The following is a 144,179-nucleotide window of genomic DNA, read 5'->3' as shown; positions in this document are numbered from 1 at the left end:
AGCCAAGGTTGAGAAACCATGCTTTTGACAGGATTTCCAGCAGTCATCCTGTTTGCACCCTCTCTGCTATCTTCAGAGGAACTTGGCATCTCTAATTCCTGAGCTAATTCTGAGATATGCAGATGACACCACCCTTATGGCAGAAAGCAAAGAAGAACTAAAGAACCACTTGATGAAAGTGAAAGAGGAGAGTGAAAAAGTTGGCTTAAAGCTCAACATTCAGAAAACTAGCATCTGGTCCCATCACTTCATGGGAAATAGATGGGGAAACAGTGGAAACAGTGGCTGACTTTATTTTTCTGGGCTCCAAAATCACTGCAGATGGTGATTGCAGCCATGAAATTAAAAGACGCTTACTCCTTGGAAGGAAATTATGACCAACCTAGACAGCATATTAAAAATCAGAGACATTACTTTGCCAACAAAGGTCCATCTAGTCAAGGCTATGATTTTTCCAGTAGTCATGTATGGGTGTGAGACTATAAAGAAAGCTGAGCGCAGAAGAATTGATTCTTTTGAACTGTGGTGTTTGAGAATATTCTTGAGAGTTGCTTGGATGGCAAGGAGGTCTAACCAGTCCATCCTAAAGGAAATCAGTCCTGAATATTCACTTGAAGGACTGATGCTGAAGCTGAAACTCCAATACTTTGGCCACCTGATATGAAGAAGTGACTCATTTGAAAAGACCTGGATGCTTGGAAAGATTGAAGGTGGAAGGAGAAGGGGGTGACAGAGGATGAGATGGTTGGATGGCATCACCAACTCAATGGACATGAGTTTGAGTAAACTCTGGGAGTTGGTGATGCAGTCCAAGGGGTCGCAATGAGTTGGACATGACTGAGTGACTGTACTGAACTGAACTGAATTACTGAACTTTTCCAAGTCCCTAAAGAATGAACATGGTTTCCCAGGTGATTCAGTGGTAAAGAATCTGCCTGCCAGTGCAGGAGATGTGGGTTTGATCCCTGGGTTGGGAAGATCCCCTGGAGAAGGAAATGGCAACCCACTTCAGCATTCTTGCCTGGGAAATCCCATGGACAGAGGAGCCTGATGGGCTACAGTCTATGGGGTCGCAAAAGAGATGGACACGACTTAGCGACTAATCAACAACAAAGAATCAGTCAGCTAACTTTTCATTTGTACCTCCCTGTACAAGCACTTATGTTCCAATGATCCCTCATCTACAAGTTTTCCACCTTCCAAAATACTTTTTAGCATTTCTGGTCCTCTTTTGACTCCTATCCCATTTTCCTTGTCCTCATAGGTATAAACCTGTTTTATTCCTTGAATCTCTTTTTAGTTGAGTTTTGAGAGAGAGCTGAAAGAAATGTATGTGTTCAATCTGTCATGTTTAACTTGGAGTTTACAGCTTTCCTAAAATTCTTAAAGAAATATGTTCCTGCTTTTTTTTACACTCCTATGTCATGATCTGTAAGTTGTTCCTTTGTTTATTATGCAAAGATGCTGGGAGCCACAGAACCAGGTGAATTGTCGTATAAGGAGGATGGACAAAGGATATTCTTGGTCTGTAAATGTATATGTATTATCAGTAAAAACAGCAGTTAGGAGACATGAAACATGAGAAAGCTTAGGCTCAATAGAGTACTTAATACTTTTAAAACTTATAATTCAAAGAAAACTGTTTTCTTTCTAATTACAAAGAAAACATTGTATCACAACGATCAGTGATCACTCGCCATAATTAGAAGGAGACCTTAAAATCAAATACCACTGGTGGGAGTGGTGGTGGGAGATGGACAGTATTTCAGGTCTAGCCAGATGCTGCTGCCTGCCAAAGGCTCTGAGACTGAGGTCCACTCTTTTTAAAAGGAAAATCAGTAAAGAATTAGAGGGTGTTAAAGACATACCAGCACCCAACTGAAGCTTTCTCTATGATACAACGCGAGAAGAAAAGTAGTGTATTTACTGTGCGTTTCAACATCCTCAAATATTCCCAGGTCCCAGATGAGCAGTGTTAGGCCTCTGCCCCTTTAGGTAGCCCTAGCCTAGTCCAAAATTCTCTTTATTCCTCAGATGATGAGTTGAAGGGTGAGGGGGAAATACCCTCCCCAGCCTCCCCAGCTGGGTAAGAGCAGTGGCAATGCCTAGTTCCTGGCCTCCAGACCCCCAGTCTGTGCTTTCTCTCCTGTGTACATCTAACATCCCACCAAAGTACAAGCATTAATAAGACAGTGTTGAAAGAACTGAGTAACCAGATGTGAAGTCAAAAACAGGGAGACCTGCTTCTCTTCCCCCTCTTCCTGTCAGATATGCAGTAAGGCAGAAAGATTGTCAAATTTTCGTGCATGTATCATGGAAGCTTGCTTTGTTTCCTTTTCCTTTGGACCATTTTTCAGTTAAGGGTTGTTTTCCATTTGAAAATATGTTTTAGCTACTTTTTCACAACATTATCCACACTCTACAGAAAGGAAGCTTATTAAAAGTTAAAAGGAGCACAGAAAATAGCACTTACACGAACAAAAGAATGCATATGGTGGAAAAGCTGAGAATTGTGCCTTTATTAATTAAATGACAGTACAGTTTCTGTTTTCATATACATTTTTAACCTGGCAGATTTAGAAATAGATACTGAACAGTCATGGGCCTGAAAATATAAATCATATTTTGGCTTGGGGTTTCAAAAAAATAAAGAGAGGAAAGCTTATATGAAGCCTAATTAATTCAATTCACTATGTCTACAATAGAAATTCTCACAAAGAAACAAAACCAAGGAAACACAGTGATTCCCCCAAATTCCTAGGCTGCTTTGTTTCTCCAGTCTTTATCTCCAGATGTGTTTCAAGGCCAACTTTAATTCCAGAATTAGGCTTATTTTTGTTAATTAGGATGCTCCATAATAGGAGAAGCTAGGGAGTCTACCAGTTTTTGAACAAGTTTTTGCATAATGCAAGTGGGTGTTTTTGTTTTTCTTTTAATGAGGTGGAATTCATCTAAAAATGTTACCCCCTATGTATTTTACATGTCTTGCTTTATTTGCTAGTCACATCAACTGTAATAGATAAAGTGTTGACGTATTAGTCATGGTTCTTATACCTCCCCAGGTCCCTTTTTATCTTCACACATGGAGCCCTCCCTGGCCAGGCAAGCAGGGCTATGCTGCTCTTTGCAGAGGTGGCCCCTGACTGAAGAAGGTGGTCATGTGACCTGAGACAGGCCTCTCAGTCAGGGTCACCACCCAGTGACCTTGCTGTGAAGGACTTTCTCCAACTGGGTTGATGATCATGAGCTAATTCAATCAGACTGTCTCCTTCCTCAAATTGGCATTCATAAAACAGAGCTGCAAGAGACACACAGCAGTGGAAATGCTTTGCAAGAGAAGTCATTTGGGCCATTAGAAAGGAGTGGAGAGATTCACAGACCTGATTCTGATAGATTTTCTACTTCTAGGCTAATTTGCTTGTATTTTCCAGAGTGGTCCAAGGGAATTCTGTTGCCTCACTAACAGAAGTAGGTATTAGAAGGCCCATTGCATAGATGAGAACACTGAGGCTGTGAGGTAAGCTATAAGCTAAGCTAAGCTAAGCTAAGTCACTTCAGTTGTGTCCGACTCTGTGTGACCCCATAGACAGCAGCCTACCAGGCTCCCCCGTCCCTGGGATTCTCCAGGCAAGAACACTGGAGTGGGGTGCCATTTCCTTCTCCAGTGCATGAAAGTGAAAAGTGAAAGTGAAGTCGCTCAGTCATGTCCAACTCCTAGCAACCCCATGGACTGAAGCCTACCAGGCTCCTCAGTCCATGGGATTTTCCAGGCGAGAGTACTGGAGTGGGGTGCCATTGCCTTCTCCGAAGCTATAAACATCACTCATATAATTCAAATTCAGGCCTATCTTTGTCCCAGCCCAGTGCTCTATTCCCATGCTGCTTCCCCAGATTCATCATCAGAGACCCCCTTAGCCCAAGATCTCACACAAGTCCAGAAATGTTCATAAGAAGGGAAAAAAGACTTCAGTCAGCCCTATCTTCAAAATACATCCTCATCTTTCTACTTCTTCCTTTCTTTTTCCCTCTCACTCAGTTCTGACCTGGTCCCCTTGTCTTGCTCTTAAAACAAGTAGACCTAACTGAACTCTTAGTTCCAGCTTCTTTCTGCCCTCATCCAAGCACTTTCCACACAGTAGCCAAGTGATTTTCTCAGATTGATTTTTCTCATCTGCTTCAAGATGACGGACCGAGTGCAGCCCCTCACCCACTTCTCTTCCTAAATCCCATCATGCTTAGAAATCATAGAATACAGCACACTTTTCAAGTGTCATGAATGGGAAGAGGGTTGATTTATCCATAGCAGAGATTTTGATGATTTTCTAGAGGACAGTAATGGAGGTGGAATCATGTTAACTGATAAACCAGGGAGAAGGGAGACTCAAGTCAGAAAGGATGTAATAAAGGGGGGGGGGGTGTCTTTGTGCAGAGCTCCAGAGTGGCTCTGAGACAGGAGGCAGAATTCCCTCTGAGTAGAGACCTAGAGAGGAAGGCAGTCCCAACAAGTCTGTGTTGAATGCTCCCTTGGGTCTAATGCTGAACACGGTTTTTCATTCATAAATATGGTAGGATGACCAAGGACTGCCAGACAGCTGAGGCAGCCCAATAGCAAGAAGATGGACATACACATCCAATCACCTAGGGGATAAAAGAATTCAGGAAGTGAAGCAAGCTTTTAAAAAATTCTTACTAGTGTCCTTGGACAGATTTAAGAATATATTTTCCCTATAAAGCAATAATAGGCCACTATGAAAAGAAACAGTCAAAGAACAAGAAAGAATTCATGGAAAGGAAAAAAATATGTATTTGCTTGCCAGTAAATTCATTTAAAAGTGACTAAAAAACATGAACCCATCTAGTCAAAGCTTTGGTTTTTCCAGTAGTCATGTATGGATGTGAGAGTTGGAATATAAAGAAAGCTGAGCACCGAAGAATTGATGCTTTTGAACTGTGGTGTTGGAGTAGACTCTTGAGAGTCCCTTGGGCTGCAAGGAGATCCCACCAGTCCATCCTAAAGGAAATCAGTCCCAAATATTCACTGGAAGGACTGATGCTGAAGCTGAAACTCCAATACTTTGGCCACCTGATGTGAAGAACTGACTCATTAGAAAAGATCCTGGTTCTGGGAATGATTGAAGGCGGGAGGAGAAGGGGACCACAGAGGACAAGATGATTAGATGGCATCACTGACTCAATGGACATGAGTTTGAGTAAACTCCAGGAGTTGGACAGAAAAGCCTGATATACTGCAGTCCATGGGGTTGCAAAGAGCTGGACATGACTGAGAGACTGAACTGAACTGACTGAAAAAACATGGAGGAGTTTTTCTAAACATGGAGCAAGAAATACAAAATGTAGAAAAAGAGAAGGGGAAAAATATGAGATGCAGAAAATCAACCAAGAAGGGCTAAACATCCATCCAAAGAAAGAATGTTTTGGATGCCCAAAGAGAAAGAAGAAATAAAGAGAAAAGGTATTCTTGGAAATAAAAATAATATTAAAACTAAAAACTCAATAGATGAGATAAACTTTAAACTGGACACAGTTTAAGGAAAAACTAACGAAAGAGCAAAATGACAAGTACTAAACAGGTGAAAAAGATGCTCGGCTTCACTAGTCATCAGGGGCTTGCAGACTGAAACAGTGGATTCTATTTCACATCTCTTTGGTTGGCAAAGTTTTCAAAATCTTAAAATGCTAAGTGTGGGTAAAGATACGAATAGAAATGGGGAATCTCATCTATTGCTGAAGAGTACAAATTGGCACCACCCCATGATTAAATATTTAGCAAGATCAAGTGAAGATAAAGATGCATAGACCCAGAAAACTGGCAATTTCACTACTTAGCATCCTGGAGGGAATTTCACACGTGTGCACAGGGAGATATTCATAAGAAGGCCTATTGCAGCATTGTTTGTGGCTAAAAATTGAAAACAACTTTAATACACATCAACATAAGAGATAAATTTAGACATAGCCATACTGTTGAATGCTTTAAAATACTGAAAAAGAATGAATTATCCATGTATCAACACGAATAAATCTCAAAAAACTCTGTTGAAATGTGCAATACACAAATTTGGGGAAAAATGTGCAAACCAGTTCTATATATTGTTTAAGACACGTATATGTAGTAAAACTATGAAAGATAATGAAAACACCAAATTCACAATGGCTCACCTCTGGAGAGGAAGGGAGGAGAATGGTGTTAGAGAATGTTACACAGAACACTTCAATATCTATAGTTTAAAAGGATATTGTGGAACATTTCAAACATACACAAAAGTAGAAAAAAATAGTAAAACATACCCCCATGTACCTAACACCCAGCTTCAATGATTATCAAATAATCATCAAACACTTGGCCAATCTTATTCATTTTCCCTCCATATGCATCCACTTATTTTTCTTGAATTAAAAAGTATATATATCAGACACCATGCTGTTTTGCCCATTAATATTTTAGTAAGCACCTGTAACAAATGAGAACATATAAAAAGCATAATTACTATATCATTATTATATTTCTCAAAATTATCAGTAATTTCTGTAGTGAGATGAATAATGCTTCCCCTAAAGATATCCATGGCTTAATTTGCAGAATCTGTGACTATGTTACCTTGCATGGTGAAAGGAACTTTGCAGGTGTGATGAAGTTAATGCTCTAGCAACGGGGAGAGTGTCCTTAATTATCCAGGTTAGTTGAGTGGAGTCAACGGGATAAATATAAGAGGGAGGCAGAAGTGTCTGAGTAGGTGATAGGAGTGGAAGGCAGAGTGAGCTTTGAAGATGCTACACTGCTGGCTTGGAGGTGGAGGAAGGGGACATGAGCCAAGGCATCCAGGTGGCCTCTTGAAGCTACAGAAATCAAGGAAGAGATTCTTTCCTAGAATCTCCAAAAGGAACACAGCCCCACTGACCCCTTGATTTTGTCCAAGGAAAGCCACTTCAGATTTCTGATTTACAAGACATGTAAGATCATAAGTTTGTGGTAAGCCACTAAGTTTGTGAAAATTTTCTGCAGCAGAAAGAGGAAACAAATGCAATTCCTTAATATCATCAAACAGACAATCAATAGTTAAATTTCCCAATTGTCTCGGAAATATTTCATTACATTATTTGTGTGGTACTTCAACAGAAGAACTAATTTAGGTATCAGAGGCCAGGATTTGTTATTATGTGGCTTTGGGCAAATCATTTACCTTTAGTTTTTGTTTCTGGGTTTGTATTTTAATGTTTAATGAGTTTTTAATCAGCATCCCTATCACGGGGAAGACATTACCAAATGTAAACATACTTTAAAAAGATTAAAATACTGTGTACCTATAAGGCAATTGAATCAGCCAAATGAGATTTATTGAGCAACTATTGTGCAGGATGCTTCCAAGCAGAGGTAGGACACCAGTATGAAAGGGCTTGATTCCTGGCCACAAGGGTTTCCTGTCTAGTTGTGAAAAGCATCTTAACGTCAATAGAGGCTGTATGGAATAGTGGGCATCCCAAGATCTGAGTCAGACAGACGTAGGTAAAAACACAATCTGATTCCCAGCTCGGCCAGGTGCTCTTGGAAAAGTTGCTTAAGCTCCAAGTACTCTTGTGTCCTTCAGAGAGTTGATAGGGTGATTAAAGGAGTTAAGCCCTGTAAAGCTCTGAGCAGGTAAAAAAAATGCTCCACGTGAGCTATTTCCCTCTCAGGTATCTTAGCAGCAAGATAAGCATCACTCAGCCTAGATTCATGACTCAGCAGCATGAAACTATCTAAAGGATGTCCATGCTGAGGTTGGACAACTCAGAGAAGGTGAGACCCTTGTTAGGGGGAAGCCAAAAAAAATCAGTGACTTAATAAAGATTGTAGGATTTGACCCAAGCTTTGCCAGATATGAACCATGCAGATAGGGAGCAAGCAGGGAGGGAGCCATTCCAGGTGGGAGAGGGCAGGGATGGGGGGCAGGTTCACATTAGGAGTCAGACAGCAAGGAGATGGTGTCACTGGCAGGGGAAATATACAAAGGACAATAATGCAAGACAATATGGGGAGGGAAGCTTGTAGCCAGATGATGGGAAGTTCTTTATTAACCCATCTTTTGTAGCCGTAGCACCTACAAGGTGCCATTCATCATGAGCCCTTCCCTTTCTCGCTCCTACTACTTTTTCAAAGAACCTTGAACTCTGCTTTGTCTTGCCTTTTGGAATTCTATAGCTTAAAAAATAAATAAACCCAGTACAAGAAAAATTCATAAATCCCGGACACTATGGCATCGTGACAGAGCAGAGCACACTGAGGCTGCTGCCAGAAGCCATTTCACAATTCCTGCTCTGAACCTTCCATTAATCCCCACGGTTTCCATTTAATTTGGAGGCCTGTACAGAATGTCCCACTCAGAATTGCTTGCTGTCTTATTCACCTTCATCTCCAAGTTCCTGTTTGACCCTTACATCAGCATATATTACCCAGCCCCATACCCTTCATGGTTTTTTTGAGGGGAATGACTCCAAATGAAGCAGTTCCTGGGTCATGAGCCCAAAAGAAGTTAGGTGAGCAGATACATGAAAGGGGAATTGTTTCAGTATGAAGTGCTTATTTCTTTTCTCCTTGCTGGAGGTAGGTTAGGAGGCTGGATAGGAAACTGTGCTGTTGGTTCAGCAAACTGAAATCCCCTGTGTATTTCAGACAGAATGACATTTAATATAGAAGGACTTACCAGATCATGGGGAGGGCTGGAAAAGTGAGCTCTAGGCTGACTGTGCTCCTGATGACTCCCAGATCACTGCAGAACTGACCCACCAAGGGAGCCACCTCCTGTTTCCTCAATTAGGTGGTTGTCCCTGAAGCTGAGGACCACTGCAGGGTCACCAAGAGCCCTGGATAGACAGTCACAGCTATAACTGACTCCCAGCTCCACCCCTCACCAGTGTGTGATGCTGGGCCACATATGTAATTCTCTGAGCCTCCATTTCCTCTTCTTTAAGATGGATATGAAAATCCAACCCTGATGGTGGTGGTAAATACAAAAAGAGATATGGTAGTGGAGGAATCTACCCCTACTTGTTTGAACTCTTAGTGAATTTCAGTCTCTTCCTCTTCCTTCTACTAAGTGCCTCAGGGAGGGGGGAATATTCAGTGGGAGAGTGAAGGGCTTTCTTGGTGGCTCAGTGGTAAAGAATTCACTTGCCATTGCAGGAGACATGGGTTCCATCCCTGGGTCAGGAAGATCCCCTGGAAAAGGAAGTGGCAACCCACTCCAGTATTCTTGCCAGGAAGATCCCACGGATGGAGGAGCCTGGCGGGGTACAGTCCATGGGGTCACAAAAGAGTTGGCTACAACTGAGCGACTAAACAAGAGTGAAGTTTGGTTTTAAGTTTCTGGCTATTGACTGTGGGAAGAACATTTGGGACAATATCAAACAACAACTGAGAGACGTTTTAACCTTGTGTTTAAGAAAGTCCACAAGGAAGTCATCTTAGTTTAAAAACAAAGTTATAATTGATGTGCATTGTGAAGCCAAAATCACAGGTGAACGATGGCCTTTTCCAATGTTCAGGAGGAAAGGGTGGCTTCCTATGGATGCTACTTTGTCATCTTTTGCCCCCATCATCTCCATCCTTTTTCTCAGCTGTACAGAAGAGCTTCACCAGTGGAGCCCCAAGCAGCCAGTCCTAGGGCTGTGTTTGCCAGCAGCATCCCTGTGTCTATTATGAAGATATCTGCCTGCTCGTTTCTTGCCAAAATGAGTCATGGCCCATCATAATCTTCATGAGTATCTCTTCAAACATGGTCTCCTGACTTCTACTGGTGATCAATCTTCTTAATTCTCTTAACATTTCCTGGGAACTTACACAAGGCCAAACCCTAGGCTGTCTCTGGAGGAAATGAACTAGGATCACTCTTGGACTAGAGAGGGTGGCAGGCACGTAAACAAAGACAGTAATTGAATATGAGCGTATAAAGACAATCAAGATTGGGGTGGTGTAGAGATGAGCCCTGACTCTGCCAGGGGAAGTTGGTAATGCTTTCCAGAAGGGCCTTACCTTCATCACTCTCCCAGTAGTATCCCACCATCCACTGCTTCATCCTCCTTGGAACTCCCTGCTTCATTTTGGGACCACTGCTGCCCACTTTCGGAGAAGGCGATGGCACCCCACTCCAGTACTCTTGCCTAGAAAATCCCATGGACAGAGGAGCCTGGTAGGCTGCAGTTCATGGGGTCGCTAGAAGTCCGACACGACTGAGCAACTTCACTTTCACTTTTCACTTTCATGCATTGGAGAAGGAAATGGCAACCCACTCCAGTGTTCTTGCCTGGAGAATCCCAGGGACGGGGGAGCCTGGCGGGCTGCTGTCTATGGGGTCGCACAGAATCGGACACGACTGAGGTGACTTAGCAGCAGCAGCTGCCCACTTTGCTCCTTCCTTCCACTCCTTCCTCAGCAGTCTCCTTTGCCATCTGTTCCTCTTCTGATGCAGCTCTAAATGTTAAGCCTACCCAGGGCCTCTGCTAAATGCAACTTCTTCTTTCCCTAAGGTTTGTCACCGTGTGATTGAATTCACTCCCAAGGATTTAAATGCCCACTGTGTGCTAATACACTGAACACCTCTTCTGAACCCATATGTCCAACTACCCACTTAGCATCTCCCCTTAGAGATCTCAAGAATGTCTGGAACTTATATCCAAAACAGAACTTTCGATCCCAATAGGCCCCCAGCCCAGGTTCTTCCATCTCAGTAATACAACCATATACCCTGTCCTTTATTCTCCTAAATACCACCTTTCTTTCCTCCCATATCCAACCCATTAGCTTGTGGGTGTTCAGACTCTAATCTTTAGCTCTAAGTTTAGCCTGTCATGTCTGGCCTTGATTACTGTTACCCTGCCTCCACTTCTGCCCCTTCCAATCCATTCATACAGAGCAATAAACATGATCTGTGAATAACGAGAACTGTAGAACCTCAGTCATCTGCTTAAACCTTCTACTGACTCCCTGTTGCATTTCAGGTAAAATCCAAATTCCTTCCCTTTGTGGAAGACCTGGTGTGATCTGGCCTATGTCCACATCCCCAGACTCATCTCTCACCATAAAATTAGGTGGTATCAGAGAAGTTGCTTCATACCCAGGTCTGGGGATGCAGGAGTGCTGAAAGGACCCAGTGAGCCAGAAGAAGCTTGAGGTCAGGATGAGGGGTGGGGACATGAATACCTGAGCAACAATCAGATTCTTGACTCCCAGTAGTCGTACCATCAGAACACCTGACTGGAAAGACTCATTGGACCCCAGAGCAGGATTCCCAATCATCAAGAAGGACATGTGTCCATTCCCAGGAGGCCAGGGCAGACCCAGAAGACAGGCACTCTGCCTCCTATGCCCTGGTACCATGGAAGGAGGAGGTGGAGGAGTATGCTTGCAATTTGAGAAAAGTACAGATGGGAAGTTTAAACTTTGAATGGACTGAACATTTAGAAAAGAGAAACTATTGTAAGTTTTAGCCACTTAAGTGGAAATGCTTTTTTTTCTTTTGAACTCCATCACTTGGAATGGGACTCCAGAACAAGAGGAAGACATTTATAATAAGTTTTTAAAAGTTCTGTGTTTTGAACACATCTTGCTGCTGCTGCTGCTAAGTCGCTTCAGTCGTGTCTGACTCTGTGCGACCCCATAGACGGCAGCCCACCAGGCTCCCCGGTCCCTGGGATTCTCCAGGCAAGAACACTGGAGTGGGTTGCCATTTCCTTCTCCAATGCATGGAAGTGAAAAGTGAAAGCGAAATTGTTCAGTTGTGTCCAACTCTTCGCGATCCCATGGACTGCAGCCCACCAGGCTCCTCCATCCATGGGATTTTCCAGGCAAGAGGACTGGAGTGGGGTGCCATGAACACATCTTATTTGTGTTCAAAATAATCTGACCCATTGCAGATATAAATAGAACTATATATGTAGATATAAACTGGAAATAAGTCAACCTAAATATTAACAATAGTCATTCCTGGGATGTGAGAACAAATATTTTAATTTTTTGATACTTTTTCCTCTTTTCTTATTTTTCTGCAATGAGCATGTGTGACTCAGAATCAGAACAGCACAGTTAACATTTTTTTGAGAGTTCAAGCACTCTTCATCTGTGAAGACTTTCCTGATTCCAAAGGCAACACCTAAGAGCTCCTTCCGTGTCCGCCGATAATTATCTGGCTTCCTCACAAGGCTGTGAGCTCTTCAGAGTGGGGGCGGCGTCTCTTCATCTATATATTCTCAGTGCCAGCTCAAGAAATGCAGCCATTGGATATTTAATAAGTATTTCTTAAGTAAAAGATTAAGAATCCACCCTGAGAGGCTCTTCCTTTTGGCTGTAGATATTTCATTTTTAGGATACTTTTGTTCAATCTTTGATTTCTAATAGGAGAATAAACCCTTTGTCAGCAATTAACATTCAGTACGGATTAACTGAACAGGGCTTAGAAAAACGAGGCAGTAGACTGTAAATTGGGCTTGTCAAGGAGGAAGCAGAGACAGGGTCAGGGGCCAGTACACCCCATGAATGATGTAATGTGGAGGCAGGCAGGACCCAGGCTGGGGAGGTGAGGGAGGCACTTGCCTTGGGCACAGAATTTCAGCAGGCTCAAAAATCTCAGTGATCAAGAGATATCATATTTCAATACCATATTTTAAAAATCAAAATTTATGTAAAAAAATCCACGATAAGCAAAAAATCAAAATTGTTCAATAAAAATAGGATCAGTATCACTAATTTTTCTTTTTGCCTTGGGCTATAGTGTGGCTCAGTAGAACACTGCTACTGATTTTGTCTTGACTGAAAAGTTTAATATTTTGTTCATCCTGGCATTTTTTTTTTTACAGTAAGTTTAATTTTTAAAATAATGAATGAAAATATTTATCTTGATGTTGGAGTTTTTGCCATCACCTTAAGTTTTGCCCTGAGGTGAGTACCTCACTCCCCTTCCCCTAGTACTGACCCTGGGTGATTGTCAGCCATGGGGTTGGAGGGCGGGTGTATGTGAAAATGTCCACATTCTGGAACAGGAGAAAGGATCTTCCTGGCCTAACACCAAGTGTCTCACTCTACTGGAGCTGCCAGAACATATTACCACAGACATGGGGGCTTAAGCAATGAAAATTTATGTCCTGAAGTTCTGGAGGCTAGAAGTCTGAGATCTGGGTACTGGCATGGTCAAATTCTTGGAGAGTACCCTCTTCCTGGCTTGCAGACAATCACCTTCTCCCTATGTCCCTCATAGTGTAGAGAGAGGGAGAAAGCACTCTGATGTATCTTCTTGTGCATGCAAGAATACTAGAATGGGTAACTATTGCCTCCCCTAGGGAAACTTCTCAACCAGGGATTGAATACTCATCTCCTGCATCTGCTGCCTTGGAAGGTAGATTCTTTACCGCTGAGCCATTGGGGAGGTCCCAGCGTTTCTTCTTCTCTTAAGAATTAGTATCTTATTACTAATCCCATCTGTAGGTGCTACCCTCATGACTTCATCTTGTTGTTTAGTCACTAAATTGTGTCTGATTCTTTGCAAACCCAGGAAGTGCAGCACACCAGACTTTTCTGTCCATCAATATCTCCTTGAGTTTGATCAAACTCAAGTCCATTGAGTCAGTGATGCCATCCAATCATCTCATCCTCTGTTGCCCTCTTCTCCTCTTGCCCTCAATTTTTCCCAGCATCAGGGTCTTTTCTAATGAATCAGCTGTTTGAATCAGGTGGCCAAAACATTGAAGCTTCAGCTTCAGCGTCAGTCCTTGCAATGAATATTCAGGACTGATTTCCTTTAGGATGGACTGGTTGGATCTCCTTGCAGTCCAAGGGACTCTCAAGAGTCTTCTCCAACACCACAGTTCAAAGCATCAATTCTTCAGTGCTCAGCTTTCTTCACAGTCCAACTCTCACATCCATACATGACCACTGGAAAAACCATAGCCTTGACTAGACGGACCTTTGTTGGCAAAGTAATGTCTCTGCTTTTGAATATGCTATCTAGGTTGGTCATAACTTTCCTTCCAAGGAGTAAGCATCTTTTAATTTCATGGCTGCAATCACCATCTACAGTGATTTTGGAGCACCAAAAATTGATGCTTTTGAACTGTGGTATTGGAGAAGACTCTTGAGAGTGCCTTGGACTGCAAGGAGATCAAACTATTCTTCTCCAACACCACGGTTCAAAAGCATCAATTCTTTGGCGCTCAGCCTTCTTCATGGTCCAACTCTCACATCCATACATGACTACTGGAAAAACTATAGCTTTGACTATATGGACCTTTGTCAGCAAGGTGATGTCTCTGCTTTTTAATACACTGTCTAGGTTTGTCATAGCTATTCTTCAAAGAAGCAAGTGTCTTTTAATTTTGTGGCTGTAGTCACTGTCCACATTGATTCCGGAGCCCAAGAAAATGAAATCTGACACTGTTACCACTGTTTCCCCATCTATTTGCCATGAAGTGATAGTACCGGATGCCAAGATCTGGTGAAACAGTAGAGTAAGACACATGGTGTTAATGCCAGTTTTTTGAATGTTGAGTTTTAAGCCAGCTTTTTCACTCTCCTCTTTCACCTTCATCTAGAGACTTTTTAGTTCCTCTTCAATTTCTGCCATTAAAGTTATATCATCTGTATACCTGAGGTTGTTGATATTTCTCCTGGCAATCTTGATTCCAGCTTGTGACTCATCCAACCTGGCATTTTACATAATGTACTCTGCATAGAAGTTAAATAAGTAGGGTGACAATATACAGGCTTGACATACTCCTTTTCTAATTTTGAACCACTCCATTGTTCTATGTCCAGTTCTAACTGGTGCTCTTGTCCTGCATACACATTTCTCAGGAGGCAGATAAGGTGGTCTGGTATTTGCATCTCATTAAGAATATTCCAGTTTGTAGTGATCCACACAGTCAAAGGCTTTAGCCTAGTCAATGAAGCGGAAGTAGATTTTTTTTTTTTTAATTCCCTTGCTTTTTCAATGATCCAACATATGTTGCCAATTTGATCTCTGGTTCCTCTGCCTTTTCTCAATCTAACTTGTACATCTGGAAGTTCTTAGTTCATGTACTGCTGAAGCCTAGCTTGAAAGATTTTGAACATAATCTTGCTGGCATGTGAAATGAGTGCAATTGTATAATAACTTGAACTTCCTTTGGCATTGCCTTTCTTTGGGATTGGAATGAAAACTGACCTTTTCCAGGCCTGTGGCCACTGCTGAGTTTTCCAAATTTGGTGGAATAATGAGGGTAGCACTCTAACAGTGTCAACTTTTAAGACCTGAAATAGCTCAGCTACAATTCTATCACCTCCACTACTGTTGTTGATAGTAATGCTTCCTAATGCCCACTTGACTTCACTCTCCAGGATGTCTGGCTCTAGGTGAGTGACCACATCATCATGGTTAACTGGGTCACTAAGAGCTTTTTTGTACAGTTCTTCTGTGTACTCTTACCACCTTTTCTTAATCTCTTCTGCTTCTGTTAAGTCCTTGCTGTTTTGTCCTTTATTATGCCTATCTTTGTGTGAAATATTCCCTTGCTGCTGCTAAGTCGCTTCAGTCGTGTCAGACTCTGTGCGACCCCATAGACGGCAGCCCACCAGGCTCCCCCATCCCTGGGATTCTCCAGGCAAGAACACTGCAGTGGGTTGCCATTTCCTTTTCCAATGCATGAAAGTGAAAAGTGAAAGTGAAGTCGCTCAGTCATGTCTGACTCGTAGTGACCCCACGGACTGCAGCCTACCAGGCTCCTCCGTCCATGGGATTTTCCAGGCAAGAGTACTGGAGTGGGGTCCCACTGCCTTCTCCAGAAATATTCCCTTGGTATCTCCAATTTTCTTAAAGAGATCTCTAGTTTTTTCCCATTCTATTGTTTTCCTCTGTTTCTTTGTGTTGGTCACTTAAGAAGGCTTTTTTTTTTTTAATCTTGCCTTGCTGTTCTTTGGAACTCTGCATTCATTTGGGTATATCTTTCCCTTTCTCCTTTGCCTTTTGCTTCTCTTCTTTTCTCAGTGATTTTTAAGGCCTCTTCAGACAACTGCTTTGTCTTCTTGCATTTCTTTCTCTTGGGGATGGTTTTGGTCACCACCTCCTGTACAATGTTATGAACCTCCGTCCATAGTTCTTCAGGCACCATGTCTAGCAGATCTGGTCCCTTGAATCTATTCATCACCTCCACTGTATAATCATAAGGAATTTGATTTAGATCATATTTGAATGCCCTAGTGGTTTTTCCTACTTTCTTAAATTTGAGCCTGAATTTTTCAATAAGGAGCTGATGATCTAAACCACAGTCAGCTCCAGGTCTTGTTTTTGCTGTCTGTATAGAGCTTCTCCATTTTGACTGCAAAGAATATAATCAATCTGATTTTGGTACCATCTGGTGATGTCCATGCCTAGAATTGAATTTGGTGTTGTTGGGAGAGAGTGTTTGCTATGACCAGTGCATTCTCTTGGCAAAATTTTGTTAGCCTTTGCACTAGCCTTTGCACTAGCCTTTATTTTGTACTCCAAGGCCAAACTTGCCTGTTACTCGGGGTACCTGCCTGTCACTCCAGGTACTTGACTTCCTACTTTTGCATTCCAGTCCCCTAAGATGAAAAGAACATCTTTTTTTGGTGTTAGTTCTGGGAGATTTTGTAGGTCTTTGTAGGCTTGTTCAACTTCAGCTTCTTCAGCATTAGAGGTTGGATCTAGACTTGGATTACTGTGATGTTGAATGGTTTGCCTTGGAAACAAACTAAGATCATTTTGTCATTTTTGAAATTGCACCCAAGTACTGCATTTTGGTCTCTTTTGTTGATTATAAGGGCTACTCCATTTCTTCTAAGGGATTTTTGCCCACAGTAGTAGATACAATGGTCATCTGAATTAAATTCCCCCATTTCATTCCATTTTAGTTCACTGATTCTGAAAATGTCAATACTCACTCTTGTCATCTCCTGTTTGACCACTTCAAATTTACCTTGATTTATGGAATTAACATTCCAGGTTCATATGCAATAGTGTTTTTTACAGCATCAGACTACTTTCACCACCAGATACAACCACAACTGGGCATCATTTCTGCTTTGGCTCAATCTCTTCATTCTTTCTGTAGCTATTTCTTCATTCTTAATATTGGGCACCTACTGACCTGGGGGATTCATCTTTCAGTGTCATATCTTTTTGCCTTTTCATACTGTTCCTGGGGTTCTCAAGGCAAGAATATAGAAGTGGTTCTCCAGTGGACCCCATTTTTTCAGGCCCTAACTAGCAGGGACATGCCATTCAGCCAGTCAATGTAGCTGGATGACATTCCCGGTGCCCTGGCTGTCCCACTGCTGGTCCTTATTGAGCATTTAAATCTTCACTGGCTGTCGGGTGTCAGTCAACATGCAGCCACAGGTTGAGGCAAAGGCCCTGCTGGAATGTCTGGGAAGGGAATCCGGGGAAGGCTCGAGTCAGTGTTGGATGAAGACCATGAGCAGAGGTCGCCTTGACTTCACAGCTGCAGTTGGCTTTCCTGGAGCTGATCTGCTGCCCATGGGTCACTGTCCACTGTGGAGCTAATCAGCCACCCAAGAGCCGTTGGATCCGTTAGAGCTCATCTAACCCCAGTTATGTTCCAAAGGCCTCACCTCCAAATACCATCCCATTGAGGGTGAGGCCTTCAACATGTAAATTTTGGAGGAACTCATTCAGTCCATAACACCAAGGGTGAGCATTGCTTTTGACATCAATGCCCAAAATAACAAGAGGGATATTAATAATATTAATAATGTCTTAGAGCATGTTCCAGTTTCACTTCTGTTGTCTCATCTAATCATCATGAAAAGTCTGTGAGGAAGGAAGAACAGGCATTATCAGTTTGTTTATAGAATGAGGGAACTTGATGAAGGCAAGTGGTATCTGACTAGTAGGGAATTCTTTGAACTCTGGGCTCCTGATTCCAAAGCAGTGTTTTGTCCACCACTCCAGTACTCTCCCTCCCTCTCCCTTTACTGAAGAAGGACATTTTACTTATCGGGTCCTTTAACTCCTGTTATCTCCTTCATGATTCTGACAACAACACTGTGAAGTAAGCAGGACAGGGATTTTTATCCCCATTTTACAGATGAGGACACTGAGTCCAAAAAAGACATCACCTTGGTGCAAACCATAGAGCCCCCAAGTGGGAAAGTCAGGTTTCAACCCCGGGTTCTGTGAGCATACCTCCTCCCTAGCAGAGAAGCACCCAGGTCCCCATTCCATCCCACTGTGAAGGATGAGGGGGTCCTGCCTGCTTGTTGGGCCTGGACTGCTGTGATGACAAAAGACCTTAGAAATCCAGTAAGTGGGAGAGTTTTCCTGCCAAGGCACCACAGGGCAGCATTTGACTTCTTGGAATGATGGAATATGCTGGCAAGTTCTTCACGCCCAGCTCCAGTCTTTACCACAATCCCTGTGATGTTCACAACCCTTCAGTGGGTGACAGCAGTTCCCAGGCTCACAATATGCAGATGGTTCCCAGGACAGGCTGTGGGAACCAGGTTCAGTGCCCTCATTTCACCTGCATTGATCAGTTGGTAGCACGAGGGGCTTTCTGAGTCTCCCTTGTACCATATCTTTCTCAAAACAGGAGATGGACCCCAGTCCCCTCCAGGGACTGTAAAAATGCTAGCACATGGTAAATGGACCACACATCTTGAAATTCAAATATGGTGCATGAACATGGGAAGAGAAATCTGATCCCAGTAAAAGATACAGACTCAAAGGAGAGCCAAATGAAACCCTTGAGGAAGAATTCAAGGGGTGCCTCATACAGAACTCAGCCCTTTGAAACTCAGGGAATCAATCACTGAAGACCTTCATCCACTTAGTAGAGTAATGATGAGTCTTTAGAAAGAAGGATGTCAGGTAAATGTGTTTGTGGCTCAGAATAAAGAATTAACTTGTGCCAAAAAGTCCGGTGGCTATAGCATTAGCTGTGAATGATTGAGAACAACAATGTCAGAGGCTGGCAATGTGTTGGAAGCCGCCAATGGGATGAGAACCCAAGGAAAGTTTTATCTCCCTTAGAAAACATCTATCATGTGAGTAGACTACATTAAATACGAAAATGCCAGTTACTTGCCTCTTCCTCTTCTCATTCTCCTTCTCTTCCTTCCTCCTCTTTCTGTTCCTTTTCTCCTTTTCATTTCTTCTCTTCTTCTTTCCTTCTCCTTTACATTTTGGTATGTTGTATTCTTTCTCCTTTTTCCTCTTATTTTTTCTCTCTTTCCCTTTGTCTCTCTCTCTCCTCTTTCTAGCTTTCTCTCTCACTTCTGCTCCCTCTACCCTTTCCAGCTAGATTTTTTTGCTCCTAAGTGCTTTTGGCTATGTGATCTGGGGCCACCTGGTAACAGAGAAGTCTCTCTGGAAATGAAAAGATTGTACTAGAAGTTTTCTGGCATAGGACAGGAAAGCAGGTATATTGCTTGTAAGCTTTACAAACTAGAATGTTATATAGCCATTAGAAATGATGGCCCTGGAAACTATGAAATGGCATGAGAAGAGCTTATCTGCTACATTGAAATGAAAAATTCAGGAGGCAAAATCATATGTGTGGCATGATTACAATTGTGTTTAAAATGCAGCCAAAATCTATGCACAGGAAAACCTGGAGGGAAATAAACCAAAAAGTTGACAATTATCTTCTTAAAGGAGGGTGACTTTAAGTGGTTATTCTCCATTTTTTACTCCTAACTTTTACTTAGTAAGCACACTTTGCCTTTATAGTGATAAATTAAACAGTACAGAGAGATCAAACCAGTTAATCCTAAAGGGAATCAACCCTGAATATTCATTGAAAGGACTGATGCTGAAGTTCCAATACTTTGGCAAGGAGTCAACTCTTTGGAAAAGACCCTCATTCTGGGAAAGATTGAGGGCAGGAGGAGAAGGGGACAGCAGGGTGAGCAAGATAGCATCACCAACTCAGTGGACATGAATCTGAGCAAACTCCGGGAGGGAGTGAAGGACAGAGAAGCCTGGCCTGCTGCAGTCCGTGGGTCACCAAGAGTTTGAACTGAACAACAGCTAATTACTGAATGACAACAACAATGATAGTCATGTCAGAAACTTGCTATCCGGGCATGACCACTCTACAGTTTGGGGTTACACCTTATAATGGGCAGGGCTTGGTGCCAGCCAAGGGAGATGGAGCTACTTATGAAATTTCATACCAGTCCCCACACAATTCATGGCTCCTGTAATGCCACTTGTCTTTTCAGCCTTCGGACAGGAAATTTGTACTGTACTTATTGAGTCCCCCCTACAAAGGAGCACGTATGCTGGAAGCTTCACATACCTTATCATTGCAGCCCTAAAAGAGAGGGGCTATTATCATCCCCCTTCTACACGTGTAGAAACTGAGACTTGGTAGGTGATTCATTCATCATCCCAAAGAAACTCAGTCATAAAATAAACTTTAACTCAGTTTGGTCTGAATTCTGCATTACCCCAAGTGATCGCCAAGGAATTCAAGCTTCTGAAAGAAGCAAAGGTGGAGGAAAGCTCCTCAAGGTAGTGAAAAATCAAAGAAACCAGTCAAATTTGGGCTGGGAAAGAAGTTAGCTCATTGTGCAGAGGTAAATTCCCTGAGTATTGTATGATATTAGTTATCACTACTGAGCTGAGAATAACTTTTCCCAGACGTCTTAGTTCAAACTGTTTATATGTGTAAGCAAACTATTAACTAGGGACCCTAAGAGTTCCACATTCAGGACACAGCACCATGCATTGCAAAAGTAGATTTTTAATAATGTTTTTTCAATCTATGTTATTAATTATGTTCACTTACCACTAAGATAACTTTGTAATATGTCATGAGGAAAATAAAGATATAATATGACCATTCAGTTACTTTAACTGCTTATATTTTCATTGGTGTCTGTAACTTTTTATACATGTGTATATGTGTTTATACAGTTGCAATCATACTTTGTACACAGTTTTTGTCTGTTTTGTCCTAACAGTTGATATATGCTTTCCCATTTCCTATACTTTGTCTTCATAATTTTCAGTATACCTAATGTTTCTTGAAATGAATATGCTGCAGTTATCTTAACTGCTTATCATTGGGCATTTAGGGTTGTTTTAATCACTAGAAATAATGCTGTTATAAATATGTTTAACATATCACTTTTTTCATGTAAATTATTACCTTAGGACAAATTTACAAGAGTCAGATTACTGGTACTAAATATGTGAAAATAGTAATGATTCTACATATGTGCTGCTGACTTAAGGGATAGGCCATTATATAGTACCTGGATCTCAGTAAGTACTTAATAAATAGTTAATGAATACATGAATAAATGTTACCAGCAACATATGTAAATCTTTTTTTGAATATATAAACCATTTAAGCAGAAGAGACCTATCTTTAATTTATTAAATGCATGTAATCTAGTCACACTGGTTGAAACCAGAACTTCTGAGAATCAAATGTTCTCATTTGTTTCAGTTGTTCTAAGCAAAGATTTCCAATAAAGGAAGTTTCTTCATCAAACCGATTTGGCGACTTTTGCTAGGGAAAAAGGTGGAGATGAACCCTCTCACTACATCCACTGGAAGCCTGGGACTGGGTTGGAAGCCCTCAGGATTTCCAGGCTCCCCCAACTCTCCAAGCTTTCCTGTGGCCCTATTGGCTTGCCAGGTCTGTGATTATTTTCCCCATCCCTCAGTACCCGTTGAGTTTACAGCTTCAGTATCACCAGGTCTCTGTTCCTGATTATAGACTTGAGCAGAGAGAGAGTAGATCTACCACAAACAACCCAAATGCAGACATCAGAAACGAAGGAATACATCAGTGAGGACTCAGGATGTAAGCCTCAAAACCAATATGTCAATCTGAGAAAAGCTCTAATGAAACAGGCTCATTATACTCACTCAAAGGGATAGAAAGCCAACAAGAACACAGAGAAGACACCAGTAATGGGATTGCCCTGCTGCTGCTGCTGCTGCTACTAAGTCTCTTCAGTCGTGTCCGACTCTGTGCGACCCCATAGACGGCAGCCCACTAGGCTCCTCTGTCCCTGGGATTCTCCAGGCAAGAGTACTGGAGTGGGTTGCCATTGCCTTCTCCAATGGAATTGTCCTAAAGGCAGCAAAATCATCTGATAGTACTCCTTTGACAGATAATAGGAAAAATAATAAGTGAGCTTGCAGGAATAGCAAAAGACAGCACTAAACTTGTAAAATGATAATAGAACCTAAGACATCCATGACCCTTTCATCAGGGTCGAGAATTAACTACAGAAGCCTTTGCATACCTGATCCAAATCCCACAAAATGTACAAACATTTGATAAAATGCAAGAGAACAAGAGACCTGGGCAAAAGAATATGGACTTACAGCCAATGGACAAAAGAAAACCAAGCCCAACAGGGTCAGTTGTGAAGAATGTAAAACAGAAGGGTAGAGGGTGAGTTCACGCAAAATGAATGGTTTTTATGTGAGGAAAGTGTTTCTCAACAGCAGTTCTTAAAGATATACCATCAGAAAATGACCAGTCAGAATTGAAACTGAAGGACGAAGACTCTCCTAAGTGATGATATGCAAAAATAAGAATTATGTCAGACTTCACCCATCCACATTTGGCCCAGAGCAAAGGCCCTTGGAGGGACATCCACCCAAAGTGAAGAGAAATAAAGTTTGTACACAAACAACTTCTTGCCAAAATTATTGTTCTTGTAAGCGCAGAGAGGATGTTCCAAGACCCACCCACAGGATGTGAAATGATTTGTCAACAAAGTTCCACAGACACAAGGATCACTTTAGGAAGCAGTGAAGATTTGAAGCTCAACAGGGCATAACATTTTTTTTTCTTAAAGATATCTCCTAGTAATTAATATTAATTTTATCAAACTTTGCTGTCTCATGTGTGATGTTCTCCAGCCTAAGCTCTTCTGCCTTTACTGCTCTGGTTAATACACAGTGAAATGTTGACCCTTCTTTTTCTACATATCTTTTAAGGTCAAACTTTGAACTTCATAAGGTGAATTTATTTAAAATGATGCATTCTTGCAATTCAGGAACAGTGCTTAACACATTACTCTGCAAATTTTGCGCATTTTGTAAGTGTTGATAATGATAAAAAGGCCTGTGTCAAAAGTAGAGGAAAAATGTTTTCAAAGAGGTTGTATCAGCATGCTCACTGAACTTGGATTTTTAAAAAATTAATATTTATTTTATCAAAGTAATAAATGCACATAGATTGAAAGTCAAATAGTTCTAAAAGGCTTATAACAATTTCTAAGTAATTCTTTGCCCCACCACTCCACAATTTTTCTGGTCTCCTTGTTTAGAGGCAACTATTTTGATTTGGGGGGGTTATCTTTTGGTATTTAAGCCTACACATTTCTAAATAATATGCACATATTACTCTCTTTGGATTAATGAATTTTAAGTATTATTTTCTATCTTTCTATTATAGATGAGGACTAAAGTTCTTTTCTGCTTTTCCTTCCCCATTGCATTTGGCTAAATCAGAATTCAATATTCCTGTGCTCATGTTTCTGGCTTTGTATTGTAGAATGCATACATGCTAAGTCGCTTCAGTCAGGTCCAACTCTGTGCGACCCTATGGACTGCAGCCTGTCAGGCTCCTCTGTCTGTGGGATTCTCTAGGCAAAAACACTGGAGTAGGTTGCCTTGCCCTCTCCAGGGGATCTTCCCGACCCAGGGACTGAGCCTGTGTCTTTACCACTAGTACCACTTGGGAAGCTCCATATTGTAGAATACTACCCTGTACTTGCTGTCTTCCTTGCCCTTTGTCTTTTCTGAAGTGGATTGATGTGTATGTGTGAGTGTGTGTGAGTGTGAGTGTGTGTGAATGTAAGTGTGTGTACTTTCATATTACTAGTCATCTTTGCATCAATTGCTAATTTTCCCCACATTCTCTCAAAGTTTCTCAATACAACCTTCTACACAGTCAACCACATCAAGAAATTTAAATATTTTTATTTTTTTGCTTGGGTATATCCATCTAGAATATGTTTATCCTCCTCCTATTGCAGCTAAGTGCTGTCCAGACAAGTGGAACAGTGCCATACTAGAAATTTGTTTTGGTCTTTCTCCAGAGTTGGATTTCCTGCCTTTGAGTTTTTCATGATCCTGGTTAGAAATCTAAAGTTATTCTGATTCTTCTTTTTGGGTATTTGTTTATTGTTACCATCAGCTTGGAGGAACTTTTCTTGGAGCCAAACACCCTAAAATGTCACAACAGTATCCATTGGTGAGAATCCAGTTTCTCACACTGCGTACTCCAAGGATCCTTTTAATTTGGAGATTCTTGTCCTTCAATTATAAGAAATATTCTAATGGTATTATTATTTCCTTTCCTAAATTATTCTCTTCTGTATAGACCAACTGTTTTTTGCATGTTGAAACAAGTTGACTCTCTAATTTTAAAAATCTTTTCAAAATTTGCCTTTATTAAGATTTTTTTAATTTCTGATATTATGTTTTTGATTTTCATGTGTGTTGTATGTGTGTGTGTGGGGAAGGTGTTCTAACTGCTCCTTTTACACAGCATTCTGTTCTAGTTTTGTGGATGTACTATCTTTTCTGATTTCTGCCAGTGAATGATGATGACCGATGATATGTTTGTTGTTCTCTTCTCCCTGTATAATCTACCTCTTCTGATTTGCATTGTTCTGTTTGTTTGCTTTGGCCTCCGTCTTCTGTGTTAGAGGCTGTCCTCACATGTTATTATGTGTCTCACATGTTATAGACTGTCCTCACTATCTTATTTTTTTGCAATTATGGGAAATAAGGTAGTTGATTAAATGTGAGATCCGTGGTAGCATTTTGTGGATGAGCTCTTTAGGAGAACCTCTGATATGATTATTTTTCTGTTTTCCCTTGGGCTTGTCACATACTCCAGGGAATACTGTTCCAATACCCTGCCTGGAGGGCAAAACCTGGCCACCAGCATTCTAAATTGAACCACAGTGTTGAAAGTTCTTGGCATTGGGTATGTGATTAAACACTCAACACCACCCACTATGCTTGTCTACGCCATGTTTGCAGACCTTTTAAAAAATCTTTTCCAGAGAGTAAACCTTCAAACATTTCATGAAATGGGGAAGGACTTGTCACCCAGGAATGTGGAATAGGGAAGGGAACTCCTTAACAAAAACTGCTTTTGACAGTCATTTGATTTTACCTTTCGACCTCTCTTCACTCCTAGTTCCAGAAGTCCTAGTGTTAGTAGTTTCTGAGCCTTTTAAAGATTCTACAGTACACCTTTGGTTAGTTGTCAGATTTCCTTACTTCATCTTACAGTTTTATCACAGGTGCTAGATGCGTTCTCACTCATCTGCTTGCTTTTCCACCTTCAAACTTTTGAATTATTGTTGCTTCTCCTATTTTCCCTTCTTCTCAGGTTTACGTATTTTAGAGCAATCTACTTGTTTTGCTTTAGTGGATTTTAAGATCAAGGTGAATTACTGTACACATTCAGGAATATGTTGTTTTCAATTTGAACATTGTAAATCTGCCATTTTTATAGGTTGAAAAAGGTTGGAAATTGGCAGTTCCATATGATTCAACCTTACCTTACGTATGCCTGTTTTTATATGTGACTTAAAGATCTCTTTTCAATAGTGGGAGAAATTATGGTATATATTAATATATTCCTAAGTTGAAAGCATGAGATCACCCTGAAAAGTTGACCTCAGCATTTTTTACTAAATGATACCTGCCCACGTATTTACTTCCCACTTTAATTGCTTATTTTCCCAGTAAAAGGATTTCTATGTTCTATGCCAGGGTAAAGTAAGCCAGGGTTTGGTGTACTGAAATGAACAATGGTGTTGACATGAAAGGCACAATTTTTACCTTCAGTATTTACTCTCTGTATAAAATTAGGAGTTCTGCAATCCCCAGTGTTTTCCTTAATAAATTCTCTGTATTTGGTGTTAGACAGCACTGGTTTTACAAATTTACTAGCTGAGTGACTTTGGAGAGTCTTCCTTTCTAAATAGGATTGAAAGCATCATGGGAGAACTAAGTGTGACCCTAGAAGTAAAGATCTTGGCATTAGTACCTGGCAGGCAATAAAGGTCTTAATGTTAAGATTATCAGTGTTAATTATTAGCAGTATTAATACATGACAGATTATTAAGTTATAATGATCAATTACATGTTCATTTCCTCACTCACCATCACTTCTCTATAAATGTGAGAGTCAAATGAGACAACATATGTAAAATTTCCATGTAAATCGTATCTATAGTTCACCATGTATCGCAGACACTAATAAATATTTTTCTTCGGATAGTTAACCCAAAGGAAGCTGCATAATGTTGAAAGTAAGTGCTTACTGCACCTGCCAATCAGACAGATGTACTTTCTGTGTCTTTTGTGCCTTTCTGCAGTACCTCCCCAAATCCCTGGGATCCAGACCAGCAGAGGTGACAAGTCAGGTGCAAACCAAAACTCTTCTAAATCCAAATGTATTTTATTTTTCAAAACTGACATTGGTTAGTTTTTTTTGTTATGTTAACCAAATAACATTGGTTATTTTTCAAAACTAACAAAGGATAATCCTTTCCCCTAAAACTTTTAAGGGATGTAATAATTAAGAGAAAGATAAATGTTAGACTTACTTTTCCAAATGTGAGTTTTCCTGCATATTTTTCAGATAAGACTGACCAAAGCATTGTTGGTCAGTGTGGCTCTTAGTTTTACTACTGAGTGAAACCTACTGTGATCTTGTACAATTTTGTGAGATGTAAGCATATGGAGAAACTGTAGATGGATCAAAGGATGGACAAATTCCCAGACTGTCTTCCCACTGATTGAGATTATTTCTATGAGAAAGTTTACAACAAGAATGTCTTTTAGCAAATAGATAGAGCAGAATCCAATAGGAAAAGGTCTTAAAAAGAGATGTACTATGAAGTATTATTGCTAGTGACTTGTTGGAAGGAAATGCTTTATAGATTAAGAGAATAATTCAAACCACCCAATAGTCTAGTTTTTAGAATTACAGAACACTATTGTTATAGACTAAGTGACTGAGCACACACATGTCCACCATTATAGAATAATCAGAGTGAAGGAGCAAACTAACAGTTATTGAATACCAACTCTTCTTCTCAGCCCTCTGGGAAAGGAAAAGTGGGTATTTTATCTGTTAAATAAATGAGTAAGCAGAGGGTCAAGGAGATTAAGTAATAGCCCAAGAACTCCCAGCTCTTTGTGTTGAAGTGGAACTGGAACTCAGGACTATTCAGTGCTAAGGTGTTAGCTTTTTATTCTCTGTTTATAGTTGTTCAGTCATGTTCGACTCTTTGCAACCTCATGGACTGTAGCCCTCCTCTGTCCATGGAGATTCTCCAGGCAAGAATACTGGAATGGGTTGCCATGCCCTTCTCCAAGGGATCTTCCCAACCCAGGGATCAAACCCAGGTCATATGCATTGTAGGTGGATTCTTTATCATTTGAGCCTCAGGGCCTGACATATAATTAAAGGGAAGTGATATACTTCAGGTTTCACTGCTATTTAATAGTTAAACCAGAACTCAGGTTTCTTGACGCTTAGCTCAGTTCACCATCTTATACTCTGAATTGTCTTTTGCACAAGTCACCCCATAGACTGTCATTTTTTCAATAATTTCGCCAAGTTCATATGTGAAAATGGATTTGTCTTGGTCTCAGGCTCTAACACAGGGTTAGTAGAGAATAGAAATGAGGCTTGCTATAACTGATGGATGATACCAAGTTCTACTCTGGTAAGAATTCACAGATGACCAGGAGCTTAGTCAGCAGAGATTCTTTGTCATTTCTTGGCTTGGTCAGTTAGTGACTGTTGAGATCCATCATCTTGTTATTTCTCAGAAGATGTCTGAGAAGTAATTGAGAGGCTCCATTGTTTGTTTGACTTGACATAGAGAAAACTCATTTGTCTAAAGGAATAATCCTTTTGAGCATGATGATTCGGGCCATCATTCTGTAAATCCACTCTAGTTGTTACAGATTTCACAGGCTTGGCTATGGCAGGAAGACTTTATATGAACGCTCTGAAAGTATTTTAAAGGGACATCTTGATAGCTAATTGCTTTACTTAATGCTAAGGTGTGGGAAATTTTTCTTTTAAGTAATGGAATGTTTTTCATGCTGTGAAAGAATTGCCTTCCTAATGAGTTCCATGTTAAAACATATTGAATATCAACTCTATATGTGTATATATAAATGACAATCAAAATTATCATCAGGAAAGTTCTTATTAACTTTCTAGAATATTCTAAGAGCAAAGAATAAATTACAGAAAATATTGAACAGATCCATGGGGATTCCTAGCAAATAGGAAGAACATACAATGAAATTGAGCTTGTTTTAATTTTCACTTTAATTTCAACCTTATTTATTGAATTGTTAAAGTTTCAAATGTAACATATATGTTTGTATATATATCAGTTCAGTTCAGTTCAGTCGCTCAGTTGTGTCCAACTCTTTGCGACTCCATGAATCACAGCATGCCAGGCCTCCCTGTCCATCACCAACTCCTGGAGTTCACTCAGACTCATGTCCATCGAGTCAGTGATGCCATCCAGCCATCTCATCCTCTGTTGTCCCCTTCTCCTCCTGCCCCGAATCCTTCCTAGCATAAGGGTCTTTCTTTTCCAATGAGTCAACTCTTCGCATGAGGTGGCCAAAGTATTAGAGTTTCAGCCTCAGCATCAATCCTTCCAATGAGCACCCAGGACTGGTCTCCTTTAGGTTGGACTGGTTGGATCTCCTTGCAGTCCAAGGGACTTTCAAGAGTCTTCTCCAACACCACAGTTCAAAAGCATCAATTCTTTGGCACTCAGCTTTCTTCACAGTCCAGCTCTCACATCCATACATGACCACAGGAAAAACCATAGCCTTGACTAGATGGACCTTTGTTGGCAAAGTAATAGCTTTTGAATATGCTATCTAGGTTGGTCATAACTTTCCTTCCAAGGAGTAAGCGTCTTTCCATTTCATGGCTGCATGTATATTTTGTGTAAAAATTAACTGGAATGCAAGATAGTTTGGTGAATTCTTGTCTCATGGTGAAGATTTCAGACTTTAAACTAGAAAGGTATAGGTTGAAATTCGTGATTTGCCACTTAGTGGTTGTGTCATCCTTAGTGACAGATGTAAGCATTTTGAGCTATTTCTGGAATCAGGGCAATAATGCCTCCCCATGATTAAGCATCTAAGAGTTTTGGAGTTCTTAGATGAGTGCCTGGCACATTGTGTAGATTGTGTTATTGCCTCCAATCTTTCACCCTTTGCTGAATTCACATTCCTTGCTATGAATCTTTACAATGCTCTCCTGCTGTGAACAGGGGATATACTTGCTTATCTCTGGTCTTGAAGGTGGTCCTGTGATATGCTTTGGCCAATAAAAGGAGGGCATATTGAGACATGTACCAGTTCTCATCTGTGGCCTCAAGAGACCTTATATCTTTCTGTTGTGCTCTTGCTCCTCTTACATCACCATGAAAATATGCTGGATTAATCTGCTAGTCTCAGGAGTAGGATAAGAGATGTCTGGAGTGGAATTGTCCTAACAAAGGTGCCCAAGCTTAGGGCAGAAGTCCCACCACTCCCCTGTCCCACTGACACATGAGTAAGTCCAACCAGGATGAACAGAGCCAGTTAGCTAAGCTCAGCCTACCTTAGCCAACCCCCAGAAGCATTAATTGCAGTGATATATGTCATTTTGGGGGCTCTAAATTCACTGCAGGTGGTGATTGCAGCCATGAAATTAAGACACTTACTCCTTGGAAGGAAAGTTATGACCAACCTAGATAGCATATTCAAAAGCAGAGACATTACTTTGCCAACAAAGGTCCATCTAGTCAAGGCTATGGTTTTTCCAGTGGTCATGTATAGATCTGAGAGTTGGACTGTGAAGAAGGCTGAGCGCCGAAGAATTGATGCTTTTGAACTGTGGTGTTGGAGAAGACTCTTGAGAGTCCCTTGGACTACAAGGAAATCCAATCAGTCCATCCTAAAGGAGATCAGTCCTGGGTGCTGCTCATTGGAAGGACTGATACTAAAGCTGAAACTCCAATACTTTGGCCACCTGATGTGAAGAATTGACTCATTGGAAAAGACCCTGATGCTGGGAGGGATTGGGGGCAGGAGGAGAAGGGGACAACAGAAGATGAGATGGCTGGATGGCATCACCAACTCGATGGACATGAGTTTGAGTGAACTCCAGGAGTTGGTGATGGACAGGGAGGCCTGGCATGCTGTGATTCATGGGGTTGCAAAGAGTTGGACATGACTGAGTGACTGAACTGACTGATGCCATTCATAAATTTATAAAATAAATTGTTTTAAACCACTGAGTATTTGGGTGGTTTGTTACAGAGCAGTCGCTAACTCATTCATACACTTACAATAGGTACCTAATAAGATCTTTTCTAATCAAATCCAGAGTTTAAAAACTACAGTACATGGATCTCTCAGTGACATGCCTGTTTGTACCAATTTGGCCTCATTAACAAACTCTGTACTTGCACATCTGAGGCTACAGGCACCCTGCAGATTCCCTTTAGCAGCTAAGAGTTAGTCTCCGGTCTCCTTCTCTATTAGGTATCCTCAGATTTATTACTTTTTACCTGGATTCTTTCTCTTGGCCCAGCTATGCTGACTTTCATCTTGGTCCTTTTAACAGCTTGGTTTCTAATTTCAACTGAGGCTGGACACTCTGACACACAATATTCAGTTTTATCCTAACAGTTTGGGGGTCTTGTCCCACTGTATCCCCATAGCCAGCCCAAGCTCTGAGTTCTGACTTTTCTTTTGTCTAGGAAGAAAGACTGAGCAAGAATTACCCACTATGATAGTGGCTTAAGCAGCACTCTGTGTCTTTTGTTGATTAAGCACCACTTAATCAATCAATCACTTGACTAATCGATTCTTATTGTAGTGTGAGGGGAAGACAAGAAATTTTGCAAAATACTGTCAAAATTGTCCTCTTGGACAAGTGAGAGCCCAGGACACTGGAATCCCAGAAGCTTATACTGGACAGAAGTAAAGTGAGACTAGTCTTCACATTTATAGAGAATAGAAATACAGAAGACCCAAGAAACAATAGTGATGGATAAAACTTGAATCAAAAGCCAAGTAGACAGTTCAACCAAAATATCAATACAAAAGACTTAGACCAAGAGGTATAATCCAGGAGTGAGGTGATAACTAGGAATCCCCGTCCATGTTTGAGGGAGAAGATTTCCACTAGAGAAGGAAGTCGTCCTGGAGAAGATACCCACATTCTACATGGAGCTCCCATCTGTGCTCAGTTGTGCAGTCATGTCTGACTCTGCGACCCCCGTGGACTGTAGCCCACCAGGCTCCTCTGTCCACGGTATTTTCCAGACAGGAATACTGGAGTGGACTGCCATTTTTTCCTCCAGGGGATCTTCCCAACTCAGGGATCAAACCCTTGTTTCCTATATTGTCAAGCGGATTCTTTACCACTGAGCCACCTGGGAAGCTCATGGGGCTCCTGAGAACTCATTTATGGCTAGGGAAAAACTCCCCATGTGTCACATGACAACTCTGACTGCACCTTCAATGAAGTACAAGTCAACTAATCATTATTGTCAGAAGACTTCTCATGGTTCTTGGGCTTTGTATAAAATATACATTCAAAAAGCTAGTTTCACCCAACCACCTTTCTCCCAGTTGCTCTCAATCATTCCACAGTAGAAGAGAGGAACAGAACAGTTGCCCTTACTCACCACATCCTGGGAACAGCTCAGTTTCTCAGTTCCCAAGGATTCCATGGGAATGGGGTAATTGCTGTCTATTTAAGAAGTAAATTGTTTGTCTACCCACATTCTATGTGTAAGCATAGAATTTTAATACAGAAGTGTGTGTGGTGTGGGAGGAAGAAAACTAGATGACCAGCAAGGGGTCAATCTTCCGATAGGTTGAATTCATAGAGATAGGTGTGGATGTACCTTCAGATGTCTAGTAAATCATATAGCCTTTAAAAATACCTTGCATCTCTGCCTGACATCGTGTCATCAGAGATCCACTTACAGGGTTAAAAGAATACCTTAAATATTTCTCCAAGAGTACTCTATTATAATAAAGTGGTCCTTGGGAGAGGTAAGAATCCACTAGTCATCTAAACTTTAGTGGCAATTAGCTTAATAGAATGAGGTTGGGATAGGCAGGCAGACCTAGTGGAATTTCGTGTGGGTATCGTAAAGCCCTAAGCACCTGGCTATGAAAATGACGACAGAGTTGGGACCAGGAGACAAAGAGGGAAGTAGACAAAGTGAGAGAAAAACACAGAAAGAGAGAAAATTTTCACATACTTGGTAGTTTGAGTGTTGGAAACAACTAGAAGGAGAAAGGACAAACCAGGGTTGTAATGCTAACATCTTTCTCACTGGATCATCTGGGCGACCAACTGAAATAATGTATATAAAGCATCTAGCACAATGCTTGATACACTAGACCTCCAATAAATAACAGCTATTGTTACTTTCATTATGTTTTATTTTCCTAAGGAGATGCTTGTGTCCTGAAAACAAGTGCCCAGAGACAAGTCAGATCCTAAACCTCTTAACTTGATCTAAGGCCACTTTCCAATTCTTACTCCACCCAGTCCTTCTGCTACCAAGCCTGCTGCCTACCTCCCGTTTAAGCTCTTTCTCTTCCTTTCCATTTGGATGTACCATCAGGTTCTCTGGTCCTTCTTTCTCGTCTGTTTTCTTTTCACTTCCTTTGTTCAGTGTTTACATGGACCTACCACCCTTCCTTTGAGAAGGACATGGCAACCCACTTCCAGTATTCTTGCCTGGAGAATCTCATGGACACAGGAGCCCGGCGGGTTACAGTTTATGGGGTCACAGAGTCAGACACTACTGAAGTGACTTAGCATGCACACACACACACACTCTTTCTAGAATAAACCACCCTTCAGACTCCTCCTGTATACTGTTACCCTCACACAGATCTTTTTAGTCTGCCTTGGACTTACAGGAACAAACTTAATGAAAAACAACTCATACTTTTAGAAAAACTGAGTGTCAGACTTCATGCTGCCCCCTTAGGTAGCTGTGTGTTACCATAAGAAATTTATCTCTTAGCTTCAATTTTCTCATCTATAAAACTGGGATAACATTTCCTACCTTTTCTGTTCATTCAGCATTCAATCCATGTTTATTGAACAATGATCTTGACAATAAGTACCCTATAGTGAGTAGAAAATAGGCATGATCCTTCTCTCTACAGAGCTTATAGTCCAGAGTGGGAGAAAGCAGCTCAGATATGATCAAATAATATAAATAAATAGAATTCAGAGCGGGGTAGAGGGAGGTGGGATGAATTGAGAGGGTAGCGCTGACATATATATGCTCCCATGTTAAAATAGATGTCTAGTGGGAAGCTGCTGTGTACACAGGGAGCTCAGCTTGGTGCTCTGTGACGACCTGGAGAGGTGGGATGGGGTGGGGTTGGAGGGGGTCTCAAGATGGAGGGGATATATGTATACATATAGCTGATTCACATTGTTGTACAGCAGAAACGAATACAACATTGTAAAGCAATTATCATCCAATAAAAATTAAAGATAAAATATCACCTGGGACGAGTGCTAGGAAGAAGGGATGTTGGGCATAAGTAGAAGGATTTTACAGAGCTATGGAGCTGGGAAACATTACCTTTTCCTTTGGAAGTAAAACTTGAACTAGGATTTGAAGAACTAGCATGAGTAACAGGACAAGAAGTAGGAGTAAAGCATTCTGGGCAAATAGTGCAAAGTGTTAAGCGGTCCTATATTTATATGGGATATCAGCCCGTGTTGAACTGTATAAAAAAGGTGGGAGAGTTGAAGGTTTGAGAGCGTTTTTTCTTTCTAGTGGATGAATGGCAGTTCCATGCATTGTATAGTTGTCAAAAACCAAAAAGAGTCTAAGATTTTACTCTACTTGCTGGCTAACAAGTTAGCCTCCTTCAGTTTTATCAGTGCTGGCAGAAGACATGAGACTCCTGGGCCAGAAACAAAGGCCTTTCTTACTCGTATCAGAGCCAACAGTGTGGGTTTAATGTTTTCATCGGTTTTTCTCCTCCCAGTTTCTGCGGGGGTGCCTGAAGTGGCCCAAGTGAATGCTGTGCACACAGTGGGTTCTCACAGCTGAGGGGTGTCCAAGCTTAGGTTGGGCTTCCCGGGTGGCTCAGTGGCAAAGAATCTGCCTGCCAGTACAGGAGCTGCAGGAGACATGGATTGGATCCCTGGGTTGGGAAGATCCCCTAAAGGAGGGCATAGCAACCCACTGCAGTAGTCCTGCTGGGATCATCCCATGGACAGAGGAGCCTGGAGGGCTACAGTCCATGGGGTCACGAAGAATCAGACATGACTGAAGTGACTAAACAAGCTCTCAAACTTAGGTAATGCAAGTCGTTCATAATGAACTCACACCAAGTGGCCATTTGCTCTGGAAGGAGACATTATCTTTATTTTGTCCAGACAAAATAAAGATAATGAGCAACAAGCAAATCTGCTCTTTGTTGCAGAGGTTGGCATTCCACAAAAAGGCCATGATTGCCTCTGCTCCCGAGATGTGTAGAAGCATAGGAGTACCCCTAAGAGGGAACTGACCCCCTGTGGCACTAAACACTGGAGAAGAATCATGATGCTTTATGGCTACCACTGGGACTGAGGATCAAACAGCACAGTGTATGCTGCTGCTGCTGCTGTTAAGTCGCTTCAGTTGTGTCCGACTCTGTGTGACCCCATAGACAGCAGCCTCCTGGCTCCCCTGTCCCTGGGATTCTCCAGGCAAGAACACTGGAGTGGGTTGCCATTTCCTTCTCCACTGAGTGAAAGTGAAAAGTGAAAGTAAAGTCGCTCAGTCGCGTCCGACTCATAGCGACCCCATGGACTGCAGCCCACCAGGCTCCTCCATCCATGGGATTTTCCAGGCAAGACTACTGGAGTGGGGTGCCATTGCCTTCTCCAACAGTGTATGCTAAGAGTAAGCAAAGAGAAGGGGTCATGGTAGTGGCTCTCTGGCCTTGGTCAATAGAGGTAGAATTAGGATAATCAGAAGTGAGTCTACAGGAAAATGATGACTTTTCTCATATCTCTTAATAAGTGGGCAAACAAGCCTTTCTTTGAAAACTTATTATTAAAAAGCATTGCAAACACACCAAATATTATCAGTGTGACACTAGCTAAATAAACTATCGAATACCCATGCTCTGAGGTACTATGTTAGCCATTAAAAAATAAAGTAGATATATATATGTACTGACATGAAAAATAGTACCTGGATACATTAATATGTGAAAAAAGCAAGTAACAAAATAATTGTTATTTATATTTTGTGTGAGAAACATCATGAGAAACGCTGGGCTGGAAGAAGCACAAGCTGGAATCAAGATTGCCGAGAGAAATATCAGTAACCTCAGATATGCTGATGACACCACCCTTATGGCAGAAAGTAAAGAGGAACTAAAAAGCCTCTTGAGGTGAAAGTGAAAGAGGAGAGTGAAAAAGTTGGCTTAAAGCTCAACATTCAGAAAATGAAGATCATGGCATCTGGTCCCATCACTTCATGGCAAATAGATGAGGAAACAGTGGAAACAGTGTCAGAATTTATTTTTTTGGGCTCCAAAAATCACGGCGGATGGTGATTGCAGCCATGAAATTAAGATGCTTACTCCTTGGAAGAAAAGTTATGACCAACCTAGATAGCATATTCAAAAGCAGAGACATTACTTTGCCAACAAAGGTCCATCTAGTCAAAGCTATGGTTTTTCCAGTAGTCATGTATGGATGGGAGAGTTGAACTGTGAAGAAAGCTGAGCGCCGAAGAATTGATTCTTTTGAACTGTGGTGTTGGAGAAGACTCTTGAGAGTCCCTGGGACTGCAAGGAGATCCAACTAGTCCATCCTAAAGGAAATCAGTCCTGATTATTCATTGGAAGGACTGATGCTGAAGCAGAAACTCCAGTACTTTGGCCACCTCATGTGAAGTGTTGATTCATTGGAAAAGACTCATGCTGGGAGGGATTGGGGGCAGGAGGAAAAGGGGACAACAGAGGATGAGATGGCTGGATGGCATCACTGACTCGATGGACATGAGTTTGGGTGAACTCCGGGAGATGGTGATGGACAGGGAGGCCTGGTGTGCTGCGATTCATGGGATCGCAAAGAGTCGGACACGACTGAGCGACTGAACTGAACTGAACTGAACTGAAAAACAAAAACAAAATATGTATACCTGTGACTATAGATATATGGATAGGAGACGATCAGAAGCACTAGTTAACTCACCTGGGAATGTGTGTATGGGGGAGGGAGGGCTACGTAGGGGGTTGTGACCCCCAGGGGGATCTTTACATTTCATTTTATATAGTTTTGTAGTGTTTGAATCTTTTACAGTAAGGATGCTTTTCTAGATAACAGTGAAATGTTAGGCAATGAAATGTAAAGACAAAAAGAAAAATAACTCCACCACCCCTTATATTTGTCAAGTCCAAGTTTGTTCCACATGCACAGTTTGGGCCACAGGATACATTTCCCTTTATTACTGCATAGCATTTAAACCCAGGGCTTGAATTTTGCATGTGCCCAAGTACCTTTTAACATTGCCCATGGAAGGATTGTCATTTAAAATATGTTTTGTACTGCTTTTGAAACACATTTAATCTTTTCTCCATTAATCTGCTTTCCCTAAACCTTTCCCTAATTCTTCTCAAGGATTTCCTACCTGCTGTGCAGGATATACAACAGAGTGACTCTAATCATGTTTGGAATTATTTTTATCAATTTAATCCATATTTGGCAGTTATTTCCATTCCCAAGTCTTAGACATTCTAGGCCGTATGCTGATCAACTTCTCAGTGTTACATGACATTGGCAACAGATAAGATAATAAATGGATAATTATCTTCTGAAAAATAATGTTAGCTCTTCACATAGGCTAAGCTAACCTGAGCTCTATCTACTGAGTATATTTTAGGCCTTCCAGTTTCGGAAGTTCTCTCCAGCTGAAAATAATACTGTTTGACCAGGTTCCATATAGGCTGCATCTATTTTGAAGTCCTTTTCATGCAGGCTTACGGGTTTGTTGTTTTTTGCTGCCTTTTGATGCCTGATCCAGTTTGAGACATTGAGTAGAAAGGGAAGGTCAAGTGTCTCATCATTTGAAATTCTACTTCCATTAGATTTGGCCAGGACTCCCTTTTGTCCTTGAAGGAGCTTGGTGGGGGAGGGGTGCAGTGTCTCCTGGGATTTTGACCCCCTTGGTTGCAGATGCTGAGTCTGCGGCCTCACTCTGCCCCTCAGAGTCTCTTCATTTCTACAAGACACAGCCACCAGGAGCACGCGGGAAAGGCAGCGAGGCTGACATCACAGCCACCAGGCACTGGGTGGGCCTAGGGCTGCCAGGAGACAAGTAGACCTCATGGGGTGTGTTGTTTGATTTTATTTATTTGTTTGCTTGTTTATTATTCTTTTGTCATGAGGTGGAAACATGAGATGACACTGAGTAGTTCTGATGGCAACCCACTCCAGTGTTCTTGCCTGGAGCATCCCAGGGATGGGGGAGCCCGGTGGGCTGCCGTCTGTGGGGTCGCGCAGAGTCAGACACGACTGAAGTGACTTAGCAACAGTTCTGATAGAAAGCTCTGTGTTTTGAGCCATAGGGTTTATTTCCAGTTTGAACTGCTGTGTGATATGGACTCTGTCTTCATGGTCTCCATACACTATGAATTCCAACCTTTGCCAACTGGAAATTATATCTACTAGCCTTGTTCTAATGCTGTCATAAAAGACTGAAAATCCTTTATATCAGTGAGACCCCACCAGAATGAAATATTTAGTTACTTTCTGTACCTTAAGCTTAAGGGGGCAGTAAAGCTGACAATGCCTCTTACCAGCTGTGTGTCTTTGGACAGATAATTAAAACTCTGAAAGCCTTGATTTCTTTGTGGCTGTAAAATACACTTCCTTCATGAAATTGTCGTGAGAAATAAATGAGATAAAATAAGCAACCCTGAATCTACCCTACCTCTGGACTTCTCATCCTTTAAAATAATTAATGTCCTTACCGTTTAAAATGTGTCACCTGAGGATTCTTCTGCTTGCAAACAGGAGCATCCTGACCAACAGGTCACATCTGATTTTTCTGCTTCCAGTCCCAAGGGTTAGCCTTAAACAATTGTATCCTGGCCCCTCAGGAGTCACCCCCAAAAGAGTGACCATCCTAGGGGTTATTTTCCTTCTTCATCTACCTTCAGACAGTAAACATCTGGTAGCATCTGAAACTTTTCTTTTTAATTCTTAGTTTCCTGAATTCTTGTCCTGTATTGAATTGCTTCAAAGAGACAAACTCTTGACTATTTCAACTACTCTACTTGGAGCCCGAATCCTGAGTGCTTAGCCTATGTTTGTTTCAGATCTGCCATCTGGCCTCAAACTTCTGTCCTAGTGTTTGCTCCGTAGCTACTGCTGTGCCTTTCCTGGGGAGGAGCCCCTGCTGGCCATACTTGATTTCTCTGTCAGCAGCACTAAGCCTCTTGTTCCAAGCTGCACAATTTCTCCATGATTCTTCTACATAAAGAAGACACTGCCAGGGAAAAATTAAGGGACTACGTTTCTTTTCCAGTTTCTTTTTCTACTTACAAAATAATGCAATAATATCGATATATATGTACATGAAACTCTGAGACCTCAGATTTCTAAGCTATTTTGTTAAACTTCTTCAAAGCTCCCCATTCTTTCCTGATCGATACCAAACTTAGCTGAATATTATGTGTAATATTCTGTGTGACTTAGAGCATGTGCTCTAAATTTCTATAGTTGTTTAGAGTAGAACTTCAGCTTCCCAAGCGGTGCTATGGTAAAGAATGTGCTTGCCAATGCAGGAGACCAGGGTTTAATCCCTGGGTTGAGAAGATCCCCTTGAGAAGGAAATGGCTACCCACTTTAGTATTCTTGCCTGGAAAATTCCATGGACAGAGGAGCCTGGTGGGCTACAGTCCATGGGGTTGCAAAAGAGTAAAACATGACTGAGTACACACACACACGTTTCCTGATTGTTGAGTAAATAAATAGATTTCTCTTGACTAGTCTGGTAACTACTAGCCACCATTTAATATGATTTTTAAATTTAAATTCAGTATACCTTAATAAAATTTAAAAATCCATTTTTAATCACACAACTACTTTTTTAATCACACTTAACCACATTGGAAGGACTGATGCTGAAGCTGAAACTCCAATACTTTGGTCACCTGATGTGAAGAGCTGACTCATTAGAAAAGACCCTGATGCTGGGAAAGATTGAGGGCGGGAGGAGAAGGGGACAACAGAGGATGAGATGGTTAGATGGCATCACCAACTCAATGGACATGAGTTTGAGTAAGCTCTGGGAGTTGGTGATGGACAGGGAAGCCTGGAGGGCTGCAGTCCATGGAGTCTCAAAGAGTTGGACACGACTGAGCAACTGAACTGAACTGAACCACTTTTTTAAGTGTTCAGTGTTTATAGTAAGCTAGTAGCTACCATATTGGACAGCACAGATTATAGAACCTTTCCATCATCACAGAAAGTTGTATTATATAGTACTATTCTAGGTCTTGAAATGTCAAATTTTAAAAACTGAGTGTTAATTTTCCAATTATGAAAGGGATATGGGCTTAAATATGGTGATGATTTATTGACCTTCAGCGCCACATCTCTGCTCAACATACTAACCATGTGACCTATACAAATTACTTTCTTGAACTTCAGTTATTCCAGAACTACAAAACTGTGATAAAATGCCCACTTCCCTGAGCTGTTGTAAATTAAAGTGCTTTGTAAATAAAAATTTCACATTGAACTTTGGGGGCATTGCATGAGGGTGTGCAAGTGGTCACCATGTGTCTTTTGCCAGCTCTTAAAATGGGGGGACAATTTCAAGGCTGACCTTTAAAATAGGTGGGGGTAGAAATGTAGTATTGACCATAGCTCCACTAGAAACTGGAATCGGTCACATGCTATTTTTGTCAGATGTTTCGTATTGTCAACCTTTCCTCTCTCAACTCAGCTGCATCCAGAAACACACTGGTTGTTTGATCGTATTTGAATACATTTTATCCAGAGCCACATCCTTAAGGAGCAATTCTTACCCACATTCTTACCCATCAGTGTCTGAGTAGCACAAAAGGGGGCCCTCATTTCATTTGGTGGCTGTCACTGACCTTTCAAGACCAAATGCAAAGACTCTGTTCTGCCTTTTGATTTAGAATACAGAGGCCCACCACTCACCCTGGGATGATGCCCTGGTATAGCATCAGTGAGCTGAGTCTTAAATAATCTCATCACAAACAGTGTGTAAGCCATTTGCAAAGTCCCACAATTTATGCCATTTTCCTATGGAGGAGGACATTAGAAACTCAGCCCCATTTCATTATCCATTTGAATAACTTTTTCAATTTCGAGCTTGCTGCCTAACCATGAGGGCTGAATTATGACTAGATTCCCCCTCTTGCTCTTTCTCTCTCTCCTTGCCTAGTGGGAGCACTAAATAGATAAATAAAAATCACTGCAGAATAATTGTAGGTGCTGTGGGCTAGAAGCCAAACTGGGCTGATGTGCAGCCTCTGAGCCTTGTCTGTCTGGGTCTTTTTTTTTTTGGCCCATCATTATAGAGAATTCAATTATAATCTTTCTCCATAAGCACAGTGGAAGTTTGCATACACCAGCCCTGAGGCATTATTCATCATAATGCATTTTGAGAGTGAAAGAGAAAGAGGAAGATGTCTCTGGTTTCCCCTAAAGCTGTATTTTTCATTTGGAGACTTGGTCAAATTTTAGCATTTTTAACCCTCCCCTAAGTCCCTTTCTCATGCAAAAGCTATTTTCAGAGTATCTTCACAGAAGTGCAAGAGAATGGCTTGAATATGCAGGCAAGGCTTATTGGCATCTACTGGGAAGGGTCCCTTACAAAATGCCAAGCAAGCAAAAAGAAATTTGAGCCTGGGGATTTGTCCCTTTCCGTGCAGGATTTGGGGACTGGGGGAACATCTTAGGGAAAGTTTCCACTGAAGGGGAGACAACCATGTCTGCTTTCTCTGATACTACAGCCTGTCCTAATAATGACAGCCATCCCTGAATGCTTCCTCCGGGCCTGGCACGATTCTGAGTGCTGAAAAGGTATTAACCCATTTAAAATTTGTAGAACTCCTTTGAGGAAGATAGTATAATTATTCTCATTTTGTAGAGGCAGACCTAGAGAGGTTTTTTTTTTTTTTTTTTAACTCAATCCAGTCACAAAACTAGTAAATGGCAAAGTTGAGATTTAAATCTAGATAGTCAGAGCCTCTTTCTTTATTCTTTGTTGACTTGTTGTTGTTGTGTTGTTTTATTAAATAGTTGTAAGTCATGTCTCTTTGTGACCCCACGGAATGTAGCCTGCCAAGCTCCTTTGTGGGTGGGATTTCTCAAGTGAAAATACTGGAGTGGGTTACTATTTCCATCTCCAGGGGCTCTTTCTGACCCAGGGATTGAATCTGTGTCTCCTGCTTGGCAGGTGGATTCTTTACCACCGAGCCACTTGGGAAGCCCTTTATCCATTATATATGCACAAATATTTTATATTCAAAATAAGAAGGAAACACTCAAAATTACTACAGTTAATCTTGTCTGCTTCTTTTAACATGATTTAATCATAGATCAGGGGAGTGTTAAGGGGCTCCAGCAAATTTCTTGCATTGCAAACATATTCATCCCTTCCTTTATGATGTAGGAGCAAACCAGTTTCCTCCTGTAGTCAGGCTCAGTCACCCTTTCAGTAGAATAGCTCCCTTTTTTGCCTGTTGATTCACTGGCTTGAGAATCACAAAATGGCCAGGTGGCAATTTCAAGTTTCAGTTTTAAAGAACCATTGCTCTGTCCCATGGGAGAAATGTTCTTCCTTCAGAAGCTTGTCTTGTAGCAGATCCCTCACTTGTGGGAACAAGACACAAAATTGTTTCTAGCAGATCACTGAGAAGAGATGGCTCAGCCATTTCCACCCCGGATTACAGTCCCACAAATGTTGTCAGTGGGAGAACTACCACCTATTGGTGGCTGATTTGGAGCACATACTGTCTCCTGTAGAACACTGTCCCAGCTCTGCAAGGTCTTGCTGCTCAGTTGTTACTCAGAGTTTTGAAAACCATTGCACTTTTCTACTAGGCCAGCTACTTTAGGAGGGATTGGAGGAAATATAAGACCATGACCATGGGCCCATTTCTGTTTCATTTGCTGTAGAATGAGTTCCTTGATCAGAAGATTGGCTGTGTAGAATGTTACAATGATGAAGAGGGCATTCACAAGTCAATGCATGGTGGTTTTGGTAGAAATATTGCAGGTGGGGCTTCTCTGGTGACTCAGATGGTAAAGAATCTGCCTGCAATGCAGGAGACCTTGGTTCAACTCCTAGGTCAGGAAGATCCCCTGGAGAAGGAAATGGCAACCCACTCCAGTATTCTTGCCTGGAAAATCCCATGGACAGAGGAGCCTGGAGGACTGCAGTCCATGGGGTCACAAAGAGTTGAACATGACTGAACAACTAACACACACAGGGGAGGAAAATGTAGATTAGAGTAAGTGTCTATTCCAGTGAGAACACAGTTCTGCTCCTTCCATGCTGCAAGTGTTTCAATATATACAACCAGGTAGCTGAGTGATCCCCCTGGGGAAAGATGCCATACCAAGGGCTCAGCAGGTTGTTGGCAGATTGGACATTCTATAAGGTCAGAAGCCAGATTGCACTTCCATATTGGAAGTCCATAATTGCACTTGAAATAGATGGGGAAACAGTGGAAACAGTGTCAGACTTTATTTTTCTGGGCTCCAAAATCACTGCAGATGGTGACTGCAGCCATGAAATTAAAAGACGCTTACTCCTTGGAAGGAAAGTTATGACCAACCTAGATAGCATATTCAAAAGCAGAGACATTACTTTGCCAACAAAGGTCCGTCTAGTCAAGGCTATGGTTTTTCCTGTGGTCATGTATGGATGTGTGAGTTGGACTGTGAAGAAGGCTGAGCGCCGAAGAATTGATGCTTTTGAACTGTGGTGTTGGAGAAGACTCTTGAGAGTCATTTGGACTGCAAGGAGATCCAACCAGTCCATTCTGAAGGAGATCAGCCCTGGGATTTCTTTGGAAGGAATGATGCTGAAGCTGAAACTCAAGTACTTTGGCCACCTCATTCGAAGAGTTGACTCATTGGAAAAGACCCTGATGCTGGGAGGGATTGGGGGCAGGAGGAGAAGGGGATGACAGAGGATGAGATGGCTGGATGGCATCACTGTCTCGATGGACGTGAGTCTGGGTGAACTCCGGGAGTTGGTGATGGACAGGGAGGCCTGGCGTGTTGCAATTCATGGGGTTGCAAAGAGTCAGACACAATTTAGCGACTGAACTGAACTGAACTGAATTGGAAGTCCATATTACTGAACCCATACAGACTCCCTGCCTTGCCACCAGAACTACTTTGTTTGTGATCCCTGGGCAAGGATCAAGGTGGCTGAGGAAATAAACTCACTGATGTCCACAGGACAGGTTATCTTATCTACCTGGTTAAGTTTATGATAATCCACAGTCAATCTTCAGGATATTTGCATCTTCTGCGTTGTTGAATGAGGCGGTGATAGGAATCACCATCCCTACCTCCTCCAAGTCCTTGATGGTGTTACTAACCTCCATAATCCTTCCAGAAATGTGGTATTGGTTTTGGCTTACTACTTTGGTGGACAGAGACAATTTCAGTGGCTTCCATTTGGCCATTTTTGCCAGAGTAGTTCTCACTCATTGGATAAAGGAGTCAATATGAAGATTCTCCTATATCGTGGTATCTCTATTCATATTATGTATTCTAAGCCTAGTTTAATGACTGCAGTTTCCACTATTATTAATAACCTTTATGAGAACAACCACCACAAATATCTTTAAGAAGGCTGGATATCCCTTGCAAATGCATTATTCACAACCTTGGTAAAAAGAATGTGTTTATAACTCTTCAGGGGATGTGATGAGGAAGTGAGTGAACAGGTCTTTACCTGACAAACCCACTCGAGCACTCTAGGCTCTCTAAGACTTTAGATAACTTGTTGCTCAGTCTCAGTCATGTGTAACTCCTTGTGACCCCATGGACTGCAGCAAGCCAGGCCTCCCTGTCCCTCACCATCTCCCAGAGTTTACCCAAGTTCATGTCCACTGCATTGGTGATGCCATCCAGCCATCTCATCCTCTGACGCCCTCTTCTCTTTCTGCCCTCAATCTTTCCCAGCATCAGGGACTTTTCCAGTGAGTCAGCTGTTCACATCAGATGGCCAAAATCCTGGAGTTTCAGCTTTAGCATCAGTCCTAGATAACTCACTCTGCAGCATACTAGGGAAGTTCTGGGATTTTAACTTCATTTGGTTTTGACTACCTTTAGGTGCAGGTTTCAGTTAACCAAGCAGGCAAACTGTTAAAGCCATTCCTGCCTCCTCAACCTGAAACAATGAATCTGAAACCACAACCCTGAGATTTTTTCATCCTAGATTGCCTTGCTGATTTCACCCTATTCCTGGCTCCAGTAGAACTGAAGAGCAAAATACCCGCCCTCCCACCGCATCCCCCACCCCCCCACACCACAGTTACCTAAAATACTGCATGCAATGAGCTGTCAGGCAAAGAAATACTTCTTTGGAAGCATTTGAAAAAATTATAATGTGGGATATAAAACATAAAGATCACTCCAGTAACCCTTGGCCTTGCTGAAGGCAAATTCCTGGTCTTGCTTTCAAAATATTTAAAGCCAATAGTGAGCGAAATCTAATGCTGCATCAAATTACAGGCCCATATAAACTATTTGAGAGACTGAATATGTTTCCTCAACTAGTGGCTTTTAGAGACATGCTCTTTTTTGAGAATAAAAACTATTCAGGTCAATCTCTATAATTTTTTGTATACACTGTCTATCATAGTAGTAGTTAATGCCTCAAATACTTTGTTATTTGGAAAATAGAGTTAGCGCAAGCAAACAGTTCCTTGATCATCCCCAAACTTACAGTCAGTTCAAACAACAGGTGTACAGGTATTTATGGTCATTCTCCCTTCTTTTCCTGAGCTTCACTTGGCATATGGGTCAGTGAACTTCTCCAAATGAAGGTCACTAGATAAAGTTGTTAACAGGAGAGAAACCAGAAGGCAAGAGAGAACAAACCAGAAAAACAGCAGTAGTCTTGTAACTGTGGCTAATAAAGCCTTCCTGAGCAGCTTGAGATCTCAGAGCTTATCACACAGGGGAAACAGGAATGAAAAAAAGCATGTCTCCTTACTTAATCCACTCAGTGTAAGTTTGTCTCCCTACCTGATGTGTGCCGAGGAATAGGTTGTTAAGGGCTCAAGGCACCTGGGCAGGACTACATGTATCATGTAGCTTTAAGAAATAAACCAGCTAGTTAGGAAAAAAAAAAAACCCTCACTCAGGAAGAGCCAGGAGTCTGACTACACAAGATAGTATGCAGTCAGCTGCTCAGTGATGTGGTCCTGATTCACTCACCGTGGGAGTCTGGAGGGCAAAGAGATTCGTCTATATATGGGGGAAACTGTTGAACAATGTAGGCTTGAAGTGGACACAAAATATTTCCTTTTTTAAAGAAAAATAGCTTTAATAAGGACTCAGAGAAAGAAGAAATATAGAAATAGACATTTGGAGGGTAAAAGAGTAGAAAATGGATGCACTGTGAAATCACTCAATTTCTGTGAGCATGACATTTTAAGACAAGGGCTGATACCAATATAGCCATTAAAACAAAGTTAATCTTCAGTTTAACGTTCATAAATTAAATAATGATGGCTTTTACACTCAATGATTTTGAGGTTAGTTATCCAGGAAATATTCACCTTCCAAGAGAGAAGGTGGCAAAATCTCCTACAGTTAGGTACTATTTACTGTATCCTGTACAGTATGTCCGTCATCCTGATTCATAAGCACAATGTGTCCTGTGGGAATCTTGAAAGACTTAGAAACGTACACATACACAAACATAGCAAGGAAACTTTTTTGGCCCTAATTACACCATCCAGAGATTCCACTTCTTCGTATGTTTTCTTTATCTTTTCAGAAATGTTTACATGTGTGCTTGAAATGATCGCATTGAAATGATGCAGTCTCACACTGTACATTTAAACTCATTCATCCTCCCACTCGAATGAAAACCATGTTCGATTCAGATAATGAAAAGTCCTCCAGTCACTGAAAAAAAAAGAAAAAGTTTATTTATTTTATTTTTGGCTGTGTCGGGTCTCAGTTGTATCTCTCGGGTTTAGTTGCTCCTTGACACGTGGGAACCGTTTCCCAACCTGGGATTGCACCCACTTCGCCTACATTAGAAGGTAGATTCTTAACCACTGGACCACCAGGGAATGTCCCCCTCCAGTCACTTTTGGTCATAAAGTGGTTTAGTTCAGTAATTAACATCCAGCCCAGAGCAGTAAACTTCAGTCTTAACGGCAAGCCCCCCCACACCGCCCTCCAGTTTGCCCCGAGTAGGTCTGCTGTCTGCTGTGGGAAAGGATAACTGGTTCTTCTTTCCTCACCCAGTGCTTTCCTCACCTCTGTGACTTGCTCGCTTGGTTTCTGATTCTACAGAGCTGAAGCATGAGCAGGGAGAAGAGGAAAGGACATAGGAGAATTCTTACTTGACTGGATGCTTAGTACTATCTGGTTGTCTTAAGTATTTAGATACCTTCTTTCAGAGCACTCCTATGGGGTCTTTTTGTGTGTGTGTGGGGGAGGGGTGTTTTGCTTGGAGATCCCCTCCCCCACCCTAATGTTGGGAATTGCTCACTTGTAATTCCATGGACAGTAGTTGATGCCTTTCTCCTGGCTGATCATTTAAAATGCATTTCTGAAGTCAGAAAGAGAAAAGCAAATATCATATATTAATGCATATATATGGAATCTAGAAAAATGGTACAGATGAAGCTGTTTGCAGGGCAGGAGTAGAGACACAGATGTAGAGAATGGGCATGTGGACACAGAGGGGAAGGAGAGGTGGGACCCACTGGGAGAGCAGCACTGGCGTGTATCCACTGCTACTGCTGCTGCTAAGTCGCTTCAGTCGTGTCCGACTGTGTGTGACCCCCTAGACGGCAGCCCACCAGGCTCCCCCCATCCCTGGGATTCTCCAGGCAAGAACACTGGAGTGGGTTGCCATTTCCTTCTCCAGTGCATCAAAGTGAAAAGTGAAAGGGAAGTCGCTCAGTCATGTCTGACTCTTCGTGACCTCATAGGCTGCAGCCTACCAGGCTCCTCCATCCATGGGATTTTCCAGGCGAGAGTACTGGAGTGGGGTGCCATTGCCTTCTCCAATATATCCACTACCATGTGTAAAATAAATACCTAGCAGGAAGCTGCTGTATAACACAGGAAGCTCAGTTCGGTGCTTTCTGATGATCTAGCGGGGTGGGATAGGGTGTGGGAGGGAGGCCCAAGAGGGAGGAGACATATGTATATAAATAAATAAATAAATGAAATGCCTCTCTGAGCTTCTAAGATCTAGCAGTACATCTCTAGCTTGCTTTGCTGAGGTTCCTGTGTCCTCCAGGGGCCCCTCTTGGACAGGATCTCAGGCAGCAGCTCACCAACTCTCTCTGCCATGTGGCCCTCCAATCTGGCCCACAAGAAACAGAGCTTCTACCCAGGCCAGAAGTGAAACCACAGCCCCTAGTCCAAGTCTGCCAGCTACTTACTCCAGCTTCTGTCTCTCCAGACTTCTTAGGCAGGAGTGACACACTCCAGAGGACATATATTAAATTCTCTAAACCATCTCATTGAAATCTCTTCCTTGGGCTGAAAAAGGGGGAGAGAGAGAGATGAGCCTCATAAAACACCAGTAACTCTCTTCCTCTCTAACTTACTCCTCTTTGCATCTGTAACTTCAGATTCTTTTTATACTCTTGAGGTGGATGATAGGTTGTTCTGTGAACACCTTTGCAGATCCTCCATGGCACTCCCACATCTATCGTCTTAGGTTCACAGCTTAAACTGAGACTAATCTACTTTTATGTGTATGTATAAGTGGATATGTATATAAACAACATCTGGCTCCCATAAGGGAGGGGTTTGGCTGCGGCAGAGATGAGATAGCTGTTCAACCACCATTTCCTTTTCTTCCTAGATACACAGTTTAGACAATATTTTCCTCTCCCCTTGCACTTAAGTATTCTCGTGGGAGTGTGGCTCAGTTCTAGCCAAAAGAATATGAGTGAGTATGACATGTACCTCTTCTAGGTCAGGCCTGTAAAAACATTCTATACATGCATCCTCTAGACCTTTCCTTTTCCACTGGTTTTTGCAGTAAATACAACCATATTGGAAGCCACATATTAAAAATGATGGTTTCCCTCAGTTTTTACAGGGAAAAATACTTCTCTGCACTGAGGAACACATACTTATGTTAGACTGTGAGGGGGAGAAGGAATTTCTATTGTAATAAGCCACTGAGATTCCCACTTGGAACTGTGAGCTTTGCCCTAACTAATAAACTTTTTAATGTTAGAGTGTTGAATGTTTCTTCCTGATTTGCATGATCCCTGTATTTATTATTAAATATGTGTTATGCACTTTTGCCATAAATTTTGCACACAAAAAAATCCAGCTTGTTGTTTGCATTTAAAATTGTTTTTATATTAGCATCTAAAATATTAAGTTTTACACAGTGGAATCTTGCAATGACTATTTTTTATGGTTTGAATCTTTTGCCATTGCTTTTAGAAAGATACTCTTTTGTTGTTGTTGTTTTTTAATTTTTTATTGAGGATAATTACTTTAGAATGTTGTGTTGGTTTCTGCCATACAACATGAATCAGCCAAAAGTACACATATGTCCTTTCTCTCCAGAACCTCCTCCCAACCCCTCACCCTCCTCTCTAGGTTGTCACAGAGCACTGAGCTGAGCTCCCTGTGCTATATAGCAGCTTCCCACTAGACACCCATTTTACACATGGGGTCGCTAAGAGTCAGACACGACTAAGTGACTTCACTTTCACTTTTCACTTTCATGCATTGGAGAAGGAAATGGCAACCCACTCCAGTGTTCTTGCCTGGAGAATCCCAGGGATGGGGGAGCCAGGAGGCTGCCGTCTATGGGGTTGCACAGAGTCGGACATGACTGAAGTGACTTAGCAGCAGCAGCAGCAGCAGCAGTGTATATACGTCAACGCCACTCTCTCATTTCGTCCCACCCTCTCCTATCCTCGCTGTGTCCATAGTCTGTTCTTTATGTCTGCGTCTCTAAGGAATCTGGAAAAATGGTACTGATAGAAAGATATTCTTGATTGTTGGTAATTGTAAATTCAATTGCCAATCTCTCCATTGATATTCTGTTCTACCCAGCAAGTCTTAGTTCTTGGTTTGGAGACTTTTCATCTAGAATTACACTAAGATTTTGAAACGGTCACTTAAAATACTGAGTGAAAATTTCCCAGCTAAAGAGGGAAACAATATATGCTGTTGGGCCTGGTAAATAAGATTAATCTTATACCATTAAAGAAAAAAGTCTTGTCACAATTTACATAAGTAAAGTTCAACTTTAGAGTTTTGCAACTTTGTATCCTCATTCCCATCTCCTGCCAGACATTCAGCACTCCCAAGATAATTCCTGGATGAGTAGGAATCTTTAAGAACTCTCATTATTCCTGGCCTTTGAGCCATGATTCATGAATCCAAATTCACCTTCTCTTGACCTATATCCTGTTTGTTTAGATAACTGCAGTGAAAAACAGAATCTGAATATAAGCACTCACATCTACATTATTATCCCATATCCAAGGTGGCAAAGAATGAGAGAATTTGTGCAACTTTGGAGAGGAGACCCCTAAAATCAAGCTACCTCAGGCATTCCCACTTTTTTAATGGGTAGGGCTGACCCTGAGTCAGAAGTGATTAATGTAATTATTCAGCATCTGATTTGATCACATCAAAAAAAAAAAAAAAAAAAAGCAATAACAACAACAACAGTCTTTTCAACGGTAAGATTTTCAGTATTGGCATACTCAAGATTTCAGTTAAATACAAGAATTTTTTTTAGGGAAAATGTTTCATGTTGAAGATGTCTGCATTCCCAGTACTTACCACAGTATCTGACATTTAAGAGCCATTCAACACACATATGTTCAATGATTGAAAACTTTTACCATGAGGACACAGAAAGTAGCTTAGAGGTGTCAGGTACAAACATACCTGAGAAAGAAGAGAAACTGGAGGGGAAAAAAACAAATTATGCTTTAGCAATATTTGTTGAACAGAGACATGAGAACTTCAGGAGACTAAAGGCTTAGAATATCAAAACAACAACAAGAAAGAACAGCAAGAGTGAAGCCAAGGATGTGGTCAGAAATTTTGGTAAATCCAGAGAGGCAAGGGCTGTCCAAGAAAACGGCACCAGCTCACAGAACCACTGTTTGTGAAAAACCAAGAAGGAGTTCCAAGGGAGAGAGAATCTAGGAGAGACAAGTATGGCAGAAAGCCACTCCCAAAAGTCTCAAGGGAGAGAGGCATACCGATCGGAGCTCCCTCTGATGATGCATTAGCTCAGTTGTTCCCACTGGAGGACTCCTCTTAGTCACTTTGTGCACCCTTAAGTCATCAAGTGGGAAGACATTGATTTATTTTTATTCACCCCCTTACTGAAACAGTGTCCTGAGGACTTCCAGAGCTGGGGCAGGAAGAGGAAGAATCTAAAACACTGGAAGGAGACTCCAGATACGGGGAAAGTTGACAGCATCCTCCCCAAAGTGAAAAGCATGACCAGACTCCTGACATAAGCATCACAGCCCTGAATGGGGTGAGAACTACCCTGACAATGTGTTTCATATGAAAAAGCAAGCAGTTTGTATGTGTGTAAATGCCTGGCAGACATGCTTGGCATTTAGCAAATCCTCTCCCATTATTTATTACTATCATCTCATGATTTATTAAGTCAGATTAGCATCTCAGATTAGTTTAGCAGTGAACAGGAATAGGAGGATAAGAGGTCTGGGGAAACTTAACTCCAATAAGGAGCTAAAATACTGGATGGTTAAGGTCTATAACAGAGGTTCTCCAAGAATGGACATTTGGACCAGCACAACCTGGGCTGTTGTTAGAAATGAAAAAAGTCCCTAAATTTGGGACTTTTCTCAGAAGAACAGTTATGGTACCAAAATACATAAACACCTTTAAGGCATGTTACATGTATTTTTAAACTGCTTTCTAGAAGGATTATGTCAATTTGCATTTCTATCAGCAATTAATAAGCATTCTAGTTTTCCCACACATTTACTTGAATAGTTTCATTATTTTGGTTAGTTTGGAGCAAATATTATAGTTCAAAAATAGAGGAATGATTTAATGCTCATTCCTGAACTGGAATTTCTTTTATCTTGTCCTTCCTTATACTTGAAAGTAGACCATGAGTTGACATATTGCTCATTCATTCCCATCATTAAACTACAACCAGAAACTGGAATTTTCTTATGACATTATTTGCTCAGGAGTCTGAATAAGGTACATCTGATTTGAATCACATCTATGAGTTTAGTTAATTTGGTTCTAAAAAAGCTCTTAATAACAACATCACTTAGAAGGTGCTATCAAGGTATGATCCCTGAAGTGTTAAATTGAAGTTTCAATATGAAGAGAAGGAAAAAATAAGAAAAAACAGAGTAAGCCACATTGTCTTTATAATTGCTCATAATAATATAGACCTTTTAACTAAGCACTTTGACATCAATTCTTTCATTATGCCAACATTATTATTCTAAGTCTTAAGAAGCTAAATGAATCAAAGTTTTTGGAGGTTAAATGACTTGCCTAAGGTTACAGAGCTACTTATACCAGAGATTGACCAAAACCCTAGAATTTCTGTTCATCCATCCATCCATTCATTGATTAAGTGAATAATATGTATTGACCATGCTATATTTCAGTGCTAAGTCCTGAGACTAGAACATTGAACACAAATAGAGATAGAAATGGTACTTTCCCACATAAAGCTTGTTATTAGACAATATGAAACAGACAAGAAAGCATTCAATTACATAATCAATGACATAAATTGTGGTACATATTACAGAGGAAAGAAACATGGAAAGAATAATAGAGAGCTATTTTATTTAGCAGAAATGGTCAGAGAAAGCCCCTCTAAAGAGATAATGGATAAGCAAAGATCTAAAAGGTAAGAAGGCTTCAGGCAGGAGTGTGGTAGTGTGCGTGTATGTATGTTTAGTAAAAGATGCATTCCAGATAGATCCTGATGTTCAAATCCCTGACATGGAAAAGCTTTGCACAAGTTTCAGGAATAGAATAAACAGGAGTCTGCCTGGTGCAAACTGCAACAAGTTATACCATTTGACAAACCCCACCAAGCTCCCTGCTTGCAAACAGCTTTTATTAACTCTCTCTTGAATACAGATAAACAAATAAGAAAAGCAGACATCTTAGGAACATTTCCAAAATGAAAGAATAGACTAGAAGAATCCAAAAAAGGGATAAGGCGGAGGAGAACTCTCAAAATCAAATGATAATTAATATTCTTAGAATGTGTTATGATAGCCATAAAACAAGTACAGGATGCTATGAAAAAAGGAACAGAAGATTAAGTGTAAACTCTTAAGGATTGTAACCTGACAATCAAATTTTTTTAATTAATAGAAATATTGAAAGATACGTATTTAGGGGCAATCCCATAGATCATAAAGAAAAAAACAATGAGAAAGGTTGATAATCAGCCCAAGAAAAGAGAATATAGTTAGAAAATTGCTACAAGAAGCCCACCATTCAACTAATTTGATTCAATAAAAATTCACCAAATTACAAGACACATTTCTCTCATTTAAAATAGACTTGAGTTAGTGCCCAGCACAGTGAACAGGAAAAGGCCTACAGCGTGGAATTTTCCATTGTGACTTTTAGAACGCAGGGGTAGAAGACCCAAAGGTAGACAAAAAATAAAATAAACACACACAAATTTAAAGGAACCAGGATAACTAATTGGACTTTTCAATAGCAACACTGAAAATTAGAATAAAATGGAGCATTGCTTCAAAAATCTGATTGATGATAATTTTTAACATAGAATTATATTCCTAGCTAAACTTTTAACCAAAAGGATGAAAATACAATACATATATTTTCATAGTTGTAAGAATTCAAGTAGATATATTCTTTCTTTAAAACTATTAAAGAATGTCCTTTAGGACAATACAATTGTAAACCAGGAAAGAGAAAGTGATACAGGAAGGATTTCACTTAACACAGGAAAGTGATGAAGAGGAGTCATGAGATGTCACCTGTTCAGGAAAACAAGGATTGATTAATGCAGGACAGAAGGTTATGGGCGTGAAAAGTCCAGAGAAAGAAATAGAAATCTGATGTGTTTGCTTTTTGGAGAAGGTGATTAAAAAACCAAATAGCTCCTAAAAGACTATTGACTCTGTGCATTTACTTCTTAGATAAAGAATGAAAACCATTTTAAAAGAAAGTGAGCAAAAGCAAATGGGCTGGATAAGTTTGCTTAGGGAAAAGGAAAAGCAGCTCAGACAGACCTGAGAACATTCTGAGTCAGAGGCCAGATAAAGGGAGGAGTGGGTGTCATGGGAGCCAGAAGAGGGAGTGTAAGGGGAAGGTGGTTGGCTACTGAGAAGTTGAACAAGACGAGACTTGAAAGCCATTTGTTTGACTTGGAAAATTGGGTATACTCATTTCCAGCTGAAATTATTGGCCAGGTGGAAGGGGGCAAAGCCAGAATAAAGTGGGAAAAGTTAGTGTGAAGCCAATGTATGTTGTTGTTGTTTTGTTTAATCCCTCAGTTGTATTTGACTCTTTGCGACCCCATGGACTATAGTCCACCAGGCTCCTCTGTCCATGGGATTTCCCAGTCAAAAATACTGGAGTGGGTTGCCATTTCCTTCTCCAGGGGATCTTCCCAACACTTCCTGCATTGGCAGGTGGATTCTTTATCACTGAGCCACCAGGAAAGCTGAGGTCAATGTACATACAGACAACTCTATTTGTCTTAGGCTGTGAACTCAAGAAATAGTATAGAGAAAGAGAGTCAGTAGATGCTTTTTTGTTTTGTTTTCAATAAATTCAGGCAATAATAGAACACGTTTATTTAGTGGTGGGCCTGACCCAGTAAGAGAGGAACTGATAATGTAGAAAGAGGGAACAACCAAAGTAGGACAGTATTTGAGGGGATGAGAGCCCAGGTGCATGTAGAAGAAATTGAACTTTGATAGGCTGATGGGCATTTTTTCCACTTTAACCAGAGCAAAGAAGGAGAAAATGGGCCCCACTGAAGATTGCAGGTTTGGTAAAGTGAAGATGATTTTTCAATTTTATCCATGAAATGAGGAGTCATCATCTGAGATAGAGCAAGGAAGGTAGGAAGTTTCAGGAGAGAAAAAGAAGGTATAAAGTTGTATTCTTGGGGAATAGGGAAGTAAGTCAACAAGAGAAAAATACAAGACCTGCTGGGCAGTTTTGAGTGCCCATTTGAAGCTGGAGCTCATGAATTTAAAGTGGTTCTATACCTCCCTTGCATTTTTTCTTTACACATTCAGGAGCTCAGGTACAAGTTAAGACAAAGAGAAAGTAGAGTTTACTTATTGCTGGGGTCTGGTCTGATGAATAAGGTGGAGGAAGTGAAGAGCAGAAGTTTTTGCAAGGAAAAGGTCATAGTGAGAGAATGCTAGAATCTAGACTGATGGGCAGAGGGAAAAGGCTGACCTCATGAAAAAATGGGGATTGGTAGATGGGATGGCTTTGCCCCTGGGGCCTTGGAGTCTCAAGAGAAAGTAGGCATTTGAATATCAGGACACAATGTAATAATCTTGCTGGAATGGTAATTGGAAGAATAGGGTTGCATGCTTGTCAAGAGAATCTATGGGATTTTCCTTCAGGCTGGTGTCCAGGGCAGAGCTGAAAGTGCCAACTTCTGAGTTCCCGTATCCGTCTTCAGAGCCCTGAGAGAAAGAATTTATTTAAATAAGGGCTTACCTAAAGTTGATTCCCAGGTCTCCTCCAACTAGAATGCCGTATGTGCTGTAGAAGCTAAGACCTGGGCTATCAGAAGGCTAGTGTTTCAGATTCTGGGACCATCACTTACAGGGCTATAAGGCTTCAGGGAAGCAGTGTTATCTTTCTGACCTTGAGAAATATTCCTGGTTTCTAATGTGTTTCTTAGAGATCTGATTTTGAGTGAGTAGAATGCATGTGTCCCACCATAGAGAAGAGAACATCATACATCATCCCATACATACGTGAGAGAGTTTTATTACCTCAAACAAGGAATGTCCAACCGGCCTTGCTAAATACTTATTGCAAAGAGGAAAAGCTATGGATCAATTATTCTGAAATCAGTTATTTTGGTTGACATTTCCAGTGGTAACTGCGTGGTAAATACTAATCCCGTAAGATGTGACCATTTAGTTGCTTTTTTGCCTGTTCCTCTCACTAGCATGCTTCCCCCAGGTTCAGGGGTTTTGTACTCAGGAAGCTCTTCCCCAGATGCATTCATAGTTAGAGTTTCACGTTCTACAGGTTTCATTTGAACCACCACTTCCTTAGAGACACCCTCCCTGACCAACTCTTTGCAGACCATCCCCAGCCCACCACTGTTATTCTGTCATAGACACAGTCCATTAGTTTTCTCCTGGCACTTCAGTTCATTTCAGTTCAGTCACTCAGTTGTGTCCGACTCTGTGACCCCATGAATTGCAGCATGCCAGGCCTCCCTGTCCATCACCAACTCCTGGAGTTCACTCAAACTCATGTCCATCGAGTCGGTGATGCCATCCAGCCATCTCATCCTCTGTCATCCCCTTTTTCTCCTCCCCTCAATCCCTCCCAGTATCAGAGTCTTTTCCAATGAGTCAACTCTTTGCATGAGGTGGCCAAAGTACTGGAGTTTCAGCTTTAGCATCATTCCTTCCAAAGAACACCCAGGGCTGATCTCCTTCAGAATGGACTGGTTGGATCTCCTTGCAGTCCAAGGGACTCTCAGGAGTCTTCTCCAACACCACAGTTCAAAAGCATCAATTCTTTGGCACTCAGCTTTCTTCACAGTCCAACTCTCACATCCATACATGACCACTGGAAAAACCATAGCCTTGACTAGACGGTCCTGGCACTTAGCTAGCACCTTTTATAATTATGTATTTATTTGTGTCATTTATCATCACATCCCCTCTCTGTTGCCCAATAGATGGAAGACATTAAATTTATATTCAATTGTTGAAAAATGGAGAAGATTGATATCTTGGGCATGATGTCTTCTTGTATGATAAAGTGGTTATGAGATTGTTGGGTTTCCCACACTAGTCGTTCACCTCTGTTTGGGCAGTGATTCTGTGTTTTTTCCTTTAATTAAAAAACGTTCTATATAATTTTAAAGGTTACTTTCCATTTTCAGCTATTACAAAATATTGGCTTTTTCCTCATATTGTACAATACATCCTTGAGCCTAAGCCTTGATAGTTTATATCTCCTCCTTTCCCACACCTATATTGCCTTTCCCTCCCAGTGGTACCCACTAGTTTGTTCTCTGTATCTGAGACTGCTTCTTTTTTGTTATATTCACTTGGTTGTTGTATTTTTTAGATTTCACATATAAGTTATATCACACTGCATTTGTCTTTTTCTGATTTATTTCACTTAACATTATGTCCTTCGAGTCCATCCATGTTGCTGCAAATGGCAAAATATTTTTTGATAGCCGTTTAGTAGTCCATTGTATATATGTACCACATCCTCTTTATCCATTCATCCTTGATGGACACTCAGGTTGCTTTCAAATCTTGACAGTTGTAACTAATGCTGCTATGAGTGATCCTGAGTTTTGTTCCCAAGAGTATGCCTAGTATATGACAGGTGACCCCAAAAATGCATTGGCTCAGTAAATAAACTGATGGATGAATAGACAAATAGGTTTCACAAATAATTTTTCTGGAAAAAATAACATTGCCCAAATGTAAGTATTCTATAGATGTTTTGTGGAGATTTTCCTTTAGCCAAGTGAAGATCAGTTCCAGTGGTATCAAATATTTTTCAGGCTACAACTATTTCATCCTTGTTATATGAAGTATTACTTAAGACCACAATCATTCAAAGGAGTACTTTTGGAGAAGAATCCTGTTCTTTCTCAGAATATTCCCTGAAGTTTATTCACCTCAGAGCAGGGCTGAGATGACTTTTATTTGGATTGTGTTCTTGTTAAACAACTGTGCCTAGTTTTCCATTAACTCATTTGGGTCTCCACTCAAACAGAGCTGCCTGCTATTTGAATCTCTCTGATTCGCTGCCACTTAGCATCTTCCAAGTTGAGCTTAGGAAAATGGCATTGAGGGATGACAGTGGAGAGAGAGGTTTCTTGAAGGACACATAATTTTCCATTGCTCCAAGTTATCTTTCAACCAGAGCTGCCTGCTATTTGAACAATCTCTGACTTGCTGCCACTTAGCATCTTCTAAGTTGAGCTTAGGAAAATGGCACTAAGGGATGACAATGGAGAGAAAGGTTTCTTGAAGGACACATAATCTTCCCTTTCTCCAAGTTATCTTAGATAGAGTTTTGAATTAAACCAGAGCATCAACCCACTCCAGTATTCTTGCCTGGAGAATCCCATGGACAGAGGAGCCAGGTGGGCTACAGTCTGTGGGGTTCGGACACAGCTGAGCACACACAGCAGCAGCAGCAATCAACTGCTAGGTACTAGACAACGTTTCATTTGTCCCTGAAAGACTACATTTCTGAATTATGCTTGGTTTTGATGCATTAGCCTCCACTGGGGATCACTGTTGACATAACCCCATGGAAGCTATCCTAGGGTCTATTGTGAGTAACTGTTGAGAAAGTCACTCATTATGGTACACCATATCCCCTCTAGGAAGGGCCATAGGAGATACCCTCACATTATCTGGGTGTGAAAATAAATTTGCTTTCTTTGGATTTTTTTTTTTTAATTACATGACTACTGGGACTTCCCTGGCTGTCCAGTGGTTAAGACTTCACCTTTCAATGCAGGGTGTGCAAGTTCAATCCCTGGTCAGGGAACCAAGATACCACATGCCTCATGGCCAAAAAACCAAAACATAAAGCAGAAACCACATTGTAACAAATTCAGTAAAGACTTTGAAAATGGTCCACATCCAAAAAAAAAAAAAAAAATCTTAAAAAATTACAGGGTGGGGAGATTTGGGAGAATGGCATTGAAACATGTATGATATCATGTATGAAACGAGTCACCAGTCCAGGTTCGATGCACGATACTGGATGCTTGGGGCTGGTGCACTGGGACGACCCAGAGGGAGGGTATGGGGAGGGAGGAGGGAGGAGGGTTCAGGATGGGGAGCACGGGTATACCTGTGGCGGATTCATTTTGATGTTTGGCAAAACTAATACAATATTGTAAAGTTTAAAAATAAAATAAAATTTAAAAAAAAAAATAAATAAATAAATAAATATGCACTTCACAAAAAAAAAAAAAAAAAAAAACAATTACATGATCACTATGAATTGTTCAACTGACCAGATTCCCCTTTTCTTGTTGGCTCCTGGAAAGTGGCTCACTCTGAGCAGGTACACATTCCCCATGTGCTAGTTGAGAGCCTCTTTCCTGGTCTCCCTTGTCTGCACCCAGAATTTTCTTCTCATCCCCCCATTTAAACTTGAGCTTTCTTGTCCTATGTTAAATGTTCTTGAACATTTTTCAGATTACTGATGAAAATAAAATATGAATACATGAAAATTAATAATAATTTCTATCTTGCTGAGGGGCTTCCCTGGTGGCTCAGATGGTAAAGAATCTGCCTGCAATGTGGGAGACCTGGGTTTGATCCCTGGATTGGGAAGATCCCCTGCAGTAGGGAATGGCGACTCACTCCAGTATTCTTGCCTAGAGAATCCCATGGACAGAGGAGCCTGGTGGGCTGCAATTCATCTTGCTGAACTATTATAAGAATTACCCATACACAATTTAATATCTACACAATTTAAAATGTAAAGGATATTCCGTTAATGATTCTGCTGCCATTACCATTATTGCTGGTGCTGTTGGTGCTGCCCACACTCCAGGGTCTCATCTTAAATTTCCTCACCTTACTAATCAAGCCATCGCCTGTAGCTTTAAATGGACCCTGGTTAGATTATTGTATTAGTGTCTACCCTCCCGTTCTCCCGCACAATTACCCTAATGGCACATACTGGATAACAGCTGGAGAGTATTAGGGATGTCAGTCTGGTTTTAATTTCATTAAGAACTACTTGAGACTGCTTCACAGATCTGGCCACTAACCACTTAGTGAGAGAAGAGAAGGTTCTGAGCTTTGAAAAGAGGTCCTGTTCAGAATCCAGGGAATAATTTGGAAGCACTGGGGGTCAGCGAGGACTTTACTACCCAAAGTGTGCTCAGCAAGTCAGCAACATCAGCCCCACCTGGGCACTTGTATTCAGGCCTCCTCCAGACCTCCTGAATCCGCGTCTGCAATTTAACAACCGTCCCAGGTGATTTGTATGCATTTTAATGTTTGAGAAGCACTGAACTAGGACAAACTGTGAGGATGGCAGTCCGGGCAGCCTGCATTAGCAGATGGAGAGGTGCCATGCCACCAGCCCACTTGGCAGGATTTCGATGGGATTATGGGAAGCATGTGCACACAGGGATCTGAAGAGCGGTTCAGATCCTTACCCTACGGCTGGTGTGCTGTGTGATCTCAGACAACTGATTTCACCTTTCAGAACTCGTTTCTTCATCTGTTAGATAGAAATAATCACACACACCCCCTTGGCAGTTTGCTGTGCGGATGGGATGAAATCATGTATGTTAGGATGACCCACATAGAAATCTCAAAGTATGACAGTTTCTAAGCAGTGCCATACAATGACCAGCTGCAGCCTTTGCCTAAAGGGCACTGGGTTTTGGGAACCATCTCTAGACCACAGGACCTCAAAGGTGGCTGTCTATGGACCAAGGGCCAGAGTCACCACAGGCACTATCTCTAAGGGTCTAGGGTCCTCTAGACTGTGGGTCCTTTCCCCTGGGGCTTCTCTCCAAGCAAAACTTAGCCAGGACCTTCTTGCTTGATTATCCATTAAGGGAAGACCAACTAGGAAGGAATAGGCCACCCTAAAGAAGAGGAATTATTAGTCCCATCTGATAAATGAAAAAACAGAAATTGATTGATTCATATCCCACAGCCAACATTCAGAGACTTGGGGTTTGGACACAGCTTTTTCAACCCTGTGCTCTTTCTGTCTGCATGATAATTATTGTGGATACATTGATCCCACCATTGTAATTGGGATTTAATTAATACTAATCTAATAATGCTCATTCTAAGGTAGGGTATCTCTATAATGCACACCCCAGATACATAGTCTGTTCACACAAAATAAGGGCTCTCTTGTTTAAACGCTTTTGTAAATATAAATGGTGTCTCTTTAATTATAACACCCTATAAATCCCACTGGCCTTGGGGCTCTAAATCGCCTTTATGGTTCTGCTAATTGCAATTAGAATCTCATCTCACATTGAATGGTCCTTGTCTGTAAGGACAGTGATCAGGGGCTTCCTGGAGTCTACTCTATGTGATTACCTTGGTAATATTTCACCTGCATCTTCCTGGGCTAAAAAGTACCAACATTTCACATCAGAACCTTGATTTACTAACCATCTGCTCAGAAGTCTGTCATCGACAGGGATGATTTCTTACTCCCTCCAGACTGCAAGACTCTGCCAAGGTTCTAGTGAGTCAAGCCCTGACCTTGAAGGCAAAAAGCATACTGTCCCTCTGTCTTTAATTGGTTTAATTGTCTGCCTACAAAGGTAGGCAGCAAGCCTTTTTGGTTTTTCTTGCCAAATTTCCTACATGTTGGAGATGTGACTTCAAGGCAGCCTCCTAGGGGGCTCTCTGAGGAATTTCTTCTTTATTGAGACTTTATTGTTTAGGATCTTTGACACAATAATCTTTTAGTTGGAAGGAACAGATTTGCTTGGTCCCCTGGGTGGGAAAAAGAAGAGATGAAATGAAAAGATATATGTGTATGCTAACCCAGGAAAAGTTGAAGAAGTGGGTAGAGCAAAGTCATAAACTTGGCTGTCTTTGGGGAACAGCTTTTTCTATCTGTCAGCTATACTTTCCTGAGGACTCTTGCTCTACTTTTTATTTCCACTGTGTTTAGTTGTGATTTCCTCTTAACTTCCTTCCACATCCTACATCATGGCTGACAGGTTGTCTCAGTTCAGTTCAGTTCAGTCGCTCAGTTGGATCTGACTCTTCGTGACCCCATGAATCACAGCACGCCAGGACTCCCTGTCCATCACCAACACTTGGAGTTCACTCAGACTCACGTCCATCCAGTCAGTGATGCCATCCAGCCATCTTATCCTCTGTCGTCCCCTTCTCCTCCTGCCCCCAATCCCTCCCAGCATCAGAGTCTTTTCCAAGGAGTCAACTCTTCGCATGAGGTGGCCAAAGTACTGGAGTTTCAGCTTTAGCATCATTCCTTCCAAAGAAATCCCAGGGCTGATCTCCTTCAGAATGGATTGGTTGGATCTCCTTACAGTCCAAGGACTCTCAAGAGTCTTCTCCAACACCACAGTTCAAAAGCATCAATTCTTTGGTGCTCAGCCTTCTTCACAGTCCAACTCTCACATCCACACATGACCACAGGAAAAACCATAGCCTTGACTAGACAAACCTTTGTTGGCAAAGTAATGTCTCTGCTTTTCAATATGCTATCTAGGTTGGTCATAACTTTTCTTCCAAGGAGTAAGCGTCTTTTAATTTCATGGCTGCGGTCATTATCTGCAGTGATTTTGGAGCCCAGAAAAATAAAGTCTGCCACTGTTTCCACTGTTTCCCCATCTATTTCCCAGGAAGTGATGGAACCAGATGCCATGATCTTAGTTTTCTGAATGTTGAGCTTTAAGCCAACTTTTTCACGCTCCTCTTTCACTTTCATCAAGAGGCTTTTTAGTTCCTCTTCACTTTCTGCCACAAGGGTGGTGTCATCTGCATATCTGAGGTTATTGATATTTCTCCCGGCAATCTTGATTCCAGCTTGTGTTTCTTCCAGTCCAGCGTTTCTCATGATGTACTCTGCATATAAGTTAAATAAGCAGGGTGACAATATACAGCCTTGACGTACTCCTTTTCCTATTTGGAACCAGTCTTTTGTTCCTAGACCAGTTCTAACTGTTGCTTCCTGACCTGCATACAAATTTCTCAAGAGGCAGGTCAGGTGGTCTGGTATTCCCATCTCTTTCAGAATTTTCCACAGTTTCTTGTGATCCACACAGTCAAAGGCTTTGGCATAGTCAGTAAAGCAGAAATAGATGTTTTTCTGGAACTCTCTTGCTTTTTCCATGATCCAGCGGATGTTGGCAATTTGATCTCTGGTTCCTCTGCCTTTTCTAAAACCAGCTTGAACATCAGGAAGTTCACGGTTCACATATTGCTGAAGCCTGGCTTGGAGAATTTTGAGCATTACTTTACTAGTGTGTGAGATGATTGCAATTGTGCAGTAGTTTGAACATTCTTTGGCATTGCCTTTCTTTGGGATTGGAATGAAAACTGACCTTTTCCAGTCTTGTGGCCACTGCTGAGTTTTCCAAATTTGCTGGCATATTGAGTGCAGCACTTTCACAGCATCATCTTTCAGGATTTGAAATAGCTCAACTGGAATTCCATCACCTCCACTAGCTTTGTTCGTAGTGATGCTTTCTAAGGCCCACTTGACTTCACATTCCAGGATGTCTGGCTCTAGGTCAGTGATCACACCATTGTGATTATCTTGGTCGTGAAGATCTTTTTTGTACAATTCTCCTGTGTGTTCTTGCCATCTCTTCTTAATATCTTCTGCTTCTGTTAGGTCCATAACATTTCTGTCCTTTATCAGGTTGTCTACTCCGTGGCTATTCTTTTACACTCAAGCCTAACTAACTGGCAACAGCCTCTCCCATCTTCACATGGCAAAATTCCTTAAAGAGAAATCAGATTAGCCCAGGTGGTTTTCACAGGTCAGGCATTGAATTGAGTGCCTGCCCAGACCAGCCTGATGATGGCTCCCTCATCTCCCTCTTCCAGGAGTGACCATAAATAGGGTAGAGTCTCCAGGACCCATCATGGACTGGACATGAATGTGTTATTCCAGGCACATCCTTGTCTTTCCAGTTCTCTGGTCCAGGATTTAGTTGGGGCAGAGTGAGTATGCACAAAGTTACCTCAGCCACAAGTTGTTGTTCAGTCGCTAAGTCGCATCTGACTCTTTGCAACCCCATGAACTGCAGCACACCGGGCTTCCCTGTTCTTCACTGTCTCCTGGAGTTTGCTCAAACTCATGTCCATTGAGTCAGTGATGCCATCCAACCATCTCATCTTCTGTCGCCTTTTCTCCTCCTGCCCTCAATCTTTCCCAGAACCAGGGTCTTTTCCAGTGAGTCAGCTCTTTGCATCAGGTGGCCAAAGTATTGGAGCTTTAGCTTCAGCATCAGTCCTTCCAATGAATATTCAGGGTTGATCTCCTTTAGGATTGACTGGATCTCCTTGCTGTCCAAGGGACTTTCAAGAGGTTTCTCCAACACCACAGTTTGAAAGCATCGATTTTTTGGTGCTCAGCCTTCTTTATGTCCAACTCTCACATCCATACATGACTACTGGAAAAACCCATAGTTTTGACTATATGAACCTTTGTCAGCAAAGTGTGTCTGAGGCACAAGTAGCACCAAACACAGCAAAAAGGATGAACAGGAGAAGAGACAGCAAGCACGCATAAGAAAGGATATTGCTCAGCTCAATTCCTGGGGCACTCAAGGCCCCTCTGTTTAGACCCTCCACGCCTTGTGTCTTACTGCCTTCCTGGCTCTCAGGCTTCCCCTTCTCCTTCCTCTAATTAGTCCCAACCTCTGACTCCATAAACCCAGCCTCAAAGTCTTAGTTCCCAGGTTTTGACTTGTGATTCTTGACCTCTGATGCTTGTCCTCTTATCTAACTTGTTTTCCTTTCCATATCTTCATTTTGAAAATCCAACTTGAGGATAATATGCTATAGTGTCTACCTCAATTATGGGCATCCAGCACAGGGGTAGTTAATGGAATTGTACCCAAAAAATAAATTGACTCTTTCCTCTAGAAATAATGTGAATGGGCCATTCACTTCATAGAATATCAAGTAGGCATCAACCTTGAGAAAAAGCATGTATGAAGAAAGATTCTAAAATAGAATATTAAAAAGAATGTGAAATTATTCTTACACTATGGATATTCTTATATAAAATATGAGATATGAGGATTAAGTGAGATGGAAATTTTTGAAAGAAAAAACCTAGGGTGTTCACTTTGTACTTTTGTTTAAAAATTCTTCAGAGTTTGGGTTGCTATTTTGTTTAAAAGAGTGGTGGGGGTGGGATGAGAATGGTGTGAACCTCCAGATCGAGTGATCAGAGGGAGAAAGAAGTCCTTTCTAATTAACTGCCACAGTTGGACATGTGAAGTCAGCCTGCTGCTCCCTCTCCATCTCTTGAAAACAGCAGAAATGTTTCAAGGTGCTTTGCCAAAAGTGATCAATAAACTTCCTTTCAAGTCTGCTTTGTCAAAGTAATGATTAAAAGGTGGAGAGTGCTGACCGGAAGTATGAAAGTGAGGTTGTGGATGGGTAATGGAATGAAGGGGATAGAGTTTGAGGATCAGATTGAAAGAACAGAAGCACTGTGGGTAAGACGCACCAACAGGATGAAGCAGAATGACCTTCTGGAATGAGGTGTTTGGAGGTGACTCAGATACCCAGAGAAGATAAAGTCGTGGCTGGTCTTTGGGAGTGCATGGAACCCATGTCCCAAAGGCCTGCCTGTTAACCAAGATTCCAAGGTCTGGGCAACTAAGTGATAGGGAGAACTCAGAATGGGGAGGTCGGCCCTCTGGAGCTAATGTTGTCTAGCTACCAGAGTTATGAAAGCAGAATTGCCCAGCCATGTGTGCCACCAGGATGATTGCCCCAGGCCTCATTACATCAGGATCTCTGCACTTCAGCTTTCCAGCAGGGCACCATGTCCTCGCGTGGTCTGGCTGCCCTGCTCTGAACAGCAGGTAACACAGGGAGAATGTGTTTGCTTTTATGCTGCGTACTAAACGGGTCTCTGTCGTGTATAAGTGATGTCAGACTTCCCAGATAGGCTGCTTTTCTGTTGACCAGTGTCATGTGTCTGTATTACCATGGACTTCAGGTAGAAGATTTTGGGCCTTGACTGTAACCCCTTTGCAGCTTAACAGGACATAGACAGTGGTTCTTAGGATGAGGATCTCAATAAATTTGAGTTCTATAACCCAATAGATGCCAAAGAACCATGGATGGAAAGCAAGGTGATAGAGTCACCTGGATGTTGAACCAAGAGTCCAGGAACTATATTCTCTCAGCAGGTCTGCATCTCACCTGTTGTTTTCCTTTGGCAAATAATTTAGCATTTCAGGATCTGAATTCCTCTTCTATCCTATGGGAATAAACTATTTCAAATTTACACTTTGTTAATAATTACTTGATTCAGTCCTACGCCTTTAAACCTGTCAACCCATCCCAGGTTTCCTAGTGAGAACCCAATAATAATGAGACCCTGAGAGTTTCTTATATGAATTACAGTCTATATCCTGAACTCTCTCTTTTGTCCAGCCTTGCTTTCTAACTGCTCATACCTCAGGTTTTCTTGGCTTCTGCATCACTCTTCTCATCAGTGTTGAGATGAGCCTCTTAGGGAAAAAGCCTCTGATTCCAGTGTGTCCCTCCGCCATACACCCTCCTCTTGATCTTAGCATTCTTTGAGACTGTCCCCATAACAGCCTCACCCACAGGACCCTCCCTGGCACCACTTTCACTTAATTTCACCCAAGATCCAACAATGAGAACTACACAATCATTACGTAATGTCCTGTGATTTTATTCAGAGACCTGCCCTTAACCAGAAAGCATGTTGGTGTAAAACAGGGGCTGGGTCTTGCTTTTGCTGTTGTTGTTTTTTTTTTTAATTTTATGTTTTAACTTACAATATTGTATTGGTTTTGCCATATATCAACATGCATCCGCCACAGGTATACACGTGTTCCCCATCCCGAACCCTCCTCCCTCCTCCCTCCCCGTACCATCCCTCTGGGTCGTCCCAGTGCACCAGCCCCAAGCATCCAGTATCGTGCATCGAACCTGGACTATTCCATTTAAAATTTCACATAATTGTCCTGACTTGGGGACATATTTTTAAAATATGAGTGATAGCAACAACCCAAAACAAGCAAACAAGAATCCTGAAAGAATGAGCAAATCCTATTGTAAAGTTCATTTCATGTAAAGTAAGTCCCAAAAGACATGAAAAACTATCCTGTAAACAAAAGAAGAATTTTAGGGACAGTATGTTTGAAAAATGTCCTATTATGCATGCTGCTGCTGCTGCTAAGTCGCTTCAGTTGTGTCCGACGCTGTTGGACCCCATAGACAGAAGCCCTCCAGGCTCCCGCGTCCCTGGGATTCTCCAGGCAAGAACACTGGAGTGGGTTGCCATTTCCTTCTCCAATGCGTGAAAGTGAAAAGTGAAAGGGAAGTCACTCAGTCGTGTCCAACTCTTAGCATGAAAGCACATTAATTGCTCTGAGAAATACTACAGTAAAGAAACCTATTTAAATTTGCCTAATCCAGTATTTGCCACATTAATTTGACCAAGAATCCTTTGTTCATGAACATCTATTCATATATATCACAGCAGTGAAGCTAAATGGAACATTTAGGGAAACACTCATTTAGAAAACTGAGACATCTTTAATGGTCCATATCTATCTATCTATGTATCTATTATCTATCTATCACTCTCTTCCTCTCTCCTCTTACCATCATATTTATCATTTAATAAACATCCAGCTGTCTGAAGACTGTAATATTTAGTGATCAGAAAAAAAAGCTGATGTGGTGCTACACAAATATTGAGAATAGCTTGTGGTGATACATTGAATGTGTTGCTTAGAAATAACTTAATAGTTACCTGGAGGCATCAAGTCCTAGATATGTGAAGTATATGAGACACTGGGGAAATGATCAAAGAAAGAAAAAGAGGAGACTTTAAGAGGCTTATAATCAAATTGCAAGAAATTATCATCATGTTACATTCAAAATAGTTTGAGAATAACTTTGACAAAACCTGTTAATACCTGAAAAATAGTAAAATAATGTCTACAGAGCTAAGAAAACAGTGGTGAGAGGAAAGTGGAATTGATATAAAAAAATAACTATAATTGGATAATCAGTGAGCAATAGAATTCTGGAAGCCAGCAAACATTTGGGCAAGTCATAAAGAACTTAGCAGACCTGAGAAAACGAATTCTAAACTTGCACAGGAAATTGGCAAGAGTCTGTTTTATTTCACAGAATCTGCAAAATACTCAGGAGTTGATCCCACAGTACCTCAGGAGATACAGAGTGGAGAGAGGGTGGAGGGCATGGAAAGGTTAAAATTAAAGATGCTGGGTTGGAAGTCTATGAAGCATTTAGATCTCGATACCTGTGCCTACTCCCAAGAGCCCAGAAGATACCCTGCCTTTGCCCCCAACAAAACACTGCTGCTAAGTTGCTTCAGTCGTGTCCGACTCTGTGCGACCCCATAGACAGCAGCCCACCGACTCCCCCATCCCTGGGATTCTCCAAGCAAGAACACTGGAGTGGGTTGCCATTTCCTTTTCCAATGCATGAGAGTGAAAAGAGAAAGTGAAGTCACTCAGTTGTGTCTGACTCTTAGCGACCCCATGGACTGCAGCCCATCAGGCTCCTCCGTCTATAGGATTTTCCAGCAAGAGTACTGGAGTGGGGTGCCATTGCCTTCTCCAACAAAACACTAAAAAAGGATAAAAACAGAGTCTCTGGTTTGGGAGAAGTTGGCACAGTTGAGGATGGGAATACTGCAATGAAATTGGGCAGTTTACGAAACATAGACATATTGAATGGAAAGAGAGCCAGTTCCCCCACCCCTACTCCAATGTTTTGGCAAATCAATAGTAGGGAAGCCAGACAGGTATAATCCAGACAGAACTTAGAAAGGGCCAGCTCTTGGGGATCTGAACAGCCCAAGAAGGGACACTGAAACAAAAAAAAGCAAGTTGACAACAAAGATCCAAGACATCTAGGGAAAGCCTCTAAAGTAGAAATCAAAGGCCAAAATGAATAGAAATAAGCAACTTGAAAAAATCAGAGATGAAACAGGAAGAGACTTTCAAAATACTATCATCAATGTCCTAAAAGATTAGAAGTTACTTCAATCATGAAATAAGAACAGTGTACTATAAAAAGGATCATTCAGAGAACAACTGCCACTACCCCTCGGAAATTACATTTAATTAGAAGAAACAGAACAGCTGATAGGAGTTTTCAAAGATTAGTAAAGGAAAATTCCTCAAAAGACAGAAAAAAACGAAGAGGAAGATAAAGTAAGAAAATTAGACAGCCAGTTCAAGAAGTCCAACATCTAAAAGTTCTAGAAAGGAAGAATAATAAAAATGTGTGGAAAGAAACAATCAATAGACTAAAACAAGAAAATATTCCAGAGATGAAGAACCCAAGTTTCACGTTCAAGAAAGTCAAGTGCCCAAAAATGTACACAGCAATAGACCTATACAAAGAAAATCCTTCTGAAATTCCAGAACACTCAGCTCCAAGAGAAAAGCATATAAAGTTCTGGGAGGAAAAAACAGGTCACATAGGAATGGCTGTGAGGAATCAGAACAGCTTAAGACTTCTCAGAATTAACATTTTTTTCACGCAGTTGAGCAACGCCTTCCTTCGAAATTCTAAAGGACTATTGTTTCCAATCTAGGCTTCCATGAGAAGCCAAATTGTCATTCAAGGAAGAGTATAATAAACACTTTCAGTGATACAACATATCAAAATATTTACCTCATGAAAACAGAAAACATGGGATACTAGAAGCAGTACCTCCTCCAAGAGGGAAGGAGTAAAGGGAATCCCCAGGTGAAGGCAGATCCGCAGAAGACAGCCATCCACTAGGTGTACAGAGCCGTCAGTCTACTTTGGAGCAGTCAGAAGTCTCCCAAAGGGACTTTTCAGAAGATAAACTTGTTAGAATACCTATTGCACCTGAATGCCCTGAAAAGAGATTTAGACAACTGCCGAGTAGTTAGTTTGGGATTTGAATTAGTGATAAAACATAGAAACTAAGCAAAGAAATAAATAAAAGTATCAACATTGTTTAAGCAAAACCCACATGATGCAGGCAAGGAAAAACTGTCTCAGTTTTGAACAGCCCTTACATTGTCTTTATAATAAAACACTAGTGTAGTCATATTTAACCAAAACTATTGAGAGGTGAAGAGATGGGAAAAGTACATGTGCGTGTGTAGGAGCAGAGGAAGGAAAGAAAGATAAATTCTCTTCCCTTATATTGAGAAATAAATACTTCCTACTAACCCTGAAAAGTCATGAGGTAGCAATGCAAGCATATTTTCCAGAAATCTTGAGTTAAATGTCAAAATGATCAGCTGAAAATTTTTGCCACTGGAGAGAGAAAAATGGTAGTTGTGAGGAGAGGTGCTAGGGGCCAGGGAAGTTTTTTTTTTTGGTAGTAAATCTTAGAGAAATCATTTTACTCTTAAACGCATGTACATTTATAACATACTGTAAGAAAAAAATGTGGAAAGGTTTTACAGGTCATTTTATAAGGTTATTATTGCCTTGATACATATGAAAATGAATTTATAGACCAATCTTATACAAGCATAGATACAGAAAGCTCATATAAAATATTAACACATTTAATTTAGCAGCATTTAAAAAATAATATGCCAAATCTAAATATATTTAATCCCAGAAATCAAAAAGCAAAAACACATTAAAAATTGATCAATATAACACACTGAGTTAACAAATGAAAGGGGAAAACATGTGACCATTTAAATAGATTTAGAAAAATCACTTGATAAAATTTAATCTTTATTCAAGACATGGATCCTTAGCAAATTAAATTGTGGAGGCAATTTCCTTCATATGATAATAGGTATCTAAAATCTGTATCATACATTATATTTAATGAAAAATTTAGAAGCAATTCCATTAAATTGGGAAACATTGCAGGAATATTCACTATCACTACTTCTAAGATTCTAACCATTGCTTTAAGAAAAGAAAAAATCATAAGTATCGGGGGAAAAGAAAAAATGTCTTTATATATAGTGATTGTTTTAATAGGAAGTCCACCAAAATTTACCAAAAACTTTCATAATTAATATAAAACTCAGCATGATATCTGGATATGTTTTTACTATTCAAATCATTATTTATATATATACCAAAAATAAACTCTTGAAATGGAAACTAAATTTTTATTCACAACAGTGACAAATCTCTGAGGCAATTAGTACTAAATCAACAAATACATGTATTATAGTTCTGGAGAACATTTCAATAAAAGATTTTCTAATATAATTGAAATTGTATCATCTATCACTTGGGAAACTCAGTATCATATATATATGTCAGTTCTCATACAATTTATAAATACAAGAATGTCAATTAAGATCCCAAGAAAGTTTTTTTTTAACTTGGCAATTTGATCCTTAAATTCATAAAGAAAAGAAAAATGCCTAAAGTAGCCAATACAATTTTGGGAAAAATAACAAGGCTGGGGCTGGTGGTGGTCTGTGCCCTATCAGATACCAAGATGCCTTATAACAGCATACCAAGTGATATAACACATTACAGACATAAAGACAGACAAACAGACAAGTAAAGCACATAGAAACAAAGCCATCAAAAGCCATGAAAAATTGATATATAGCAGAGATGGCATTAAAATCAAGGGACAGAAATGGACTATTAAAGCGGGAAGGAATCCCCTGGTGGTCCAGTGGTTGGGACTCCCAGCTTTCACTACTGACGGCTAAGACTCAGCCCCAGAAAAGTTATAAAAAGGAAAAAACACCAATAGGACGTGGGGACAATTGGCTATCTATGTGGAAAAAGATAAAATTGGAAGATTGGAACCCTCTCTCACACCGTACATAAATATGTTCTAGGTGGATTAAAGACTTAATTATTGGGGGAGAGGTTCATAAAATACTCTTTGTGAAAATGTAGAACATATTATGACTTGGGATAAGGAAGGATTATGTAAACAAGACATAAAATACAATTATATAAGGAATTTTAAATTCTGTTTGATGGTAGACAAGAAAAATGAAGGGAAAAAAGCCCAAGCTAGGTGACAGTATTTGCAATGCACATAACTTACAAAGGATTGATATCCAAAACCAATAAAGAACTTTAGAAATAATGTCAAGCAAAAGAATGAGGAAAATGGCAAAAAAAAAAGAGTAAAAGTTCAGAAAAGAAGCACCTCAAATGAAAAACAAACAAACGTAGTAACACTTATACCTAATAACAATCTGAGGAAATGCCAAATAAGACAATTAAAGGCCAGTTTATGCCAACCAGACCTGCAAATATTAAAGAGCTTTTCAACATCAAATGTTAGCAACATGTGGGGAAAAGGGGACTCTCAAGAACTGCTGGTAATAATGCAAATTGATGCTGCCTCTTCCAAGGGTGCCTTGAAAATATCTAGAAAAGCTGAATATGTATGTGCCTTACATACATTCTAGCTTTCTCACTTTTACTATGTGCTCTTGAGAAACAGCAACAAATGTACACAATGAGCCATGCAGAAAACAGTGTACATCCAAGCACGGTTTGTGATAGCCAGAAACTGAGATATGATCTAAGCTAACAATGGCTGTTACCCTTTGGACAGAAACTTTAATGCCATGACGTATCTTATGTGGCTGCATTAAATAACTCCAGTATAGTAGCTCAGGAGTTTTATGGTCAGCTACTTCAGGTCCATTCTATGTCATGTGAGCTACACATACTCTAAAAGCAAAGCATTGCTGTTTCACGTTGCAGTTTGGTGATATGGCTGTGTATTCAGTCCTGTCTGATTCTTTGCAATTCTGTGGACTATAACCCTCCAGACTCCTCTGTCCATGGGGTTCTCCAGGCAAGAATACTGAAGTAGGTTGCCATTTCCTCCTCCAGGGAATCGTCTCAACCCAGGGATTGAACCTGCATCTCCTGCATTGGCAGGAGGATTCTTTACCACTGTGTTGCCAATCTGATGTGTGTGTTACTTGCTCAGTCATGTCTGACTCTTTATGACCCCATGAACTATAGCCCACCATGCTCCTCTGTCCATGGGATTCTCCAGGCAAGAATACTGGAGTGGGTTGCCAGTTCCTTCTCCAGGGGATCTTCCTGGCCCAGGGATTGAACCCAGGTCTTCCACATTGCAGGCAGATTCTTTACCATCTGAGTCACCAGGGAAGCCTAATATTAAAGGGACAAAGCCATATCATCATTTAGAACAGAGCTCAGACACCTCAGTCATGACAGGTTCAAAGCTTAGTTTTGCTAATTTAACAGAAGACAAATGAATATCTTTGGATATTAACAAGTGAAGACTGACAACTATGTCGATCAAATATTTATTTGCCAAGTGCAAAAGTCTTTTAATTTTGTGCATTTGCTCTTAGCACCACAGGTTCTACAAGTGTAAATGTGATTGCAAAGGATCGATACAAGCCAATTCCCTGATGATCAGTGGGCTCCTCTGAACAGTCCCTGGTGACACATTCTCCTTTGAATGCTCGATACTTTTGGCAAGAGGCACCACTTAAACCAGGCAGCTGTGCTTTGCAGAGTACTGAACATCTGTCCAAATCATGGCACAAAACCTGCCTGTCCCAAATTGACCTCATTACTCATTTATAAACATACAAATAGATGATGGGGGAAAATCATCCTTGAGCTTCACAAGAGACTGTTCATTATGCACCCCATCAGCTCTGCTACTGGCTTGCATTTCTGGGGAGACCTGGAGAGCTTTTCAACAGGCAGCCTTAACAAACACCACATTACCACTTTGGATGCATTATGGACATAACAAGCCTGCAAGGAGAAAAAAAAAAAAACAGTCTTTGTCCCTCCTATTCAGAGATGATTCATACATGTAACATGAACACATCGTCCAGAGCACTTGTTCTTTGATGCTTATTTCCTGTTTCCTCTTTTAATGAGCAGCCCAGGTTTTGCCTGTGTGCTGTGGGCTTTGTGAGCCCCTAAATGGTTTCTAGGGAGCTGCCAGTAGCATTAGCTGGTTTGGTAAAGCATTTGGACTCTTGCCCAGTTTCCACTTCACCTTCAGATGAGGAGGAACCCAGTTGAAAGCCCTGATCAGACTTTGTGCTTCCTGCAGTTTTTCTAAAAGCCCAAGGGCAGCCTGAGAAGGATGAAATGTTTCTGTTCAATTTTCAGATCAAATCCAAGTAACAGGAAATCAGTAATGCCGTTAAGCATGAGCTGCTTCTTTGTACAAAGGATGCTTTACTTTAGAATTAATTTTTATTCTCTTTCAGATAAAGTCAATAGATCCATTAACAAGTACTAAGGCTTTTATAGATTACCTAGCACAGGCCATTTACAATAAATGGAAAAGAGTATGGACAGCCTACTTCTGAACCCTGCCTCTCTTATTTTCTATTTGGTGTGGTCTTGGATGATTAACTGAATTTCTATAAGCCTCAGTTTTCTCATCTGCAAAATGAAAATAGTACTAGTAGCTACCTTACAGGGTTGTGAGGATTAAACCAGTTAACACATGCAAAGAGCTGAAAACCGTGTCAAGCACATGGCAGCTGTTCAATAAATGCTGGCTACTGTGAAAGCCTAGCGTTATGTTATACATTTGGGGCTAAAAGAAATTATAGAGCACTGCTGCTTCCCTCAAAGGTATTTAATTGAAACAGACAAGTACTATTCATATGAGATAATTAGTGCACAAAGCATTTTCTTTGTCAGCAGCATATGCTAAGGTAACTCCACAGCAGAGTGATGCAGGCTGTTAGGAAAGAAGATTGCATCTGCTCTGCCATTTCCTCCATGTGGTTCTTAAAGAGTTAACAGAAATGAGATCTGGGAGTGATGAACACCTGAAGCAAGCCTCACAGAGGAGACAGAACTTGACCTGGGACTTGAAGTTTTAGCAAAATACACATGGATGGAAAAGGGATCTGGCAAAGCCACTTTAGAAGGAAGAACCGTGTGAGAGAAGAGACAGATGGAGTAAATCTGGCATGGGAGGAGACGATGAGGCAACCTCCAAAATGAGATTCAGGCCCCCATCACTCTTTGCAGCCCCAGTTCTGAACTGTACACCTGCAATGACTTTGTTCATTGCTTTTCCAACCAGATGTCCCTGTTTCTTTTCACGCTGTCTCTTTCCCCCTTTTCCTCCTTTCCTTTACCCTATAGATGAGATGCCTCCAGCTCATGACTACAGTTGGAATCTTTCACTAGCTGAACAGCCTCTAGATCTTCTTGTCAAAATCTCTGTCTCCTCAATGTTGTCCCTGGTATCCATTCCCCAAAATGGTGCTCTTGTCAGAATAGAACTTACAGGAAACAGACACACTAGTCAGTGATATTCATTGTCAGGTGCTTCAGGAAGGCACATTTTAGTAGGAAACCTATCTAAAGTTTTTGTTAGTAGTATGGCCAAGTTATTGCTTAACATCAGTCTCAAATTCTTTTATGGGATTGCTTTAGTTACTTTTGGCTGTATTAGGTCTTCATTGCTGCAGGCCAGCTTTCTCCAGTGGTGGCGAGCGGGGGCTATCTCTAGCTGAGGTGCTCGGGTTTCTCATTGCAGTGGCTCCTCTTGTTGTGGAACAGGGGGTCCAGTCATGTGGGCCCTCAGAAGCTGCAGCATGTGGGTTCAGTGGCTGTGGCTCCTGGGCTCTAGAGCACAGGCTCGGTAGTTGTGGCACACGGACTTTTGTGCTCTGCAGCATGTGAGATCTTCCTGGACCGGGGATTGAACCCATGTCCTCTACATCAGCAGGAGGATTCTTAACCACTGGACCACCAGGGAAATCCTACAGGATTGCTTTTAATAGATATTGTTTAATAATCTCACCAAATCCCCAAGTAAAAGATAAATTATCTAGAAGAGAACTTTTTTCCCCCAAAATGAATATCTGAACTAGCCTGAGCTTCCTTCAAAGTTTTCTTTCCCTCAATTCCCTTTAATTGAAATTTTCATGTTTAATATGTACCTTGAGTGAAAAAAAACAACACCAACAACAAAAACAACTAGATACAGGCGAAGAGAAGAGATGGTGTCACGGAGGCGAGGATGATGTCTCTCAGAGATGTTCTAAAAAATGAACTGGCGATTAGGAAACCTGGAAAACTCAGCAGTGATTCTTCATCTCCAAGTGGGGCTCCTCGAATCTGCCTCATGTCATCATCTGTCAGGATTTCCAAATCTAGAGCCTTTGTCACCAGCACCAGTAGTAAGGCCCCTGAGTAATAAGGACATTGCTCCTGGTCTCCACTGGGCAAGGTAGATTGTATTCAAGAACGTGCTCATCCTGCAGTCTGTTCCTTGCAGGCTGAGCCATAGTTTCCAAGCTCCAGGGCTGTGCTTTATAGGAAGGGGTAATGGGGAGAGAGGAAGCACTCCCAATGGGAAGACTTCCCATCTGAAGCCTAGGCTCTTCTTACCTCTTGACAAGGGAAAGAGGTTTTTTTTTTTTTTTTTGGATTATAGTTGCTTTCTAATGTGTTAGTTTCTGCTGTACAATGAAGTGAGTCAGCCATATGTATACGTCTATCCCCTCCCTCTTGGACCTCCCTCGCCATCCTACCCCTCTGGGTCATCAAGAGCAATGAGCTGAGCAATGTACAGTAGTAGGTTCTTACTAGCTTCTGTTTTACACATGGCGGTGCACATACATCAGTCCTAATCTCCCAGTTCATCCCACCCCCACCTCCACATGTCCACACAACTCTTCCCCATGTCTGTGTCTCTATGCCTGCTGACAAGGGAATCTTTTAAACAGTGCTCCTTTCCCCACTGGGTTGTCAGTACCTGGCCAGAGGCCTTTGAATCAGAACAGAATAATTTTGTACAAATGTGTGGCAACCACTGGTTCACTCCTTGGAAATCCAGTGGCCTATGATGTACCAGTAACCAGCCTAGAGAAGAAACAAGTCCAGGAAGCAATAAAAGGGAAGGCACTCTTGCCTTTATATGTTATAAGCCAAAGAATTTTATAGCAAACCACAAACCTGGCCTTAAGGCAATATGCAGGTCAAGTGACCAGGCCTTGCACATAATTCTGAACTGGTCTGCAGACCTCAGAAGGACTAGGTGGAGTCTCCTCTAGTCTGCAGACTGCTTGTCAGTATCTTACTATCTACAGGGACTTGTGCAGTGCCTGGTGCAGTTGAGTATTTGATAAGTTACCAGAGAGTTCCAGAAAAACATCTATTTCTGCTTTATTGACTACGCCTTTGACTGTGTGGATCACAATAAACTGTGGAAAATTCTGAAGGAGATGGGAATACCAGACCACCTGACCCACTTCTTGAGAAATTTGTATGCAGGTCAGGAAGCAACAGTTAGAACTGGACATGGAACAACAGACTGGTTCCAAATAGGAAAAGGAGTACATCAAGGCTGTATATTGTCACCCTGCTTATTTAACTTATATGCAGAGTACATCATGAGAAATGCTGGGCTGGAAGAAGCACAAGCTGGAATCAAGATTGCTGGGAGGACTATCAATAACCTCAGATATGCAGATGACACCACCCTTATGGCAGAAAGTGAAGAGGAACTAAAAAGCCTCTTGATGAAGGTGAAAGAGGAGAGTGAAAAAGTTGGCTTAAAACTCAACATTCAGAAAACAAAGATCATGGCATCTGGTCCCATCACTTCATGGGAAATAGATGGGGAAACAATGGAAACAGTGTCAGACTTTATTTTTCTGGGCTCCAAAATCACTGCAGATGGTGACTGCAGCCATGAAATTAAAAGATGCTTACTCCTTGGAAGAAAAGTTATGACCAACCTAGACAGCATATTCAAAAGCAGAGACATTACTTTGCCAACAAAGGTCTGTCTAGTCAAGGCTATGGTTTTTCCAGTGGTCATGTATGGAGGTGAGAGTTGGACTGTGAAGAAGGCTGAGCGCCGAAGAATTGATGCTTTTGAACTGTGGTGTTGGAGAAGACTCTTGAGAGTCCCTTGGACTGCAAGGAGATCCAACCAGTCCATTCGGAAGGAGATCAGCCCTGGGATTTCTTTGGAAGGAATGATGCTAAAGCTAAACTCCAGTACTTTGGCCACCTCATGCGAAGAGTTGACTCATTGGAAAAGACTCTGATGCTGGGAGGGATTGGGGGCAGGAGGAGAAGGGGACGACAGAGGATGAGATGGCTGGATGGCATCACTGACTCGATGGACGTGAGTCTGAGTGAACTCTCGGAGTTGGTGATGGACAGGGAGGCCTGGCGTGCTGTGATTCATGGGGTCACAAAGAATCGGACATGACTGAGCGACTGAAGTGAACTGAACTGAGAGCTTATACATTAATGTCTCAGAACATCTGAAGTCAATGAGAAGAGTGAGAGACTGGAGAATCAGGGGGGTTGGTAGGGCTATGATCATGTCTGTTTTGTTCATCTGGGACAAGATGTGCAGCAGTTGTTTTCACAGGTTAATCTCATCCATGTAGGAGGGAATTCAGTGGCCCATGACGTGGGGAATCTTCATTTTACTCTGGCCTTGGTTTGAATTGCATGTGCTTATGGGTTAATGTGTGTGATTCCATCAAATGGTTCCTGAGTGAGCCTAGCAGAGTGCTGGAGTCTACATTTGACACAGATATTTATTCTCTATATATGTGTCACATATCTATGTATGTGTTTTATGGGAAAAAATTCTGTGGACAAATTTCAAGTTTAAAGTTCCTGATGGTTCCTGTGATTAAAGTCTCATCTTATTAGCAGAGGAAGGAGGCATCAGATCTAATAAGGGATCTGATTAGAACTGAAGGGCAAAAGACATAGGAAGGAGATTTCAACACTGGAATAACTTTCCTTCCAGTGCAGATTAATGATTTCAAGAGGGTTTGAGAAAGTCAAGTTTTCAAGGGTTTTGTGGTCAAGGGAACCCATGATGTCTGTCTTCATGCCTCTAGTACTCAGCACAGCAGCTGCTACATGAAAGGTCTGAGTGAAATATTAAGATACTAGAAATATTAATTCTGTCATCCAATCACACTACTAACTCATGAGGAAAGCAAACCCCCAAAAGATTAACTGACACCCTGAATATCTCACACTATGACAGTACTAGACAGAGCCCAGTTCTTTAAATGCCATTTCAGTGCTATTCCTGATAGAGAAGCACTTCACATTTATATCCATAATAATACTCTTGAGGGTTAGATAGACTCACATATTTAAGTGGTTTCTCAAGCTATTTCTGGAACTTCTTGAAAGAAAGGGTTGTTTCAGGACATGGTGGACTGGAACTTTGCCTTTCACCTCCTGCTTCGCCATTGTACCACCTTCTCCTCCACAGCAGAGACTGACACGAAAGGATGTGAGAAAGGCACACAGTTGATTCACTGCCTCCAAAAGGCTAAAGCCCCCATTGAAAGAACTGAAACTTTAGGAACTCACTTAGGGGAGGGGCTCACTTCCCAATTCACCCTCATGATTGACACAGACACAGGGAGGAGCTTCAATCATGTATTCAACAAGCATGGATGGCATTGTTCGTACCCCAAGCACTGGGTACTGTGGATGGTGCTGGAACGATGTAAAGAGGAGAGGGGTACCAAAGCTGATGAATCCGGAGGAGAGAGAAGACAGCTGCTTCCATACACAGAACAGGCACTGAAGGCCAGATAAAGCGCTGGGAAGCTCCAGAGAGGGAAAGATCTCATCTCCTAGGAGGCCATCAGAAAGTCTGCCTGGTTTTTGAAAGATGTGTAGGATTTGCAGATGTAGTTTCAAGACTGTTCGAGGCAGAGGGGACTGAGTTGGCTAAGGCACAGTGTTGGAAAGCTCTGAACTGTGTGTGAAATACTAAATCATCCTGTCATAAGTGTAAGATTCATGAAGGGGAAAAAAAAGGCAAGCAGAGGTAAATGTTTGCGCCTAATGACATTACTTTGCCAACAAAGGTCCGTCTAGTCAAGGCTATGGTTTTTCCAGTGGTCATGTATGGAGGTGAGAGTTGGACTGTGAAGAAGGCTGAGCACTGAAGAATTGATGCTTTTGAAGTGTGGTGTTGGAGAAGACTCTTGAGAGTCCCTTGGACTGCAAGGAGATCCAACCAGTCCATTCTGAAGGAGATCAGCCCTGAGATTTCTTTGGAGGGAATGATGCTGAAGCTGAAACTCCAGTACTTTGGCCACCTCGTGCGAAGAGTTGATTCATTGGAAAAGACCCTGATGCTGGGAAATATTGAAGGCAGGAGGAGAAGGGGACGACAGAGGATGAAATGGCTGGATGGCATCACTGACTCGATGGACATGAGTCTGAGTGAACTCTGGGAGTTGGTGATGGACAGGGAGGCCTGGCGTGCTGTGATTCATGGGGTCACAAAGAGTCGGACACGACTGAGCGACTGAACTGAACTGAATGCAAAATTATTGGGACTTTGAGGCAAAGTACTTAGAGCATTTAGGGAGTCACTAATGGTTGCTAAGTAGAGCAAAGCGATGATTAAGCAGTAGTGTGGCAGTGTTTTGGGGGCAGTATTGCAAACATTTGGGTATTGGACACTGTCAAGGTTCTGTCAAGTGCCTGGGTCCCTTAAAACCCTTTTACTATATACCTCTGGGCCCCTTTTCCTAGCTTCTATAGGCTTTGCTTCTAATAGCTCACACCTGTAACTTTATTCAGAGACCTGTCTTTGGGCTACAGGAACTTTGACAAAACGAGCTGAGTGCTGAAAGTGCTGGTGAATTGACATCCCTTGGGGCAGCCCTGAGCCAATGATTGACAGTGTAGAGATATGAAAGCGTGACTCCCTTACTTCCACTTGGCAGGAAATCTGAGGCGTAATGTATATTGCCAGTTCCCTGTGGGATCAGGTGGGAGCTGGACTGTATGTGAAAGCTCATCTTTGCTTAGAGTCTTCCCCTCCCTGTCTTGATTCCTGTGCTCCCTTTACCAGTTTCTCCAAGAAGCACTTCCTTGATGAATTATTTGCTTATGAGTCCTCCTCTCATCTCATGGTCTTCTTCTAATGGACAAACAGGTTGAAATAGGAGGAGTGATAAGGTCAGGCCAGGTAGGAAGCTACTGTGAAACTCTAGGCAAGAGATTGCAGAGACCTGTGCTAGGACAGTGGCCATGTGATAAAGGTAGGAAAAGGAAAGGAGAAATATTCCAGAAACAAACAGACTAGACTCTTAGGTACGTGGGTAGGAGAAGTAGAAGTCAAATAAGAGCCTATAATCCAATCCTACATAACAGGATTTGTTAAAAGATATGGAGAACCCTGGAAAGAAGGGCATATCTGGAAGAGGAGACTGGTTTAGTTTGTGGAGGTACCCATGCAGTACTAGAAAGAGAATTAAGTATGAATGCTGAGCAGCTGAAAGAAAGGGTCAGGGATGGAGATCCCATTTAGGCCATCATCAGCACCAAGCTACTCACTGAAGCCATGAACTAGGAGAAACTTCCAGAGGGAATCTGGGCTTTGTGTCCATCTGGTGGCGCAGACGGTAAAGTGTCTGCCTGCAATGCAGGAGACCCAGGTTCAATTCCTGGGTTGGGAAGATCCCCTGGAGAAGGAAATGGCAATCCACTCCAGCATTCTTGCCTGGAAAATCCCATAGACAGAGGAGCCTGATAGGCTATAGTCCATGAGGTAGCAAAGAGTCGGACATGACTGAGCGACTTCACTTTCTTTCACTTTCACTTATGAAGTCCCAAGAAGGAAAACATGGCAAAGCTCTTGGCCTTTGGGAAACAAGTCCAACCCCAGCAGTGGGTGTGACTAAGTCTGGGATGGATCTAAGCTGACTTCTGTCTGTTATAAACAACACTCAGTGAGTACCCTGCCCAGGAGGTGACCTCTACTCCTTCTCTCAGAAATGGGTCTGAGAAGCATTCGGAGACCATGGAGCATAAGCCATGACAGTCCTGAGGATGTTGATCGAAAAGCAACATTGTCTATAAAGAGTTCATTGGGGAATTATTCGTGAATCTGTTATTTTATTCTAAAGATCTTATCACAGGATATCAAGGCTGAGAGGTCCTGAGAGATCTTTTAGTTCATTTGGCAGATGAAGAAACAGTTGCATGGTCAGGCTGGATCATGACCAGAGAACTCATGCCTCCTAAGGCCAGTGCTAGGCTCTTTCCTCACTCAAAACAGGCCCTACCCGGCTCCTGTGTTCTCCATCCCAGTCCTGTCCTGCCATTCATATCCTGGTCAGGGGTGGGAGACTCTCGGCATGGAGTCATTTTTCAAATGAAATGATGTTATAGCCACTGGAGCATCTTAGTATGTTATGGAACTATTGTTAAGGATTTACTAAGAGGAAGGATGTGAAAATGTAGAAGAGTGCTGTTCAAAGGTAGCAATAATGCAAAAGGTTTGTACTTTCTGGCTTTGTTCCTATGATGATTACAGATGGTGATTAGGATCATGAAGTTAAGTGAAGCCACCAGACTTCTGCAAGACGTAACACTCTTCCATCCTTTTCATTTACATTGGACTCCAAGCAACCAAATGAACATCATTTGCTTCTATTGAAGGGAAATCATGTTTAAACCAAAGCTCCTGGATAATTAAGTCAAGTGATTGTGTCTGCCATGAAATAATCAAGCACAAACATGTGCTGATCAACAAACATGGGTCACATGTTGTAAGAGGCTCTGCAGTTGCGAAATGAGGTACCACCCAGGCCCTCAGGAGGTCACAGTCTAGCTGAGGCCAAAACTTGTACAGAAACAATCCAAATACAGTGAAATAAGTGCTCTGATGGAGAATTATTCAAGGACTGCTGCTGCTGCTGTGAAGTCGCTTCAGTCGTGTCTGACTCTGTGCAACCCCATAGATGGCATCCCACCAGGCTCCCCCATCCCTGGGATTCTCCAGGCAAGAACACTGGAGTGGGTTGCCATTTCCTTCTCCAATGCATGAAAGTGAAAAGTGAAAGTGAAGTCGCTCAGTCGTGTCCAACTCTTAGCAACCCCATGGACTGCAGCTCACCAGGCTCCTCCATCCATGGGATTTTCCAGGCAAGAGTACTGGAGAGGGGTGCCACTGCTTTCTCCTATTCAAGGACAGTAACAGACAAATAGGAGTGCAGACTCTTACCAGGAAAGGACTTGATTTACAGAGAAGATGGTGCTTGATGTAGAACTTGGATGAGTTGGAGGTGAGCCAGGTAGGAAAGGCAGGGGATAAAGGACATCGTGTTAGGAAAGTCAACAACAACAGCAAAGGCAGGGAGGTAGGGAAGGCTTTGCTGCTTTCAACAGTTGTATGGGATTTCAGAATCAGGCATCTATTAAAATGGATGGCTGAGTGGATGGCAGTGAGCAGCAGCAGTGCTGGGCAAGGTTGGAATGGCAGAGAAGTGCCAAATGACTGAGGATACCACAGGTCACAGTGGTTCATCGGCTTTATACACTCCAGGCCAGTGGTTCTTCAAGTGTGATGTCTGGACCAGCAGCATCACCATTACCTGGGAAATTATTAGAAATGCAAATCATCAGGCTCCAACCCAGACCTTTGAGTCAGAAATTCAAAGGACCCAGGAATCTGTTTCTTAATAAGAACTTCAGGTGACTCTGATGGATGTCAAAGTTAGAGGACCACTAATCTAGACACTGAGGAGAGAGAAAAAAATTAGAAGATGATTTTACGAAGACAATGAACCATACTCATTTATTGGGGCAAAAAGGAAGGAAGAAAGTGTTGGCTGCTCTGCAAAAATGCTAGCCAATCCTCCAGGAGTGCTCAGCTAGAGCCTTCTGGGGTCCTGCCTGTGTCTTTTCAATCGAGTCCTCCTGTCTCATCAGGTAAGTAATCTTGTAGAAACAGCACCTCATTACCCTCCATCAAATGAGTAGTGAGGAAGCACTTTTCATTTAAGAGTTAGAAGACTGAAAAGATTTGTCTGGGGCAATCGCAGTAGATGGCAGTGATTTAAGCTAAATTCAGTTCTGGGAGACAGCTGAGCTCTGGGACAACCTGTGTAAAGTTTAGGCTGAGGTGTCAGCAGGAATGTTGAACCGTGCACTCAAACCCGAAATAGCAGGAATTCAGTGCATTCCCCGGTCCTCTTTCAAACCAATTTCTATATTGAATAAAATGGAAGTTTGCGCCTGACCTCTCATCTGAGGGTGAAGTCAGATGGCTCATGACTTGGTTGACTGAAAAAGCAAACAATCACACACTGCTATCACCCTCTCCCCAAAATACTAATGAAAGAAAATGGAAAAATCAGTAGAGAAGCCAAATGATTTATAAAAATCAATTTAAGCAACATGAGATAAGCAGAAAGCTTAAATTTTTAAAAATGCATCAAACAATTCCAAATGAAATATAAATATCCTTAAACAAGATTCTGTGTAGCCTTGGGTAATTGCATTGGGCTGATTTTGACCACAAAATCCATGGTTAAAATCCAGAGAGATCTCGTTGGCTGGAGACACATTATAACAGACCCAGAAGAGGTAAAAGGAAGATCTGAGCATCAATACAGTGAACAAAGGGCTTCCCAGATGGCGCAGAGGTAAAGAATCTGCCTGGCAATGCAGGAGACACAGGAGATGCAGATTCTATCCCTGGGTCGGAAAGATCCCTTGGAGTAGGAAATGGCAACCCACTCCAGTATTCTTGCCTGGGAAATTCCATGGACAGAGGAACCTGGTGGGCTCCAGTGGAGTTGCAAAGAGTCAAACATGATTGAGCAACTAAGCTTGCATGCATGCACACACACTGAACAAAGGCTTAGGGAGGATGAATGGACAGGCACAGAGGCTGGATTGGTGTACACGTTGGAAGAGTCCCCTTTTACCGTGACCCACGCTGCCCACAACTCCCTACCCTGACAGCTGGTGCTAGTATGGAAGCCGGCAGAACACATAGTCAATAGGCAATTACAGTAATCGAATCTTGGAGGAAGTGACACAAGTGTAAATAGCCTACTCCCAGTTGGCCTGTGATTAACGTGACAACAACTTGGATGCGATTCCCTCCATGGAAGCACGAATGCCCAGTCACTTGGAATAAAAATGGATAAAAGAGTATCCTCCTCTGTCCATCACACCCAAACTCTCAGTTAGTATCAGCTGGAGAGGAAATCTAGGATGGAAGGAATAGCTGGGTACACTTTGAAATATGAGAAGTATATGTTGAGCATCTTTTCATTCTGCCCATTTTTTGATTAGGTTGTTTTTTTATATCGAGCTGCATGAGGTGTTTGTATATTTTGGACGTTGTAAAGTAACTATACTCCAATAAAATTTTTTTAAAAAAGAAAAACATGTGTTGGAAGTACCAAATATTTGCAAAAGACCTCACATATCCATTAATGCACTCAATCCATTATGAAGCAGATGTTAACGTGAGCCCTGTTTTATCCCTTTTTGACAAGAACACAGACGCTGAGTGGTTAAACAGCCTTTTCGAACAAACTGGGTAGCAGCACGTCAGATGCAAACTCACGAGTTTTCCAAACTTAGATCCTAAGTTCCTCTAACAACAAGAATAATATAATTAACTGGGGCTGCAGGGGAGGCAAAGCGATGCATGAGTGTACAATCAAAAGAGATTAATGAAAAGCTTATTAGATCCAACCTTAGGCATTAACCATGGCCTCAAAACTCAACACGACCTCAGTTGCTATGGCTGTCGATCATATGGGTACTCACGTGTGTGGAGACTCTCCTAACCTTGGCTGCTAATGAACCCACAGAGGGAAAAAAGGCTTTTGCCTGCACCTTGAGATTCGAGGAACAGTGGCAGCAAACTAAGAGACATGGAGATTTTAAATGTGGTGTGGAAAACGAGGCGTGGTGGAAGAGTTAGAAGGAGAGCTGTTTATGACAAACAGAATGGGAGAGAGTCTTCTTATCTCACTTGCCAATAGGATGGGGACTGGGAATTCCCAAGGTCTTGTTTCTAACGAAGCTAATTTCAAGGTACAGAGGAAAAATGGAGGTGATAATTGCAGCCCTTGAGGATAAGGTCCAGTGTATTGGAACCAGGGCTTCATGTCAGAAGTTGGGGAGGGGATGGAAATGTGAGGTATTCTAAGGGGAGAAAAAAATCTTGGCAGACAGGAAATCTAGTGTTCCTGATAGAGGAGAGGCTCTAGATAGAGAAGCCAGGTGTCACCCTGACTCAGGAGTAAGAAGCCTAGGGTGGGCGGTGGCTGTGCCAGTGAGGAAGTATGGGGAAGCCATGGGCCAACGACGCCCCCTAAAGCCACTCTCTTTGCACTCACTCTCAGACCTCCTGCTGAGAGGAGGTGTCATCAAGGAGGGCAAGGACCACTCCTCACCTGGGAGCTATCAGATCGAGAAGAATTCTGTCAGAAGCAAGTGCTATCAGACTCCTTAGAGAAGATGAAGGAGGCTCTGCCTGAGTCTGAGGAGGTCTGAGTACCACCTGATTTTTTTTGCCTCTTCCATCAACCACTGCTGCCTTGAGAGGATAGTCATATAATGGCTTACAGAGACAGGAAAGACATTCTCTTTGTCGGAAGGCAGCCAGTGAATGAGATGTGAAGGAGGGGGATGCCCTAATAACCTGCTTGTGATGGGGGCCAAGAGGAAAAAGCAGGACCAAGTGACAGAAGATGGCTAGGGCCTGCCTTCAGTAAGGAATGTGCTCCAAACTGGAAGCCCTTGGTTTACAAATATCATGATGATTCTGGGCATCCACGTGGGAGGGCAAAAACTAGAGAGAGTTAAATTGGCCTAAGTCTTACCCTCGAGAGAAGTTCAAGTTGAGAACAATTGAGAGAAGACATCCAGTGACACTTGGGAGCTCCCTGATTCCTATGTCAGGGATGTAAAGACATGGCCAAGAGGCCAAAGAAAGGTGTTGGGAGAACAGCTGTGTTCAGAGGGAGTTTGTGGTGTTGGTTGAGTGTTGTGACGTAACTTCCTTTTCAGTGTCCTCTACAATGACACGAGATGCTTAATTGTTGCTTTTCCACAAGTGAGTTATTATTGGGGGTCAAGATCACGTAGAAAATGAGCTGAGCTCTGCCAGTTGAAGGAATACAGGAGCCAATGCTTAGGGTAACAGCCCTCTGGCTTCTACACACACCATCTCCTTTAACATTTTCACAACTCTGTGGAATGGATATTATGATCACCATTTGGAAGTGAGAAAGTTGAACCCCCAGGAGGTCTGAACATTTGCCCAAGAAGCTGAAGCAAAGCTGTACCTAAATCCTTGTGATGCTGACGCTCACTTGCTTCATTTCCGTGTGAATTCTTGTCACGTGTGGTCCTCTGCGCCAGCAGCATCAGCCTCACTCTGGAACTTGTTAGAAATGAAAACCCGCAGGTCCCGCTCCAGACCTACTGAAGCAGACACTCTGGGGATGGGGCCCGGCATCTGTGCTTTAATAGGCCTTCCAGATGATTCTGTTGCTCACTCAGGGTTGAGGACCATTGATCTGCACTGCAGTGCCTCTCAGAGAGCCCACACAGCACTTCAGGTCTGATGGGTCTTTGACTCACGGCTGGGGATGTGACAGCCCCCTTGACAGCTCCAGGTGCCTACGTGAGCAAAACCTGCAGAAACACAAAATCCGGTCCCTCGGTTGTAAAATGAGATACAACCAACCCCAAATCTCAGAGGAACTGATGGGATCCCATGGGTGGGAAATGTGCGGGTGTAATTACAGTTTGAAAGTCAAGGCAACAATGTGAAAAATAAATGTAACCACCTTGCCATCATCACCTTGCCTCCAGGCCACCGCAGCAGTTATCTATCTTTGGGCAGAACTGTCTGTGCTTTGGTTTGCTGTGTCTATAGACTGTCTGGAAAAATAGGGTCTGTGCATCTTTCAGAATTGTATATATAATAGGTACATATGACTCGGGAAAACACAACTCCAGACTGAGCCACAGAGAAGCAGGAAGTGTGGTGAAATGGCAGTATCTCCTGGCTTCTGAGCTCTAAATTCAAGACTTACCTTGGCAGACCACTCTCTCTGTGTTCTCTGGCAATTCACGTAACCTGTTTGAAAAGTTAGGATTATAGTAACGTCTACTTGTAATAGTTTGTCATGAGAATGAAAGACATTGCACAAGGCAATGTTTTGTAAAATATAACATTGTATGTTGTTATCATGGTTTAGAGAGAGAGTGTGTCATCCACTCTCCTACCCTAGCCTTCACAGATACGTGCCTCATTCCTTCAAAATTCCCCTGTCTCTGGAGTCAGTGATAGACAATTGGTATTCATTTGTTAAGTGAATCCTTATGTTCTCTGATCCCTCCAGGATAACAATGCCCCATGTAGAACACCCCAGGGAGTGCCAGGGCAAGCCAGAGGTAGAAGCGTGTTTCAATCCTGGGAGTTTCCTGCAGAGGAGACCCTTTGGTTTTTAGGTCACAGAGGGGCACTTGGAAATCATGGAATCCATTCTCACCATCACCACCCCCTTTCTTTATAGATGAAGAAACAGCCCAGAAAGGGAAGTGACCTGCCCAAATAATCTGTTTCTTTATAGCCTCCATTTGAGAGGATGGTCCCCGGGAGGGTGAAAGCACCCGTCTCCGGCAGTGACGTGGGGCAGGCCCCTCCCCCAGATGCCAACACAGGCCATTTCTCTGGTGCATTTGCAGGTGAGAAAAACCCACTCCTGGCCAGGGCTTTTTCTAGTTACATTGTGTAACTGAAGTGTCTGCTAGATCACAAGTCAATGTGGGGCTGGGAAAAGGAAAGTTTTGAATGCAGTGAGGGTAGAATGATACTTATAATCTGTGAAAAGCAGCATGGGGATAGAAAGCATGCTAGCCTTGGGAAAACAAAGACAGTATAAATTTAAATATTCTTCTTCATCATTGTCATTGTCATCATTAACATTTATTGGGTTCTTACCTAGTGTCAAGTATGAGGCCACATACTTTGTATGGATGATCTCATTTCATCCTTCAGTGAGTCCAGTGGATTAGGTATGAGTTGTTGTTCAGTCACTCAGTCGTGTCCGACTCTTTGTGACCCCATGAATGTCAGCACACCAGACTTTCCTGTCCTTCACCATCTTCTGGAGTCCTCTCAAACTCATGTCCGTTGAGTCAGAGTAGTACCTCCACTTTGAAGATGAGAACTGGAGCTTAGGTAGGTAGGGAATGCTTAGGTAAGTGATTTGCCTGGGATCAAGTGAGCTCGCTGTTAACCAAACAGTCAGACTCCAGAGCTTTAAGTCGTGTTGCTATGCCTTCTGAAAGGGCCACTGCTTCCAAGGTGGCGACTTGGGCCAGATTCGTCCACTTCTCTGATTGTCATCTGAAAACATTCCAACAGTAGTAATCCAGCAACCCACAGGGTTGTTGTAAGAATCAAAATAAGAAAAGAAAAATCACTTTGTTGACCTACCACACACAAAATTAATTACTATTACTGCTAGCTTACTTACAAAAAGAATAAAGGACACATTTACTGCAGGGTAGCAAAAATGGGAGTAAAGGAACGAGAGTAGTACCAAAAGCCTAGGGTAAGTTGGGTTACCACAATGGAGCCATGAACAAAAGAGCTTGGCGAAAAGGGAAAACAAGACCTTTCATAGTGCTCACTGCTGCTGCTGCTAAGTTGCTTCAGTCGTGTCTGACTCTGTGCAACCCCATAGACGGCAGCCCACCAGGCTCTGCCATCCCTGGGATTCTTGCAAGAACACTGGAGTGGGTTGCCATTGCCTTTTCCATTGTGTGAAAGTGGAAAGTGAAGGTGAAGTCGCTCAGTCTCGTCCGACTTGTAGCGACCCCATGGACTACAGCATACCAGGCTCCTCCATCCATGGGATTTTCTAGGCAAGAGTACTGGAGTGGCTTGCCATTGCCTTCTCCATAGTGCTCACTAGCTTATCACAAAGGAATGCACCAGGAAAGACCAACTTCTTATACTACATTCTAATTTCTCCCCTTATTACTCTATAAAGGATACTAAACAACCCAGGAAAGACTGCTTGTGATGACTCTACAGAAATTTCAGGAAAAATTTTTGAATGACCTTATAAAAGCAGAGGGCTTAATTATCATTCTAGGAAGGTGTTTCAATACGTTAAAATAATACAGTCATTGCATGTGTGGTTTTTTTCTCCCTTCAGAGAGAAATAGAATCTATCTAAAGAAGAGTTTATGATTTGATCTCAGTAACATTAGAAGGATTTTCAATATACAGCCTTTTCTTCTTGGGACATGGCTCCAAGATTTCTCTAAAACTATTCCATCTTCTACCTCTGAATATAAAAATGGAGGACTTCTTCTAGACAATTGCTGTTAGCCTTATTAAGAGAGGTACATAGGGCAGAGGACTCTATTCAATATCCTGTCATAAACCATAATGGAAAAAAATATGAAAAAAGAATATATGTGTATAGCTGAATCACTTTACTGCACAGCAGAAATTAACAGTGTAAGTCAACTATGTTTCAGTGAAAGAGAGGTGTTTGTGGGACCTCATGCAGAGGAGAAAGGTCCATCCAGTGAAGGCAGTCCAAGTTTCAGCACAGGGAGGTGAGATCAGTGACCGATGAGACCAGGAAGAGACAAGGTGGCCGCTCTTGTGCACCCAGGAAGCTGCCAGGTAGAAGAGGGCCTAGGCTTGGTTTCTATAGCCACAAAGAGCAAGATAAAATGAACAAGTGGAAACTGCCTATAGATCCATTGATTTTATCACAACCTCAGGAAGAGTTATTTTGCCTTAGAACTCTTGGGTGGCTTTCCTTCTGAGAAGTTAACTTTTATTCCGATTTTCATGGCTATGGTATCTCTGGGGGATTTGATGAGAAAAAGGAAGCTAAACTGGAGGAAATAAAAGCATTTTTTTCGCTTTCTCCCTCTACTGTGACCTTTTGGAAATCAGCGTAGCATGGTATTGAAGGTATGGATTCTGCCGCTAAAGTCTTGGATGCTTCTCCTGTTTACTGGGAGCAATAGTAATACTCGGGGTTGAACTGGTTGTTTAGCTCCCACCTCAGATCCATTTCCACCCTTCTCTGCTGTGCTTGGTACCCAGGAGGCTGAAGTTTATGGACTCTATCACCCAGCTCAGGGCCCCTCTGAGTTCCACTGGAGTCCAGCCAACAGAAAGTGGGAAGAGAAGGGTCAGGGGTGTGTACTGCCTTCTGATGCTTCCACTCTGCCCGAACTTAATGAGATCCTAATTGGAGAAGTGGTTACAGAAGCTGACAGCCACGGCCCTCACGCCTGGATTCTAAACACACCAGTACCTCCCTGGCCCTTTGCAACTGTTGTGATGAGCAGCACTGATGCCCATTTTCTGTAGCCTGTGGGTTCTGTGCCATGCTTAGGTGGTTCCCTTAATCCAGATGACATATCTGCAAGAGTAAATAGCTCTTTTACTTAACTCTCTTCACCCTTTGAATAGGCCACCTGTTTTCTGGCAGGGACTTGCTTGATACAAGTTTGTAGGAAAGTTAGTGCCTAACACACAGTAAGTGCTCAATAAATGTTGGCAGTTATTATGAGCAACAACAGTCCAGGCCCAGGGAAATACAGTTTTTTCTTATCCTTATTGTCCAAGTCATCCCAGGACATGAAGCTCTGCCTGGCAAACCATTGGGTTCAATGGCTGAAGCAGATTAGCTGAAAAACTGAGGGAGAGAGTTTATCCAAAAGGAATTAAGTGCTGGAGCCAGAGGATGGGGGAAAGCTGTTGGGAAGGAGCCCCCTGGAGCAGTGACTGGCTGAGAGGGACCATCCGAGACCCGGGTAGGGGGAGGGCACCCTGGGCAGCTGCCCTTGTGTTCTAGGATGGGCTTCTCCCACCACTGGTTCAATGACAGTGTGACTCCTCCCCACAACACCCTAGGTTACTTTAAGGAACCCTAATGGGACATAGATGAGCTCCAATATCTGTGTTTTGGAAACAGGCTGGGTGCAAGTTGGGGACCCAGGAAAGAGGATATTCCTGCCACTTGTGGAAGAATTTCTGACTGTTGCAGTTGGCCCAAGAGAAACTGCATTTGTGGAAATGGTTCCGCACCACTAGAAGACCCACTATTTTGGTGTCAGTCAGACTCCTGGGAGCAAGCAGACGACACAAAGTGGGTAATCAGTGCAGAGTTGAACACAGAGGTTAGTTACAAGGTGCGGGCAGGTGGTAGTGGCCGGCAGCTCAGCGCAGCTGCCGACAGTGCACGTTACTTCCCAGCTCCATCCACATTGACCAGCTTCCTGTTGGTAGTTTGACATCTGCAATGATGGAACAGTCACGTCACCATATATTCATTTTAGTTTGTGGAGAGCTGGTTGAGCAGCACATCAGTGTAAGAAGCATCCCAGGGCTATTAACAGCTAAAATGTGTTACCAGTTCTAGGCTTGAGAGAATGAGTGTGTGTGTGTGAGTGTGCACATGCGCTAATTGCTTCAGCTGTGTCCATTTGCTACCCTGTGGACTGTAGCCTGCCAGGTTCCTCTGTTCATGGGTTTCTCCAGGCAAGGATACTGGAGTGGGTTTCCATGTCCTGCTCCAGGGAATTTTCTCAAGCCAGTGATCAAACCTGCATCTCTTTTGTCTCCCACATTGGCCAGCAGGTTCTTTACCACTAGCACCACCTGGGAAGCCCCAAAAGAATGAGCTGCTGCTAAGTCGCGTCAGTCGTGTCCGACTCTGTGCGACCCCATAGACAGCAGCCCACCAGGCTCCTCCGTCCCTGGGATTCTCCAGGCAAGAGTACTGGAGTGGGTTGCCATTTCCTTCTCTAGTGCATGAAAGTGAAAAGTGAAAGTGAAGTCGCTCAGTAGTGTCTAACTCTTAGCGACCCCATGGACTGCAGCCCACCAGGCTCCTCCATCCATGGGATTCTCCAGGCAAGAGTACTGGAGTGGGTTGCCACTGCCTTCTCCAACTACTGCTGCTACTGCTGCTAAGTCGTGTCAGTTGTATCCAACTCTGTGCGACCCCATAGACGGCAGCCCAACAGGGAAGGTAGCAAATATCAGAGCCTGCAGGCAGAGAGCTCTGAAGGCAAGGCCTCTGGACAGGAGCTGAGCTCTTTGGTAGAGAGACAGATAACGTAACCCATGGTTACCCCCAAGGGAAGGAACCAGGGATATACTTACCCAATTAAGCCCTCCTTACTGCACGGTTCCCATTAGCCAAACCCAATGAGAATCAGAAGGCCAGTAAGCCAGTGTCTTGAATTCATACAGACCAGGTGCCTGCAGAGTAGATTGCATTTGGAGGGTGAGCATTGGTGAGCAGATCTGGAGCAAAAACAGAAACTATGCAAGTCCCCTGATAGAGGAAATTCAAGCACTGTGTTGAGAGTGGAGATAGGGGTGTGGACCTGAAATTTTCAGCCACTTGCAACCCAAGAATCTATCATAACAGGGCAGGTTTTCCCAAGGTCCAAGGATTCAGGCCGGTGCTGAAATGTTTGAGGTGAAGGGCAGGGTGCCATGGAAGGCAAAGAAGGAACTCCAACTGAATGGAAACCAATTTGCCTGCCTCAGCCTGGTCCAACGCAGCATGGCATCCGCACTGCAGTTTGATTAAGGACCCTCCCATCTCCGGAAACACGGCCCTTGAGCCCTTGGAATTCATAATGAATCCCTTTTCTTTGGCTTCTGTTATTAGCACATTTCAGGCTAGGAAAGAAACATAAACATTTCCATGCCACATCTAATACAATTATAAGGTCGTTACACATTCTGTAGCACAAAACAGCTGTTCCAAAGAGTCTTATTAGAGTTTAACAGAGTTTTATTTGTTTGGGACAAAAAACAATCTTTTAAATTATGATTTAATGAGCCTGTTAAATGTTCATCACCAAGTGGTTACTTACAAAAGCTGCATGGAGCTTGGCTATTTGAGTTCAGAAGAGGTTAACTGAACTTTTCTCCCTACCCCAGCCCTACACACACACATACACACACATATATTCTCACTCACACACACACATACACAGGCACACTCACACATGTGCATGCAGGAACAAATCCACACATTTTGATCTCTTTTTTCCCAAATTATGACCCATTCTTTTGAGGACAAACTTTATAGACTACATAAACCTAAACTTAAAATGTCTGTGACTGAGTGGCTTTTAAGTCAAATTCAAGGAGTCTTTGTAAAAATACCTTGATTTCTAAAAATTATCTTCCCAGCACCTTTGAAGAAGGATGTGTTTGCGTTGCAATTTACCAAACGATAAAATGTCTGTTACCAGTGGGTTACATATATATAGGTCCTTGTGGTTTTTATACTATTTCTCACTAGATTGAGAAACTTGACATACCACCCTCTTTCCTGGGGGTTGGGGATAAGCAGGGAGAGGAAGGATTTCGCCTGATGACCTACCAGTGATCTAATACAGATGTGTCACTTTGTCAGGCTGCAATACTGTGGCAGTTAATCCACCAGCGTTTATAATAATTGCTGTATCCTGCAGAAGCCGTACTGTGACACAATGTATCCCTGGAATTCATAAGTAGGTTGTTTAAATGCAAAATAATTATTAAGCACTCATTCTTGGAATTCATCCTGAGATAAGTAGCCCTTAAGAAAATGTCTAATACAAAATGACATTTGGGTTTTAGAATATATAACCTTTTGTATTAATGGTATCCCAAGGTGTTTTACATGGTAATTGGATGGTAGTGTGGTAAGGATTTCAGTAAATGAAATGGCTCTTGGGACTGAAGCAGAGGTTTAGCTATTCTTGGATTTCAAGTTGGATTTCATTGACTATGGGGAGGTGAGGTGGAATGCCAGGCTGTTTAAAAGTAGCCCAAGGCCTTCTTAAAACGTCACTAAAAATAACAGGAAGCAGAAGGGGCCTCAGAGGTAAAGAAGCTGAACCCCGTTGTGATAGATGGCAGACTTGAGCACAAAGATGAGTTAGTGGTCCACACAGGGCTTGAAACCAGATTTCCTCAACTGAGAGGACCTGAGGCACCATGTTTGTTTGGGGTTCACATTTCTCTCCATCTACTAGGCCCTAACTGGGTAACTCAGAACAAGTTCCTTAATATTGGTGGCACTCCATATTGTCATCTTCAAATTATAAATAAGTCAATCTGTCAGAGTCAGGGGAGAAATTAAAACTTATTGGAGAAGGTCATGGCAACCCACTCCAGTATTCTTGCCTGGAGAATCCCATGGACAGAGGAGCTGGGTAGGTCCCAGACCATTGGGTCTCAGAGAGTTAGATATGACTAAAGGGACTTAGCACACACACATAATATATATATATATATATATATAATATAAATATATAGTTCCAAACAAATTCAGTTCCAAGAACATATTAGATGCTTCATAATGATTTATTATTGATAATCCTTCCTTCAAAATGGATTATTATTATAAACCCGCATTGCTGTAAATCTTCCCTGCTCGAACATTTTCGGTATCGATTTGCATCACTTATCATATTAATGCTGTTATGTTTTACAATTACAAGTTATAATTAGGCAAATATGACTCATTCGACTTTCCATGTCCAACTCTCAGCACTCCACCCGCACATCAAGAAACAAATCAAAATGCAATTAGATGCTGACGGGATGCTAAATAGTAAGTTTGTAATTTATTGTCTCCTCGAAGATTACATTGTGCAAGTGGATTGATCTCGTGTCAGTCATGGACGTGTTGAGACTAGATCTATGTCAAGCATGGAGAAGATGAATGTAGATGTTAGCTTGATATGTTTGGTGGGAGAATGTCTTAAATTGCAATGGGTGGGTGTTAAAAAGTACAACCACACAGCAACAGGCTGAGAGACAGCTAGGCATATTTGAACAGACAATACTCTGCATTTCTTGTTTATTAGAATATATGTTACATATACATCAATATCCTTATAGATTGGCCACTGCCACCCACTTTAGATTTTTGGAAGTTCACATGCAATCCTTCTTCAAAAAATAAGAAATACATAATTGCTAATTTACCGAAGAAGTCCCAACCAGAGGGTTCTTTGAAATGCCTCATCTCCCTAGTGTGAGTAAAGTATGATTTGACTTGTTTTAAAATCAATTTACAAGTAAAATTTTCAGGAACACATCTGCTAGGTAAAGCAAGTTCTGCCAGTATCCTGCAATGAAAATGACAGTGATATGTTCGGTTTTTATAAAATTATGTGAGCAGAGAACATAATTATATACTTTAGAAAGAACACAGAAGTACTTTTAAACCTGGGTTTTAACAACCATATTTTAAATTTCTAAATCAGTGTAGGAAACTATTCAGCGTTTACCTATTTCCCTGACTCCGTCACCACTGAGGCACCTGGTGCGTCATCCCACAAAAGTTACGGGAAACCTACTAATGGCCGCACCCTGAAGACTGTAAGAAAAGCTGCCAAGCCTTTGCAAACTGGTGGCCTAAATTAATCCTTGGGCAGCTCTGTGGACTGCAATATCATTATCCCCGTTCTACTGATGAGGAAATTAAGGCTCTGAAAAATGAAGGCATGTACCCAAGCTCACGAGGTTGGAATTCTGAGTTGGCTTCTTACCTATTTCTTGAAGCACACTATGGCCCCCTCCTCCCACTGCCCTGATTCACATCAGCATCGTCTCTCAACTGTCACAGCACCTCCTTTGCCAGTCTCTGCCTCCAGCTTCATTCCAGTCCATACATCACAACTCTGACCTCTCAGCTCTCTGCTCAAAACCGTAAGTGGCTTCTCATTACCCACAGATAAAGTCCAAACTCTGTCACATGTATTCAAGACTCTCTACCATCTGTTCCCCATGTACATCTGCCTCTACCCTTATTTTCACTCCTCCCTGCTTTGCATGTTTCATTCCCAGCCACAGTCTGACTGTAGGTCTCTGTGAATGCTACATATGTCACCTCACGGATTGTTCCTGTGTCTCTTCTCTCCCCTCCTCCCCTCTTTGTCTAGCTCCCTCCTGCTTTCCCTGGGTATCACCTCCAAGACCCTTCTCTGCCCTCCCCGATCTCCCTGGGTGGATTTTGTTGTGCCTCCCCAGGGCTTTCATAATCCTTTGTTATGGCCCTCAAAGCATTATTCCACGGGTGTGTGATTGCCTGAACATGTCCCTCAACATGAGGGATTCTGGGATCATCTTTGCTGCCCCAGGCCTCACTCAGGGCCTGATCCACGTTATGTTCCCAGTAAATATTTGTTGGATGGATAAATGCATATGTGAATGAGTAATAAAACATAGTCCAAGGCTTTTAAATGTAAGTCCAATTCTCTTTTTAATGTGACAAAATTTAAGTAACAAAAGACAGCAAGCACCACCACCTGTGCCCACGCCTCATACTGAAGATGCTCACAGACCCGACAGGCATGGGACGTACAGACCCTGGACTGGAAAGAAATGGCAGTAAAGGGTGATGTTCAAGGGCTAAGGGATTCCTTGTACACCATTTCCTCAGGAGCTCCAGGGAAGATTCCCTCTTTGCCAGTCCCTAGCTTCTGGAGGTATCCAGCCATCCCTGGCATTTTCTGGTTTGTGGCTGTGTCACGCCAACCTCTGCTTCCATGATCACATGGTCTGTCTGATGTTCCTCACATGACCTTCTTGTAAGGATACTGGTCATTGCATTTGGGGTCTATCTTGATCCAGAATGACTCATCTTAACTAACTACATCTGCAAAAACCTCATTTCTAAGTAGAGTCATGTACTATCTTATGTTTTGAGGTTCTGGTGGGCGTGAATTTTGTGGGGGCATCATTCAACTTTCTACAGATGGTTCTGTTTATAAAGTGGTCACCAAGACCCTTCTCTAGCCCCTTCCCAAGCCCAGGTTGGAATGTCTACCAAGCTTAGCTGGACTAGATGTCTTTCCTTTGATCCCCAGTTTTCCTGTAACAGGGATCCCAGTAAATCACGCCAGACTTTCTGAATATCAACCCCTCCTTTTTCTGGACTCCAGTCAACTTCCTATTCATTTTATTTGGGTGAGACTCTGAACTATAGTGGCCTCACCCTAAACGTTTGTCTAATGTTACTTTTCATCCTCCCAGACTGGCCCCCATATTCAGAGCCACACGGACGTATCTCCCTGGATGTGCTCCCAAGCCCTTCCCAGGCTTGCACACCCTGACACTTGACCTTGCCTAGTTTGCAGCTCTGATGGATTCCCCAGTGCTGGCATTCTCTAGGCTGGCTCACCACACCTCTCACAAAAGCCCTGATTTTTAACAAACAAATATATTTTCCCTGAAGTAATTTTTCCCTTCCCAATATTGCCCATGACTGTTACAGATCTCATTTATAAACTGAAATAGTCCAGATGACAAGTTCCAAATGTACTAACACTTTAACATCATAACCAGTGAAAGGGGAAAATGTTCTTGGTCATCTTGCTCTCTTTCAGATGTTTTCTGTCAGTCAATCTGCAAGCTTCCCTACGGGGCCCCTCTGTAAAATACTTACATAGAAGCAAAGGCAGAGGATTCGGCTCTATTTGTACAGTCATTGCCAATGTGCTCTACAGGAGACAGATGTGGGTTTCATCTTTCATTAGCACAGTACCTACACTCTTTTAAAAATGGACCTGCTTATGAATGTGAGGTATGAAATCCATCTGAATATACTCTTCACCTAAAAAAAAAAAAAAAAAAGCAAATTTCACACCAGTAACTCCTTCCTGTATCAGGCAATGGGGTGAGATGAGGTTCTGACAAAAATGGTAGGTATTACATAACACCCCCGTCTTCTTACAGATGCGTGCGCAGCTTTAAAATAGAAACGGGAAAGCGGTGCATTGTCTGCAGAAGCAAACTGTTTGAGGGAGGTTAGCAACGTTCCCATTGCCCACGATATGAAGGTAACAAATAAGCAGGGGATGATAAAGATCCCTGTTGGGCATCTCAGAGTGATATCAGAGGAAGTAGGCTAGCTAGACATCACTTGGGAAACTTTCAGGGGTCAAGAAAGAGCTCCCATCACCTTGAGGGGGTCAGCTTGTCCTTGAGTCAGGAGAATCTGTCCCTGTGTGCAGAAGATGGTGCTTTGTAAATTACACCATCTATAGTGAGATGGTTGGATGGTTTCACCCTTCTCAATGGACATGAGTTTGAGCAAACTCCAGGAGATGGTGAAGGACAGGGAAGCCTGGTGTGCTGCAATCCATGGAGTCTCAGACACAACTGAGTGACTGAACAACAACAACAATAGAAAGATTGATAGTGTCCCTTAATATTTCATGTACACCTGGAGCCTCAGGATGTGATCTTATTTGGAAATGGGTCTTTGCATATGTAATCAGTTACAATGAGGTCATACTGGATTAGAAAAGTGAAAAGTGAAGTCACTCAGTCGTGTCCAACTCTTAGCGACCCTGTGGACTGTAGCCTACCAGGCTCCTCCGTCCATGGGATTCTCCAGGCAAGAATACTGGAGTGGGGTGCCATTGCCTTCTCCAGGGGATCTTTCTGACCCAGGGATCAAACCCAGGTCTCCCACATTGCAGGCAGACGCTTTAACCTCTGAGCCACCCAGAGTAGGTGCTAAATCCAGTCAGTAGCTGGTGTCGTTATACAAAGAAGTTCACGTGAAGACACACAGGGAAGATCAGGAGATGACAGAGTGGAGTAATCCAGCTACAAACCAAGGAATTCCAAGGATTGCTAGGAGCCATCAGAAATTAGGGAGCAGCAAGGAAAGATGCTGTTCAAGGGCTAAGGGATTCCTTGTTTTAAGCACCAATCTGTGGTCATTTGTTACTGCAACCAAGGGAAACGAATCTACCATCCAACCCGTTTTCACAACCAGGTAAGAATAGGCTCTCTTGCTACTTTCCACCCATGCAGATGCCTCCATATGTCACACAAGTGCCCCTTTATTCACCTGTCTGCCTCTTCCATTCCTGCCCATGGGCTCTGGTTCAATGTTCTGGCATTGGCCTGTCTCCTTACCCATCAACTCTACCTTGCTCAAGGCCTCAGCCCTCATCAGGCTAAAACTAACTATTTTAGGGTGTTAAAATAGCTGTTAGCTCTGTTAGCTGTTAACACCTCTGTCAGCCATGCAGACCAATGATTTGGACCTACTTCTGTCAATTTTGACCTCCCTCCAAATACCAACCCCCTGCTATTGCTCCAGAACAGTCCCTGCTCCCCTAGACTTGGGAAGGCTCTGTACTCACAAGAGATACTCACTGAATTTGTGCTAAACATATGTTATATGTCTGGTGGGTCAACAGCCTAACAAAAGTTGTACAGCATTTCATATAGCCCTCTGGAGCTTGTGCCAGTGGTGAAATGCAAACCCAAATGCACTGTACACATGACTTGGGTGTAGAAGGTGGTCTGGCATGGTGGGAAAGAGCCGTCACCTCAGAGACCCAAGGTGGAGATCCCAGCTCATTGCCAGGCTTATTCAATTCTCATATTCTCTGGTAAACATTCTCCTTCCTCCAGTCATTCATCAAGAATTAGTCACTGAGCATCACATGAGGATAGCTGAGAATTCAGCAGTGAACAAGGTAGACAAGACCCCAGTTCTCATGGAGATATTTTTTTTAATTAGGCTTTATTTATTTAGTGCAGTTTTAGGTTCACAGAAAAATTGAGAGGATGACACAGAGATTTCCCATATACCCCCTACCCCCACACCTATGTAGCCTCTCCTATTTTCAACATCCCCCACTAGACTGGTACATTGGCTACAATCAATGAACCTATATTAATACATCAATAGCACCCAAAGTCTATATTTTGCATTTGGGTTCATTCTTGTTGCACATTCTGTAGGTTTTGACAAATGTATAATGATACGTATCTATTAAAAGTAGAGACATTACTTTGCCGACAAAGGTCCGTCTAGTCAAAGCTATGGTTTTTCCGGTAGTCGTGTATGGATGTGAGAGTTGACCTATAAAGAAAGCTGAGCACCAAAAATTGATGCTTTTGAACTGTGGTGTTGGAGAAGACTCTTAAGAGTCCCTTAGACTGCAAGGAGATCAAACCAGTCAATACTAAAGGAAGTCAGTCTGAATATTCATTGGGAGGACTGATGCTGAAGCTAAAACTCCAATATTTTGGGCACCTGATGCAAAGAACTGACTCATTGGAAAAGACCCTGATGCTGGGAAAGATTGAAGGCAGGAGGAGAAGGATATGACAGAGGATGAGATGGTTGGATGGCATCATCAACTTGATGGACATGAGTCTGAGTAAACTCCAGGATTTGGTGATGGACAGGGAGGCCTGGTGTACTGCAATCCATGGGGTTGCAAAGAGTTGGACACGACTGAGCAACTGAACTGAACTGATTATGGCATCACACAGAGTGGTTTCACTGCCTTAAAAATCCTCTGTGGTTAGCCTATTCATCCATCCTTTTCACTAACCCTTGGAAAGCATGGATCTTTTTACCATAGTTTTGCTGTTTCCAGAATGTCCTATAGTTGATATATGTAGCCTTTTTAGATCAGCTTCTTTCACTTAGTAATATGCATTTGTTTCCTCTATGACTTTTTGTGAATTGATAGCTCATTTCTTTTTAGCTTGGAATAATATTCCGTTGTCTAGATATACCACCGTTATCTATCACCAACTGAAGGACATCTTGGCTGCTTCTAGGCCTTGACGTTTATAAATAAAACTGCTATAAACATCCTTCCATGTGCAGGTTTTGTGCAGAGATAAGTTTTCAACTTATGAAGAGCGCCGGCTACGACGGACCGTGCAGAAGCCTGGCCGAAAGGAGCTGCCCCTCGCCCAAGGTCAGGGGCAGCGGCCCAGAGGAGGAACCCCATGTCAAAGAAGTGGTGGCTGCGTGGGCACAGGAGGGCCGAGAGGAGCTACTCCACATTCAAGGTCAGGAGGGGCGGCCCTGAGGAGATACCCCTCGTCCAAGGTAAGGAGCAGCAGCTGCGCTTTGCTGGAGCGGCCGTGAAGAGATACCCCACATCCAAGGTAAGAGAAACCCAAGTAAGATGGTAGGTGTTGCAAGAGGGCATCAGAGGGAAGACACACTGAAACCATAATCACAGAAAACTAGCCAATCGCATCACACGGACCACAGCCTTGTCTAACTCAATGAAACTAAGCCATGCCCATGGGGCCACCCAAGACGGGCGGGTCATGGTGGAGAGGTCTGACCGAATGTGGTCCACTGGAGAAGGGAATGGCAAATCACTTCAGTATTCTTGCCTTGAGAACCCCATGAACAGTATGAAAAGGCAAAATAACAGGATACTGAAAGAGGAACTCCCCAGGTCAGTAGGTGCCAATATGCTACTGGAGATCAGTGGAGAAATAACTCCAGAAAGAATGAAGGGATGGAGCCAAAGCAAAAACAGTACCCAGTTGTGGATGTGACTGGTGATAGAAGCAAAGTCCAATGCTGTAAAGAGCAATATTGCATAGGAACCATCAAGGCAAATTAGAAGTGGTCAAACAGGACATGGCAAGAGTGAATATCGACATTCTAGGAATCAGCAAACTAAAATGGACTGGAATGGGTGAATTTAAGTCACATGACCATTATATCTACTACTGTGGGCAGGAATCCCTTAGAAGAAATGGAGTAACCATCGTGGTCAACAAAAGAGTCCGAAATGCAGTACTTGGATGCAATCTCAAGAACGACAGAGAATGATCTCTCTTTGTCTCCAAGGCAAACCATTCAATATCACAGTATAATCCAAGCCTATGCCCCAACCAGTAACGCTGAAGAAGCTGAAGTTGAATGGTTCTATGAAGACCTACAAGACCTTTTAGAACTAACACCCAAAAAAGATGTCCTTTTCATTATAGGCAACTGGAATGCAAAAGTGGGAAGTCAAGAAACACCTGAAGTAACAGACAAATATGGCCTTGGAATATGGAATGAAGCAGGGCAAAGTCTAATACAGTTTTGCCACTAAAGTGTACTGGTGATAGCAAACACCCTCTTCCAACAACACAAGAGAAGACTTTACACATGGACATCACCAGATGGTCAACACCGAAATCAGATTGATTATATACTTTGCAGCCAAAGATGGAGAAGCTGTATACAGTCAGCAAAAACAAGACTGGGAGCTGACTGTGGCTCAGACCACAAACTCCTTATTGCCAAATTCAGACTTAAATTGAAGAAAGTAGGGAAAACCACTAGACCATTCAGGTATGACCTAAATCAAATCCATTATGATTATACAGTGGAAGTGAGAAATAGATTTAAGGGACTAGATCTGATAGAGTGCCTGATAAACTATGGACTGAAGTTCGTGACATTGTACAGGAGACAGGGATCAAGACCATCCTCGTGGAAAAGAAATGCAAAAAAGCAAAATGGCTGTCTAGGGAGGCCTTACAAATAGCTGTGAAAAGAAGAGAAGCAAAAAGTAAAGGAGAAAAGGAAAGATATAAGCATTTGAATGCAGAGTTCCAAAGAATAGCAAGGAGAGATACGAAAGCCTTCCTCAGCAATCAATGCAAAGAAATAGAGGAAAACAATAGAATTGGAGAGACTAGAGATCTCTTCAAGAAAATTAGAGATACCAAGAGAATGTTTCATGCAAAGATGGGCTCAATAAAGGACAGAGATGTTATGGATCTAACAGAAGCAGAAGATATTAACAAGAGGTGGCAAGAATACAAATGAGAACTGTACAAAAAGATCTTCACGACCCAGATAATCACGATGGTGTGATCACTCACCTAGAGTCAGACATCCTGGAATGTGAAGTCAAGTGGGCCTTAGAAAGCATCACTATGAACAAAGCTAGTGGAGGTGATGGAATTCCAGTTGAGCTATTTCAAATCCTGAAAGATGATGCTGTGAAAGTGCTGCACTCAATATGCCAGCAAATTTGGAAAACTCAGCAGTGGCCACAGGACTGGAAAGGTCACTTTCATTCCAATCCCAAAGAAAGGCAATGCCAAAGAATGCTCAAACTACTGCACAATTGCACTCACCTCACACGCTAGTAAAGTCATGCTCAAAATTCTCCAAGCCAGGCTTCAGCAATACGTGAACTGTGAACTTCCAGATGTTCGAGCTGGTTTTAGAAAAGGCAGAGGAACCAGAGATCAAATTGCCAACATCTGCTGGATCATGGAAAAAGCAAGAGAGTTCCAGAAAAACATCTATTTCTGCTTTATTGACTATGCCAAAGCCTTTGACTGTGTGGAGCACAGTAAACTAGAAAATTCTGAAAGAGATGGGAATACTAGACCACCTGACCTGCCTCTTGAGAAATCTGTATGCAGGTCAGGAAGCAACAGTTAGAATTGGACATGGAACAACAGACTGGTTCCAAATAGGAAAAGGAGTACGTCAAGGCTGTATATTGTCACCCTGCTTATTTAACTTCTATGCAGAATACATCATGAGAAACGCTGGGCTGGAAGAAGCACAAGCTGGAATCAAGATTGCCAGGAGAAATATCAATAACCTCAGATATGCAGATGGCACCACTCTTATGGCAGAAAGTGAAGAGGAACTAAAAAGCCTCTTGATGAAAGTGAAAGAAGAAGAGTGAAAAAGTTGGCTTAAAGCTCAACATTCAGAAATCGAAGATCATGGCATCTGGTCCCATCACTTCATGGGAAATGGTTGGGAAACAGTTGAAACAGTGTCAGACTTTATTTTTGGGGGCTCCAAAATCACTGCAGATGGTGATTGCAGCCATGAAATTAAAAGATGATTATGCATAATACATCATGAGAAACTCTGGGCTACAGGAAGCACAAGCTGAAATCAAGATTGCCGGGAGAAATATCAATAACCTCAGATATGCAGATGACACCACCCTTATGGCAGAAAGTGAAGAGGAACTAAAAAGCCTCTTGATGAAGGTGAAAGAGGAGAGTGAAAAAGTTGACTTAAAACTCAACATTCAGAAAACGAAGATCATGGCATCTGGTCCCATCACTTAATGGGAAATAGATGGGGAAACAGTGGAAACAGTGTCAGAGTTTTTTTGGGGGCTCCAAAATCACTACAGATGGTGACTGCAGCCATGAAATTAAAAGATACTTGCTCCTTGGAAGGAAAGTTATGACCAACCTAGATAGCATATTGAAAAGCAGAGACACTACTTTGCCAACAAAGGTCCATCTAGTCAAGGCTAAGGTTTTTCCAGTGGTCATGTATGGATGTGAGAGTTGGACTGTGAAGAAGGCTGAGCACCAAGAATTGATGCTTTTGAACTGTAGTGTTGGAGAAGACTCTTGAGAGTCCCTTGGACTGCAAGGAGATCCAACCAGTCCATTCGGAAGGAGATCAGCCCTGGGATTTCTTTGGAAGGAATGATGCTAAAGCTGAAACTCCAGTACTTTGGCCACCTCATGCGAAGAGTTGACTCATTGGAAAAGCCTCTGATGCTGGGAGGGATTGGGAGCAGGAGGAGAAGGGGATGACAGAGGATGAGATGGCTGGATGGCATCACTGACTCAATGGACATGAGTCTGAGTGAACTCCGGGAGTTGATGACGGACAGGGAGGCCTGACGTGCTGTGATTCATGGGGTCACAAAGAGTCGGACACAATTGAGAAACTGAACTGAACTGACTGATTTCTTGGAAGGAAAGTTATGACCAACCTAGACAGCATATTAAAAAGCAGAGATATTACTTTGCCAACAAAGGTCCGTCTAGTCAAGGCTATGGTTTTTCCAGTGGTCATGAATGGATGTGAGAGTTGGACTGTGATGAAAGCTGAGTGCCAAAGAATTGATGCTTTTGAACTGTGGTGTTGGAGAAGACTTTGAGAGTCATTTGGACTGCAAGGAGGTCCAAGTAGTCCATCCTAAAGGAGATCAGTCCTGGGTGTTCGTTGGAAGGACTGATGCTGAGGCTGAAACTCCTATACTTTGGCCACCTCATGCGAAGAGTTGACTCATTGGAAAAGACCCTGATGGTGGGAGGGATTGGGGGCATGAGGAGAAGGGGATGACAGAGGATGAGATGGCTGGATGGCATCACTGACTCAATGAACATGAGTTTGAGTGAACTCCAGGAGTTGGTGATGGACAGGGAGGCCTGGCGTGCTGCAATTCATGGGGTTGCAAAGAGTTAGACACAACTGAATGACTGAGCTGAACTGAACTGAACTGAAGTTTTCAACTCCTTTGGATAAATACCAAAGACCACAATTGCTAAAGAGCTTCCCAGGTGGCACTAGGGGTAAAGAATCTGCGTGCCAGTGCCAGTGCAGGAGACATGAGTTCCATCTGTGGGTTGGGAAGATCCCCTGGAGAAGGGCATGGCAACCCATTCTAGTATTCTTGCCTGGAGAATCCCATGGACAGAGGAGCCTGGCAGGTACAGTCCATAGGAATACAAAGAGTCAGATACAAATGAAATGACTTAGCACTCACAATTGCTAGAATGTATGGTAAAAGTATGTTTAGCATTATAAGAAATGGTTAAACTGTCCTTCATAGGGCTGTACCATTCCATCTTCCCACCAGCAATGAGAGTTCCTGTTGCTCCACATCCTTGTTGGCATTTGATGTTATCAATGTTCTGGATTTTGTTCATTCTAATAAACGAGTATTTCATTATGTTTTAATTGGCACTTCTCCAGTGATGTATCATCTTTTCATAGCAGCTAATATTTTAGGGCAAGCAACTCAGCCTCTCCTCTCTACAGAGCACAGCATTCTCCAGAAGCTCTGTGCATCACTTTATCGTTGTCTCCTGCAGGCTGACAGGCTTTGGAGCAGGCCCGTCAACTTTCATTTTCTTATTTCCCAAAGCGCTTGGCACAGGGTAGGTGCTCAATAATTGTATGTGAGGTGCCTGCATGTTGAATGGTTGAAAATTTGAGCAGCGTGCTGATTCAGAGGATTCATGGCAATGGGCAAGAGTAAAAAGATATGCAGCAGCATTTGTGAAGTAATGAGCAACAGGCATGTATGCCAGTGTTGGATCAAGTGCTGCTCTCAGACTGCAAGTTGACTTCTGGCCAGAGCCCTCCTGAAAGTTTCCTTATTCTGCAAGTGTAGCTCTTTTCCTCTCCCTGACAGGGGAATGTATTGAGTGCTCCCAGATGGGCCTTTCCCCAAACAGGGCCACTGGGGCCCAAATGAATCAAGTAGAAGGAGGGTGAGCAGAGTCAGCAGCGGAAGAAAGTCTTAGCTACAAGGTCAGACCTCATTTGAAAATAAGCATGATAGAAGACAGGCAGTTTTTCTGGGATCCTTGTACAAGGAAAAGGAATATTTCCTTCCTTTGCTGGTGAATACCTTCTCACTGTATGACTAAATAATACTCTCGTCAATTCTATCTCCCATCTGAAATGAGACCCAAGAGAATTCTGGCAAAATTCTGGAACCTGGTGTTGGAAGACCCTGTTCCGGTCTTGCCACCACTCTAGCCAATGCCAGACTCCTGACGTCTCTGTGCCTCAGTTTCCAGATCAAATAAAGTGGACGTGGTAAAAACTTCCCCTGGGCCTGTGGTCATGAAGCAGGATGGCAATTAACTTGGAAAGCTCAGAAAAACTGTGAAGCACTCTACAAAAGCAAAGCACTAATGTCTCCCTGTTAGAAGCAACTTCTTAAAGTGACCCCTGGCTTCCACGACATCCTTTCTCTTCTCCATCTCTGCTGTAGGAAGCAGCACCTGAATAATGGAGAAAACAGCAGAGAATGCAGACTTGAGGGAACCAGTGGCCTCTAGGAAAGGAAAGAGGCCAAGAAGCTAGAAAAAGGAAGGAACCAGTAGTTCAGCACAAGGTCACTGAGGAATATCTGACCTTGGTACAGTGTTTTGCATTATTCAAAGTGTATTCCCCACACTGTTTTATTCTCATGAGAGTTGATTGACTCTTTCCAGGTCAGATGGACATTCTGTTCCTTTTGAGTGACAAATACACTGAGGCCTAAAGAGGATAAGTCTTGTGTGAAGTCTGTAAAAGTCTAGAGTGGAGCGGGAACATCAAAAAAAAAAAAATCTCCTGAATTCCACCCTTGAGTTTCCAATATAGCCCACCATGCTGCAGTATTGGGCAAGAGAGGGCACGCTTTGGTTCTACAGTCCCTGATCTGAGAAGAATCCTGAGAGACAGCTTTAGCTTCTGGAATCTTCATGAACCACTTTGAGATCATGATGAAGATCTGTAAAACTAACTTCCAGGAAAATACATGCCCTTCACTCCAATTCTAACATACAAATTTAAGGGCTTGCTTGAATATGGAGTTGAGTCCCTCTTCTAGAGTGTACTTAGAGGCGTGTTCTGAGCAAAGAGGTGAAACGTTTACTGACTGCTTAGGGATAGGGAAGGGAGTCATTTTGGTTTTCTCTACTTATAATACCTCAACTAACACATACATTTCTAAAAGGAACTGGTTTGGAAAACAGGAAAATAAAAAGTAGACTTCAATCCAAGCTGCCTGTCCCAAGAACTGCCAAAATGTTAGAGATACACACCCAATTTTTAAAAGGCTTCAAAGTAGACCCAAAAGATTATTAGTTTTAGAAATTGCTTCTGTTATTACTATTTCTGCTTTTTAAAATTATTACATCTTCTGCAATTTTAGCCACTCTTGCTTTCCAAGTCTAAAATTTTAGCCAAGTAATGCTAGATAGGAAAATTAAATGTAAAATACTGAAAATTTCAAAACTTTGCTCAAGAAAGCATCAGCTGGTGGTTTAAATGGTCAAGAGCTGCTAATAAGAATAGTTCAGTCTCCTGTTTGTAAATTGAAATCTTGACAAGCTTAGAATGAATTTCGGTTGTGTTCTTTTTCCTACAACCCAGTGTAAAATTCTCACAGCCATTCCTTTAAGCCTTGAGTCCAAACATTTCTATACCATTTTATGTATAATCTAAATGTAAATTCACTTTTAGAAAAGCACTGAGGAAAATCCTAGTTCAGTGCTTCTGAGCTTCATAATCAAAGATGTGCTGGTTCATTTAATGTGAGATCTTTTTACTGAGTAGATATTCTTTAAAAACTAGGTATTTAAAAAATCTTGCCCAAAGTTAGGTCATCCACTTTAATGGCTAATGTGCAGCCTCTCCAGACTCTTTCTAGGCTTTCAGTCCTTTCCATGACACCTGGAGGCGTCCTTGAAAACCTTTACTCAAATTATCTGAAGCTGACATAATTTTTTCCCTTGAAACTTATTCCTCACCTTCCAGTTCCTATTGAACTCAACATATCTGCCCAGATATACAGATGACAAGCCCCTAAGATACCTTGAATGCTCCCTGTTCCCCATCCAATTCTGTTCATTCCAGCCAGTTGCCAGGTCCTAAGCTGTCCATCCGCACAGCATCTCTCAACTGCCCATCATCTCCATTCTCACAGGTGCTCTCTAAGCTCCAACCTGGACCGATGTTACTAATTTTCCCACATCTGATATCTATGTGCTCTTTCTTAACGCTATGTTTTTGAATAAAGACCCAAACTGAGTAAATGAACAAAACAGCTCTAATCAAGTCATTCCTCTGTTCAAAACCTTCAAAAACATTCTAAGCTATGTCCAAATTATTAAACATGGTATTCAAGGCTCTGCAGGGCCTTGATTTGTGGGCTTCTCTTCCTGCTCCTAGTTGCACACTCTAGAATCCAGCCACATTTTCCCTGTTTTCTGCTCCCTCTAGACTGCAGTCACATTTCCCTGTTTTCTGCACCCATGCTTCTTTCTGCTCCACTCTTCATTCTATTAGTATAAGAGTTCATGAGTTTCACTGCCTAGTTTCACTGCCTAGTTTTTCAAGTTCAGCCCATTACAAGCTGTTACCCTGGGCAAGGCACCTCTCTATGCCTCTTGTTTGTAACAAGAGGATAATATAATATCACAGACACTGTGAGAATAACTTAAGTATATAGAATGTTTAGCAGAGTACCTAGTACACAGGAAGATAGAAATAATTGTCAACTACTGTTATTATTCCCCCCCATTTACTTTTGTCCCAATTCCTATCATTTTTCAATGCCAAACATATGTCACCAATCTCTTGGAGCCTTCTCTTGTCCTCGGAAGATAATGTTTCTCCTATCAACGGTCCCAGTGCACTACCTTCTCGATGATGAATATGCCGTTCTCTAACTCACATTTATTTGTATCTACACATTATCTCTGCCACCAAATTGTAAATTCCTTTTAAAAGCAGGATTTATTCATTCGGTTAATAGCACTTAAGGGCCTGCTATGTGCTGGGTTCTGTGTTAAGGATAAGATCAATATCTCATTCCTCTTTTTATGCTTGCCAGCAGCGAGCACAGTAAGACATAACTGGCACTTAATAAATATTTCTGTCATAAATGGATGATTATGCCCATTCAATTAATGATTTGGTAAGAACATAAATGAGCTCTTCCCCCCAAATCATGTGAGAATGTGTAAGCCCCAGAAGTGAAACTGGCAACCTATTTTAAGACAAAACTTTAAAATCCTATAATCTTAAGAGCTGCTACGTTTTTAAAAATATTTTTAAATTGATCATTTTATTTAACAAAATTCCCAGTTTTTTTTTTTTTTTAGAACTTAAAAGTATGGACAGGCTTATGGAGTATTATTCAGCAGTAAAAAGAAGCAAATTAATATTACATGCAACTTGTTGGATGGATCTTGAGGGCATTATGCTAAGTAAAAAAGCCAGATCTCAAAAGGTAACATTTTGTATTATTCCAGTTATGTAACATTTTCAAAATGACAAAATTATTATCTTGTTAATGATACTATATTTGTATCAATTGTACTTTATTTAAAGTTATTTTAAATATTGGCTATATTCCCTGTACTGTACAATATATCCTTGTCGCTTATTTATTATTTTATACATAGTAGTTTATACCTCTTAATCCTCTAACCCTATCTTGCTCCTCCCCTTTCCATCTTCCCATTGATAAAAACTAGTTTGTTCTCTATATTTGTGAGTTGTTTCTTTTTTGTTATATTCATTTATTTGTTTTATTTTCTAGATTCCATGAATAAGTAATAGCATACAATATTTGTCTTTCTCTGTCTGACTTGTTTCACTAAGCATAATACCCTCTAGGTCCATCACGTTGTTGCAAATGACAGAATTTCATTCTTTTTTATGGCTTCTATTCTTTTATGTATGCACACACACACAACACATATTCTTTCTTCATTTATCTGTTGATGGACATTTAGACTGATTCCATATCTGGTTGGTTGTTGTTGTTCAGCCTCTGTCGTCTCCGACTCTTTGTGACCTCAAGTACTACAGAACAACAGGCTTCCCTGTCCTCCACCATCTCCCAGAGCTTGCTCAGATTCACCTATATTGTGTCAATGGTGCCATCCAACCGTCTCATTCTCTGACTGCCCTTCTGCTCCTGCCCTCAATCTTTCCCAGCATCAGGGTCTTTTCCGATGAGTCAGCTCTTCATATCAGATGGCCAAAGTATTGCAGCTTCAGCTTTAGCATCAGTCCTTCCAATGAATATTCAGGATTCATTTCCTTTAGGATTGACTGGTTGTATCTCCTTGCTGTCCAAGGGACTCTCAAGAGTCTTTTCCAGCACCACAATTTAAAAGCATCATTTCTTTGACACTCAGCCTTCTTTATGGTCCATTTCTTATGTCCATACATGACTACTGGAAAAACCATACTCTGACTGTATGGACCTTTGTCAGCAAAGTAGTATCTCTACTTTTTAATACACTGTCTAGTTTTGTCAGAGCTTTCCTTCCAAGAAGCAAGTGTTTTTAAGTTTCATGGCTGCAGTCACTGTCCACAGTGATTTTGGAGCCCAAGAAAATAAAATCTGTCACTGTTTCCACTTTATCACCATCTATTTACCATGAAGTGTGATTGGACCACATGCCATGATCTTTGTTTTTTGAACATTGAGTTTTAAGCCAGCCTTTTCACTCTCCTCTTTCACCCTCATTGAAAGGCTCTTTAGTTCCTCTTCACTTTCTACCATTTGAGTGGTATCATCTGTATAGCTGAGGTTATTGATATTTCTTCAGCAATCTTGATTCAACTTGTGATTCATCCAGCCCAGCATTTAACATGATGTAATCTGCATAGAAGTTAAATGAGCAGAGTGACAGTACATAGCCTTGACATACTCCTTTCCAATTTTGAAGCAGTCCGTTGTTCCTCGTTTGGTTCTAACAATTGCCTCTTGACCTGCATACAGGTTTCTCAGGAGGCATGTAAGGTGGTCTGGTATCCCCATCTCTTAAGAGTTTCCCACAGTTTGTTGTGATCCACACAAAGGCTTTAGTGTAGTCAATGCAACAGAAGTAGTTGTATGCAAAGAATGTTCAAACTATCATACAATTGCATTCATTTCCCATGCTAGCAAGGTAATGCTCAAAATCCTTCAAGCTAGGCTTCAGCAGTATGTGAACAAAGAACTTCCAGATGTACAAGCTGGATTTGTAAAAGGCAGAGGAACCAAAGATCAAATTGCCAACATCCTCTGGATCATAGAAGAAGCAAGGGAATTCCAGAGTAGTACCTACTTCTGCTTCATCTATTTCCATATCTTGGCTATTGTAAATAATGCTTCTATGAACTATGGGGTGCTGGCATCTTTTCAAATTAGTGTTTTCATTTTATTTGAATACATACTCTGGACTGGAATTGCTGTTATACGGTAGTTCTATTTTTAGTTTTATGAAGAAACTCCATACTACTTTCCATGATGGCTGTACTGATTTACATTCCTACCAACAGTGTACAAAAGTCCCCTTTTCTCTGCATCCTCACCAACATTTGTTATTGTAGACTTTTTGATGATAGCCATTCTGACAAGTGTCAAGTGCTGTCTCATCGTGGTTTTGATTTGCATCTCTCTGATTATTAGTAACGTTGAGCATCTTTTCGTGTGACTGTTGGCCATTTGTATATCTTCTTTGGAAACATGCCAGAATTATTGAGACGGAGCACAGATGAGTGGTTCTCAGGCATTAGAGACGGTGAGGGGCTGGGGGTTGACTATAAAAGGAAGTACGAGGGAGATCTTTGTGGTGATGATCTGTATCTTGACCGGGGGTCTTGAGTACAAGAATCGACACCTGTCATGAAATGACAGAGCTGTACATACACATTCCACTATCAGTTTCCTGGTTTCAGTGTTGTGCTATAGTTACATTAGGGTGTGACCCCCTGGGGGAAACTGGGTAATGGATATACTATTCCTCTCTATTCAGTCTTTGCAACTTGCTCTGAATCTGTAATTATTTCAAAATTAAAAGTTAAAAAGCTGTCTTGGTTTAAATTAGGAAGTTGTCTGGCTCTTCTGGGAAGTTAAAAGGAATCACCAAGTTTACTAGGGACCCGTAGGGCTGGGACCTCGTTGGAAGCACCAGAAGCTTCATGGGAGACTCTCCTGTTGGTCCTACTGACCATCAGAGGTACTCTTGTTATCACAATACTCTTCTTTATCCCTGTCACTACTTTCTTTTTGTGCTCATTTTTCAGCTGTATACATTCTCTATCCCTTCACTTTCAACTTTCTCTATGTTTTTAGGTATGCTTCTCATAAAGAGCATTTGTATTTGTTATTAATACAGTTTAAGAATCTGTGCAAGTGGAGATGTGTTTAATTCATTTACATAACATATCAGTCAGCCTTTAAGTGGAAAAACAGAACCAGTAAAAGATCTATATTAGGAAATTTATTACAAGGAATTAGATCAAATTAGATTCTTAGAGCTGTTTAGGCAAGTCTGAAATTGTAGGGCAGGCTGTCAGAAAGGACAGGCTGGAACTTTCTGGCATGAACTGAAGCTACTGTCCACAGACTGAATTTCCTTTTCTTTAGAGAAGCCTTAGCTCTGCTCTCAAGACCTTTCAACTGATTGATTTGGATAATCTAGGATAATCCCTTTACTTAAAATCAACTGCTTATGGACTTTAATCACATCTACAAAATACCATCATAGCATCATCTGATTATTGTTTGAGTAACTGGGGACTGTAACCTAGTCAAGTTGATAAATAAAACAGGTCTTCACAAATAGTATATTGTCATCATTAACATATTTAGATTAATTCCTATGGCCTTATTTGGATTTTCTCTTTACTAGGTTTTTTTTGGTTGCTGCTGCTGCTTCTCTTACCCTTCTTCCCCCCTCCTTCTTTCCTAATTCCCTGTCTTCTATTGAACTGTGAGTTTCTCAATTACTTTTCACCATTTTCTAGTTTACAAGCTATAAGTTTTATTCTTTATGTGATTGCCTTAAAATTTTTAAGGGCACTCAGACTTTGTGCTTTTCTAACCAAGTCTTAATCATCTTTATTTCCCCAAACAAAAATGAGGAAAATAGACTATTCTAATTATTTCTCAACTATTTTATCCTTAAGAAAATAATTCATGTTTTATAAGGCCTTACTTTTAAACTCATATTAGTTGTTATTTCTTTTCACAGCCCAGTGTCATTTTTTTTTTTTTATGAACTTGCTTACTAATATTTTTCTCATCATCATCAGTTAGGTTCCATTTCTCCCTTCTAGATTCTATTTCCCTCATCAGAAAGTTCTTTCAATAAGTGATGAACTCTCTTTGTATTTCTAAAATATCTTTATTTCATCTTCACTCTTGAGTGATAATTAAGTGTAAGATTCTGGATTGGCTGTTATATTTTTCCCTTGACACTTGGGAGGCATTTTCTTTTTTCTTCCAGATTACTTTTTGACTGATGAGAAGTCCAATGTCAATTTGATTGTTTTTCCTAATAGATTACCTGTCTTATCTCCTCTGGTGGTTTTTGAATTTGTCTTCTTTATGTTTGATGCACAGCAGTTTGTCTCTACCTCTCTGTTTTTCCTGCCCCACCCCACCCCCGACCCCAGTTTTCTTCCATTTGGAATTTTGTGTGTGACTTTTCAATCTGAAAACTCACGTCTCACTAAAAAATTCTCCACCAATATATTTGCATTTACTCCTTCCCTTTTCCCTCCATCTGGGTCTCTTAGACACATAATGTGTGCTGCTATGTGTGCTGCTGTGTGTGCTGTGCTAAGTTGCTTCAGTCATGTCTGACTCTTTGCGATCCTATGAACTGTAGCCCACCAGACTTCTCTGTCCATAGGATCCCCCAGGAAAGCATATTGGGGTGGACTGCATGCCCTCCTCCAGGGATCAAACCCACATCTCTTATGTCTGCTGCATTGGCAGGTAGGTTTTTCACCACTAGCAACACATAATAGAGCTTCTTGTTCTATTCTTCAAATCTCTCATTGCCTTTTTTTTAAAAAAATAATACATCTTTTGAGGTCTCCAAGTCACATTCTTAAATTCATCTTCCAACTTATTAATTTTTGCTTTGGTCTACTCTGACATGTTCAATTGGGTTTTACATCTATGATGGCAATTTTTTTATTTCTAGAATGTATGCTTATTTTCAAGTCTACTTATTCTGTTTTCGTGTCTTCTTCTAACATGAGTTCAGTTGACTCATTTATCTTTTGATCATTTTTTAACTTAATTATTTTGAAGTTCTTTGGAAACCGCTCTGCTTTCTTTAGTATCTCAACTGAAAAGTCTCTCATTTACTGTGTCTGTTGCTTGTCTCTTATGAGAGACGGCTTCCTAATGTGCTTCATATCTTTTTACGGTTAGCTTCTTTTCAACAGTTGCTTCCCACAGTAGCGTCTCAGTAGTGCCCTGGATTGTCAAGGTGATCTCAGCCAGCACTTAAGCATTTGCCTTTAACAATACCTTCCTGATTTATCAAGTCTGGAACACTTAAAAACTGTTTTATAGTAAAATATTTCAGGCATACAAAAAGGTATAAAGAATACTATAATTGGTAGTTATATAGCCTTTATTCAGCTTAAGCAATAAAATATTACAAATACTTCTGAGGCCTCCATGTATCTTCTTTCAGGGGCAATTTCCTCTCCCCGCCTACCTCCAGAGATAAACACTGTGCTGAACTTGGTGATTTTCAGTCCCTTACTTGACTATATATTCCTCCAAATTATATATAAGGTTGATTTACATATTTTTAACTTCATAAAATAGTATCACACAGTATCCTTTTGCTACTTTCACCTTCAATTAAAATTTTTATCTCATTGTTTTAATGATAAATAAATCTCTAGTTTATTTATTTTCAGTTCAGTCTTATATTCCATGGCATGGGTATACTATAATTTAATTAAATTCATTCTACTTGCATATTTAGGTTTTTCCTATATTTTGCAGTTACCAATAATGCTGCTATCAACTTTCCTGTGAAAACCAACTTGTACACATATGCAAGAATTTTTCCAGAGAACATCCTCAGGAAAGGGATTGCTGGGTAGTAGAGAATCTGTATGGTCCACTTAAGAGATTTTGTCAAACTGCTCCCTGAAGTCACACATAATTTACCCTCCTACACTTATAAATGTCATTTCACCTGGTTCTTCATCTTAACCAATTCCTAGAATTATCAGTATATGAATATTTCCTACTCTTGTGTGTTTGAAATCATATCCCCTGGTAATTTTAACTTGTGTTTTATTTCTGTAGTCCCCAGTCCGCCATTTAGTTTCTCCCTCTTATTCCAGTTCTTTCAAATTCTTTTTCTTCTAGATTTGGGATGCTTTCAAATTAGCAGGATGCAGATTTCCAGTGGCATACACTGGAAATATCTCCTGCCAGTCTCACTTATCTTTCACTTTTTTAATGGTGAATTTTGATTTACAGAAGTTTTCATTTTAATATAGTCAGAGCTCTCAATCTATTAGTTAAACATGTATGTTGTGTGTGTTAAGTCGCATTCAACTCTTTGCAACTCCATGGACTGTAACCCACAAGGCTCCTCTGTCCATGGAATTTTCCAGGCAAGAATACAAGAGTGGGTTGCCATTACCTACTCCAGAGGACCTTATCTTCCTGACCCAGGGATCAAACCCGTGTCTCTTAAATCTCCGTTATTGGTGGGAAGGTCCTTCACCCCTACTGCTGCTGCTAAGTCACTTCAGTCGTGTCCGACTCTGTGCGACCTCACAGATGGCAGCCCACCAGGCTCCCCCGTCCCTGGGATTCTCCAGACAAGAACACTGGAGTGGGTTGCCATTTCCTTCTCCAATGCATGAAAGTGAAAAGTGAAAGTGAAGTCGCTCAGTCGTGTCCGACTCTTCTCTATCCCAGGGACTGCAGCCTACCAGGCTCCTCTGGCCATGGGATTTTCCAGGCAAGTGTTGAAGTGGGGTGCCATCACTTTCTCCGCCTTCACCCCTAGTGCCCAATTTAATATAGTTGTATTTATTTTACCTAATTAAAAATCTTTCCACACTTGAATCATAAAATATTTTCCTACTTTTTGTTTAATTTTAAAGTTTTGCGATGAAATTCAGCATTTAAACCCACCTGGAATTTATTTCCAGTATGGTGTTAGATAAGACTCAATTTCATTTGTGCATATAAATAAATAATTGTGCCAGTAACTTCAATTAAATTTTCATTTTTTCTAAGCACTGTCCAGTTCTACCTCTATCATAGATCAAATTTGCTTTATATACAGGTCTGCTTCTTGCCTTTTATTCCCTTCCGTTGGTGTATCTGTCTTCTCTGTGACAATTCTACATCATTTTATTTATCATAGCCTTATAAAAATATTTGCTATTTTGATAGAATAAACCCCATTCTGGGCTTGCCTGATAGCTCAGTTGGTAAAGAATCTGCCTGCAATGCAGGAGACCCAGGTTCAATTCCTGGGTCTGAACCGGAATCTTGCTCTGCCCTTGTGGCTCAGTTGGTAAAGAATCCAGCCTGCAATGTGGGAGACCTGGGTTCAATTCCTGGGTTGGAAAGATCCCCTGGAAAAGAGAAAGGCTGCCCACTACAGTATTGTAGCCTGGAGAATTCCATGGACTGTATAGTCCATGGGGTTGCAAAGAGTCAGATATGACTGAGTGACTTTCACAAACCCCATTCAACCTTCTTCTTCAGAGTTGCCTTGGGTATTTATGGCACATTGCTTTCCATATAAATGTTAGGGCCAGCTCACCCAGTTCTGTCAAAGAATCATCCATTTTTATTGGAATCACATTGAAATATTAGTGTAAATTGTGCATTACAATACGGCATCTTCTAAATTGTTGATACTCAAAGTGTGGTTTGTAGAAAAGCAGCATGGATACTACGTAGGAACCTGTTCGAAGTTTAGAATCTTGATCCTCACTCTAGATCTGCTGAATCAAAATCTGCATTTGAACAAGATCCTGTGCACATTAAAGTTTGGGAAGCCCTGTGGTAATCCATAAACATGGAAACCCACCCCAATTATTTAAATCTTTATAAATTTGTCCATAAATGCCTCGTACCTCTTTTGTTAGGTTTATTGCTAGATGCTTTGTTTCACCATCAATGACAACTCTAACTATATTCTGTGGGTAGTACAGATGTAGGAATACAGTTGAGGTTTGTGTATTAAACTTCTGTGAGTTTTGTTTTACTGCCTTATCTCAAAATTCACAAATCATTTCTTCTACTGTCTCATCCACTACTAAACCAATCTATTCCTTTTATTAGTTGTTATCCTTTTATGTCTAAAATGTTTATATTCCTTTTTTTTTAACAGAGTCTTCGATTCATTTTATAATGAAATGCTCTATTTTCCCTTGGTTTTCTTGAGCATACAATCATACTGTGGTCACTTGTGGGGCAATTTCTACTGTTATATTTTTGACTTTGTTTTTGGTCATTTGACCCTCTTTCTAGACTTCTGTGGTAATTTTTATTGAATGTTGGACATTGTCTATAACAACAAAAAATATAGAGGCTCTGGACTATGTTCTCTTTCTATATAGAGGATTTAATTTTTTTCTGGCAAGTGGAGAGAGTACAGGCAGATCACTTTAACGAATTGAGGCTGGGCTTCAGGCTTTGTTGGAGAGAAGGGTCTCTATTTTCAGTTTGCTTTTGCACATAGAGCCCAGCTCTGACTCCTAGAACATTCCCTTCAGGTGTCTCAATGGCAAGTCAAATGTGTTAACCAGGACTTCACTTCTGTAAGTCATAGCTCCAACCTCTTTCTTTCCAAACAAAGCCTCAACTCAAGTTCTTTGGTCTCACAGAAGCTGCTGCTCTCTCCTTGGATCCTTAGCACCTTGCCCAAAGCACATATGACTTAGAAGTTGAAAACAACCCTAAATAAAAGTACCAGTAGAATTTTAACCTGACTTCTGTGTGGTTCCCACTTTGAGATCTGGACTTCTTAAGTCCTGGCCATTTAGGTCATCCAAACTGTCCAGCTCAGTGAAACCACCACAAATCTTATACTGCTTCCTTTTACTTCTCTTCCTTGTTCCACAAATCAGCAAATTCCCTTAGGGAAACAAATAGAAGATAACGTGATTATGCCCTCAGCGAGCTTATCTTCTCTTTAAGATCTTGGACTCTTACATCGTGTCTATCCTGGCGGATCTCTGATGAATTCAGATAGTTGTTTTTAGTTTTTACCAGTATAATTATTCTTGAATAGTTGTTATTGATAATAGAGTTAGTGTTGTACAATTTTGCCATTAGAGACACAAATAGTACTCACTTTATACAAAATTTTATTTCACTCTATTTTCTAACTTTTTCAGTAAGTGCTTGGCTCATTAGTTTTCAGCTATTTTTTTTTTTTTTTTATTTTTTCTAATGGAATTTGAGGTGTGATGTTCTCATATATATTACCATTGTCGCTACCCCCCACAAGTTTGTGTATATATGTGTGTGTGTGTGTGTGTGTGTGTGTGTGTGTATCACTCCATTAGTATTTGGGTCTAAATATGTTTAATTAACCACTGTGACTTATTCCTTGACCTATGAATTCTTTAGAAGTGGAGTTTTAATTTTCCAAATATTTGGGGTTGTTTCTTTTTCTTTTTCTTATTGATTTCCAGGTTATTTGCACTTTGTTCAGAACCATGATCTCTGTGGTATCATTTCTTTGGTATTTATTGGGGCTTGCTTTATGGCCTTGCTTTGTTAGATGGTATTCTTGGTCAGTTTTCACAGAAAATCTAGAAATGTTTGAAAAGAATGTGCTTTCAAGAAAACATCCTATTTCAAGAATTTCATCAAATATTAAATGGAAGACTAAAAGACTGAGTACATAAGTGAAAGTTCTTAAATGTTTTTAGAAATATCTATCAACAGGTAATTACTACTATTTTTGCCATTATCAATTCTAGTTATATGCCACAGAGGAGAAGAGTTGAGATTCTGGACGGTTAATACGTCCATTTCAACGCCCCTACAGCTTCAAGTATTACGCCCTGAAAAGAACAAACGCTTAGAAATTATGGATGGATCCATATACAGCAAAAAATCCATAGTGAAATTTATAGATTAGTTTTTTAATTGTGTTTGAAAGTTAATACATTTGCCGTATTAGGTCAGGATATATTGTCAGGGTTTTGCTCCTGAGAGTTGAATTCAGGCAAATCCAAACATATTTTCAGTTATTGGTAGACACTTAAGCTTTTAATAATGGATTAAAAAAAAATCCTTCTCAGAATGAATGACTGTCCTTGATAGCCGAAGTGTAATAAGGCCTTAAATAATACATTAACTAATTGCTTGTTCTTTCTAGTGTTTGCTGTTAATGCTTTTTAATTGTAACATATGAATTTTAGTTCATTTGCCCCCAGAAACCAGAAACAAAGGCAAGGTGAACGTGGTGACCGCTACCAATCCAGGAGTCAGTGAGGCACTCTTTACGTGTCACCTATTTAGATGATATAAATTGATCTCTGCATGAGGCCTCAGACAAGTTCTTTACAACAGAAACCCGAAGTGAAAAAGTTGATTGCAGCAGCTACCCTGGGCAGAGTCTTTCTGAAAGAGCCGCTGCCCAGCATTGTTAGAAACATACTTGTGGAATCTCAATGTGGTTTTTGGTCCCAGTGGGATATTGTAGGCACAAGCTTTGCCAGCAAGACAAGGGGGCAATCTTACGATCTCTCCATTATATTTATGGGTCTGACCAAAGTGTGGGGAACCATCAGGGAAGCTGAGGCTCTAGGCATAATTCATCTGTATTTACCAGTGCCGATAAGTTACTTCTAGATGGAAATGTCAGAATCCTCATTACCTGGGGAGTGAAGGAGGGTTACTCACCTCCATCCTTAACTCCACCTGTTTAACCTCCACCCTGGTAAACTCAGCCAATACTCTTTTCAGTCCAGCAAGTTTTCCCTTCTTCTAGTCATCCTTTGACTTGGTATTAAAATACCATCTATTTCATACCAATCTCCTACTCAGTGATAAGCAATGCCTCCCCATTGCTTAAAGTCTAAATTCTGCATTCAGAGCTATCCACTGTGTTGTTCTGTCTCCGCTCTGATTCTGGTTTCTCTCTCCCGTATCTACTCCCACTGCAGACCCTTGCTCTGACAACCTAGCTTATGTAGAGTTTCAACGTGTTCTATTCATTCCCTCTTGTGTGCCTGGAGCTCCTCTTGCAAAGCCCTCAGCTTTTGAAGGGCCCCATTTGGAACAGTGTGGAATGAAGGACATCCTTTAGCTATTCCAGGTGAGCCAAGTCAATCTAGAATCACCTGCATGATGGTGGTGGTATACTATCAGCTGTCACTAACATTTGCCTTCTACCTCTCTTTGAAAGCTAATCCAAATCTCATCTTTCTTGGTCATCTCAGTTCTCTTTTTCCTCTCAATAATTTTTAAATTTTAGCAATTTAAGCTAAAACAGATACAAGATTAAAACAACTTCCATATTGGGAATCAATATATACCCAACCCAAAAAATATATCAACCCTTCCAGTGGGAAAAAAAAGTCTTTCATATCCTTACTGTTAAATTAGTTTTATGATAATATGTAAAATATACAACCATAAAATGAGGTACAAGTCCATTCTAATTTTATATTATATAAAAAAAAATGATCAGAAGATCAGATCAGTCGCTCAGTCGTGTCCGACTCTTTGCAACCCCATGAATCTCAGCACGCCAGGCCTCCCTGTCCATCACCAACTCCCGGAGTTCACTCAGACTCACGTCCATCGAGTCAGTGATGCCATCCAGCCATCTCATCCTCTGTCGTCCCCTTCTCCTCCTGCCCCCAATCCCTCCCAGCATCAGAGACTTTTCCAATGAGTCAACTCTTTGCATGAGGTGGCCAAAGTACTGGAGTTTCAGCTTTAGCATCATTCCTTCCAGAGAAATCCCAGGGCTGATCTCCTTCCGAATGGACTGGTTGGATCTCCTTGCAGTCCAAGGGACTCTCAAGAGTCTTCTCCAACACCACAGTTCAAAAGCATCAATTCTTCGGCGCTCAGCCTTCTTCATAGTCCAACTCTCACATCCATACATGACCACTGGAAAAACCATAGCCTTGACTAGACGAACCTTTTTGGCAAAGTAACATCTCTGCTTTTGAATATGCTATCTAGGTTGGTCATAAATTTCCTTCCAAGGAGTGTCTTTTAATTTCATGGCTGCAGTCACCATCTGTAGTGATTTTGGAGCCCAGAAAAATAAAGTCTGACACTGTTTCCACTGTTTCCCCATCTATTTCCCATGAAGTGATGGGACCGGATGCCATGATCTTAGTTTTCTGAATGTTGAGCTTTAAGCCAACTTTTTCACTCTCCACTTTCACTTTCATCAAGAGGCTTTTGAGTTCCTCTTCACTTTCTGCCATAAGGGTGATGTCATCTGCATATCTGAGGTTATTGATATTTCTCCCAGCAATCTTGATTCCAGCTTATGTTTCTTCCAGTCCAGTGTTTCTCATGATGTACTCTGCATATAAGTTAAATAAGCAGGGTGACAATATACAGCCTTGACGTACTCCTTTTCCTATTTGGAACCAGTCTGTTGTTCCATGTCGAGTTCTAACTGTTGCTTCCTGACCTGCATACAGGTTTCTCAAGAGGCAGATCAGGTGGTCTGGTATTTCCATCTCTTTCAGAATTTTCTACAGTTTATTGTGATCCACACAGTCAAAGGCTTTGGCATAGTCAATAAAGCAGTAATAGATGTTTTTCTGGAACTCTCTTGCTTTTTCCATGATCCAGCGGATGCTGGCAATTTGATCTCTGGTTCCTCTGCCTTTTCTAAAACCAGCTTGAACATCAGGAAGTTCACGGTTCACATATTGCTGAAGTCTGGCTTGGAGAATTTTGAGCATTATTTTACTAGTGTATGAAATGAGTGCAATTGTGTGGTAGTTAGAGCATTCTTTGGCATTGCCTTTCTTTGGGATTGGAATGAAAACTGACCTTTTCCAGTCTTGTGGCCACTGCTGAGTTTTCCAAATTTGCTGGCATATTGAGTGCAGCACTTTCACAGCATCATCTTTCAGGATTTGGAATAGCTCAACTGGAATTCTATCACGTCCACTAGCTTTGTTCATAGTGATGCTTTCTAAGGCCCACTTGACTTCACATTCCAGGATGTCTGGCTCTAGGTCAGTGATCACACCATCATGATTATCTGGGTTGTAAAGATCTTTTTTGTACAGTTCTTCTGTGTATTCTTGCCATCTCTTCTTAATATGCTCTGCTTCTGTTAGGTCTGTACCATTTCTGTCCTTTATCGAGCCCATCTTTGCGTGAAATGTCCCTTTGGTATCTCTGATTTTCTTGAAGAGATCTCTAGTCTTTCCCATTCTGTTGTTTTTCTCTATTTCTTTGCATTGATTGCTGAAGAAGGCTTTCTTATCTCTTCTTGCTATTCTTTGGAACTCTGCATTCAGATGCTTATATCTTTCCTTTTCTCCTTTGCTTTTCACTTCTCTTCTTTTCACAGCTATTTTTAAGGCCTCCCCAGACAGCCATTTTGCTTTTATGCATTTCTTTTCCATGAGGATGGTCTTGATCCCTGTCTCCTGTACAATGTCATGAACCTCATTCCATAGTTCATCAGGCACTGTCTATCAGATCTAGTCCCTTAAATCTATTTCTCACTTCCACTGTATAATCATAAGGGATTTGATTTAGGTCATACCTGAATGGTCTAGTGGTTTTCCCTACTTTCTTCAATTTAAGTCTGAATTTGGCAATAAGGAGTTCATGGTCTGAGCCACAGTCAGCTCCCAGTCTTGTTTTTGCTGACTGTATAGAGCTTCTCCATCTTTGGCTGCAAAGAATATAATCAGTCTGATTTTGGTTTTGACCATCTGGTGATGTCCATGTATAGAGTCTTCTCTTGTGTTGTTGGAAGAGGGTGTTTGTTAGGACCAGTGCATTTTCTTGGCAAAACTCTATTAGTCTTTGCCCTGCTGCATCCTATATTCCAAGGCCAAATTTGCCTGTTACTCCAGGTGTTTCTTGACTTCCTACTTTTGCATTCCAGTCACCTATAATGAAAAGGACATCTTTTTTGGGTGTTAGTTCTAAAAGGTCTTGTAGGTCTTCATAGAACCGTTCAACTTCAGCTTCTTCAGCGTTACCGGTTGGGGCATAGACTTGGATTACTGTGATATTGAATGGTTTGCCTTGGAAACGAACAGAGATCATTCTCTGTCGTTTTTGAGATTGCATCCAAGTACTGCATTTCGGACTCTTTTGTTGACCATGATGGCTACTCCATTTCTTCTGAGGGATTCCTGCCCTCAGTAGTAGATATAATGGTCATCTGAGTTAAATTCACCCATTCCAGTCCATTTTAGTTCGCTGATTCCTAGAATGTCAACATTCACTCTTGCCATCTCTTGTTTGACCACTTCCAATTGGCCTTGATTCATGGACCTGACATTCCAAGTTCCTATGCAATATTGCTCTTTACAGCATTGGACTTTGCTTCTATCACTAGTCACATCCACAGCTGGGTATTCTTTTTGCTTTGGTTCCATCCCTTCATTCTTTCTAGAGTTATTTCTCCACTGATCTCCAGTAGCATATTGGGCACCTACTGATCTGGGGAGTTCCTCTTTCAGTATCCTGTCATTTTGCCTTTTCATACTGTTCATAGGGTTCTCAAGGCAAGAATACTGAAGTGATTTGCCATTCCCTTCTCCAGTGGACCACATTCTGTCAGATCTCTCCACCATGACCCGCCCATCTTGGGTTGCTCCACGGGCATGGCTTAGTTTCATTGAGTTAGACAAGGCGATGGTCCTAGTGTGGTTAGATTGACTAGTTTTCCGTGACTATGGTTTCAGTGTGTTTGCCCTCTGATGCCCTCTTGCAACACCTACCATCTTACTTGGGTTTCTCTTACCTTGGTCATGGGGTATCTCTTCACGGCCACTCCAGCAAAGTGCAGCCATTGCTCCTTACCTTGGACGAGGGGTATCTCCTCACCACCACCCTTCCTGACCTTCAACATGGGATAGCTCCTCTAGGCCCTCCTGCGCCTGCGCAGCCATGGCTCCTTGGATGTGGGGCCAGTCCTCAAAAAAAATTATAAGTAAAGTGAAACTTCATAACCAAAATCAGGTTCACAGCATGTATGTCTTTTTGCTGAATTAATTATAGCAGAAAATGTCATATTGCTGAAACTAAATCAGCAACAACAATATGAATGTGGTTCTGAGTGCCATAGTACTAGTTCTTCCGGGTTCAACTAATAATCTGTCACTTAGCTGTGTCCTCATGGGCAGATAATTTCTTTGCATGTTAGTGTCCTCATGTGTAAATTGGGTCAGTGACTGTATCATAAAGTTATTATGAGATCAAATATGTCTGGAAAATATTTAACTATAGGACATTTGTGAAGTTTTCTGCCAAGTGTCTGACATGTCATGGTTGTTCAGAAGTTAGTAACTTTTATTATCATCATTAGATTTACACAACTGTTTGTATTTTATAATTTTAAAAACCTGAGTCTTAGTTAAATAACTGTCCTTAGGTAATGTGGTGTTGGAGAATACTCTTGAGAGTCCCTTGGACTGTAAGGAGATCCAACCAGTCCATCCTAAAGGAGATCAGTCCTGGGTGTTCATTGGAAGGACTGATGTTAAAGCTGAAACTCCAATACCTTGGCCACCTGATGCAAAGAGCTGACTCATTTGAAAAGACCCTGATACTGGGAAAGATTGAGGGCAGGAGGAGAAGGGGACGACAGAGGATGAGATGGTTGGATGGCATCACCAACTCAATGGACATGGATTTGGGTGGACTCCGGGAGTTGGTGATGGACAGGGAGGCCTGGCAAGCTGCAGTTCATGGGGTCCCAAAGAGTCAGACACGACTGAGCAACTGAACTGAACTGAATGGAAGATTCTTTAAGTCAAAATGCTCTGGTAAGAGCCTACAGTACAGAGAAGAAGCATTGCAAATTTAGGATTCTTTATGGTCATGGGTCGACTCCATTTGGACAATAATCCAAACACTGCAGAACATAATGTTAGCATTGCAAGAATATTTCATTTCATTATTTATTTATTCTCCACCTTGTTCTGCAAAGCATTTGAGACAGCTTGCATATGTGTAATGCAAAAACATAATAAACTGAAGGAGAAAACAAGATACAGAGAAAACAGAGACTCTAGTAAGAAAGTCAAGGTTAATATCAGTTAGGCATACTCTACATTTCAATGAAGTCACTGAAGGTAATGCAAAAACTTCCAACTTTTCAAACAACTGAAACATAAGGGATTTTCCTCCTGTAAGTCATCAAATAGGAATACTGTTTGAAAGAGTGACCTTGATTTCCATGTTCTTGCTTAAACTCCATTGTGAGTTTCATGCAAATGATAGCTGCCTTGTTCTCCAATGTAAGCAAGTAGCATAACGTGAAAGTCACAGTCAGTAGGAACCTGTTTCTACAAGATGGCCCAGACTGGTTTCCAGATGTGGAGAGAGGGCCACCCTTCATGAGACCTCCAGGGACAGTATTCTTTCAACTGAGCTTTAGGCAAATATTCAATAACAGATCATTTTTTGGTTGATAAAGATAATAAAAGCAGCTGCATTTTGACTCCTATGGTCAAATCATCAAATGCTCTCAATTGTTTATCTCTGATACTAAGGACTACCATTTATTTGGTGCTCTATATCTGGTAGGTATACTCTGGTGATTCAGACATTAAAAAAATCTGCCTGGGATGCAAGAAACCTGGATTCAATCCCTGGGTCGGGAAGAACCCCCGGAGAAGGGAATGGCCACCCATTCCAATATTCTTGCCTGGAGAATTCCATGGGCAGAGGAGCCTGGCGGATTACAGTCCATGGGGTCGCAAAGAGTCAGACATGACTGAGTGACTTAACACTTCCACTTTTTTTTTTAATGTGGTAGGTATAGAACCTATGAATTGTGACTATAAATAGTTCCTGAATTTTATCCTATGACTATCCTGTTTTACCATGAGGAAACCAGGGCTCAGAGAGGTTATTTAACATATCCAGGGTCAGTGAGCTAATAAGTAACAAAGCTGGGATTCCAACCTGAGATTCAGGTTCATCTGACCACAAAGCCAATGTTCTTAACAAACATCTCATGGCTGCAGACCATCAGTTCATCTCAGAGCTGCTGGGGGAAAACAAAAGGGCAGGACCAGGCAATTCAGTCTTGCTTTTGTATATATATGCATGTGTGCATGCTAAGTCCATTCAGTTGTGTCCAACTCTGTGCGACCCTAGAGACTGTAGCCTGCCAGTTGCCTCTTTCATGGGATTCTCCAAACAAGAATACTGAAGTGAGTTGCCATGCCCTCCTCCAGGGGATCTTCCTGATATGCCTAGTGGGTTTTATTATAGTAATGATTACAAACATTTATTGAACCCTGTTATGTACCAGATGCAATGCTGAGCATTTTAATTTCAGTATCTCATTTTAATTTCAGTATCTCATTTTAGTCTGTTATTTGTCCTGTAAGCTAGGTCCCAATATTATTATCCCTCATTTAGTGGTGAAGAAATTATTGCTTAGAAAGATTGTGTGACTTATTCAGAGTCTCAGAGGTAATGGTGCCAGAATTTAAACTCAGGTATAATGTTTTTTGGAGCTGGTCTTATTATATTGTATTGCTTGGAAGTGTGCAGAGGGCAGAGGGGAAGGTATTATCATTATAGTTCTTCATATCTCTAGAGTCATATGACCGTGCAACTGTGGGTACTCAGAAACTGTTTGTTGACTGAACTACTGTGAACACCATCAACTGTGGGTTGATGAGTATCTATGAAGGATCTATATAGAAGGAGATAAAAGGCTATGTGTGCAATGATGGCAGATGACAGATGATGGATGGATAGAAAGCAAAAAAGAAAGGAAGGAAGAAAAATAAATATAGGTAGATGATAGATAAAGAAAGATAATGAGAGAGAGAGGGAGAAAGAGAAAGGTAAGTTGATAAATATATTTTCCTGTACATCTCTACTCAAATACCCATTCCTCACGTGTGTCACCTTCAAAGGAATTGACAACCATAATTATTGGCCAGTTTGCCAAAATAGCATGCTCTTGTGGTGAGGTTAAAGAATACAGGTTTTATGTCAGTAGTTTTGAATGGGGAACTTGTTCTTTTCCAAGCACAATCCAGTTTTTCATATTTTTAAACAATGAAGTCATATGGTAAAAAAGAAAAAAAAATTACATTTAGTTCTCATTTTACCAGGAAATCAGTCTCAATTCTCCACTTCTCTTAGTAAGTATAGACCTGGCCAAGTTGTCCTCAAACACCCTCTCCCACCCCTGAATGCCAGCCGAGCTCCGGGGCAGAAGGTAACAGATTTCCAGAATGAAACCTTTCAGCACCGGCAGCCAATCACGTGGGAGTAAAGGAGGCTCTCTCCTACAACTGAAACCACCAGGGAGTTAGAACAGGAGGCAAGATAATTACCTACCTGGACAGCAGCCAGGGGAGCAGCCCGGCCTCTTGCAAAAATGCCATGGGAAATGTAATGACCACATGTGGTAAGGAGTACCTCGCTTTCTTACCTGATCTGATAAGCAAGGTCAAGGCAGGACACTGATCCCAGGGACAGAAGGGACTGGTATTTATTATTTATCCAACACCAGGCAGCCAGGCAGGTTCTGTGTGATGCGGGGATAGGTCTGAGCACTGACCTTAGGGCTTAACATTTTTCTCTGAGGATCTCAATTTCTTGAGTCTAGTGTTTCCTATTTACTTAAGCTGAACCCGGACATCCAGGCATCTCTAGTGACCTTCATGGAAGTGGGAGGCAAGGCTTCCCAACAGACATTGGAAGTTCACCCTGACTCCTCACTTGTGATTTCACCTAAGCTTCTCTTCCTCTGTCCTTCCCATCTCCCTGTTGGTTATCCATCAGGACTGAACTTAACTGTCTCTTCCCTGGTCTCCCGGGAATGAACAGGGGACTCCCTCGGAAGATGCCTAACATTTTGAAACATCTTCTGCCACAATATGCACCTCACTGAGCTGTGAACTCCTGTCTCTCTCACTAGACTGGAAGTTTCTTGCCATCAAGGACTGTTCGGAATCTTACTCAAAGGCAGTAATCCAGTACCATCTGTTCTTGTATAGCACGTGGTCTCTGTGATGCACATGGGCTCATGCACAGTTATGGTGTCTGTGTCAAGTGGAAGTCTCATTGGTTTGTAGGCATTTCATCTAACTCTTTAGTCTTGTTCCACCAAACAGCACCAGTGCAGGCTGAGACAGTGACTCTAGCAAGCCACAGAAGAACACCGTGCTGAACCCGAAGCCAAGTCGCCTCAGGGTGTAGAATCCCCATTTGTCCCCTCAGAGGCCCTGCAGGTTTCCTGCCAGGATCCTTCCAGCCTACATACTTCTACTAGGGTCGCTTGCAAAGGATTGCAGGACCGGTCAATCACGGTCTGACTGTCTCTCACTGAGGGTAGTCTCTGCCTTCTGAAAGGTAGTGCGTGGCTTGTGTATTTGACAAGAAGTGCCAAGGAATTAGTGCCTGAGGAGTGATCTGCCACCCACCAGGGTCTCACTTGGGGTTGAGTCCCAGTTACCCACTGCAGTGGCTCCTCAGTGAGACCACTTAATAAAAGGAAGTGATTTTCCTCCCTTCCCTGTTTCACTGCTCTCCTCCCGTGTTATGCTTCCTGAGGTCACTTCTCAGTAAACTCCCTGCATACAGATCCTCATCTCGAGGTCTGTTTGTGGGAAAGCTAAGCTACCCCACCTCACTCTTCCTCTTGGCTCCGTCTTCATACTGTATTGAGAGTATCTGTAGCAGGATCCTCCATAGCCTTGGCCCTACCTCCATAACTGAGCAGCCCCACCTCCCTTACACCTCACACGCACTTCTACCAAGTATTAATAACATTGCCTTTAGAAAACTACTTATTTAATAAGCATTTATTCTAGTTTTTCAGAAATCTAGCATGTCTTTTTAACTATGCTGTATTTTTTAGAATACCTTATTTATTGTTACTTGTGTTTATTAATGCTCTGGTTCCAAAATTGCCTAGGTTGTTTATTTGTTTGTTCATTTTTGGCTGCGCTGGGTCTTCGTCACTGCCTGCGGGCTTCCTCTGGTCGTAGTGAGTGGGGGCAATTCTCTAGTTGCAGTGTGCGGGCTTCTCATTGCAGTGGCATCTCTTGCTGTGGACATGGGCTCTAGGGCATGTGGGCTTCACTAGTTGCGGCACTCGGGCATAGTTGCCCCCAAAGTTAGTTGCCCGTGACATGTGGGATCTTCCTGAAGCAGGGATCAAACCCGTGTCCCTTGTACTGGCAGGCAGATTCTTAACCACTGGACCACCAGGAAAATTCCCAAATCACCTAGGTCTCGAGTAGTCTGTTCTAACTTTATTTTACTTCCAAGTTCCGTTATTTTTTTTTTTTTTAACAGAATATGAGGGTTTTTTAGGAATACATGTATTACGTTACAGCATAACCACCTGTGTTCAGCAAGGTGCCTGGCATTCTTAAGTTGATCAATAAATGTTTGGTGAATAAATAGACAAATGGCTGCATGAGCATTCTAGTTGTCCCACCTAACTTTGGAGAAACTCCAATTTTCCTTGTGACAGAGCCTTCCATTTAAAACTAAGATGCCAATTCATGTGTCCATCAGAATTTTCGGCAATGTTTTCATTATAGTGATTACCTATCTTATTGGATTTAATTACTTACCATTAAGGTATCAGAAATGGCAACCCACTCCAGTATTCTTGCCTGGAGAATCCCAGGGACAGAGGAGCCTGGTGGGCTGCAGTCTATGGGGTCACACAGAGTCGGACACGACTGAAGTGACTTAGCAGCAGCAGCAAGGTATCAGAAGAAACTTTAAATCCTTAAGCAAGGAGTATATTCAGATGAAAAGGCCCTCTCAGAATTTAGATGTGTATAATTCACTATGTCTAGCTACATATTTATTTCTACAGAAGCACCACAACCTATAAATTGGATGGCAGCTATTTTGCTGTCTGCATGTAGGTTGCTCTTATTCCTACTATTTCTAAGTTTTAAAAAACATTTTTCACTGACAGCATGCTATTATAAAGAGTACAGTCAATTTATACAATTTAAATAAATATAAGTTCAGCCAACAAGATTAAAATGATACACTTAACTCCATATAGCAGTCAATTAATCAGCATGTATGGAATTGATTAAACATATTTTACTTGGAAGAAACTATACTATGAATTATGGGAGGACACACAAAATATAAAATGATCATAATTTAGGTTTTTCATGATTGGACTTCAGATATTCTACCCTCTTTTGCCCAGGAGTACATGAGCTGCATTTTGGGATTTGAATTAGGTGGTACCCATAATAATCAGTATCCTCTATCTTCAAGGGACTTTAATTTACTTAGGAAGATAGTTGTGGAAAGGAAAACAAATGGAGACAGTGCAAGTAACACAGATCCATTTCCTTCAAAAATATGTTCCCCAAGTGTCCCAAGTATTCTTTGGGAGATGAGAGGGGAGCTGAGTATGGAGGGTCTAGGATATTTCAGAACTCCACTTCCTTTTTCACATGGGGCTTGTGCATAATATTTATTGTATTTTTTAAAAAGATTCCATGGTGAGGGGGAAGTTAAGATCCACAGACATAATCAATTAAGAACAAAGAACTGGGAGGAGGGGCTGGAGCTAGGGCTCCCTGTGAACTCCGATTGTGGAGGAAGGCCTTTTGAGGGAGAAAGGGTCTTAGGAGGGCCTTGAAGGAAGGGTGAAATTAAGATAAATGAACAGAAGGGAAAATGTTAGGCTAGTAATGAGGCCATCAATATACATACACACAGGATATATGGTTGCAATGAACAAGTTAATGCTGCCCTCTTCCCAAATACCAAACCCAAGCCTGAGAAACCTGCCTCCTGATATATCTAAATATCCAAAGCTGAATGTGTTTAACCTTAATTTTCCATTAAAAAAATTTTTTTAATTCACCTTGTTTACAATTATCTGAAAGTGTTGGGAAAAAAGCATAGTTTGGGGGAATCAAATGTTCCTGGGTTAAAAGCCTACCTTTGAAACTTATAAGTACTCAACATCTTAAGATCTTAGCTTCCTCATTTGTAAAATGTAGAAACACCACCTAATAGGCAGTAAAATTATTCACTCTGCAGAGGGTACAAAACAGTGCACCCTACATACTAACTTTTCATGTACTTTTTGAACATGAGTGAAAATAATTTAGCTTAATTTTAATGTTGTAATGAAGTTTTATATCTATACATTTTTCACTATTCATCACCTGCTAAGTAAGAATAATGGGCCCTCATGCTTCCTATAATGGAGATGGGAAGAAAAATAACTCTGCAAAAAATAAAGTGCAAAATCGCATTAAGGCTAGGACTTCTCTGGTGATCCAGTGGTTAAGAATCTGCCTTCCAGTGCAAAGGAATTCAGGTTCAATCCCTGGTCAGGGAACTAGGATCCCACATGCCATTGAACAACTAAGCCTGGGTGTCATGACTACTGAGCCCCAGCACTCCAGAGCCTACAAGCTGTAGTGAAAGATCCTGCATGATGCAACAAAGACTCCAAGTATATACCTAAGATCCATCACAGCCAGATAGACAGATAGCCTTAAGGCTGCGTGTAGAGGATCAAACAAATAGCTGATTTTCCATGTGGAAACCACCACGCTATTTTAAGTGTCTGTGCATTTGCTCATGCCATTTATTTTTTTACGTACTTTCTTACCTTCTACTCCTTCTTGCCTAGACCAGAGATTCTCAGATGTCAATGTGTTGCCAGGAATCTAGTTAAAATGCAGATTCTGATTCCCAAGATCTGGAGTTATGTCTGGGATTTGGCATTTCCAAAAGTTTCCAAGTAATGTTTTGTTGCTGGTCTATAGACCACACTTTAAATAACTAAGACCTAGGTACTAATTTTCAGTCTTCAAAACCCTGCCCTTGGATGAGACCTCCTTTGAGGAAGCCTTTCTACCTTGACATTGTCTCAGTCTTTGGTGAAATGCTAAGCAAGTAAAAGTTCAAGACATGTCCTGTGCCATTAAGGTTGCCAGCTAAAATCCAAGGTTCTCAGTTAAATTTGAATTTCAGATAAATAACCCCCCAAATTTAGTATATTGCATGGGACATACTTATGCTAAAAAAAGTATTTGTTGTTTATTTGAAATTCAAATATACCTTGGTGTTCTTTATTTTTATTTGCTAAATCTGGCAACCCTACCTACCTCCTACTGCTCCCACCTACTCCCAGCGCCTGCAATTACATTGCTGCTCCTCAGAGTCTTAAACAGACATCCCAGAGCAGGTACAGTCTTTTGTCCACTGCAACATGCTAACCTGGGGACATTCCTCTGATTTTTCATTTAGCCCACAAGAGGAGCTCATTGTTCACTGGGCATCCACCTCCCTGTGACCTCCTTGAGTGTAAGGACAGCATCTTCACCTGTGTCTCCCCAGTTTCTAGTAGCACGAAAGATGCACAAGAAATACTTTCCAAATTGAAGTGAGTTAAAAGAGCTCATTTTCCAACTCAGCTCCCTTGGGTGATGGCAGAAAATGCCTTTGAGCAGAGATTGGAAGGCCCTGAAATTTGGGTTTAGAGACAGGGCTGGGGTCTAAGGAAAACACAATAATCCTCCTTTCAGCAAAGATCTTTGTTCTAAAAAGCATATATATTTTGATTAACCCAATCATGGATTGTCTGTCTACAGGTCAGAACCAAGCTCTCTCTTAATTCCAACTAGGCTAGGTGTATTTTCTACCACCCCCAGGATAAACTATCCCCACCTCACCCCTCAGCATCTCTCCCAGAGGATCCTCTGCTCATTGTCTCTATCTCCCTCTTTACTTGCCCAAGGACTAAACTCACGTTTACTCCAGATATTATGTGACCCCTATTTTTTGCCTCTTTAGTGATCTGTAGGGGAGATTGTCCAGATCTTATAGAATCAAATCAAATTTAAGGACATGGGGACTTTAAATATTTTTGAGGGGTTTTGGATAAAGTGACTTTTACCAGTTCCATTCTATTTGCATGTTTGAAAGCTAAATATTAAATACCCTCGGGTGTGTCCTGAGACATGTAACCCTTTCCAATCTGTGATGTCAACATTCAGCAGCTGTGTGTCACAGATCTGAGAGCGACTCTGAAGACCCTGTCCTATGAGAGTTTCTGGCACCTAAGTATGAAGATTTAGACAGCTTATATTTGCAGTCAGGGGAATAAAGAAAAAGCCTCTGTTTATCTCTAGAACTTTCTCCATCTTTCAGCCAAGTGGAGCACTGACCAGGTTGTTGCGTGTGACATCTCTGATGTTCAAGGAGGCTGACATAAGCATGATTGCCTCCAAAACCACACAAAGTCATGGAAGGCCCGTCACAAGCAGCAATTTCATTTTAATTCATTATTCAACATTTACTCAAGCTTAGGTTCATTTGGTATATGTAATCGCTAGCAAGCCAAGTTTCTTTTATGAAAACTGAGAGTCCAAACACAGAGTAATTACTCTGCAGAGGGAAAAACCACTGTCGGTCAAATAGTGCCACTCTAAATATTGACACTGTATACTTTCTGCCCTGGTTAACCATGTGCATCCCACTGGCCTCCCTGTGTCATGCTATCTCTGCATACAAAGAAGGAAGGTGTTAGGTATAGGAAAGTGATAGGAGGAGGTTTAAAGTCAAAGCAGCAGCCCAGGAGGCAGGAGTGGAATGGTCAGTGCAGTAAGAGGCAAAAAATGAAAGTTGTGGATCCCATTTACAAGTTACAGTAGCCATAGCTACTGTAGTCCTCTATGCTTATCAACCCCTATGCTCAATGGACATGAGTTTGAGCAAGCTCCAGGAGTTGGCGATGGACAGGGAAACCTGGGGTGCTGCAGTTCATGGGGTCTCAAAGAGTTGGAAATGACTGAGTGACTGAACTGACCTGACTGAAGTGCTTTATATACATACATGTATAATATAGTACTCACAAAAAGTCCTCTAGAAAGTTGCACAATACCCATTTCACCCCATCGTCCCTGAGGTCTACGTGAGCAGACCATGCATACCTACAGAGCAGAGGTCTTCCAATCCCAGGAAGTCAACCTTCAACATCCTCTTGCTCTGGATATCTCTATCACCTGACCTCCCAAAGTGAATCTTTGTTAAAAATTCGCTTTGTATTTTTTCCCCTCATAACAATATATGCTGAACATATTTTCATTTCAAGAATGTTTCTGTGAAAACTCTGGATCTTTGGCTGAGCTCAGGGTGGAAGTACAGGATCCCTTGTCCCCAGGGCAGGAGTGCCCCTCAGATCATAGACGAGAACTATCAGAGGTCTTCAAAACCAATCAATTCTCCCTTTCTTGTTTTAAGAGGTCAAACCCCAAGGGGATATCACTGTGGAAAGAGAGTCCCATGGACAGAGGAGCCTGGCAGGCTACAGTCAATGGGGTCTCAAAGAGGTGAGCACAACTTAGCAACTAAACAACAACAACAATAGTTATTATCAATTAAGAAGGTAAAGATAATGAAATCAAACTTAAGGACATCTAAAAGTCTCACTGCCGAGATATAAACACTGCCAATATTTTGTCTAGGAATTCTTCTGGGTGTATGTAGGTATATGTGCTTCTCTGTACTTAAATATATTTCTCTTGCAAAAGGAAGATAGAATATGTTATTGATGTTGTTTAGTCACTAAGTCATGTCCAACTCTTTGCAACTCCATGGACTGTAGCCCGCCAGGCTTCTCTGTCCAAGGGATTTCCCAGGCAAGAATACTGGAGTGGGTTGCCGTTTCCTTCTCCTGGGGATCTTCCTAAGCCAGGGATCCAACCCACATCTCCTGCATTGGCAGACAGATTCTTTACCACTGAGCCACCAAGAAAGCCCAAGATAGTATCATACTTACTGCTTAATCATTTTTCAATTAATAATAATAGCAAATTTCTCCTTATGTCTCTAAATGCATTTTTAACCTGTTTTGGTGAATGCAGAGCACTGTATTATTAAATGTATTAAATATTCATTAGCAAACATATATTGAGCACCTGTTTTGCCCCACATAGTAATGCTTGGTACCAAGGATACAGAGTTGAATAAGACAGTCAGCATCCCAGACTTCATGGAGTCACACCACGATGCAGTATACTCAGTTTGCTTCTCAGAACCACTGGGGTTCTGAAGTTTGAACTTCTAGGCCTGTGTAGCAGGAGCAATAGCTGTCACCCAAGATGTTCAGATAGCAGCCCGAGAACATAGGTACCAAAGGCCAGGAGATCTTTAGAACTGGTTTTGGAGAATATGACTTTCTCACATCTCTCCTCTTCTCACCTTCTGACCCTGTTCTTACTATAGAGTCTGATGCATATAAAAAATAAATAAATTCTTATTTATTTATACCCGGTTTGTACCCAATAAATAAATTCTTGTAGAACTTAGTGAATGCAAATTATTGTTATGTGATATATGAATGTGTTCTCTGCTTTTAAAATGTACATTTTAAGATAATTTACTCCCCCACAATGTAATGTTAGCAAGCAGAGAACATTGCACAGAAGGTACCTTGCTGTTCTTTATACTGTACTATATTAGTATTTAATACATACTATACTTGTCTGTTCTGTACTATATATACTAGTATCCAACTCTTAGCGACCCCATGGACTGCAGCCCACCAGGCTCCTTCATCCGTGGGATTTTCCAGGCAAGAGTACTGGAGTGGGGTGCCATCGCCTTCTCTGGTACTGTACTATACTAGTATTAAATACATAATATACTCACCTATTCTGTACTATACTAAACTAGTATTTAATATGTACTATTCCCATCTGTTCTGTGCTATACTATACTAGTATTTAATACATACTGTACTCATCTATTGGAGAAGGCAATGGCACCCCACTCCAGTATTCTTGCCTGGAAAATCCCATGGATGGAGGAGCCTGGTGGGTTGCAGTCCATGGGGTCGCTAAGAGTCAGATACGACTGAACGACTTGACTTTCACTTTTCACTTTTATGCATTGGAGAAGGAAATGGCAACCCACTCTAGTGTTCTTGCATGGAGAATCCCAGGGACGGGGGAGCCTGGTGGGCTGCCGTCTATGGGGTCTCACAGAGTCAGACATGACTGAAGTGACTTAGCTTAGCTTATACTCATCTATTCTATTCTGTACTATGCTGTGCTATAATTAATACCACGTGAATAACTTGTCACATAATTGTACTTTTGACCTAGCAGAGTCTACAAAAAAAAACAAGAATGCTTTTTCATTCACTACCGTAGGTGGGAAGGATAACATTAGCTCCTTTAAAATATGGGAAAGTAAAGCCTGAAAACATTAGGTAAGTTACTGAATATCCTAAACTAGGAGCTATTGGAACCCGAGCCAGAATACAGGCTATTGCCTTGCTTGTCAGTTTAGCTGCAGAGCATCAATAACAAAGCAAAGTTCAAGCAAAAGCAAAGCAAACATGCTGAAGTGGAGGATGGGAGACAGCAGAACCTCCTCAGTCTATGACAGCAGAAAGAGTGAGACTTTTAGAATCACAGAGAAGTGGGTTCAGATCCCAGTGCCAGCACTTACCAGCTCTGACACCATAACAAATCTCTCAATTTCTGGGACTCAGTTTTGTCATCTTTAAGTAGGAATTTGTAGAGGTATGAGGAGGATTAAAGATCATGTGTACAGAAGTGTCTTACATGGGGCCTGTATGTCATAATGCTCAATGTGTGCATGCATGCTAAGTCGCTTCAGTCCTACTCTTTGTGACCCTATGGACTGCAACCCACCAAACTCCTCTGTCCATGGGATTCTCCAGGCAAGAATATGGGAGTGGGTTGCCATTTTCTACTCCAGGGGATCTTTCCAACCCAAGGATTGAATCTGTGTCTCTTACGTCTCTTGCATTGGCAGGCAGGTTCTTTACCACTGGCACCACCTGGGAAGCCCCTTAATGCTCAGTAAGAAGATGCTATTTTTGAGAGCATTATCATCATTATTACTATTAATACTATTATCATTATGGCTTCTGTAAGAGGAAGGATATTCCCTTCTCCAGTCCTTTATTAGAATATTCAAAAGCTAAGAAGTTTGGAACTGCTCATCTGCCATGGGGCTCTGTTTACATCTTGAATTACTCAAATGAAATGTAAAAACAGCTTCACTGCTTCGTAAAGTGCTCATTACTTTAATTCAAACAGCACAGAGTTCCCCTCAAAATAAATGACTCTGTCCATCTGCTTATTTCCCTCTGCTAAACTGATTTCCTGCTTTTCTTGGACTGGTGAGAAACACTTCAAAGACAGCTGATGTAAACTAAGTAAGGAAGTCCCTGGCCCACATTACCAGTCTCTGGAGGGCCTCAGACAGCCTGGGCAGAAAGGCAGTCGTGCAATATCCAGCCTATATGTTGTGATGTCCATGGTCTGTAGGCATTGTCACTCAGAGGTCCACTGCAGTGAAGGATTTGTTGGGATGCCATTTTCTACATCGATTGCATTTTGTATGATCAAATATAATTTTCTTTTATCTTTGTAATCGTCTAGATCATGACTGTCATAGGACACCATTTCAATCACAAACTTGATGATAACATATCATAACTAAATGATTTTGTGTATAAAGACCAGAAAAATAAATTACATGGAATTGATACCTAATTTATTAAATGTATGTGTTGGTATCTTATTAATCTTCTAAGCACTGAAAACTCATCAAAAGACCACTCTGCCGCTACTCCTGCTAAGTCGTTTCAGTCATGTCAGACTCTGTGTGACCCCACTGACAGCAGCCCACCAGGCTCCCCGTCCCTGGGATTCTCCAGGCAAGAACACTGGAGTGGGTTGCCATTTCCTTCTCCAATGCATGAAAGTGAAAAGTGAAAGTGAAGTCGCTCAGTCGTGTCTGACTCTTAGCGACCCCATGGACTGCAGCCTACCAGGCTCCTCCGCCCATGGGATTCTCCAGGCGAGAGTAGTGGAGTGGGGTGTCATTGCCTTCTCTGAAAAGACCACTCAGGCATAGGCAGTTATTAAATTATCTTCAATAACTTTCTTATTTTTAGTCAGACAAAACCCATAAATTTTCACATATTTTTCAGTTCTGTCATTATTTGTCAAAACATAATTGATTAAATGTTCATTAGACATCTGATGCCTTTAAATATTTGGACGTGTTATATGTAGGCCTCCACTTACATTCATGCCGCAGACCCAGCAAATGTTAGGGACAGGCCTATTCCTGAAGCATGGTGACCACAGTGAGTATGTGAGTCCACAGGTCTGATGGTGCAAGTGTTAGACTAACCAGGAAGACCAAGAGACTTTGACAGAATAATTGCCTCTTTTATGATTTCTACATATAATTGACCCTTCTAATCTTTTTTAAAACTTGAAGAATAATTGATTAACAATATTGTATTAATTTCAGGTGTAGAAACTTACATTGCCCTTCCCTCTTCCTCTCCCCACTGAAAACCACTAGCTTCTTCTCTGTGTGTGTGTCTGTTTCTGTTTTATTATATCCACTACTTTGCTGAATTTATATCATTTCCACATATAAATGATAATATACAGTATTTGTCTTTCTCTGCCTGACTTATTTCACTAAGAATAATACCCTCCTGGTCCATCCATGTTGTTGCAAATGGCATAATTTTATTCTTTTTAATGAATTACTAGTATTTCACTGTATATATATTTATACACTCAGTTCAGTTCAGTTCAGTTCAGTCACTCAGTCGTGTCCGACTCTTTGCAACCCCATGAATCGCAGCACGAAAGGCCTCCCTGTCCATCACCAACTCCCGGAGTTCACTCAGACTCGTGTCCATCAAGTCAGTGATGCCATCCAGCCATCTCATCCTCTGTCGTCCCCTTCTCCTCCTGCCCCCAATCCCTCCCAGCATCAGAGTCTTTTCCAATGAGTCAACTCTTGGCATGAGGTGGCCAAAGTACTGGAGTTTCAGCTTTAGCATCATTCCTTCCAAAGAAATCCCAGAGCTGATCTCCTTCAGAATGGACTGGTTGGATCTCCTTGCAGTCCAAGGGACTCTCAAGAGTCTTCTCCAACACCACAGTTCAAAAGCATCAATTCTTTGGCCCTCAGCCTTCTTCACAGTCCAACTCTCACATCCATACATGACCAGTGGAAAAACCATAGCCGTGACTAGATGGACCTTCTTTATCCATTTACCTGTTGATGGACACAGTCATTTTCATATATTGGCCATTGTAAATAATGCTACTATAAACATTGGCATGCATGTCTTTTTTAATTTATAATTTCATTTTCTTTGGATATATATGCAAGAGTGGAATTGCTAGATCATGTGGTAGTTCTTTTTTATATTTTGAGGAAACTCCACACTGTTTATTTGTGGTCTTTTTCACGATAGCCATTCTGATAAGTTTAAGGTGATATCTCATTGGTTTTGACTTGCGTTTCTCTCATGATTAGCAGTATTGAGCATGTTTTTATATGCCTGTTGGCCATCTGTATGTCTTCTTTGGGAAAATGTCCATTCAGGTTGTCTGCTCATTTTATAATCAGGTTGTTCGTTTTTGTGATACTGAGTTGTATGAGCTATTTATATATTCTGTGGTCATATCATTTGCAAATATTTGCTGTCATGTAGTATGCTGTCTTTCCCTTTTGCTGATGGTTACCTTTGCTGTGCAAAAACTTTTAAATTTAATCTAACCAATAGAATTTAATAAAATCATGGAAAAGATCCATGAAACTAAGAGCTGGTTCTTTGGAAAGATAAGCAAAATTGACAAACCTTTAGCCAGACTCATCAAAAAAAGATAGAGATGGCCCAAATCAATAAAATCATAAATTAAAAAAAGTTACAGTTGACACCAAAGAAATACAAAAATCATAAGATTTTACTATAAACAACTATATTAATAAAATGGACAACATAGAAGAAATGAGCAAATTTCTAGAATATACAATCTCCCAAGACTAAATGAGGAAGAAATAAAAAATATGTACAGACCAGTTAATAGTAATGAAATTGAATCAGTAATGAAAAACAGAAACCTCCCCAAAAGCAAAAATCCAGGCTCAGACAGCTTCACAGGTAAATTCTACCACACAGAGAAGTTCAGTTCAGTTCAGTGACTCAGTCGTCTCTGACTCTTTGCGACCCCCATGGACTGTAGCACACCAGGCTTCCCTATACATCACCAATACCCGGAGCTTGCTCAAACTCATGTCCATTGAGTTGGTGATGCCATCCAACCATCTCATCCTCTGTCATCACCTTCTCCACCTGCCATCAATCTTTCCCAGCATCATGGTCTTTTCCAATGACTCAGTTCTTTGCATCAAGTAGCCAAAGTATTAGAGTTTCAGCTTCAGCATCAGTCCTTCTAATGAATATTCAGGACTGATTTCCTTGAGGATTGACTCACTTAATCTCCTTGCAGTCCAAGGACTCTCAAGAATCCTCTCCAACACCACAGTTCAAAAGCATCAATTCTTTGGTACTCAGCTTTCTTTATAGTCCAATACATGACTGCTGGAAAAACCATAGCTTTGACTAGACAGACCTTTGCTGGCAAAGTCTCTGCTTTTTAATATGCTATCTAAGTTAGTCATAGATTTTCTTCCAAGGAGGAAGCGTCTTGTAATTTCATGGCTGCAGTCACCATCTACAGTGATTCTGGAGCCCCAAAAAATAAAGTCTGCCACTGTTTCCACTGTTTCTCCATCTATTTGCTATGAAGTGATACAACTGGATGCTATGATCTTAGTTTTCTGAATGTTGAGCTTTAAGCCAACTTTTTCACTTTCCTCTTTCACTTTCATCAAGAGGTTCTTTAGTTCTTCACATTCTGCCATAAGGGTGGTATCATCTGCATATCTGAGGTTATTGATATTTCTCCCGGCAATCTTGATTTCAGCTTGTGCTTCCTCCAGCCCAGCGTTTCTCATGATGTACTCTGCATATAAGTTAAATAAGCAGGGTGACAATATGCAGCCTTGATGTACTCCTTTTCCTATTTGGAACCAGTCTGTTGTTCCATGTCCAGTTCTAACTGTTGCTTCCTGACCTGCATACAGATTTCTCAAGAGGCAGGTCAGGTGGTCTGGTATTCCCATCTCTTTCAGAATTTTCCACAGTTTATTGCGATCTACACAGTCAAAGGCTTTGGCATAGTCAATAAAGCAGAAATAGATGTTTTTCTGAAACTCTCTTGCTTTTTTGATGATCCAGCGGATGTTGGCAATTTGATCTCTGGTTCCTCTGACTTTTCTAAAACCAGCTTGAACATCTGGAAGTTCACGGTCCATGTATTGTTGAAGCCTGACTTGGAGAATTTTGAGCATTACTTTGCTAGCATGTGAGAAGAGTGCAATTGTGGTAGTTCAAGCATTCTTTGGCATTGCCTTTCTTTGGGATTGAAATGAAAATGGACCTTTTCCAGTCCTGTGGCCACTGCTGAATTTTCCAAATTTGCTGGCATATTGAATGAAGCACTTTCACAGCATCATCTTGTAGGATTTGAAATAGCTCAACTGGAATTCCATCACCTCCACTAGGTTTGTTCATAGTGAAGCTTCCTAAGGCCCACTTGACTTCACATTCCAGGATGTCTGGCTCTAGATGAGTTCTCACACCATTGTGATTATCTGGATCATGAAGATCTTTTTTGTATAGTTCTTCTGTGTATTCTTGCCGCCTCTTCTTAGTATCTTCTGCTTCTGTATTAGGTCCATACCATTTATGTCCTCTATTGAGCCCATCTTTGCATGAAATATTCCCTTGGTTTCTCTAATTTTCTTGAAGAGATCTCTAGTCTTTACCATTCTATTGTTTTCCTCTATTTCTTTACACTGATCACTGAAGAAGGCTTTCTTATCTCTCCTTGCTATTCTTTGGAACTCTGCATCCAAATTGGTATGTCTTTCCTTTTCTCCTTTGCTTTTGGCTTCTCTTCTTTTCACAGTTATTTGTAACAGCTCCTCAGACAGCCATTTTGCTTTTTTGCATTTATTTTCCATGGGGATGGTCTTGATTCCTGTCTTCTGTACAATGTCACAAACCTCAGTCCATAGTTCATCAGGCACTGTCTATCAGATCTAGTCCCTTAAATCTATTTCTCACTTCCACTGTATAATCATAAGGGATTTGATTTAGGTCACACATGAATGGTCTAGCGGTTTTCCCTACTTTCTTCAATTTAAGTCTGAATTTGGCAATAAGGACTTCGTGATCTGAGCCACAGTCAGCTCCCAGTCTTGTTTTTGCTGACTGTATAGAGCTTCTCTATCTTTAGCTGCAAAGAATATAATCAATCTGATTTTGGTGTTGACCATCTGGTAATGTCCATGTGTAGAGTCATCTCTTGTGTTGTTGAAAGAGGGTGTTTGCTATGACTAGTGCATTCTCTTGGCAGAACTCTATTAGCCTTTGCCCTGCTTCATTCTGTACTCCAAGGCCAAATTTGCCTGTTCGTCCAGGTGTTTCTTGACTTCCTACTTTTGCATTCCAGTCCCCTATAATGAAAAGGACATCTTTTTTGGCTATTAATTTTAGAAGGTCTTGTAGGTCTTCATAGAACCATTCAACTTCAGCTTCTTCAGAATTACTGGTCAGGGCATAGACTTGGATTACCGTGATATTGAATGGTTTGCCTTGGAGACGAACAGAGATCATTCTGTTATTTTTGAGACTGCATCCAAGTACTGCATTTCAGACTCTCTTGTTGACTATGATGGCTGCTCCATTTCTTCTAAGGGATTCGTGCCCACAGTAGTAGATATAATGGTCATCTGAGTTAAATTCACCCATTCCAGTCCACTTTAGTTTGCTGATTCCTAGAATGTCAACATTCACTCTTGCCATATCCTGTTTGTCCACTTCCAATTTGCTTTGATTCATGGACCTAACATTCCAGGTTCGTATGCAATATTGCTCTTTACAGCATTGGACCTTGCTTCCATCACATCCACACTGGGTATTGTATTTGCTTTGGCTCCATCCCTTCATTCTTTCTGGAGTTATTTCTCCACTGATCTCCAGTATCGGGCACCTACCGACCTGGGGAGTTCATGTTTCAGTGTCCTATCTTTTTGCCTTTTCATACTGTTCGTGGGGTTCTCAAGGCAGGAATACTGAAGTGGTTTGCCATTCCCTCCTCCCATGGACCACACTTTGTCAGAACTCTCCACCATCACCGGTCCATCTTGATTTTCAGGCAACCTTAAATTCAAAGTCATCCTGGCTATTTCCTAAATAGTTTAATAGCATGCAGATTTTCTTGTTTAAATTAGGAAAATAATTACCTAAAATCTTACAATTTCCCCAAGTCACTTGTTTTGTTCTTTTATATGTCCCCTTAATCCATAACATTTGCACTACCAAAAAGAGTAGTATATTTTAAATTCTGACCTGTTTAGAATTTTATATCCTAATTTTTTTCTGCTTAACATTGTAGTATTTTTCCTTTATTGTTACAGAATCATCATAAATAACTACAGAAATTTTATCAAGTTAGTAGACTCTATTTTATGTAATTGTTTTTCTACTGCAAGTTTTAGTTGTTTTCAATTCTTCACTATTAAAAAAAATATTGGCAATATATTATTCTCCCTTTCTCTAACTTTTCTTATTTGGGGGACTTCTTAGCAAAACTCGTAGCAATGATGGTAGTAGAAGCACTCTATAATCCATTATGGAGAGCCCTTGGGGAAATTATGTTTTGGGTTTCATAATCATTCAGACTTTAGAAAAACCATGCAATCATGCAATGAATATGCTGTGTATCATATAAAGCTTCCAGCAGTGTCTGAAAGCAACACCTCATAGTCAGTCTCGTTGGTAATTCAGTATTGAGATGTATGAGTATTCACCATTTTTCTTAGAAATGCTTTTTTTTTTTTTTTTTTTTAGTATTAAATATTACACCTGATCTATTGTTTTAGGTTTCTTCT

The sequence above is a fragment of the Bos mutus genome, chromosome 10 (genome assembly GCF_027580195.1).
Source record: "Bos mutus isolate GX-2022 chromosome 10, NWIPB_WYAK_1.1, whole genome shotgun sequence".
Lineage (NCBI taxonomy): Eukaryota > Metazoa > Chordata > Mammalia > Artiodactyla > Bovidae > Bos > Bos mutus.
The sequence above is the reverse complement of the archived record's forward strand: the minus strand, read 5'-3'. Positions refer to the sequence as shown.